The sequence below is a fragment of the Aedes aegypti genome, chromosome 3 (assembly GCF_002204515.2).
Source record: "Aedes aegypti strain LVP_AGWG chromosome 3, AaegL5.0 Primary Assembly, whole genome shotgun sequence".
NCBI lineage: Eukaryota > Metazoa > Arthropoda > Insecta > Diptera > Culicidae > Aedes > Aedes aegypti.
In genome coordinates, this window is record NC_035109.1 from 256,726,618 (window position 1) to 256,870,796 (window position 144,179).

At 37.6% G+C, this 144,179-nt stretch overlaps 6 protein-coding genes and 1 long non-coding RNA gene across 9 annotated transcripts in view; 5 read left to right on the forward strand and 2 right to left on the reverse strand.

Annotated features, from left to right (window-relative positions):
- The first annotated feature begins 1,077 nt into the window (after positions 1 to 1,077).
- LOC5575329 (tryptase-2) lies at positions 1,078 to 26,825 on the forward strand. Of its 2 annotated transcripts, none has more exons than XM_001655656.2 (3): positions 1,078 to 1,222; positions 20,425 to 20,688; positions 25,704 to 26,825. In XM_001655656.2, the coding sequence occupies exons 2-3, from the start codon at positions 20,449 to 20,451 to the stop codon at positions 26,748 to 26,750; spliced, it is 1,287 nt and encodes a 428-aa protein (XP_001655706.1). In that variant the 5' UTR covers positions 1,078 to 1,222; positions 20,425 to 20,448; the 3' UTR covers positions 26,751 to 26,825. The 2 variants fall into 2 exon arrangements, with proteins under 2 accessions (XP_001655706.1, XP_021705368.1); XM_021849676.1 differs by lacking the exon at positions 1,078 to 1,222 and adding an exon at positions 1,350 to 1,471.
- A 31,984-nt stretch (positions 26,826 to 58,809) lies between these two features.
- LOC5575330 (prestalk protein) lies at positions 58,810 to 71,908 on the forward strand. Its single transcript, XM_001655657.2, has 2 exons — positions 58,810 to 61,538; positions 71,158 to 71,908. The coding sequence occupies exons 1-2, from the start codon at positions 58,839 to 58,841 to the stop codon at positions 71,701 to 71,703; spliced, it is 3,246 nt and encodes a 1,081-aa protein (XP_001655707.2). The 5' UTR covers positions 58,810 to 58,838; the 3' UTR covers positions 71,704 to 71,908.
- Positions 71,909 to 84,236: 12,328 nt separating this feature from the next.
- Positions 84,237 to 86,093, reverse strand: LOC5575331. The gene is made up of 3 exons (XM_001655658.2): positions 85,862 to 86,093; positions 85,217 to 85,641; positions 84,237 to 85,155 (listed from the first exon to the last, which is right to left on the reverse strand). Exons 1-3 carry the CDS (start codon positions 86,001 to 86,003, stop codon positions 84,430 to 84,432), a joined length of 1,293 nt encoding a protein of 430 aa, XP_001655708.1. The 5' UTR covers positions 86,004 to 86,093; the 3' UTR covers positions 84,237 to 84,429.
- Positions 86,094 to 91,730: 5,637 nt separating this feature from the next.
- On the forward strand, positions 91,731 to 96,531 carry LOC5575332 (serine proteinase stubble). Its single transcript, XM_001655659.2, has 5 exons — positions 91,731 to 91,854; positions 91,958 to 92,073; positions 92,139 to 92,305; positions 95,243 to 95,442; positions 95,501 to 96,531. The coding sequence occupies exons 1-5, from the start codon at positions 91,792 to 91,794 to the stop codon at positions 96,038 to 96,040; spliced, it is 1,086 nt and encodes a 361-aa protein (XP_001655709.1). The 5' UTR covers positions 91,731 to 91,791; the 3' UTR covers positions 96,041 to 96,531.
- A 3,686-nt stretch (positions 96,532 to 100,217) lies between these two features.
- On the reverse strand, positions 100,218 to 102,627 carry LOC110677895. 2 transcript variants are annotated; one of them, XR_002501265.1, is made up of 2 exons: positions 102,349 to 102,627; positions 100,218 to 100,666 (listed from the first exon to the last, which is right to left on the reverse strand). It is a non-coding gene; the product is annotated as an uncharacterized LOC110677895 (long non-coding RNA). The 2 variants fall into 2 exon arrangements; XR_002501266.1 differs by having other exon boundaries at positions 102,272 to 102,627.
- Positions 102,628 to 107,395: 4,768 nt separating this feature from the next.
- Positions 107,396 to 121,313, forward strand: LOC5575333. The gene is made up of 2 exons (XM_021849737.1): positions 107,396 to 109,737; positions 120,206 to 121,313. Exons 1-2 carry the CDS (start codon positions 107,572 to 107,574, stop codon positions 120,731 to 120,733), a joined length of 2,694 nt encoding a protein of 897 aa, XP_021705429.1. The 5' UTR covers positions 107,396 to 107,571; the 3' UTR covers positions 120,734 to 121,313.
- Positions 121,314 to 132,691: 11,378 nt separating this feature from the next.
- Positions 132,692 to 144,179, forward strand: part of LOC5575334 (tryptase) — a 12,727-nt gene continuing 1,239 nt past the window's right edge. Inside the window, exons 1-3 of the mRNA XM_001655661.2 lie at positions 132,692 to 132,955; positions 133,306 to 133,469; positions 133,570 to 133,703. Coding sequence (XP_001655711.1) covers positions 133,314 to 133,469; positions 133,570 to 133,703 — 290 coding nt within the window. The 5' untranslated portion in view covers positions 132,692 to 132,955; positions 133,306 to 133,313. The remainder of the gene's footprint in view (positions 132,956 to 133,305; positions 133,470 to 133,569; positions 133,704 to 144,179) is intronic.

Sequence of the window (144,179 nt, forward strand, 5' to 3'; positions counted from 1 at the left end):
TTTGGAGTTGACATGCTTTTTAAATGACTAAAGCAACAGACACGATAATATTTACAAAAATTTACAAATTTTAATGGTATTGAAAAATGTTGCTAAAAACGGATCCATTTTGTTGCCAAAATCGGAGCATGCCAAAAACGGAGCATGCCAAAAACGGAATCCCACTGTAATTAAAAATTATTCGCATCGAAATGTACCTAAATGTATTTGATAGCTCCATCATATTTTTGAATTTCATAGTGTTTCACAATCCAACAGGCTGATATTTCTCACATACAAATTAAAGAAATATTTCTCAGAAGTATGATGCCAAACTTATACTGATATGCATAAAATCTGAAAAGTTGAACAGCACTGAAATTGGGACAATTCGCAATACAGAAAAGTTTCTTGGAAGACTATTAGATAAGCAAGTAGATTCATTGTTTGCTTCTTCATGTTTTTTATTGTAATCATTGGTGTCTCATGAAATAATATCAATTTTAATTCAAAGCAATTCAATTATCATTATCGAACAAAATTATATATTAGAATAAATTTGCATCCAGCGGAAAGAGTCATGTTATGGCTTCAACTTGATCATAAAACCGATTTGATACGACAACCGGCAGATGATGATCATCAGAGAGCAAATGCTATTTTCCTCCGTTGCGGTACCCCGGGTTTTCTACAACCATGGGGATATCCCATCGAATTTCCGAGCTACCGGTTCCTCCGTAGACCTATCACAGTCGGACAATACACACACAAAAGCGGTGATAAGCCGAATCGCCGAAGCTAACCTGTCCCGGTCGGTGGTTGTTTTCAAGATCATTATATAGGGTGTGGCGCCGATTCTTGTGAGAGGGACGGAATTATTGCACATCTTAGGACGAGCTATTTCAGAAGTTAGCCGAAAGGTCTCATTTAATTTAATGAGACAAAAAACTTTTCAGGGAGATGGACAGTGTTACTTCCACAGATTTGAAACCGGAATGAATCAGGTAACGGGAATCGGTACCACGACCGTACTAAATCTCGTTTTGTGTCGTTGGTTGTTTGCGTGATCGTGCACCCGATCGACTTCGGCGACTGCCGTTGCTGCGGGATCGGTTAAGGGAACCACCGAAAAGTAGCCTCATCACCACTGCCAGCAGGTTTGTTGGCTTAAATGATTTTGATCTACCGACAGTTAAAGTTAATCGTGTGTGAGCTGTGAAGCGTGCTACCTCTGTTCTCAATTGTAAGTAGATTCTGTTAGGATATTTGTTCTGGTGATGTTTGTTGTGGTGATTAAATGATCGCTTTGTTATGCGGTGCAACCGGTTTGAGCATCATTTTTTCTGGATTAGTTTGCATTAAATATATCTCCACAATCATGATAGCATATCAAATCTTCTCAATAGTAATGAATCAATAATCATTCAGTGGTGAGATAGTGATTTCAAGTTTAACGAGTTTATTGAGATAACATCGATTGGCAAAAGCTGAGGTCAGAACATTTTCAGTTTTAATTTTAATCAGTTTTGTTTGGAACACATACGATTTCTGAGAGGTCATTTGGGGCTAAAAGAGTCAGGTTCAATGATAACTAATTCGAAAACAAACATTGTGAGGAAATCTGTCGTTGCTATTAGAAGAACTTTTCTTGTTTTAATCAGTAAAAAAGTAGTGTGGTTTTTCATCCGAATAAGTGATCTTACCTTATATTTCAATAATAATCCAAAGAATCAGCACTATTCTAGTAGGAATGTAAATAGTATTACTTAAGAGTATTAAACTGTATTTGAATTTCTAAATGTATTCAACGTATTAACATTATCCCAATGCAGTAACTTACAGAGAAATCTCGCTTGACATTACTAAAGGACCTATGTACAAATGAGAGATTCTCTCCTCTCTCGCTCTCTTTCGATTATAACAGTGAAATACTAAAGCTTTTGGAAAGTTTTTCACTACAGATCGAAAGGCAGTTTCCTTGACTAGCGTTTAATACAAAAATCGCAACAGAATATGTTAATTTGACTCCGTTATTGATTAAAGAGAAAGTAAACAAAGAGAGCCTCTCAATGTTAGATAGGTCCTTTAGTAAAGTTTCGCGAGAAATGCGTCTATCCATCCAAGCTTCAATATAAGGCTAGTGAAGAATAACTTGCAATCTACAACCGCCTAGAGTCCGTTTGATAAGTTTATAACTCATGTTAATTGCCTTTTTAAACAAATTATATTTTGACTGTACCGTATCATTTTTTTGAAGTTCTTCAAATTAAACTTTTATTCAATACTTTACTGACAGCAGTTCTCATAATGCTAGAAGTAGGGGCGGATATCTTGACAACTACTTCTCTTCTACTGGTGCTACGTTACAAAGGACAGAGCTTGTTTCTTGGCATAGTGCTCTATGAGCAGTACTTTCACAGTTTTTTTTTTTACCTCAGTTGCATGTGTTTTCTATCATGCGACATCATACTGTATGCCCTGGGAGGTTGAGGTAATTTTCATCCCGAAAAGATCCACAATCGGTGTAATTCGAACCCACAGAGACCTTAATACAATCTTCGAAACGTTGCCGATCATAGATCGATACAGATGCAGTGCCTGGACTGGAGTTATTTTCCGTTATAAATTTTGGGTAACGATTACCCAAAATATTGGAATCCCATTGAAGTTTGTTCTAAAAATCGAGAAAAAATATTTAAAAAAAATTTTTGGTTTAGCACCAAATGGAAGGCTAAGAGCAAAGGCCTTTCAATCGGCTTCCTGAAGTAGTCACACTAATATCGTAATGCAACATCTTTGAGAGAAGTTTTATGATTTCTAATAGTTTTTAACACTTTGAGTAAAGTGTTTATTAAATTATCAGCATTAAGTATAATTTGATCCGTTGAATCTGTTGCATACTCCTTTGTGTGCAAACGGCGGAATCCGTGTCAATTGTGTCCGGTTCGCGAAAACGTAAACGCACTATCGGTATCGCTCATCCATGTGTATTAGGGTGCGGCTTATTTTTAAAAAATTTCAAAAAATCGTTTGTTCTTCTGAATATTAACATTTAGAGGTGGTGCAAGTGACTTGAAGGTGAATTTCAAGTGATAAAAAATGACCTTCAGTGAAATATATATAACTGTGTTATTTTTCATTTCCTTCAAAATTAAATGTATAAAAGCTTTGTTTGGCACCAAATTTGTCTAAAATCAAAACTAGTTCTAGTTAAAAATAGTTTACTCCAAATTTTACAAAAAAAAAATATCTATGTTTGAAAATAGCTTCATGCATGATCAATCGATTCTAAAGCTTTTTACATGCTTTTGAAGTTAATTCAATTGTTTCCAAACTGTAAATACAACACATTTCACTAAAACATTGTTTTGACCAAGTTTTTCCACAAAATTGCACAAAAATATGATTTTTCAACGAAAAATAACAGATGTTTTTTTTTATTTTTCAGTCAAACATTATCTTTAAAGCTGAAACTGTTTTTTTATGTGTTTGTTAAACCTTCAAAATGGATTGAAAAAAATTGAAACAGTAGTATTTTTGCACATGAAAAAAATTAAAACGTAATTAAAACAAGATGCTTTATTAACTTAAGTTTTATAGAAGAAAAAAAATCGGTTTTAGTACAATTGGAACATTTTTAAGAAAACTATTCTTAACTTAGACTAGTTTTGATTTTAGATAAATTTGATATCTACAAAGATTTTATGAATTATTTATAGATTTGAAAATAATGATGCTAAAATTTTCAAAATTGGTTTGAAAATAATGAAGTTATGGTGACTTCACTGAAGGCCATTTTTTGTAACTTGAAAATTTACTTTCAGAACGCTTGCGCCACCTTTAAATTTTAATATTTATAGCTCAAACTTCGAGATTTCTCTTTAAATATGCTTTAAATTCATAAGAGCACACGAATTTTTGGTTTTGAGAACTTTTGAAAAATAAGCCGCACCCTAATATGTACAGTATGGCCCATAAAAAAATGCGAAAATCGTCATATCATGTTTTATGGTAGTTTTTACATAGAAAATGTGAATGAAACATAAATATTATTCATTACTTGTATTGTTTAATCTATTTAGACTCAGTTTTTCGCTTTGGATATGATTTTTATCTGTTACTTTCACCTTACCAGATAGGAATTGGAAGCATACCCTCAAATTTTATCATGCGGACGTCGAGTTCAATATCTTTGTAATGAAAGCTTCTAAAACATCAACGATGGCGTGGGATTCTTCACAGGCCTTGTCTCCAGCATACGCCCATATCAAATGATAGAATAAGTTTATACCTGGGTAGTGGGAGACTTAAACATATTTTCGAAAAAATGGCTCATTTGGGAGAGCTTTGATTGAACGTTCATATAAGTGTGATAAGCGGCTCCGTTTTGCTCAAAACCCATGAGCTAGTATTGATATTAGCTGTCTCTAACCGTAGGAACAAATTTCATCCTCAAAAATCTGTTAAAGGCCTCCGTATTTAATTTTTGTTCAACCTTAACAAAAAATAAAGGCATATCAAACCTATAAGACGCAAATGCACTCAGAACTATGACCCTGGCAAAATATTTTATTGTGATAATGAAAAACACATTCTTCAAGAACTCCTCCATCCTCTGATACCAAACAAACTAAAGTTTTCAAAAATAAAGTGTGATTTTTGAAGGTGGAAAGTTTATAATCATAGTATACGACAATCAGACGCTGTTTCTGGCTTTGGGCGGACAAAACATTTGAACTTATTTGCTTTAGTATATTATTTAGGACAGTAAGAAAAATATTACAAAAATTGTCCTGGATAGCGAAGTTGTGTCAGAATATACAACGATAATCATAAATTACATTCACTATCAAAAACAATGAAAATAGCACTTGTGGATGCTAGATTCACATTCAAACAATTTTCGCATTTTTTTATGGGCCATACTGTATGCTCACGTATTGATTTCAAATTACATTTGATCGTTTACCAAAACGAATCATTTCCCATATCCAAACCCAGTGTTTGCTTGTGGAAGTGCAGAGGACTCCTCGGCTTCTATAAAGCAAGTAAAACGTCAACATTTCCCTCCCATCCCCAAATTGACCTGTATTCGAACGCAGCCGGCGCCGGTATTGTTTGTTATAATATCGAGAGCTACTGATCCTGGGTAGCGTCTTTTGGTTCCCTGTGTAAGTACAGCTGTTTTGCAGTACCAAAGTTGGAACTGCGAGCTCTTAATCATGCTCATGCTCAAATGAAAGGCTAGGAACAAAGCTTTCGTTTCGTATGTGTCTTTGACATACTTATTGTTTTAAATAGTGTTTCCTCATAGACAAACTTAAATTTCAAGTTGTCATGTTATCTCAAAAGTGTTTTTTTATGGATTCAAAATATTTGTATTTTTGTTTCAAATGAAACATTATCCATCGTGATTACTAAGGCATCTGTTTCTTTACAGATAACAATCAGTTTTTTTTAACCTTCCTGTTGCATTCGGGTCAATATGACCCGAAACCGACTTTAGAGCACTTGTAACTTTTAAACGGAACCATCTAGCGCTTTGAAACTTTGTGACTTTTCCTATTTTCTGGAAAACTGTGTTTTGGCAAAAAATCAAATTTCTAGCATGTTTCTGAAGGGCGCCACAAAAAAAGTGACACTTAAGGCATTCGGGTCATATTGACCCGGATTTGACATTGTAATTTTGTAAGTATTTTCCAGCCAAATTTCAAACTTTTTATACTCAAAAAAATCGTCAGTTCATGAATTTTATGAATTTGAGCGGTAAACTAAGATTGGCCGGGTTTAACGGCTTAGAATCGGCGTCAAACGGATCAAGGTTTAGCCATTCTTGGAAAACCTCGGAAATGTGGCCAATTTTCTATTCCCGTAGAAACCAGCCATGCGACATATCAAAATTTGCAGAATTTCATACAAAAAACATCCGAGGTAATCTGAGCAGCCCTAAGCCATGTTTTGGCTACTCGGTGACCAAATAATCGGTTCCGTAGGTTCCAGAGGTCCCGGTAATGTGGCCAATTTGAAATTTCCATAGAATCCTGCCATGCGACATATCAAAATTTGCAGAATTTCATGTAAAAAAACATCCGAGGTAATCTGAGCAGCCCTAGGCCATGTTTTGGCTACTCGGTGGTCAAATAATCGGTTTCGGAGGTTCATCTAAGATTGGCCGGGTTTAACGGCTTAGAATCGGCGACAAACGGATCAAGGTTTAGCCATTCTTGGAAGACCCCGGAAATGTGGCCAATTTTCTATTCCCGTAGAAACCAGCCATGCGACATATCAAAATTTGCAGAATTTCATGTAAAAAAACATCCGAGGTAATCTGAGCAGCCCGGGCCATGTTTTGGCTACTCGGTGGCCAAATAATCGGTTCCGTAGGTTCCAGAGGTCCCAGTAAAGTGGCCAATTTGAAATTTCCATAGAATCCTGCCATGCGACATATCAAAATTTGCAGAATTTCATGTGAAAAACATCCGAGGTAATCTGAGCAGCCTTGGGCCATGTTTTGGCTACTCGGTGGCCAAATAATCGGTTCCGTAGGTTCCAGAGGTCCCAGTAAAGTGGCCAATTTGAAATTTCCATAGAACCCTGCCATGCGACATATCAAAATTTGCAGAATTTCATGTAAAAAAACATCCGAGGTAATCTGAGCGGCCCTGGGCCATGTTTTGGCTACTCGGTGGCCAAATAATCGGTTCCGTAGGTTCCAGAGGTCCCAGTAAAGTGGCCAATTTGAAATTTCCATAGAATCCAACCATGCGACGTATCAAAATTTGCAGAATTTCATGTGAAAAACATCCGAGGTAATCTGAGCAGCCTTGGGCCATGTTTTGGCTACTCGGTGGCCAAATAATCGGTTCCGTAGGTTCCAGAGGTCCCAGTAAAGTGGCCAATTTGAAATTTCCATAGAATCCAACCATGCGACGTATCAAAATTTGCAGAATTTCATGTAAAAAAACATCCGAGGTAATCTGAGCAGCCTTGGGCCATGTTTTGGCTACTCGGTGGCCAAATAATCGGTTCCGTAGGTTCCAGAGGTCCCAGTAAAGTGGCCAATTTGAAATTTCCATAGAATCCTGCCATGCGACATATCAAAATTTGCAGAATTTCATGTGAAAAACATCCGAGGTAATCTGAGCAGCCTTGGGCCATGTTTTGGCTACTCGGTGGCCAAATAATCGGTTCCGTAGGTTCCAGAGGTCCCAGTAAAGTGGCCAATTTGAAATTTCCATAGAACCCTGCCATGCGACATATCAAAATTTGCAGAATTTCATGTAAAAAAACATCCGAGGTAATCTGAGCGGCCCTGGGCCATGTTTTGGCTACTCGGTGGCCAAATAATCGGTTCCGTAGGTTCCAGAGGTCCCAGTAAAGTGGCCAATTTGAAATTTCCATAGAATCCAACCATGCGACGTATCAAAATTTGCAGAATTTCATGTGAAAAACATCCGAGGTAATCTGAGCAGCCTTGGGCCATGTTTTGGCTACTCGGTGGCCAAATAATCGGTTCCGTAGGTTCCAGAGGTCCCAGTAAAGTGGCCAATTTGAAATTTCCATAGAATCCTGCCATGCGACATATCAAAATTTGCAGAATTTCATGTGAAAAACATCCGATGTAATCTGAGCAGCCTTGGGTCATGTTTTGGCTACTCGGTGGCCAAATAATCGGTTCCGTAGGTTCCAGAGGTCCCAGTAAAGTGGCCAATTTGAAATTTCCATAGAATCCTGCCATGCGACATATCAAAATTTGCAGAATTTCATGTAAAAAACATCCGATGTAATCTGAGCAGCCTTGGGTCATGTTTTGGCTACTCGGTGGCCAAATAATCGGTTCCGTAGGTTCCAGAGGTCCCAGTAAAGTGGCCAATTTGAAATTTCCATAGAATCCTGCCATGCGACATATCAAAATTTGCAGAATTTCATGTGAAAAACATCCGAGGTAATCTGAGCAGCCTTGGGCCATGTTTTGGCTACTCGGTGGCCAAATAATCGGTTCCGTAGGTTCCAGAGGTCCCAGTAAAGTGGCCAATTTGAAATTTCCATAGAATCCTGCCATGCGACATATCAAAATTTGCAGAATTTCATGTGAAAAACATCCGAGGTAATCTGAGCAGCCTTGGGCCATGTTTTGGCTACTCGGTGGCCAAATAATCGGTTCCGTAGGTTCCAGAGGTCCCAGTAAAGTGGCCAATTTGAAATTTCCATAGAACCCTGCCATGCGACATATCAAAATTTGCAGAATTTCATGTAAAAAAACATCCGAGGTAATCTGAGCGGCCCTGGGCCATGTTTTGGCTACTCGGTGGCCAAATAATCGGTTCCGTAGGTTCCAGAGGTCCCAGTAAAGTGGCCAATTTGAAATTTCCATAGAATCCAACCATGCGACGTATCAAAATTTGCAGAATTTCATGTGAAAAACATCCGAGGTAATCTGAGCAGCCTTGGGCCATGTTTTGGCTACTCGGTGGCCAAATAATCGGTTCCGTAGGTTCCAGAGGTCCCAGTAAAGTGGCCAATTTGAAATTTCCATAGAATCCTGCCATGCGACATATCAAAATTTGCAGAATTTCATGTGAAAAACATCCGATGTAATCTGAGCAGCCTTGGGTCATGTTTTGGCTACTCGGTGGCCAAATAATCGGTTCCGTAGGTTCCAGAGGTCCCAGTAAAGTGGCCAATTTGAAATTTCCATAGAACCCTGCCATGCGACATATCAAAATTTGCAGAATTTCATGCAAAAAACATCCGAGGTAATCTGAGCAGCCCTGGGCCATGTTTTGGCTACTCGGTGGCCAAATATCGGTTTCGTAGGTTCCAGAGGTCCCAGTAAAGTGTCCAATTTGAAATTTCCATAGAACCCTGCCATGCGACATATCAAAATTTGCAGAAATTCATTCAAAAATCATCCGAGGTAATCTGAGCAGCCCTGGGCCATGTTTTGGCTACTCGGTGGCTAAATAATTGGTTCCGTAGGTTCCAGAGGTCCCGGTAAAGTGGCCTATTTGAAATTTTCATAGAATCCTGCCTTGCGACATATCAAAATTTGCAGAATTTCATGTAAAAAAACATCCGAGGTAATCTGAGCAGCCCTGGGCCATGTTTGGCTACTCGGTGGCCAAATAATCGCTTCCGTAGGTTCCAGAGGTCCCAGTAAAATGGATAATTTGAAATTTCCAGAGAATCCAACCATGCGACATATCAAAATTTGCAGAATTTCATGTAAAAAAACATTCGAGGTAATCTGAGCAGCCTTGGGCCATGTTTTGGCTACTCGGTGGCCAAATAATCGGTTCCGTAGGTTCCAGAGGTCCCAGTAAAGTGGCCAATTTGAAATTTCCATAGAACCCTGCCATGCGACATATCAAAATTTGCAGAATTTCATGTAAAAAAACATCCGAGGTAATCTGAGCAGCCCTGGGCCATGTTTTGGCTACTCGATGGCCAAATAATAGGTTCCGTAGGTTCCAGAGGTCCCGGTAAAGTGGCCAATTTTCCATTTCCATAGAATCCAACCATGCGACATATCAAAATTTGCAGAATTTTATGAAAAAATCATCTAAGCTAATCTAAGCAGTAATGCGCCATGTATCAGCCATTCTGTGACCATGTAATTCGTTCCGTATTTTCAAGAGGTCCCGGCAATGTAGTCAATTTATACTTTCCATAGAATTCACCCATGCGATATATCAATATTTGATGTTACTGATGTTATCAGTCCACTCTCCACAACTCGATATTAGAGATGGTCGAGTCTCGGGTTTGAAAATTTGAAAGGTTTCGGGTTCAGGTTCGGGTCGGGTTTGAAGGCTACAAAATTATCGGGTACGGGTCGGGTTCGGGCTTACAAAAAGTCGGGTTTGAGTCGGGCTTAGGTCGGGTTTGGTGAGAATTGTGAACAGAGTAACAACCTAAAAGCTTCCCTATGCATCAAAAACGATTAATTTACCATCTTTTTAAACTCGGGTTTTTCTTACAAAAAAATTTAGGGTCTCGGGTCGGGTTCGGGTTTACACAGCAAACATTTTTCGGGTTCGGGTCGGGTCCGGGTTTGCTTTTTAATTATGTTCTCGGGTTCGGGTCGGGTCCGGGTTTGAAGAAATCAAATAAGTCGGGTACGGGTCGGGTTCGGGTTTGAAAAATGTGAAACCCGACCATCTCTACTTTTAACTCGATATCCTCTATATCTCGATAGTACCTTTAAATTTCCATACATCGTGCTCTCCAAAAGTCGATATTTCTATAAATCGATTTCTCCACAAGAGGTCACGTAAGAGGTAATTTTCTCTCCATAACTCGATATATATTTGAAAATCATTCTTATTTGGGGTAACTGGTTCAAATTCTTGTTTTGAGGTTAATAAATACTTGCAAGTTAAGAAGTACAAAAATAAATTCATATAAGAATGTGTTGTCAGAGACAATAATAGTTCGTAAAATACTATCAGCAAAATAATATTGCTTTCTTACAGAAGTGATCTTATATGTATTGGAAATACCGTGATGTTTTATAAGCTTTATGTATACTATTTGTACACATGGACCATGTGAAAACCATAATCGCATAAGTGATCTTTATTCAAGAAATGAACAAATCGTCAAAATAGTGTTAGAATACAGAAAAACTTTAATTTGCGGAAAATTATCAAGTCTCAAAAATTCATAAGGACTTTCCAGGCTGCCACTAGCAATCTCTGAATTTCGCTGTAAACCTACCCGACTAGAACCACATAACAAGATTATAACACATTCCTATCAGCATCAGTTAAAAATAACAGAAGTTGATAAAATTGTGTTATCCAGATGGCTTTGTTCTCAACTTGTTATATTTTAAGTTACACATTTATAACAACATTTCTTTTATTTTTGACATCGAATATATCAGCTTGTTGCAAATAACATCCGATGTCATGAACAGTGACATAGTTTGCAATAATTTTGTTATTTTGTTCACATTCTGTAATAATTTTGATATAATGTAACAGGGTTTGTTATATTTTAGTTTATTGTGGTGCAAATTTTGTTAGAATTTTTGTTATTTTAACTACAAATGCTACATGTTTACACCAGTTGTCATGGTGATGTAAAAATCATATCAGGGAAACACATTCTGTTATAATCTTGTTTCTTCCGTCTGGTCGGGAATTCAGAATCCTCAAAATTTTGTCAGAAATATTGACAATAAAACTGGATATCCACAGTACTCCGCTAGAAATTCACATCCTCGACCGGTGGGATTCGAAACCACGACCCTCACAGCTTGGTCTTGCTGAATAGCTGCGCGTTTACCACTAGAGCCAGTGGTTCTGGAAGTGTTTTCAGAAGCATCACCTTCTAAAATATTGGTACCTAATACTTATATTTGGTCACATTCCTCGGGGCACATGAAACCTATTATATATTGATCATGGCAGTTGGTGGTTCTGAAATACCTTCGGAAGTTTGATGCTCATATTCCTAATTGACCACTTCCCCCAGGGCACCCGGAACCTACTATAATGTAGTCAGTGCGTCAAAAAGTTCTGAATATGCTGCTGAGAGCATCATCTTGAAGCTTGATGCTTACATGGATAAAGCTCCGGACAATATATACATGATTGGAAATACATGACTGACCATATTTTCCGGAACAAGTTTTACGGAAATGGTCATATTTCGGAAGATTTCCAACGAATCCGTATGCGTCCGCTGGCATTTAACTTTCTATAAGTTCTAGTTTCTAGAGAAAATGTAAACATCTATACCACTTCACACCACACAAAAATAACAAGCGACATGAAAAATGTCATTTGGCAATGACCTCAGGGAACCGGGAACATCTCTGGCGCTCGGTGGCCAATATACATGGCCAAGCGAGTTCCAAACTTGCTTGACCATACAAACTAGACCAAATTTGCGGTCGACTGGTATCAGATGCATCCAATTCAATATTTTTTTTTTATAAAATTATAAGCATTTGAAATTAGGCAAAATGATGCCTATCTACTGTAAATTTAATTCGTGATCATTATTACGGTGATAGATGTTTTATTGAAACAACCGTTCGATTTTGACACGGTTCGATTTAGGCAACATGAAACTTTTCGGCATGGTGCCAAAATTGGCCTCTGAAACCGCTACCGTAGACACAGTGAGTCTATTTCGGCTCAGGATAGCTATGATTACCTGCAGTGTTTGTTTTCCTGAAATTCTACAAGGGGTTCGTCTACAAATGACGTAGCTTTCTAGTGGTGAGAAGGGATTCGACGGTTTTGCGACGAACCATGTTTTAGGTAAGGTATGCGAAACAGGCTACGATGGGGGCGGTGGTGTCGAAATTGGCCAAAAAATGTTACGCAATTTATGAGTGGTGCCAAATTTTTATATGTCGCATGACTGGATTGCACACAATTCGTAAACTGGCTACTTCACTGGGGTCTCCGGAACCAAATCCGTGGCCACAGAGTTTTGGCCGTTTTGGCTTAGGACAGCTAATATTACCTGAAGTCTTTTTTTTACACCAAATTCTGTAAATTTTGGTACGTCGCATAGCTCGATTGTACATAAACCGTTAAGTGGCCACTTAACCGGAACCTATGGAACCGGTTCTGTGACTACAGGGTGGCCATTTTGGCTTAAGACAGCTAGGATTGCCTAAAGCGCATTTTACAAGAAAATGTGCAAATTTTGATGTGTCGCATGGCTAGATTGTACATAATCCGTAAGCTGGCCAGCTTACCGGAGCCTCTGGAACAGATTCCGTGGCCACAGGGTGGTCATTTTGGCTCAGGATAGCAATTATTGCTTGAAGTTTTTTTTTCATGAAATTCTGCAAATTTTGATATGTCACATGGCTGGGTTGTACATAATTCGAAAATTGGCCACTTCGCTGGGGCCTCTGGAACCGGTTCTGTGACCACAACGTGGTCAATATGGCTTATGACAGCTAAAATTCCCTTAGATGTTTTTTATTCATAAAATTCTGCAAATTTTGATATGTCGCATGTTTGGGTTCTGCGGAAAGTGTAAATTGACCACATATCCGGATATCTCTGGTGTCTGTCTGGGGGCTCTGAGTCCTGTTCCGTGGCCACCAGACAGATCTAGATGCTCAAAATGATTGATAGTAGCAATAATTTCAGTTCTGATAGGAAGCTTCTACATATACATCCATTTGTAAACCAAAACTGATAAATTTCACGACCCCTATCGTGAAAAGCATGCCCTTACAAAAATGGCCAAACCTTGATCTGTTCGGCGTCGATTCTGAGCGGCCAAACACGGTCAATCCTTGTGTCCGGCCCAGATTCCGAAAATTTATGAACTAACGATTATTTTGAGTATAAAAACATTGAAATTTTGTTGAAAAATGCCTGCGATATTACTGTGCCAAATCCGGGTCAATATGACCCGGAATGCCTTAAGTGTAACATTTTTTGAATGCAACAGGAAGGTTAATAAATTTGGCGTCAGCCCCAAAAAATGTGCCATATTATTTTGATTTATGCTTATTTTTGGACGATTTTGCATAAATTAACTTCTTATACAATTTTCTAAGATTATTTGTTGTTGTTTTATTTACCAACCATTAACTTAAACTTGAGGCTGTAAAAATTGGCTCATCTAAATTTTAAAATAAGAGTCGTATTAGAATATACATTTTATCTTCTTTCAACTGATATAACTGAAATGTATTGTTAATTCTACAAAGGCATCCCTGCTCAGTTTTTCACAATGTACGGCCCATGGCGTTATTTTGGGCAGCCCACAAAGAGTTTTAGGACTCTTCTCATATCTGCCCCATTGACTATTCTACCTATTCAAAATACCAAAGATCATTATTAATAATTCGATCGAATTTCAAACTAATATTACAGTAAGGTGAATCACTATGATAGTTTTCAATTCTTGTAAATTTCTCTGATATCATGAATGATTGTAAATAGTGCAATGTCAAATTTTGATAAAACTTGAAAATTTGCAGCACTCTTATTTGCAGTTAGTGAGCGTTTAAATTAATCAACACATAAATCTAGCTTGAGATTATTAATTTGAGGTTCATAATGAGAAACCATGTATTTTGATAATTACAATAATTTATTAAAGATTACAAGACCATCACCTCCTATAATATTTGATAGGGAAAACTGAACATCATCAAGCTTGATTAAAATATGATGGGAAAAGACTAAATTGGCCGAACAAAATAGCATCGCAAAGGCTTAATTCTTCTAAAACCATGTACGTGTAGAACTTAAAATGAAAACTGAGACAAAAGTCTCCCAAAACCAGAAGCAGAATTTCTCAGAATCAAATTTTCCACAAAATTCTTAGCAGGGTTTGCGAGTAATCCTTTGTGAATGCCTGACCAAATTTGAATCCTGTACAAATATCACACAGATTTTAGAACAGAAATTTAAAATGGAGATTCTGAGATTCTGAACGAATTCTTACTGAGAGCTGCTTTGGATTTTTGCAAAAGGTCACGCAGGATTTTCACACAATCCTAGGCAGGATTTTAGTATAATAGTGGGTGGGTCTATTACAAAATTCCGAGCAGGATTATTATACCATCTCTGATATGTTTTTAATATTAAATTTATGGTACAATATCCAACGATTCATAAACTAAATTCTGACATACTCTTAAACACAACTCCTTTGCAAGAATACTGAGTGAAAATTCTAACTGAATCCTTCGTAGGATGTTTAAAATCAATTATTTCGTCAATTTAAAATAAATGTGTTTTCTTCGTTAAATATATGTTATTAACAGTTTGGCCCGCCGCGGAATAATATTTTTTCGACATTTGTTCCGATGTTTTAGCATTGGATATTCTATGTAACTCATTGGCAGAGCTGTTATATGTCATGAATATCACGTGACTTTGACAATTAAATATTACTTATATTATCCTTCTTCATGGAAAAAGTCATCGGAAAATATTCTTCCCGGTGAACTTTCCCGAATCACTATCGGTAGGTACTATTTGCTGATGTTATATTTCGCATGGAAGAGTGCTACAATTAATTGATTTTTGCAAAAAAAAAATACATTTAACAGTACTACTCATTGGTTCTATACCAGAGAGGAAGCTTCAGAATAATTAACAAAATTTTAATTTTAATCCTCTACAGAACATTCTTTCTGATATTACAATAGCAACCATATTGATACAGAATACAACATGGTTGGCCTGAAAAATTTGTTTAAAGATCAAAAGTTTGTACTTAAGACAAAGTTTTGGATTTCTGTTAATTAGTCAATAATACATTTTATATGTTTGTTACATGTGATTTGTAAAAGTTATTTTTTATCTAGCGTGAGCCCTTGATACTCAACTTCATCTGACAAATTCATTGGAACTCTGCTCATCGTAATAACATGTTTACAAATAGAGCTTTTGGTGTATGTAAGAATATTTTAAATTGAGTTATAGAAGTATGAGGAAAGTATTGCAAGTATAACAAAAAAAATATCCAAACCTACCCTAGCACCGGTTTTGGTCATACACCAGTTGTAGCCATAGCGGATTATACATCGTTTACCAAAGGCAATCCGCATGAATCCTATTGTATTCAGTAGATCACATTCACCTGACAGAGCTACATTCATTTACTCGTCCAAATCAATTCAAAACATAAGAAATACAATTCATTTTCCTTATAATTTTGACTCCCATACACCTAATTTGACCAGAGTACTCTTAATTTGGCCACCCTCCTAAGAAATCAATGCGATTGGTCAATTTAGGAACTGAAATTAAATATCTTGCCGAAACTGGTTCTGGTGGTAGATTTTCAAAGCGAAAAAATGGTTTTAGCTCAGTTTTGATATTTTAAATTCATAATATGGATTGAAAACTTGTATTTGACAAATTTGTCGTATAATAACGGCTTCCCGTATAATTTTTATTGGCATTTTCTATTAGACTGGCCAAAACCGGTACTTTTACCCTACAGATCACACGCAGGCTTCATTCTTTGGCGGAGAGGCATGTGTCATCCGCAACAAAGGTTTTGACTCCCAGGCAACTCATGTAAGTCAGATGTGAGAATATTGTACAAAATTGGTCCCAAAATGCTGCCTTGAGTAACACCAGCTCTTATAGGATGCCTTTCAGACTTGGAGTTTTGATAATTATCCTGAGGTGTACGATTTGACCGATAGCTTTGGACTATTATAACAACGTATGTAGGAAAATTTTAGTTTTTTTCAGTTTACAATAAATCCTTTATGTCAAACACTGTCGATTGCTTTTTCTATATCTAGAAGAGCATGACCAGTAGAATAGCCCGCAGATTTGTTGGAACGAATGAAATTTGTTACACATAAAAGTTAATTTAGTAGAAGCATTGACACTGTAAAACCTCCATGAGTCGATGTTTTGTTACTCGATATCGTCTAATGCATTGGTCACCAAACTGCGGCCCGCGGGCCGCATGCGCCCCTCGAGAGCGTTTTGTGCGCCCCGCGAACAAATTTTGGATAGCAATGTGAAGTGGCCCGCAAGTAGTGAATTATTGATAACAACGGTTGAATTTTTATGTTCTTGCAACCGACTACTAAAATTACGGGCCATTCGTCTGCTTTGCTACATGGCCAACAATTGATTGACGAGCAGGAAATAATGAGGCATGGACTGTGTTTATTTGCTCAGGAATAGCTTGAATTTTGTCTAACATCCCAAAATTCCTCAAACCTTACAGTTATTTCGAGTCCAAAAAAAAAATGTATCGGCAGACTAAGGGCTTCAAAATAGCTTCAAACTTCCAAAACTTTCATGACTTCCCAGAACCGTTCAGCGTTTAAGGCTTTACAATGTATCCTAGTCTTCAAAAAAAGACCGGATACCTCAGAAATTTCTCATAAATGTATTAGGTAGGTTTTGAATTTTGACTTTTTTGAAAATATTTAAAGTTTCACAAAATTGAAGAAATCATTGATATTTATGTGAATTAAGATATTTCATGTCATCTACTTTGCCTGAAATTCCATAAATCTTCCTGTTATAAGAACAGAAATCTTTATCCAGCTTTTTACGCTGGTTTGCTATAAATTTGGAATCACCCATTTCTGACATTCCTTGCAAACACCATAATCATTTTTATAACTGGATCAAAGTAAGCGTGACAAAAAACAAAAAAGTAATATATGTCAAAAGTTTTCAAGTTTGTGTTTAAGGCCGCACGGGACGTCATCATAATCACCCTATCCATTTCAAGAAGCAAATCCCAAGATCCACTCCATATATCGGTGCAAAAATGTATCACTATGATTCTATATATGTAGTGCACAACCCGATAAATTTTCAGCTTCATCGGTTCACTAAAACTCGAGATTTGCTTCCACAAAGTTTTGATGATTATTGTTAGAGTGAGACGAAAGATAGAGAAAATAACACGGTCTCCCGTGTCCCCTTAATAAACGATGATTGAAATCTTATTTTCTCATTTATTATAATCATTTTTTGCTATTTTAGGCGGATAACATGCGAATACCTGTGAAAAAAGTACCGGCGATGTCAAATGATGCGTACTGATTGAAAATCTATCATGGGGTGAATCTTGAGTGACAGACAGGGGCTGTTTTTTTATCCACAAAAACGCACAGCCGTATGGTTCTTATGAAATAATATATCGTATTTCCAATTTCCATTTTGAGCTTTGACGTGAAGAAAATTCAATCAACGAGTAGAATTTTCTTTATAGATAACGAATTTCTATTGTACACAGGATGTTTTATGTAATTTGGACAAAGCATTACCTCCATTTGATTTTGCCGTAAGTATTATCTGTTTCATTCACAACAAAACGCGCCTCCAACTTTCGAACAGACTGCAAAAATCGTCGCCAGCCAATCAATCAAAGGAGGTGAGTTGCCTTTATGTTGGCAAGACTGGTAAAACGTCAAATGCCAGAAAATAAATCAAAGGAGGTGATTTGCCATTGTGTTGGTAAGACTGGTGAAATGTCAAATACACAGCGGTTGCTTGGCTGGCGACGATTTTGGCGACGGTTTCACCGGCGACGATTACAAATCGTCGCGTCCGATAGGGTGCAAAATTTACAATAACTAAATTATATACGCGTAACGGGCTGTCCAAAATACATAAAACACCCTAATATGCGCACAATCACGTACCTGTCTGTATACTTCATCAAATGAAATGGTCTATGCCCCAAACAAACCTCAATCTAACACCTAACTGTCTTTATACAAATACATCTCCGTAGTTTTTTGTAACTTTTTCAGTCCCCTTTTTTGTAAAATAAATTTGATTCTAATGCGGCTTTCATAAAATTTTCATTGCGGCAAAATATTAGATACTTGGTAGTGCCAGTTGAAGTTTTACTCCGCGAGCTACCCGTGGTAGTAAGTGGTGGACAAAACGATGTTTTTAGGTGTTTCTTCAAGGTACAATATTGTGCCTTTGCCTTTTCCATATAGTCTCTTCTGAAGCGTCGGGAAAGCTTTCTGTGGTACCTAAAACTGTAAAAATAAAATTATTAAGAATGTAAATTTTGAAGAAATCCCAGTCGCAAAACAAACGTCGTGAAAATTGTTGACAGCTGAATCAACAATCCCAAATTACAGCCTACTTTTGTGCTTATTCTGCGCGGCGTGTGAGTCGAGACGAGTCGTTCTCACCTCGAGTGACGTGAGACGACTAATGTTAATCAAATGGGAGCGAGTCGACCATTGTCACCTCATTCGACTCGTCTCACCTCCCGCGCCGCGCAGAATAAGCACGTTTGGCCTAACTATAAAATTCGTAGCTAAGAAATGTCAAAATCGAATCATCCCCTTCAGTTTTATAGCTAGCGTAAAAAGCTGGATAGTCACATAAGAGGTCGTTCAAATGAATCCTCACCAGTGTTGGCAATTGTGATGAAATAAAATTAACATCATCTTCCACAATAATCACTCCTACTTTTCTTCGGTCGAAAACCGTTTTTCATTCCCTAATACGCCAGAAAAATAAAGTGGGCCACGGAATCGAACGAATAGGATTCAATCTAAAGTTGGATCCGTCGTAAACAAGACTAAGGGTGTTCAACTCTGCCCGAATGGGCGGTGTTTCATCATCGACTAAAGTTTTCAACTAAGTTTAACTGTTAATAACGATGTTAGTTCCTTCTGATCCCCTTTCTTAAAGAAGGAGGCGTTTGTTGTATATTCGCTAGCTACGCACCAAATAACGAATTCCATCACAGAATTGCTTGTTTTGGCAATTGAACCCGCTTTCCTCATTGTTCTACAATAGCCCTGTTAGTAAGCGCGTGGACTTGACGATTTAGAGGTCGGGTTTTAACGTTTTTGCGTTTTTTTGTTTGTGCTTTATTTTTATATTTTTCCAACAAAGCTTATAGGGTCAGTGTTCCCTTAGTGGACAGTCCCCTATAGTCGCACTAGTGGCTTTTTACGGCCGTTTCGCTATTAAACGGTTCAAAATAATTTTTGACATGAAGGTCAGGAGCTATTTATCTAAGTAACATTGATACACATCTTGATTTTGTTCGAAAAATGATCGAAAAAATTAGTTTTGCTTAAAATTTGAGCTCCCTTGAGCCTATAGTAAACCTATTGTTCCTATAGTAGCACTACTGAGAGAAACTATTTTTTATTATACGAAATTATTGATAAATTAAGAACTTTTTATACATCAAACGAAAGCTTTTGATCCACACTTTAGAGGAAAAATATAAAAGTTTTTTTTTAAAATACGGGTTTGATTTGTATTTTGCCAACGCCGTGGTGCTAGTGCTACTATAGGAACAAAAATAGAAATAGTGCTACTATAGACACATTTGTTCCTTTAGTGGCACAAGCGATAATAAATACAAACATGTGAGTTTTCGTAGTTTTCGTATTTTTCCTACAAAACCAATATGAAAAGCTTTCGGATGATGTAAAAATAATGACGCTAGCGCTATTTTTCGATTTTATATGAATATTTGTTCTTAGCTATGCGGCTATCGGTACATCGACCCTAATCTGTCGACGACAAGATTGATATTTTGTCAGCACAGAGCTCCCGAACGAAGATTCTACCATAGCGAAGGAAGCTTATTTGTTCGTCATGACGCAAAGCCTATTTGACGGATCACTGCAGCAAATAGTCATCCAACGCTTGAATGACAGACGATTCTTTCTTCAGCTTCGTCGCCGACTTTTTCCATTTGACGGCAAAGATTGTCTACCCTAATCTTATATAACTTACGGCCCGTGTCATGTTTTAAAACCATTGAAGTGGCCCGTCCAAGCAGTTAGGCTGAGGACCACTGGTCTAATGGAACCATATAAATAAAAACTTTTTTTTTGTTTTGGTTACATTTACATATATAATAATGGACAAACTTTATTTTTTTCTCCACTTTGGAACCACGTTCATAAATCGCGATCATTAAATCCGCGATTGACATTAACAAAAGCAATAATTCGCATTTTTTTTCTTTCAGAAGTATAATAATCTAGCAATCAAAATGATGCTTCGGTATTCCACCGTCGCTACGCTGGTGGTGCTACTGGCCGGGGCGGCATATGCTCAAGACGATCTCGACTCTCTGTTTGAGTCGGTTTTCAACAATCCAGACAACAACAACAACAATAACCCAGCTGCTGCAACGCCAGCTCCACTACCTCCCGTTGCTCCACCACAACCACCAGCACAGCGTCCAGCTCCAGCTCCAACTCAACCTCAACCGCAACCAACACCCGAATACGTGAGTAAAAACTTGAAAAGTTTTAGTTGTTTAAACACCTTACATACAGTAAGTTAAACTCCTAATAGGGTTGAATACTGCGTTAAATTACATTTGAGCTGTAGTTTTATTATTTGTCTTTATCTAGGTGCTATAGCCATAATTGGTACTTCTACCCTATATTTGTAAAGACAAGTTTTTATTTTCGTTTGTTTTGACATAGGCTATGACTTTTTTTGTCAGCCTATGACAAACAACATAGATTGAGAAAATTTTAATCCAAGCCTAGGTCAAACTGAATTTTAGTTGATAACCTTTCTAACAAGCATGCTAGAATTCAGTTTCATTTGATAACGAAGAGCCTAATGTGCAGTAGGGTGTAAGTGATGACTCGTGTTCCAATTTGTTATATTGTTTCGTAATATTTAATCTCTTTTATAATAAATTATTTTGCATGCAAAATTACCATCAGAGCTCAAGATTTTAGATCGTACAAGTTCATTTTCATTGACCGGTTATTGACTTAACAATATGCTGTTTTAAATTTATGTCTAAGGACTGATGCATGTTTTGAACCTAGGCTAAACGATTTTTTCACCCAAAAAATATACTCCTTTTCTTCGCTAGACTCGAAGATGGCAACAAAGATTGAAAACATGTTACTTTGTTGTGCAATATATGAATTTTGCATTGTTTGTTCTCCCCATATATCTACGTCAAAATCGTCGAACATGATTTAGAATATCGTTCATTTCATAGGGTTATATTTTAAATATCTTGTGGTTAATGCTATTAGTCACCTAGTTTTTTTAGCTGCTCTTACTCCGTTATTTCTCAGGAAAATATGAAACTCTAAGAAAATATTTCACTCTTCGTTATTATTTTATTCTAAAACTGAATCTATTTGATAAAATTCAATATTAATATATATCCAACAAAAATATAATTATCAACCTTTAACACACATTTTGACCTGAGTGAGAGGAGACAGCTGGTTTTGTTTGCGACCTCCCAAAAGTTATAGCGAAGCTGTCATCAAGCGCACATTGGTTGTACAGAGTATTAAACTTGGCCAAATTTAAAGTGGGTACGGTTGAAAAGTGAGGATTTTTTTAAGACACCGACACGTCAATGCTTCCAGTGGTTATTATGCCCTTCCGAGGCTCTTGCAAATAAAATCGTTGACTAATTAGAGTAAAGTGGGGCAAAAGTTCGAGTGGAGCAAGAGTTTCTTTTTAAGAATTCTAGCTCAAATCAAAACAAAACTTATAAATGTCATGGTGGTTCGAATGCTATTCAAGTAAGAGACTTTCACTCCAAATATCATAAAAATCGATTGAGATTTGGAAAAGTTATGGCTATTTGTTGTTTTTCGATGTAAATATTGTAATATTTGGTCAAACTTTCGATGCATGGAACCAAATGAAGATAAAATATTTTTCAATATTTTATGTAAGGGCGTTTCTAGGCCTATCATAAGGATGCTTTGACGTGTATTAGTTTTTTCCATAAATAGTTGGGATCAATTTTTGGCCCATAGCGAGGCAAAAGTACGAATCTGCGGGGCAAAAGTTCGATCCATGTATAAACCCATGGAAATTTTTCCAAATTTCCTGAAATCTACATATTATCTTTAAATTTAGCGAAATTTACCAGATCGTGCGAAAAATGTCACAAAAATTTTGCATTTTCACTTAGTTTTGCGAAAAACTGCTATTTTTTGGGTGTTTTACAATTAACCCTGTTTTGGGCATTTTTTGATGAAAATTTAGTGTGTATTTTTCAGCAAACATAAGTTTACTTCTGGTATGAAGTATGCCTGGCATAAAAGTATTGATATTTTGTGCTTTAGCCAACGAGCTTTTGCCCCACACTAGATTCGAACTTTTGCCCCACCGGTGGGGCAAAAGTTCGTTTAAGACAATCAATTTTGAAACTGTTATAACTAAAAATGGGTAAATATTTTGACACAAGTTTGTTCAGCAAAGTTATAGCCAATATGTTGAAGGTTCGCTGTATGGTATTTGTTTTGTTTCGTCTGCTATTGTTTTCCTGGAAACTTTGATTATACCACTAAGGTTGAACTTTTGCCCCACCTTACTTTAACATTGTTGATAAGATTCAAATTGCTATTTGAATAAATAAATTTTATGATCTTTTTCATAACAAATGGAATGTGAAAATAGTTTTGACCCTTTTTTTGCTTTCCGAAACATTCTACAGAACCCAAACATGAGAAAAGAAAACTTAAGAAGCCAAGGAAACAAAACAGCTGTCTCCTCTCTTTTTCAAATTTTGACCAAACTCGATCAAATAAAAAAAATTCAATCAAATTTGATTGCAATAAAAACACACGCATAGAAGAAACTCAAAAAAAGTTACGCATAATGTGTTTAGTCCTTTCTGAAACAATAATGGCTCCAAATTGAGATAAAATATTTCTTCGATTTTTTTATTAAACTTTATTTTTTGCCGAACATTTTCCATGTTCAGAAGAGATGAATCTTTCTTTAGATTGAAGTTTTGTCAATTCAGGTATTTATAACGTATACTGAACTTTACGTGAGAATTGTGACATCAAATATTCTCGGATTTCCTTTGGAATTCCAGATTTTTTTTAGGAAATTCTGGGATTTCGATAGACCTTTGAGATTTATTATAATAATTCTGGAATTATGAAAGCCTTTCTGGGATTCTTGTGGCAATATTAAAAATTTGGCAGTTAATTCAGTTATTGATATTATGAAATTATTTAATATCTTTGAGAAGGTATTTCTGAGATTTTCGGATTTCATACCAGAATCTCAGTACTGGAATCAAAAAAGTCTAGTAATTTAATAATTTTACGTGACTGTAATTTCAAGATCTCTTAATAAGATACAGCTTTTAAGCTAAAATTCAAAAATTTTCAGAAAAATCTTTGTTGTTGAATCATTATAAAATTCACATACACATAAATGGAGTTTATCGCAAATTAATACTTCAAATCGTGTAAAATTACATAACTTACATGAATTTGTGTCCATGCTCGATTACGCGATGTATAGCGGAAATGTAGTAATATTCATATATTCACATGTCGGGCGACAAATTTGGCATCCCCTTAATATGGATTAGATTTTATTGATTTTAAGCGTCACTCTGAATGGATTTTTCTTAACGTGCAGCATCACTCTGCACACTAAATGGAATTTTCTTAACGTGCAGCATCAGTCACTGCTTATGTTCGAAAGTAGTAGCACTGTCAAACAGACGTAACACTTAGAACAAATCTCGATCAAAATCATAGTTGAGAGAACATGTAAGTCCAATGCTAAAATCGGTGTGTTTGGCAGACAGCCTAACAGATGGTAGTGTGCCGTCAAACACGATCAAAAACGATGCGAGCGCTGCGGGTGGTGGTGGGTTAAACATCTACAATATATTTGAATCGACCGTTGAAAAGTTGGTCGATGGATCATGTTGACGTCTGTTTGTCTACATGTTCGAAAAGGTTTTCTATTCATACCAAAAGTGTAATAAACTTTGTGAATTATGTTTTTGAGTAGATGCTACATGTAGTAAAGTTCAACGCTTTTTATCCATACCACCCAATAAGTTTGCTCGAAAATTTACTCAACAGAATATAAACTACTAGAACAGGTGGGAATATCTGAACATGATCATAATAATGGTCGCACGATTGATTTCTCTACATTGATCCTCTCTTCTATAAATGAAGCTGACAAGATGCAAATTTGTCAGCATTTGTTCACCTTGGGACGCAAGATTGCATCGCTGCTAAACATCCTGAAGTGAAAAACTTCTAAAAAACATGCATCTTGTCACCTGTATTCACTGAAGAGAGGATCTATGAAGAGAACTCGATCATGCGACTGATGCCCTTATTCTAGCGCACGCTTGATATACTGTTGGCAATCACACGAACGGTTCTATCGATCGATGACTGATAGTGATATCATGTGTGTTCTTTCCGTCAGGACGCTTCGATGCTTACTGGTTCTTCGATGGCTTGCTCAATTTTCAATACCTTATAAAATTTCAATCTTGTCGTTCCCTTGCGACGCCAATCTATCTATTCATTTCATGATTTGCAAAAATCTTCTTTCAGGTTTAATTCACTTTATATGTATTCAAGTGATTTCAAGTGGATTATGCTTTATTCACTTCATTTTCAAGTGATGCTGAATTACTTTATATTCACTCAATTCAGGTAAACATTACTTGATATTCAAGTGCTTTAGGTTCGATTAACCAGGAATTTAGGTCATTCTGTTTCATTTATTTGCACCCAAATAACCACTTGCCCGCTAATTTGCCTTATTGAGCTTATGGGGCTGTTTAACGTGTAATATAGGACATGTTAGCTCTATAAAAGCACTATATCAGTACGGAGGCCAAATTGAAGTGCAATTTGATTATTTGTTCATTTTCCAGTGATTCAGGTCTGATTTACTTCATGTGCAAGCAGTTTAGGACTGATTCACTTTATTTTAAAGTGAGTCATGTCTAATTCACTCTTTATTTAAGTGTTTCAGAACGAATTTATTTTTTTATAGATTCAGGGCTTATATACTACATATTTGAGTAATTCATTACTGATACACTTCATCATTAAATAAGTTAGGTCTGATTCACTGATAAGAATGCTCATTTTTTTTTTGTGGACATTAGCACATTATGTTCTAAGATGCATGCTTAAAATGCTCAGCTTTATATGCTCACAAGCGTCCCCTAGTTGAAAAATTGCGAATCAAACTGTATACTTTCCGGATGTCCTTGACCTGCTGAACAATTTTGCTGTAGATCGCTTCTCTGCAAATTAAAAGGCTCTCGAGATATGGCAATGTGAATTTACCTGTTTTGGGGTAATGTTACACTTTTTTGGGGGTGGTTCAATTTTCAACTGAGTGTTGCAATACTTTTTTTTAGTAAGTCCGTATTTATAACAAGTAGTGTATACCACATCAAATAACTGTTCTGAACTAAATGTATTTGACCGTAACTTATTGGGAATTTTTCAAATTTCTTTTCAGACATGCAAGGGAACCTGCGTCCCATACTACCTGTGCAACGATAATCAGATCATCACAGACGGCACTGGCATCATCGATATTCGCGTGGGAGAGGACTCCACCGTTGAAAACGAATGTGCTAATTATCTAGATACTTGTTGCGAAAAGGAACAAGTTTTGGTGGAGCCACCTCCAACTTATACTCAGGCCCCGCCAGTGGGCAACAAATACTCGTGTGGTATGCGTAATGCCGACGGTCTTGGATTCAGAATTACCGGCAACAAGAATGGTGAATCGGAATATGGTGAATTTCCCTGGATGGTTGCTGTTTTGCGGGAAGATAAGGTCATGGACTCGACGTTGAACGTCTACGAATGCGGTGGTTCCCTGATTGCCCCCAATGTGATCCTCACTGCCGCCCATTGTGTTGCGAACAAACAGCAGGACACTTTGCTGGTACGCGCTGGTGAATGGGACACTCAAACTAGAAATGAACTGTATCCTCACCATGACCGTCGTGTGCGTGAAGTGATTATTCATGAGCGTTTCAACAAGGGTTCACTGTTCAACGACATTGCACTGTTGATCTTGGATGAACCATTCGAGTTTGCTGAAAACGTCCAGCCAGTTTGCCTGCCACCAAGGAACCATAACTTTGATCACAGCCGGTGTTTCGCCTCTGGATGGGGTAAAAATGTTTTTGGAAAGGAAGGCAAATACCAGGTCATTCTGAAGAAGGTTGAATTGCCGGTGGTTCCTCACCAGTCTTGCCAATCGTCTATGCGTACCACTAGGCTGGGAATGCGATTTATTCTGGACAAGAGCTTCATGTGTGCTGGAGGAGAAGTAGGACAAGACACCTGCCGTGGAGACGGAGGATCGCCTCTCGTATGTCCAGTACCTGGAAGTCCAACCCATTACTACCAAGCTGGTATTGTGGCTTGGGGTATTGGCTGCGGTGAGAAGGGTATCCCTGGAGTTTACGCCAGTGTTGCAGTTTTCAGAGATTGGATAGATCAGCAACTATCGCAGCGCCACGTCGAAGCAAAACATTATACGTATGCTTAGAGATTTCGATAAATATGTTTTACACTACTGGTAGAGCAATAAACATAAACCTCTGGAATGCAGAGTAAATTTTGACGTTTCATTTTTAAAATAATATAATACCATATCACAGTATTGCATCTAACTCGTTCAAAAGACTTCGAAAAAACACCGCTTTCTGATTTTTTTATATCAATTTTTAAATTGCATGACTTCATAAGCAAATAAAAAAGAAGTATTTTCGTTCACTGGCGAACAGTGTGTGAAAAGTAAGTCAGATCAGGATCAGAAACGGAAAATAGGACACCAAGAGCATTACACACTTAAATTATTTTACGGATTCTTGCGAAATCTCAACAGCTGAACAGTTCGGTGAAATAAATCTACGGAGTACAATAAATTAATACAGTATTCGGTAAAAAATCATCGGAACCCGTTAAATCCAGACAAAATACGGTGTTTTATTTCATCGAACTGTTCAGCTGTTGAGATTACGGTGAAATTCACCGATTTCCGGTAAAATGAGCTTAGTGTGTAGTGAGCAGTCTTCAAAGATCATCATTGCTGCACAGATATTTTGAAAAGCATGCTTTGAAAATATCAATGCTTCGCGTAGGATTCGCGCCTTTTCAATTCAATTGCTCCTGTGCTCACTTGATCAAAAATAATGCATCATTGATTCAAATCATTTCAACGCAAACTGCATACTCTAGACCTCGCATTGCCAGCCTTGGTAAGCGTAAAAACAACCCCTTGCAAAATAGCAGTTTTCAACGAGCTTCCATTTTGAACTTCTTGGTTCACCTTTCGAAAAACCTATCTAAAGGGCTATGTAAACAGTATCGTAAATAAATAAAAATGTTGTAGTTATATGTACATATCTCGTTTAACTTCTGATCTCGCCCTAAAAGCCATTGGTAACCATGTGTGTAGCTCGTTGTTTCTGAGTATTTGAATGGATTTTCATGTTATTTAACAACGCTATGGGAAAAAAAGGATCATTATCTACCTGCCCGTGATGTTGGTTTGGATGCTTATTCTTTCTTTTGCTTAGAAACAATGAGCTACACACGTGGCTAATAATGGCTTTTAGGGCGTTATCTCAGAGTATGCGAGATATGTACTTACCATGGGTGTAAGCTTATAATAGCCCAACTAACAATTCAGAGCCACAAACAAGCATGCATGTTTAATTATTGTTCAATAATGATAATGGCAGCTGAATAAAAAATTTGCTCTATAAAGAGCTGAGAAGGTGCTTTTTTAACACAAACTTAGATCAATGTTCAACGTTATACATTGGAATGAACAAAAGTTGAATCGCCACTTATTAAACGTTTCCAAAGATTCTCATTCGACTAGTCAAGATTGTTCTACAAATGAGCTGAACAAGACATGTTTCCCCCAATTAAAAAGCCAATATTCCACTAAATAAATGTATATGTATAAAAGGATATTCAGAAGATGAACTAACGTTTTACTTGCGTCGCACTTCAGCTATTCCCACATGTTTAACATAAGCATGAATAAGAGCTGAATAAGTATCTTATAAAATCCTAATTCAGCTTCAGTATATTATAAGAACAGTTGATCCAATAGAGGCCATAATGACGATTAACAAACACATTGTTCAGCAATAAATAAGCCTTGTAAAAGCGATCACACTATAGCTAGATTTCATAAAATGGACAAAATATCCGAAATTCGTGTTGAGTTCCGAATGCATTTCAAAGCTCATAAATTATGCTTTCTTAAACTTTTGAAATAGCTGTTCAGAAAATAAACATGGTCAGTCTCCAGAAATGCAGAATTATTGTGAAAAACAAAAATAAACATTTAAGCTAAGTATTCCGAGTAGGAGCAAAGTACTGACAAACAAAGCGTGATATTGACTTGATTGACATAAGAGATAAAATATCTGAAGACAATATCAAAATTTTGTTCCTGGAACTTCTAAACCTATGAAAAATTTGATGTACGCAGATCTAATGAATAGCTCGCAGCCATTGGTAAAATCTTGCAGAATCTAAATATGACATGCCAATTTTGTTCTAGTAGTTTATTTTAGATATGATTTCCAAATTTTTTATATCATATATCTATCAAGTTAATATAATTTTTAGCTATCCATGTTATATTTTCTGTTGCTAAGCTTTTTTCGCCTGCTCGGGATGTTTTTCCGTACAAGAAATATGGAAATTTCTTTGACAGAATTGATTAAATTTCTATAGCCAGCTACATTTGAAATGGCATTTCTTCACAACTGAATAAATACTGCGCTCTAAGAAAAATGATTTATTTGGCCATTTCTGAAATTAAAAATCGCATCAAGATATTCGAATATTTTTTCTATTCAGGTGGGTTTTGAGGACTTACCCTTCAAATGATTCAAATATATTCATACAGAGAACTTTTACTTCAATGTATATGTAAGAGGTTTATGAAAAATACAAATAAAAAAATAATTAAACTATAATTTATAAAATTATTTAAGTTAATTAATCAGTTTTGAACAAACTAAAACTTATTATGAAATTAGATTAATCATTTCAGATTGTTCTTACTTTGTGTAAATAAACATTATTTTGACCAACATCGACATAAATTTTCTCACTGTGCGCTAGAAATAGCCGACTGAACTCAGCTTGGATCAGCACTAAACAGCAGCTGAATAATATGCTTGTTCAGTTGTAGATTAGCGTACCATGTGTTGATTAGACGTTGTCGAATAGAAGCTCGAACATGGTCAATATTCAGCTATGAGAAGTTTATATTTTGCACTGGACGGTATAATCATCAATTCTAGGATGGCGCAGATGGCAAGGCATACCGCTGACGATTGGAAGGTCTCGAGTTCGAATCCAGTATATAGGCGATTTTTAAATAAGATTGTATTCTATCATAATAATAGTGCACACTACATTTATAAAGTGCCTTGAAAAATATTTTTTTGTTTTTATTAGTCTTTAATTATTTTAAGACCAGCCGTATAAAAGCTGAACTAAATGCTTGTAAAACGTTTTTAAAGCTGCAAAATAAAGTTGGTATTCAATGACATGCTTTAAAGTTTCTCCAAATGTGTGTGAACAATGCTTTAACAAAGGTTGGCCATGGAAATTATTAAAATGTTATAAAACATGATGCTGGATAAAACTGCCATAATGGTGTTTGTTAAATGAGTGAATGTTAGTTGGGAGGTACACTACCCGTCATAAATACGGACTCACTAAAATAAGTATTGCAACACTCAGCTGAATATTGAATCACCCTAAAAAGTTTAGCATCATCTCAAAACAGGTAATTTCACATTGCTATATCTCGAGATCCTTACAGTTCAGGGGATCAAGGACATCCGGAAAGTGAACAGTTTAGTTCGCGATTTTGCCGCTAGGTGGCGCTAGTGAGCCTGTAAAGCGGAGCATTTTGAACTAGTTCTAGTTTGTGATCCATAAGAGATAGAAAATTCGGGTCTTCGGCAAAGTTGATCAGGGGTTCAACGACATCCGGAAAGCGATCAGTTGATTTCGCGATTTTGTCGCTAGTTGGCGCTAGTGAGCATGTAACGCGGAGCATTTTAAACTAGTTCTAGCATGTGATCCATAAGAGATAGAAAGTTCGGGTCTTCAGCAAAGTTGCTCAGGGGTTCAAGGACATCCGGAAAGCGATCAGTTTAGTTCGCGATTTTGTCACTAGGTGGCGCTAGTGAGCCTGTAAAGCGGAGCATTTTGAACTAGTTCTAGTTTGTGATCCAGAAGAGATAGAAAGTTCGGGTCTTCGGCTAAGTTGCTCAGGGGTTCAAGGACATCCGGAAAGCGATCAGTTTAGTTCGCGATTTTGTCGCTAGGTGGCGCTAGTGTGCATGTAAAGCGGAGCATTTTGAACTAGTTCTAGTTTGTGATCCATAACAAATAGAAAGTTCGGGTCTTCGGCCAAGTTGCTCAGGGGTTCAAGGACATCCGGAACGGGAACAGTTTAGTTCGCGATTTTGCCGCTAGGTGGTGCTAGTGAGCATGTAAAATTGAGCATTTCAAACTAGTTTTAGCTTGTGATTCATAAGAGATAGAAAGTTTGAGTATTCGGCAAAGTTGTTCAGAAGGTCAAGGACATCCGGAAGACGAACTGTTTGTTGAAGATTTCGCCGCTAGGTGGCGCTAGTGAGCATGTAATATTGAGCATTTTAAACAAGTTCTAGCTTGTAATCCACAAGAGATAGAAAGTTCGAGTCTTCGGCAAAGTTGTTCAGAAGGTCAAGGACATCCGAAAGACAAACAGATTGGTTTGGCGCTAGTGAGCATTTCAAACTAGTTCAACATTAAGTGAATCAGACCTGAAATACTTGAATATGAAATGAATCAGACATGAACCACTTTAAAATGAGTAAATAAGCTCTGAAGTACTGAGACGTGAATTAAAATAAACCTTAACAATTGAATAACTAGACAAAACAAACCGGAATAATTATAGTCTGTGTGTATAAAAACCTGAATCAATTGAATATGAAGTAACTCAGACACGATTCACTTGAATATGAAGATGAATTTTGATATCAGATGAAAATGAATTAATTGAATATGAGCTTATCAAAACTGAAACATTTGAAAATGAAGTGAATCGGACCTGAATCATTTGAATGTAAAATGAATCAGTACTGCATTCTTCAAAAATGAAGTGTCACATGACATGAATCATTTGGATATAGAGCGAATCATATCTAAATAAATTGAACATGAAGTTAATCGATCCTGAATTATTTGTATATGAAGTGAATATTACCTTAAACACTTGACTATGAAGTGATTCAGACATGAATCACATGAAGTGATTCTCACCTGAAACACTTGAATATGAAGTGAATTGGACATGAGTCTCTTGGATATGGAGCTTATCAAATCTGAAACACTTGAATATAAAGTGAATGAGACCTGAATGACTTAAATTAACTTCAAAAATCAAACATCAATTACTTGGATATTGAACTAATCAAACCTGAAACACGTACATAAAGTGGTTCAAGCATGAATTACTTGAAAATGAAGTGAATCAGCCCTTACCTGCTTCAACATAAATTCATACCTGTAAAAGTGAGAAATTCTAGATGAATCAAACCTGAACTACTTGAATATCAAGTAATTCGTACTTGAAATAGGTGAAAATGAAGTGCTTCAGACCTGCAGCACTTGAATATAAAGCGAATCAAACCTGATACACTTGAATATGGACCGATTCTGACATGAATCACTTGGATATGAAGCGAATCAAACATAAATCACTGGAAATAAATCCTACATCTCTTGAATATGAAATCAATCAGACCCGAACTTTATATCTCTGATGGATCACAAACTAGAACTAGTTCAAAATGCTCAATTTTACATGCTCCCTAGCGCCACCTAGCGGCAAAATCGCGAACAAAACTTATCGCTTTCCGGATGTCCTTGAACCTCTGAGCAACTTTGTCGAAGACCCGAACTTTCTATCTCTTATGGATCACAAGCTAGAACTAGTTTGAAATGCTCAATTTTGCATGCTCACTAGCGCTACCTAGCGGCAAAATCGCGAACCAAACTGTTTGGTTTCCGGATGTCTTTGATCCCCTGAACAACTTTGCTGAAGATCGCTTCTTTGCAAGTCGTAAGGATCTCGAGATATAGCAATGTGAATTAACCTGTTTTGAGGTGATGCTAAACTTTTTGGGGGTGATTCATTATTCAGCTGAGTGTTGCAATACTTATTTTAGTGAGTCCGTATTTATGACGGGTAGGGTATATGTGAGTAATATCATTCGTTTAAGGTGATTATAAAACGAAGCCAAACTTGGAATTTTCAAATGCACATGACTGGAGAATCTGACAACAGTTCGCGTTGAAAATCAATCGAATTGCTTGCTTGCTGGTGGTGACCAATGGGATAAATTTTCAACGCCGAGAGCTGTTTGGTTTTCAAGTCTTGTGCTCTTGGTTTGAGGTGTGGCTTCGTTCTATAATCACCTTAAAGATTAGCTCTTTCTACGAAAAACTAGTTTAGTGTAGAAGGTCAGTCATATTTTCGCTAGTTGAGGTCATTTTTTCATCAGTATTCTGCTGGTACAGCAGTATCAGCTTATTATCACATAACTCAGAAACATATTTCCTATTGGCAAAAAAAAAACGTTTAAAAACGTTGCAGGTAAGACTTAACCATCCGGGCATAACAGGACTTGCTTAACGGATACAATGGACTTAAATAGGAAAACTTTCGATTTGTTTGTTTAATTTAGAGTAAGAATAGAACTTGATTTTAAGACTATCAATAATTTTAATTGCTTTAGTTTGGCACTCAGTCTTATGAAATTAGAAGAATTACATTACGCCAGAACGCCGCAAAATAGTAAATCGCTGTTTTTTTTCTGATTTTATAAGACTGAATGCCAAACCAATGCAAATAAGGTTAGAATAGAGGCTTGTGTAACATGTTAAAACTCCTTTTTTCGTTATGGTAGAACTCTCCCAGGCAATACAAAGACATTTTTATTGTCATTAATCATGCGATAACATATTGTTGATTACTGAATTACAATGTGTCGAAGATCATGGTTCATTCCATAAATCACATGCAGATTTGTCATCAGTGCGCATCGTACCTTCGTGCTGTGCGTACACGAATTCTCTCTGCTCTTGGAAGTTTTCTTAAAAACTACCTAAAGCAATAAAACAGTACTTTTCAGTGCTACTAAAACAGTACTTTTCAGTACTATTTTCTACTATTGATCCCTTTACGATCCTTGTTTGGACCCGTGCCTTCGATTTTTCGTTGGACCCGTTGGCGAAAGCTAGCGGTGGTAATCCTTCTTGGACACCGTCTTGGGAAAAAACCTTTCGAAGGTCACGTCTTCTTTCGTTTATTAATTAAACATGGTATCAACAACTAACAAAAGGAAGGGTGAATCTCTGAATTCACTACTTCCTTCCAAAAAAGTGGGTTTTAAAACTGTCACTACACGTGGCAAGAATGGAAGAAAGGACGCTTCCCCGGAATGCGAACTTTCTTCCAAGGGTGAAATGAATAATTGTATCGAAATGAGCAATCAGTTCGATGCTCTAGACAAATTTTCCGAACACCAAATCGAAGCAGCCTCTAGCCCAGGCTCTTTGATTCAAGTGAGGAAGCAAAGAGTGCCGCCTATCGTGGTCAGTTGTTCCGAATTTGCGGGATTTAGGCAGGAGATCTTGAACTCCATTAGGGGAATGTCGCGTTTTGCCGGAAACTCTTAAAGATCGTGAGCTTCTTCTCAAACATCTTGAAGAGAAGAAGCACAAATTTTTTACTTACGACGACAAAACTGAACGTTTGTTCAAAGTTGTCTTGAAAGGTCTCTCAAGTGACTATAAATCACCTGAAGAGATCAAAAATGGAATAAATGATTTACTTGGATTTTCCCCAGTCCAAGTAATCATTATGAAAAAGAGAACCCAATCTGGCATTGTTCGGAAAGGGCTTTCTCAAGAATATTATTTAGTTCACTTTAACAAAAAAGAACTAAATAATATTAAAGCTTTAGAAAAAGCAAAACTTTTGTTTGATGTCCGTGTGACATGGGAACATTTCCAGAAACCTGGAGGAAATTACCAGAACCCCACTCAGTGCCGTCGGTGCCAAAAGTGGGGTCATGGTAAAAAAAATTGTCGCATGGATGCTAAATGCATGATTTGCGGAGGTTCTTTTCACGCCAAAGACGTTTGTCCAGTGAAGGAAGATACCACCAAATTCATATGCTGTAATTGCGGGGCTAACCATAAGTCCAATTTTTGGAATTGTCCTTCACGCAAAAGGGTCATTGAGGCTCGTGCCAGGCAGATGAAAGATAATATCCGTTACGATAACGGTCGTTTCCGGAATTTGCCTGGTAGAGTATCGAACAATGCTCATTTTTCAGTTAACGATCGCTTGATCATGAATCATACCCATCAGGAAGATCATAATCATGCTCATTCACAAACTAATTTTAATCCGTCGGGTAGCCGTTCGAAACTTTCAATTTCGAATGTATCTACCCACGGTAAATCCTTTGCCGATATCGTAGCAGGAAATTCGAACTCCTCCCCTGTTCGATCCATGGGTACCAATTCTACTTGTTTCAAATCAAATGGAAAAAACCCTACCGCCACAGGTTATTCCGCTTCTTCATCTACCGGAAATTCCAATGGGAAATCACATGACATGTCTGCCTCTGATTTTAATTTTCTAACTGAACAATTGAATCTAATGATTGATGCAATGTTCAAAGCCACCACTATGACTGAAGCAGTCCAAGTAGGTGTAAAATTTACAAATCAAATTGTTATTGGATTACGTTTTTCTAATGGATCCAAATAATAATTTAAATATTTTAAATTGGAATGCTCGTTCTCTGAATGGTAAAGAGGACGAGCTGTTTAATTTTCTAACGGTTAATAACGTGCATATAGCAGTTATTACCGAAACGTATTTAAAACCTGGATCTAAAATCAAAAGAGATCCTAACTTTTTTGTTTATCGTAATGATCGACTTGATGGGGCATGTGGGGGAGTTGCAATCATCATTCATCGGCGTATAAAACATCAACTGTTTTCATCATTTGAAACTAAAGTTTTTGAAACTTTAGGTGTTTCTGTTGAAACACAGTTTGGTAAATATACTTTCATAGCTGCCTATTTGCCTTTTCAATGCTCTGGACTGCAAGTTAATTTGCTCCAAACTGACTTGCGTAAATTGACTCGCAATAAGTCAAAATTTTTTGTCATTGGTGACTTTAATGCCAAACATTGGTCATGGAATAATTCTCAAAGTAATTCCAACGGCAGAATTTTATTTGATGAGTGCTCTTCAGGATATTTCTCAATTCAATACCCTGATAGCCCCACATGTTTTTCCTCTTCTAGAAATCCATCTACGATTGACTTGGTCTTAACCGACTCTAGTCATCTTTGTAGCCAACTGATTACTCATGCTGATTTTGATTCTGATCATGTCCCTGTTACATTTCAAATATCCCAAGAAGCGATTCTCAATCCCATCAGCTCCACTTTCAATTATTTACGAGCCGACTGGAATATATATAAAACGTATGTTGACTCTAATCTTGATGTTAACATTTCTTTAGAAACTAAACTTGATATTGACAATGCTCTTGAAACTTTAACAAATTCCATTGTTGAAGCCAGGAGCATTGCAATTCCAAAATGTGAAGTAAAATTTGAATCCGTGATTATAGACGATGATCTTAAACTCTTGATCCGTCTTAAAAACGTGAGGAGAAGGCAATTTCAACGCACTCGCGATCCTGCTATGAAAATTATATGGCAGGATTTGCAGAAAGAAATCAAGAAACGTTTTGCTAAATTAAGAAACAAAAATTTTGAAAATAAAATTTCTCAATTGGACCCTGGCTCTAAGCCCTTTTGGAAATTATCTAAAATCTTGAAAAAACCACAGAAGCCAATACCGGCATTGAAAGAGGATAACAAATTATTACTAACTAATTGCGAAAAAGCTCAAAAACTTGCTATGCAGTTTGAAAGTGCGCACAATTTTAATTTAGGACTTACTAGTCCAATTGAAAATGAAGTTACTCAGGAGTTCGAAAATATTCTCAATCAAGAGAACGTTTTCGAAAATGCCTGGGAGACTGATTTGGAAGAAGTGAGAACTATTATTAAAAAATTCAAAAACATGAAAGCTCCTGGCGATGATGGAATTTTCTACATCCTCATCAAGAAACTTCCAGAAAGTAGCTTATCATTTTTAGTTGATATATTTAACAAATGTTTTCAATTAGCATATTTTCCTGACAAATGGAAAAATGCTAAGGTTGTTCCAATTTTAAAACCAGACAAAAATCCTGCAGAAGCTTCTAGCTATCGTCCAATCAGTTTGCTTTCCTCCATCAGTAAACTTTTTGAAAAGGTTATTTTGAACAGAATGATGGCCCACATCAACGAAAATTCAATTTTTGCCAATGAACAGTTCGGATTCCGCCATGGACATTCGACCACTCATCAACTTTTACGTGTAACAAATTTGATCCGTTCCAACAAATCTGAAGGCTACTCTACTGGTCTTGCTCTTCTAGACATAGAAAAAGCATTCGACAGTGTTTGGCATGAAGGTTTGATTGTAAAATTGAAAAACTTTAATTTTCCAACATACATTGTTAGAATAATTCAAAGTTATCTGTCAAATCGTACACTTCAGGTTAATTATCAGAACTCCAGATCTGAAAGACTTCCTGTAAGAGCTGGTGTTCCCCAAGGCAGCATTTTGGGACCAATATTATACAATATTTTCACATCTGACTTACCTGAGTTACCTCAGGGATGTCAAAAATCTTTGTTTGCGGATGACACAGGCCTCTCCGCCAAAGGACGAAGCCTGCGTGTCATCTGAAACAAATTTTCAGGCCAGCCATGTTGTATGCTGTACCAATATGGACTAGCTGTTGTAATACCAGGAAGAAAGCTCTGCAGAGAATTCAAAATAAAATTTTGAAAATGATTCTGAGGCTTCCTCCCTGGTTTAGTACCAATGAGTTACATAGAATATCCAATGTTGAAACATTGGAACAAATGTCAAATACAATCATTAATAATTTCAGGCAAAAATCGTTACAATCTTCTATTGCCACGATTAATGCGTTATATGTTTAGGTTAAGTTAGGTTAAGTATATTAAAAACGTTTTTTTTTTCTCTTATAAGCAGGTGAAATCAACCCACCTGTAAAAAAAAACTGAACTGCTACGGCAAATGAAATGTAATATAAGGGTATGCGAAATACCGAATGATTCCGTCAAATACGCTTCGAAACGAAATTCCGCGGAATTCCACGGAACTCGCACAGGCGAAATTTGTATTTTGCTATTTCGTTTCGTTTCGCCAAATTGTTAAAATATTTCCACGGAAAATTGAAAACAAACGGAATAAAACGGAATTTCGCGAAATTCGAGTTTAATTTCGAACAAAAAGAGGCAAAGCGTTCGCTTCTATTCCTAGCTACAGTCAAAAATGGGTCCATATTACGGATCAAATCGACTCATATCATGGATCAGAACACTATAACAGTAAATTATCTGCGAGGCAAACGAATGGTGTGCTGGTGAAAGCATACGTTTTGGCGTTTCTTTAGGAATCGTCTTATCTTATGTCGTTTTCGTTTTTAGGAACTGAGTCGGTGATCAACACATAAACAAAGCATCGTCAAGCAAATTGTAGTTCGGTCGAACCTGAATCGGGTTGGGGTTGGAACTGTGATTCAGAACGGGTTGCGCCAGTTCCAACCTAGGTTCAAAAACGAATTCGACATTAGATTCATAACTGGTCGGTGTTCAGACAGACTGAACCAAGTGTTTTTTCATGGTTCCAGAAAAACGTTCCCCAGGCATGCGAAATATCCAAACGTTTGTGTTATTTGCTGTAATAATGGAACTTATCTATTTGATGATACATCTGTATAAAAATAGCATAGGAAAAATAACATTTGATTGAGTCCTTAACGTATCTTTAGAACGCCAAAATATCATCTAGTCCGGTCTGTCTGAACACCGACCAACTGTGGTATGGGTTTCAATGCCCCACAAATATGAATCAACGCTTCTAGGCACATGTATGACATTTTATATCGTACGAATGGAACAAAAGTGTTTAAGCATGTTATTGTTGATTGCGATGCTCTATAGATTTATGGTTCGCGTAGGTAAAATAGGTTCTGCGTTATTGCCACCGTAGATTCGGGTGAAATTGATCAGTTTTCACCGTTTCTCTGATCTGTTTTCTATAATGTTGTCAATTTCAATCAACTGAATGCAGGATAACAAGTACGACGGTGAGCCTTATTGGCTCATGTAACGAAATTTTCTAACAAATGTGATTTTGGTGCTAAAAATTATTTTTAAAATAAAAAATCGGGGGATCCCATTTTGGGGTGAAATCGATCACTTATCAAAGCGATTATTGTTAGTTTTGAAAACAACTCATAATTAAATTTCAAAAGTACCGCGTAAAACGCCTAAATGTAGGCAATTTCTAAAGGAATTTCGAATTAACTAACATAAATTTTATTATTTTAATCAAATGAGCGAATTGGTACGAATTTCGATTATAAAATCTGTTTTGGGGAAATATTTTAAGCATCACAGTACGAACCTGTAAAATTATAGCGAGTTAAATGTAATAAAAGGACTCCATCATATATGATAGATATTTATGTGCGATCTTAAAATTACATTGCTGCTGGTTTCAAAATTAGCTATAATAAGCTACCAAACTAGAAGAAAAAAAGTTCTAAACAGGTATCGAACTCGCGACCTCTGGAGCGATAGCTACACGCCCGAGCTTTCTCGGCTGTTCCACCATCTTAGTAAGCGGCTGATGAAAGTTGATTATGGTCTGCGTAAAATGAGTGTATCACAGAATCGTTTCGACGGTTGGTGGCTTCATCGAGAAGTTATTGAAATAGCAATCAACAATGCGGAGTGCTCTCGGTCGCGTGATTGTTGAGCATGGCTGGGTTTGTTTTGAGGCAGATTCATGTAAATTTCTAGTGGATTTTGTGCGGTATGTGTTGCATAATGAGCAACATACCTTTAGTGTGTATGTTGACAAGCGAATGAACACGCATTCATCCACGGTGGACTTCGCCAACCAACGAGCAGTTGGCGACGATTCTGCCTCTTTCCTCATCGAGCGGCTCACGCGGACGGACGTGCATCACGTTTCCCGGAACAGTCCAGCGTGGCGGATTAGACCTGCACATTGGCGATCCTTGCCAGGAGGTTTTTTTTCTAGTGAGTTCTCCCGAAAGGGGGAGTTATTAAATACGGTAACTAAAACAGTAGTTTCGGCTGATTAGCCGAAGGCGCTCTGGAGGAGCGCCGGATGGAGTCGTTTTTAATTTTGGAAAAAACAAGCATTGGTTTGTTGTGCCAAAGGCGCTCTGGAAGAGCGCCGGAACAATTGAGGGCAAGAATGGTTTCGGATGATGATGCCGAAGGCGCTCTAGAAGAGCGCCAGATTGAATCGATGTCGCAAAATCAGTTTTGATTTTTGTTTGCAATGCCAAAGGCGCTCTGGAAGAGCGCCGGAATGTTTCGATGATTATGACAACGATTTGGTTTTTCGGATAACGAAGTCGAAGGCGCTTTAGAAAAGCGCCGGATTGTTCCGATGCTAAACGCTGTTTCAGTTTGCATACCTGGTGTTCGGGTATCGGCTAGTGACGCCGAAGGCGCTTTCGAAAAGCGCCGGATCTTATCGATGCTAAACGCTGTTTCGGTTTGCAATGTCAAAGGCGCACTGGAAGAGCGCCGGATTGTTTTTTGATGAATAAGGCAAGTTTTGACAGGTTTTGACATTACTTCGACTGGTGATCTCGAAGGCGCTCTAGAAGAGCACAAAATTGCTTAGATTGTTTAGGCAAGCCTATTTTAATTTCTGCTTGATGCCACTTGCGCTCTAGAAAAACTGCGTAATTGATCAGATTTTGTAAAATATTTTGGCCAAATATTTTAGCATAATTGGTTTGGTGATGAGCGATGATGGCGTCCCAAAACGGCACCAATGTAATCTATTTTTGACGAAGGCGATTTTTTTTGCAAATATTGAACAAGTGCATTACGACATTGTGGGAATGCCTCGATTTTGTCGACGAAGCTGGTTTTTTCTTTTGACACGTGGTTACAAAAATGGCGGGAACGCTCTTGAAATGTGACGAATCTGCTCCCTTTTGATTGCAAAATACGATCCAATCAAAAATAAAAAGGCTTCCATTTGTATCGGTCCATGATCGACTAAGTTCGTCAGTTGTAACAAGCTCAGTGAATAAATTGTCACCCAACACCCAGCAACTAAGACATTGTCATCTCCAATTCTTGTTGCAATAATTTCATTATGCAACATCAGTTTATCACCACTTGAACAGAATATGACAAAGATCGATCAACACGTGCGCAGCGATTTTCTGGGCTTCGCATTGCAATTTTCGAGAACTTTCTCTGTGTTGGTAATCATTGGCGCACTATCGATCAGCTTTCATAAAATTAATTCGGTTTTGTGTTTAAAATAACTGATTAATCACGAGTTGAAAAGGTTGCAACAATGTTGTGCCCTGTGATTGTCATGACAATTTTGCTTCTGATTGTATCCCAATCCGCAAAAGTATAGATAAACGGGTTGTGAGCAACTTGCTTTGTTGTTTGTTTTTCGTCTCCTTTGATGACTATTTGATTCACTGAACAAGCTTGATAAACAGCATCATCGAGCGAGACACCAAAGAGAGAGATAGTGATGATAAAACCCATATTGCTATCTATGCTTTATCGTTAGAAGTAAGTGTTTTGTTTCGATTGACGATCAAAAGTGAGACTAGGCTGCGAAAGTTTTTCAAATTGAAATTAATATTTACGGTGCCTTAAATTGTAAACATCTTGTCAGTTAAACGATTACGGTAATTTTTTTTCCAAAGTTATCACTATAAATTTTGAATACGATGCACTAATCCCCATGGTAGAGCGCCATCTAGGCATTTTAGCTTTGCTTTAGATCACCAATTGCATGATGAATAAATAATCCACGAACATTTGACAGCAATATTGTCGTTCCCAGATTTGGAGCTTATAAAAAAGTATTTAAAAGCTATAAGTTGTTGTTTAGATGGACTTCTTAGAGCAGGAATATGCCCTTTGTTGTGTTTGACTTCGACATAATAATAAAGAAAAGCATCCGAGTTTTTTGTTCAGATTTTTCGGACTGAGTGTTGACAGAAAACGCTATACAGGCGTCATAGTATAGTGATGCGCTTGGTTGCCAGTCACCCCGATCGGTTTGGTTTCATTTTCATTTGATGCTTTTAATTATAAAAAAGCATCATCTTTAGAGGAGAAGAAAAGTGAGCGGTCCAGGCCCGTGTTAGGGATGGTATCAAAGTATAAAAAGGACCCAGATATATGGGTGATGTTCTTTATTAGGACTTGTTAGGAGCAAGTGGGTACAGAATGACAAAAAAAAATAAATGTTATTTTGACTATAGGAAGAATTGAGAAGAAAACAATTATTCCTGAAATCAGTTATATTGTTAATGTTCAGCAATGTGATGATGATTTATCTGAGCTCACCTGTTAAGGTATTTTTTTATAGTTTCAGGCTATGATTTGTCAGATGATCGATGTGTTTTGCGTGACGTGTGCATTTAAAGGCCGTTCTGATCTTGATTCAGGATTTCGACTTAATGATAATCTTGATTACTTATTTCTGTCCTGTGTAGATGGCAGCGTTATTAATAAGGAATATATGTTTTCATTGTCAAAATTGAGTCAGAGACGCGTAAAGGAGCAACCGTAGCTTATTTTGAACGGCACATTCATCAAAATGGAAAATTATTTGTAAACAATGCGAGACATCTGCGGAATAAATTCTTCAATGGAAAATAGAGCTTTCAAAAGTTCAAAGATAGAAGGGAGTAAAAAATACTCAAATTCGCCCAAGTACATTAAAGGCTTCCACACAATAGTTTATAAAATTATTATTTTCTCTTATATTTGATGCAAACAATTACTGCATTATATATCTTTCTGGCTTTTTCTTTCAACTGGGACAGAGCTATGTGTTTTATTTCCACATCGACAGATAGTAATTGACAATTGACCACTTGAGAGCAATTCACTACTCACATAAAAATTTTCCATACTTGAAACAGTCACTAACATATTGCAAACATATCCAATATTGTTACCTATTGATGGTATATTCGCCGTATATTTCTTTCTAATGGGAAGTATGCACATCAACAGAAAAGTAAACGCCTATCTCGATGCGTGGGAAATTTCTTACAAGAAATGGTCAAGAAAAGCATTTTTCTTTAATCGCAGTACGCAGTTGAAAAGAAATGTCAATTCAAATGGAGAAATGTTTTACTTTTCCTGAGCAGAACAACATACCTAGCTTATATGGTAAAACTAATGTAAATATCAGTTACTAAGATTACTTCACCTAGTAAGGTTTATGAATAGTAGAACAATATTCTCTTGATATACCGTAGACAAATGTTATTTTACCATAATACATATGCTGATGACTCACCAAATCGTCTTTCATTATTTCCAGCTTATTATTCAAACGACGTAAAGTATTAATTGTATATGAACACATGTTTTATTTAATTTGCTAATAAACATTTATTTTCTTAGCATTTATTTTTAAGTATTTGGTAATTGATGGCAATATTATTAATTGAACCAGCAATTGTGTTATGTAATGGTGCAACAGTACCACAACCATACATACGGTAAACATTCTTAACAACCCATTGTTCGTAAGGTCGAGTCTCTTAAAACAATAATGACTATGGTCTAAACTTCAACTAGTATTGGTTCGATTATGGTCGATATTACCATTCTAAATTTGGTTTTAACTGGAACATAAACCATTTTGGTGAGGTTCCAATACGGTTTGAATCTCTGAGGGTACCTGAAGCCCCAAGTGGAAAGTTTTTTTTCTGTTTTCTTGAGAGAAGAAGTGGGATGTGCGGTATGTGTTGCATAATGAGCAACATACCTTTAGTGTGTATGTTGACAAGCGAATGAACACGCATTCATCCACGGTGGACTTCGCCAACCAACGAGCAGTTGGCGACGATTCTGCCTCTTTCCTCATCGAGCGGCTCACGCGGACGGACGTGCATCACGTTTCCCGGAACAGTCCAGCGTGGCGGATTAGACCTGCACAGATTTAACTGAAATATAGCTGGAAAGGCCCTGATTGGTTGACAGATGGTCATATTTGCTTCAGCTGGTGGCTAACGCTTGTAATTTTCAAATGCCTGCCACAATATTCCGTCGATGTCCAAATTGCGTGCTGCTTAATATTCACAAATTTTTGCTGTGTTGTTTAGAACTAGAAGTTTATGAAAGTCTGCCAATCCACGCCTTACATGATTCTGCATTTTCCACAATATTTTCATAGAAATAAGCATTCTTCAACTCCTAAAACTTCACAACACACTATTTGACCATTGCTAAGACTAACAACGTTCGTTTACTACAATTAACATTGATATTGGTGCTCTATTAGTAAGAAATAAAATCATGTGACACGGTGATCAATTTCACCCGAATTTACGGTACTCTATTTGATGAGATATTCTCCGTTTAATCCAACTTTGATCTATATTTGTGTGTTATCCATAACTGTTGGATGATTGTAGTATTGACTGGTCCGCAGGATATGATAAACTGCACTGCCGTTGTAAAGTTTCCAAAAACGCTCATTTGCCCTAAATTCCTCGCGGCGAATAGGCCAGGAAAGGAACAACTGCGTTTGATTAACTACCGCAATGTTTTCTTCCATAAGAATGAAGAAAGCAAAACCACGGTTTTATCTTGATTGATTTCTTAGGTATGTGGTGATGGATTCTTTAAAATTTAATTTAATTCAATACTCCAGCTAATACTAAAGCAAATATTCCAGTGATTCCTCTGTTCTACTTATTTTTCTTCTTCTTTCTGGCGTTATGTTCCAACTGGGACAGAGCCTGCTTCTCAGTTCAGTGTTTTCATGATCACTTATCGACTTGTGTCCCCAATCTCATTCATTCATGCCACAAAGCATGAAGTACAGCAAAAAAAAATGAATATCATTATTCCATGTTTTATGGTATATATTAGCATAACATAGGCTGACCATAAGCCAATCAGATAAAAACGGGACAAATAAAAAACAAAAACTGGACAATATCAAAAGACATAGATTATGCGATTGTGCTACTTTTCCCCGAATTCCAGTTCCTCAAATGGCCCGTTTCTCGGAAGCCTTTATCCCGAATGACCCGTTCCCTTGTAAAGCAATTCAGCTCAAAAAAGTGCAATGATAGTCTTTACCCGAGTAGACGAAAAAAGCTAAGTAATAACAAATTTTGATATGGACATACAAAAGTATATTAACTTGAAAGATATAAGAGATAAAAGATCCGAAAATAATATCTAAAATTTACTCCTAGAATACTATTAGCATAGCATATTTAGCTTATAATAAGATCTCACCAATATCTGCGAGCTATTCCTTAGATCTTTCAACATAAAATTTAGCTAAGGCTCAGAAGCTCCAGGAATAAAATTTTGATGTTATCTTCAGATCTTTTATCTCTTATATCAATCAAATCAATATCTCGATTTAATGGCCAGAACTTTGCTTCTGCTCGGGTTGTGAGATAGTGTTAAATTGAATTCAAAGCTATTAAAGAAGGAGATATTTGATCATTCTCGACTAAATACATATTGCCAAAAATACAAATTGTTCACCACCTTGAAATACAAAAGGTTATGACAATTATGAATGTAAGAACTTTTCGGAGAACTGAGCTATTCGGGGAAACGGGGTTTTCGGGGAACTAGCATTCTGAGAACTGGTGTTGGGAGAACGACATTCAGGAAACCACCATTCAAGGGAAAGTAGCAGAACCAGATAATGCAATCCCAAGCTACATGTCTTTATGATTCAATGAAAATCACTTAAGAACCTTGAAGCTCATTTTTTGTATTCCAAAAAGTAGCGTTTTTTAAGAATTTCCAATTTTTTACGTTACACTTTTCAATTTTTCAAATTCAAACGTATTTTTTCTTATATTTTATTACTTTATTGAAATATTCACTGTTTGAACAGGTAATCCAATCAATTGTGTATCAGAAGTAAACACATAGTAGTTTTTTTTTTCATTTTGGGTATTGTATGAATAATTATTTTATGAAGATCCGTATTTTGGAAATCCATCAAAATTTGGCATAAATATGAGTAAAGAAACGCAAAAAGTTAAGCAGAAGCATGTACGGATCAAGTTCAACTCTGTTTGAGAAACTAACTATTACTTGAAAAAATAGATGAGTAAGACAATAAGCTCTGAAATATTTCTAAAAACTTTTTGTTATTTGATTATTTTTATTTTTTTACTGGTGTTGAAAATGATGTTCTAATTCTCCATTTCCTAAAATACGGGACAACTCGAGCATTTTCCATAAAACGACGGCACATTCCGTCGAAATACGGTACGTATGGTCAGCCTAGCATAACATCACATCCACATGATTAAATTGTAAGGCATTTCTAAAAATCAAATTAATTTTGGGCTCTTCTAAATATTTTTGAGATTGTTTTAAATGTTTGCAACTGCTTTTTGACCCACTTCTCAGTTGTAACATTTAAGGCTTAGTAGCCCGTCATTCGTTTTGGCAACAATGATGCCTTTTCAGCTTGCCTTTCAAAGTGATATAACTAAGTCTTGATAGTTTTCATCGACTTGATAAAGCATCACTGTACGCGCTAACATGTATAAAGTATTCTGATACTTTTCCAGCTGTGTCAGTTCAAAACCAAATGGTTTTATTTGATTCGAAATCGTGAGATGAATCAGCACCAATCATCAACGACGCGTACAAATTTCAATGACGGCCTACTTTGCCTTAAATTAAACCCACTCATTGCCTTGCACGGAGAAATATTTTTACCTAATTTTTAAGTTCACTTTACCCAAAATTAAGTATATCGATTATAGTTTCAACCCAAAATCTCTCGGTTTTCTCTTTCTCCCACACGAAAGTTATCAAAAATAGAGAGAGCTGCATCTACCCAATTGGGGTACTTTGGCCCAATAAGCCAAATTTGGGTAAATGCAACTTTTCTTATGTTTGGGTCGAAAGAACTCAATTTTGCGTTTAATTAACCCAAAATTGAGTATATTTTTCTATTGGAATTAGAGCCAAACTACCTAGTGGGGACCTTGGAAATTTAGCCAAACTTGAGTTATTGTGCTCAACTACGGAATTGCGTTGAAACAACCCAAAATTGAGTTGAATTCCGTCTCCGTGTGTGTGAATGTCGGATATGTTGAAATGAAACCTTATAAAGTTATTAAGAAAATTTCAAACAAACAGAAAAGAGTCTTACCAAAACATGTAAGGATTCCGCTGAGCAACACTAAGGTTTCCATATGGTAAAGGATTTAAAAATACGTTTTTTTATGGTCAAATTTCCAGCTTTTGACAAGAAAAAATACTTAAACGTGTATTCCGCGAAACAAATTCAAAAATTTCGTTTCGTTTCGAAAAATTCCGTGAGATATTGGATTTCGTATCGAGTTACACGAAACATTTATAAATTTCGTTTCGTTTCGTCATTATCAGAGCAAGATATTCCGCGTATCGTTTCGTTTCGTATCGACATGGAAAAAATCCATATCGCATACCCTTAATGTAATATATTGTTAACAAAAAGTTAATTTAATCTTAAATTTGTTTTACCTAATTAGGATGATAGTGTTGTCTAATAACACAGAACACCTAGATATAAGAAATGAATGTAATGTTTAGAATGATACTAATAATAATAAAAAAAAAAAAAAAAAAAAAAAAAAAAAAAAAAAAAAAAAAAAAAAAAAAAAAAAAAAAAAAAAATGCAGATTTGTAACGATAATCATACCGCCAACAGCGCTACAGAGTTGATGCTCCTGTTCGTAAATGACGCCAATGTAGTAAGAATGCATATATGTATGATGAAACATCACATCATTTTCTTCGGGAAAGAGATTTGAAACTGATTGTGGCTATAATAAAAAAAGATTACATTAACATCTTCTTAAGACTTTTACAAATCAGCAAATTAATTGATACTAAACAACAGCTTCAAGAGAATCCCTTTGTTCACACAAGATAGCTACTGACACGCACTTTGTGACCTTGCAATGAAAAGAAAACATAGTTGGTTGCTAAGCCTACCAACAATGTTTGTTACCCTCCTGCAGTGTAGTGCGCTAAGTCCAAGGAGCCACAAATGATTCAGAAAAATGATGCAGTATTTTTGCCGAAATGATTGGAGCAAATTAAAGCCTTGTTGGATTGGAAAATAAAGATCGTACATTCTCTTTCTCCTTGGTTTATGAATCAAAGCAACGAAATGCAAAGGCAATTTTGAAGACTGGTAGTGAGTGACTACTAGAGGCTTAGTTAAAATTAATGGTAGAATAACATAATAAATACCGCAAAACTCTGTGTTTTTGATTATTCCATAAAATTCAGGCCTAAATTTGTGGGAAAAAAGCAGTTAAAATTGTGCTTCGTGATGCCCAACTTCTGATGAATGTGTTAAGCAGAGTTTACAGCGGAAATACTAAAGTTTTCCTCCAACGAGAGAATTTTATGTTTTTTTTTCTACAAACCCTTCTACGATTGCTTTGGTCGTAATCGACTCTTCTTCTTCTTTCTGGCGTTACGTCCCCACTGGGACGGAGCCTGCTTCTCAGTTAAGTGTTCTAATGAGCACTTCCACAGTTATTAACTGAGAGCTTACTATGCCAATGACCATTTTTGCATGCGTATATCGTGTGGCAGGTACGAAGATACTCAATGCCCTGGGAAGTCGAGAAAATTTACAACCCGAAAAGATCCTCGACTGGTGGGATTCGAACCCACGACCCTCAGCTTGGTCTTGCTGAATAGCTGCGCGTTTACCGCTACGGCTATCTGGGCCCCTCAACCGACTCTACACAGTTAAAAATAATGAAGATTATACGTCATGTAAACTTCATTTATGCGATGTAAACATGACGTCATGTAAATTCAAGTCTGAAATAATATAAAAATGTGTTATATGTCATGTAATCACACAGGATCCAGCTGAATTACATGACATATAATTGAAGTTTACATGACATATCATGTAAATATCCAAGATATTCCACGCTCCAATTATGTGCATTATATGTCCCCGAAATTTACACGTTTCGTTCGAACTGTGTAGTTACCTTTGTAGTCAACTGATTACTCACGATGATTTTCATTCTGATCATGTTCCTGTTACATTTCAAATATACCATGAAGCGATTATCAATCCTATCAGCTCCATATTCAATTATTTCAGGCCGACTGGAATAAATATGAAACATACATGGATATTAAAACATCAGTCGTCGCGCTGTTGTATTTTATACAACACTACTGAAAAAACTTCGCTTTTCGTTCACAACAGTAGGGCGGTGTTTCTCATGATGGAAAACCGCGCGACGACTGGAAGGTTAATCTTGATGATTGACAATGGTCTCGAAACTTTAACAAATTCTATTGTTGAAGCAAGGGGCATTGCAATGCCAAATTTCGAAGCCGTGATTCGAAGAGATCTCAAATCTCTTATCAAAAATTATTTTGTTATTAAAGGACGTTCAGGAGGGAGGGAGGAGGGAGTTCTTTTTACGTCCAAGAAAAATTATTTCTAATGTTCATACAAAAATCTTAACATGGGAGCATTCGAGTAGCTAGGATTTTTTCTGGAGAAATCCTAGTATATACCTGTTTTACAGGTGTAATGTCGGTCGCAATAATCACGATTTTCTCAAATTTCGTAGTTTTAACATTCAACAGGAATGTCCTTTGATTCTTCCACGAAGTTCCTCTTGGAATTCCCACGGGAATTTCTTTATGAATTATTTTAGTAATTTTAAGTGCTTTCTTCAAGAACTCCTTTGCGAGTTTTCATGCAGTTTGTGCTGGGATTTCCACAGAAAATCATTCTCGAAGAATTTCTATCGAATTGCCTAAAAAATCTCTTGAAGAAATTCGCCAGAGATTGCATTAAAATTGCTTTAATCATTTCTCCTAGAAGGTCTTCTACGTACTTGTTACAGATAAATTCCAATTATTTGTTTAAAGTATACTCCAGTTGTTCATTAATAATTTATTTAGGATTTTCATGGAATTACTGAAGATTTCTCCAAAAATTTCTAGCAGTCTCACCAAAAATGTCTTTAAGATCACCAAGCAAGGATTCATTTCAAGCGTTCTTCAGAACAGTTTGCCTTTGAAGTTCTTCCTAAAGTTTTTCTGCAGGATTATTCAAAAAATATACAGCAAAACCTATCCAAACTTTCCGCAAAACAACTATACTGTTGTGTTGAGCACTACTGTTCTATACATTTTGTAATCATTTATCTTTGAATTCAACATACTATGGAAAATCGTATTGAAGGCTTAGTTAATATTCTGAGAATTTTTATGTAGATCAATTGCTTTTTGCTGTTTTTTCTGCGTCCTTTTGACTGTAGTCAATCTTTCGATATGAGGTAAGGCATTCTGTGTAAGAAACTTTTTTTTGAAGAGCCATTTCCTAATAACCATCAGGGCTTTTGATATTAAATAAATGGGTTCCGATTTAGGCAAGGTTCCGTTTTTGTCAACTGAAAATTTTAACTTTGTTACCAAAACCGGAATTCCACTGTATCTGGTGCTTTGTGGAATCCGTGTTTTTGTATTGTTTTTGTTTTTGTGTCATCAGACTTAGATCAATCACGGAAAAGCAACCATTGATATGTGCAGTCAGTCTAAGTTAAGCTAAGTTAAGCTGAAACCGGAATCCCACTGTATCTGTTAACACAATTCTTAATTCAATAAAAGTAGTCGGATCAATAACAAGTTAGAAAATCAATAATTCATCCAATTGGAAATAGCGACGAAAATGTGCATAACGCAATTTGTGCCCTCATAGAAATTTTTATAGCCACCATACAAGAATTTATATCGAGTTTTTTTTTAATTCCTAAGAGACTTCTTGAAAGAGTTCTTGTCGAATTTACCAAAAGAATTTTTGAAATAACAGTTTGGGAAAAGAGAATTCTGTTAAACAATCCTGATACAAACCTTTCTAGGATTGAAAAATTAACGAAAGTCGAATATTTTTAATGGTATTCTGGCAGAAGTCGATGGAGGAGATCCATGTAAAAATGTCTGGAGAAACTCTAAGAGATTCGATTGAGAATGTTCTGGAAAAAAAAACCTTATCGGATTACCTACTCATAAATTCGTTCGATAAATCTTTTATTCCATGATTGTTTTCAAAATAGACTGCCGGAAGAATCTTTAAAGTAATTTATGAGAGAATATTTTGAAGAATTCTACAGGTGCCCGGAAAAAAAAATAAAAAAATCTGAATAGTAATGAAAAAAAAATCTGAAATGAGTTCCTTAACGTCAGAAGAATCTCTAAAATAAGCATATGAGAGAAAACCTTGACAAAACTTCTATGGTCCATTTGCTTCAATTTTTGAGGAACGTATGATGAAACTTCTATGAAGATTCCATGGTAATGTCTTGGAGGAACTCCCTAAGAAATTTCAATTGATTTTAATTGAGGAATCTTTTGAGATCCGTAGATGGTTACTGTACGAATCTCTGTAAGCATTCTTAGATTAATTGCTGGTCTTATAGGCATTCTGGAATAATATCTGAAGTAATTTGTACAGGAACTCTAAAAGAGTTCAAGAAGAAATCCGTGTATTTATTTCAAGATATATCCCTGAAGATGGTTTCAAGATGGAACTGATAGAGAAATTCTCGGAGTCTCTATAGAAATGCATAGAGAAATTCTTTTAAAAATTCCTTGATGATCGGCTGTTACAATCCCTTAAGGCTAAGTAGCCCGTCATTCATTTTTGCAACAATGATGACTTTTCAGCTTGCAATTTCAAAGTGATAAAACTCAGTCTTGATAGTTTATAGTGACTTGAAAAAAGTATCACTGTACGCGCTAACATGCATAAAGTATGCTGATACTTTTTCAGCTGTGTCAGTGCAAAACCAACTGATTTTCTTTGATTCGAAATCATGAGATGAATTAGCAACAATCATCAACAACGCGTACTAATTTCAATGACGGCCTACTTCGCCTTAAAGAATTCCTCATGCAACATAGAATTGCTTTGTAGAGCATTTTGTTGCAAAAGTTCCATATTTTATGAGCCAAATTATTTATTAGCGTGAAAATACAAAATCAGCGGCGTAGTGCTGACCGACGTATGGCACGCCGCTGATACCCCATTCAGCGTCGGCGTGGCGTAAAATTGATCGGCGGTGGCGTTGCGCGGCAGCAATGATGCGACATCGCACTCTAGATCATATTCACCGCAGAATGAGTGATCGCGTGGTAATTATCCATGCTATTAATGTTTTTCAGTGACCATCAAACTAATCTGCAGCACTGTCAAAAATGTTGTACAGATAAATTGCCATTTTATTTGATTAATTAAGGCTAAGCTTAACCCATCAGTTATATCCATACTCTATTGCCGTCAATTCACTGATGATGGAGTAGGCAGCATGATGTTGATGTGATATAGATTGATCAGAATCGTATCGCAGTCAGCCTGTACAAATCAGCAAATATTAAGCGTGACAGCGAACAACCCTGATTAAAGCAGATGCAAATAACTGGCAATAATTACTTGTTCTTTTCAGATTGATTGAATAAGCAAGCAGCATAACAAACATGAAAACAAAAATTCATACAAATAATAACTCGTTGTGTTATCATTCGCAACAGCATGATTACAAGTTATGTTTTTTATAGGAGAAGAGAAAGAGAAGAGAAATTTATTGATAACGCATTATGTTATCAGTTAATTATAATGCCTGACCAGTAGATTAAGTGAAATTATGTGCTTACAAGCAAACAAATGCAAATAGCAGGTTTTCCATATAGATTTCAATGCCAATGCGTACACCGTAGATGAAACCGACTGCTCCCAAATTACGCCCAACTGTTTAGGGTCTCAAATGGAATAAATTTTGAAGGGATTTGATTTATTCTCTTTTGCATATAACGGATTACCCTCCGTAATGCACGTGTTTATTTCCTAGAGGTAAAGGAAGCAGTTTCCTCTTAACTCTAAGATTAACCCGATACGAAAAAAGTAGATAAGAAGCAGTAATCTTGATGCCTTCCTAAAAGGCTGTCTGGCATTCTTTGTTCTTAACTTCTCATTCAAATAAATCCGTGGAGCACATTGTGGGAAACTTACGGATGTTTGATGTGTCGTTGGTAATGACATTGCGGCATGTTATGTGTCTTATTTGCTCGCAAAAGTAGGCACTTAATTTTCATTTACGAGTGTCGGTCATTCCTACCACATTTGACCATTGAAGACATGCCATAGAAAGCTAATTGTACCAAATTAACGGCCAGCTTAAAAAATAGCCGAAATTAAGGGGGCAGGATCCGTCATTGATTTCGGAATTTTCAAAAGCAGTTTTTTCGTTTAAAATCAAGAAAATTTACAGGAAAATGCGTTCACTGTATTCTATTCTCCAACCAAAACACAATGAACACATTTTCATCGAATAATTTATTGTTTTAAACAGAAAAACTGCTTTTGAAGTTTCGATGATGACGATGATTACGATGACGGAGCGTTGATCGTTAACAGCATTGAGCCGCTACAAATGATCAATGAGGAAGGAATGAAGGAAAAAGTTTTCTTCTTCTTTCAGGAGTTATGTCCCAACTGGAACAGAGCCTGCTCATCGGCATTGTGTTCTGCAGAGCACTTCCACATTATCTAACTAAGAGCATTCTTTGCCGATTAACCATTTTTGTATTCGTACTCTAAGCCCTGGGAAGTCGAGAAAATGTCCTTTATGAAAATATCCTCGACCTATGGGGGAGCGGGCAAATCGGCATGGCTTTGGGACATTTCGTCGGATGACATTTGATCGAAAGACGTTTGGTCGAATGACATTTGGTCGATAGTACATTTGGTCGAATGGCTTTAGAACATTTATTTTGTTTTATTTATTTGAAATGGATTATTGAAAGATCATTTGGTAAAAATTGATTATTGTTTTCTATGTTTTGCAAAGATGATAAGATAACGTAAGCCTATGAATAATCTGAATCATTAACTGTTTTTGAATAAAACATAAGACATTTTATGTAGTCTTATTTTTAAATCTCATACACCTTTTTATTTGTGATTTAAAGTTATTACACAATCTAGGATTTCAATAATTATTCAAATGCATTTTTTGGTAGTTTATTTTGGTACATTGACCGGAATACTTTGCTCAAGTGAATTTATTATTCTTTTTAAATATCATCATTCTTTGAAAAACTGCTTAACAAGTTATTATATAACTCAACGATGTGAACATAATGTTTTCTTTATTTATTATTCCTTTGAAGTATCATCGTTCTTCGTAATGAAGATCAGCTCATCTGATGGCAGCATTCGGAGAGAGTGGTCGGGATCTTTCTTTTAAATCCGGGTCTTGCAGCTCAGGTACGTGGGTAAGATTTTTGAATGTGGAAATCAGAATTAAAACGGCAGGAAAAAATTGCTTTAAGGAAAACTTTCATGGCGAATTGACTTATTGTTACTTCCAGCTTAAACATTCCTCGAGCAAATATATGACTTTTCTGACAGTTCTGACCTCGGGGGAATAACAGAGTTTGCAGTAGAAGCTTCGGATTATCAAAAATTTAAATTGTGCTTATTCTATGTATCTCGAATCGCAGAACATACCTGAACAAAAAAGCAGCATGAAACGTCAAAACGTAAGATGTTGATCAATATGTTGGAAGTGCGCTGAATTAAAAAAAATGATAATCGCATATAGATTGATGCTGAAATGGCTGATACTTTTTCAATTATTCAATCGCTCTTGTATTAGCGACAAAATGCTAATCTCAACGGTAGTCAGACTAAACATAAAACTTTGTATCCATACTATTTAGATTAGAGAACTATCCTTTAAACGCAATGTCGGTTCGACCAAATATCATGTTTTCTGTTGCAACTAAATATTTTCGACCAAAAGTCCATCAGACGAAATGTCCGTTCGACCAAACGTCATTCGACTAAATGTCTTTCGGCCAAATTTCATAGATTCAATCGGCATAAAGTCATTTGGCGTTAGATCTTAATCTTCTTCATCTTCTTGGCATTACGTCCTCATTGGGACTGAGCATGCTTCTCAGCTAAGTGTTCAATGAGCACTTTCACAGTTATTAACTGAGAGCTTTCTCTGCCAAAGTTGCCATTTTCAAATTCGATATCGTGTGGCAAGTACGATGATTCTTTATGCCCAGAGAAGTCAAGGAAATTTCCATTACGAAAAGATCCTGGGCCGAGCGGGAATCGAACCCAGACACCTTCAACATGGCTTTGCTTTGTAGTTGCGGACTCTAACCACTCGGCTAAGGAAGGTCCCACAGTAACTTATCTAAGAACAATAAATAAAATTCACGCTCAAAAAGTCTTTCTACTTTACCATCGCAAACGATTGCTGCTGCGCCCGAATATCTTTCAGGATATGCCGCATCACCCCATCTCCCGGAGAAGGCCCTTCGAGAGTTCACCGCACAAACATTACACATAGCGCTTCCCCAGTGCCGGCTGTTGTCGGTATTGTCCCACAGGCAAGTGACAGACTGGGTTTTTCACCGACAGAGGCTACCGCACTCCCTCTCTCTCCCACAACAGATCCGCCGATCCGAAGAACATCAATCTCGTAATCCACCACACGATCAGCTGCGGATAGTCGCTCCGGTGACTGTTTCGCCCTCCAGTAGAATATCCGTGGTCTTAGGGCCTACATCAGCGAGCTAAACCTGCTCATCTCCGACCTCGAACCATGCGTCGTTGGTTTGCAGTAGACCAAAGTGAACCAGACTGTTGTTCCGCCAGACTTCGTTGGCAGAAACTACACGTTGCTGCTACAGTCGAGGAACGCCAACTACTGGCAACATGGTGTAGGCCTTGCAATCCGGGAAGGCATACCGTTTGAACGCATTCAAGTCGATACCTCTCTGCATCTCATCGCTGCTCGCCTTCGCGCCGATCCAGGTAACTGCTGTGTCGATATACGTTCCGCCGAGCTCAGCTCAATGTCAGACCGAACTGGAGGAAATATTAGATCATTTTATTCCTGGGAGATTTCAACGCCCACCACATCGCATAGGGATTGCATCATTCAAGCGCGCTTGGGCGATTCATAGCTAAAACAATGTTGACAAAGCAAATGATTATCCTGAATGACGGTTCCGCAACTCGCATCGACCCTGCTTCTGGCAACACTTCGATGATCGATGTGACCATCTGCTCGGAGAGTGTGGCTCGGAGGTTCACCTGGCGGACCTTATCAGACACGCACGGCAGCGATCATTTCCCGATTGCGGTGTCCATACCCGGGTGGTCATGTCAGCAAACAACGCGGCGAAAATGGCCACCGAAAAAATAATTGTAGCAGCGACTAAGTCCATCCGACGAACTAGTGGCCGTATCGGACCAAAAGCGGTACCGTGGTGGTGCCCAGAGGCAAAGGCGGCAATTCATCGGCGTAGAAAGTGTTTTCGGTCGCTCCGACGTCTACAGCAGGTCAACCTGGAAGAGCCTGAAGCGTTGGCGGAATTCCAAGCAGTGAAAGCGGAGGCACGAAAGGCGATTAAAGAAGCGAAGGAGAAATCGTGGGAAAGCTTCGTAGGGAAGATCTCCCCGCACAGTACGACGACCGAACTGTGGCGCACGGTTAACACACTGCGTGGAAATCCGAAGTGACGCTCAGATGCTCTTAAACGGCCAAACGGATTAACGGACAACCCCGAAGAAGTAGCGGAAGAACTGGCGACATACTACGGCAAAAGATTGGCGACATCCAGCTACCTTCCATCGTTTTAGGTGGCGAAAATGGCAGCTGAGAGAGAGTCCATAGAAGTTTCATCTAATACCGGCGAAGCGCACAACGTTGACATCACGCTAGCCGAACTTCTGTGGGCTCTCGACAAAGGGCGAGGTGCCTCGACAGGTACCGATGGGATAGCGTACCCGCTACTTCAACGTCTTCCCGCGTCCGTAAATTTTGTACTGCTGGATCTTCTGAACAAAATCTGGCGCAACGGCGAGTTTCCCACCAGCTAGCGGAATGCCCTTGTCGTTCCAATTCCGAAGCCGAACTGTCAAGACTCCGGTCCTGCTGCCTTCCGACCTATTTCGCTGTCAAGCTGCATGGCGAAGACACTTGAGCGAATCATCAACCACCGTTTAATCACGGAGGTCTGCAGCCAAGTCGCAAGTGTTCTACTGCAACCTGAATGCACGCCGAGAGCCGGCGCGGAATATCATTGTAGACCTAGCTTCTGTCCTGAAAACCAACTGGTTGAGGGTTCTAGGTGTCACTCTCGATCTTTTGACATTAAAACCGCATTGCAAAATGGTGTAGAAGCATGTGAGTCACGTCTGCGAATACTCCAGATGATCGGAGCCAAACTACCGCGAGGCAATCGGACAAGTCCGCTACAAGTCGGATCGGCGTTAGTAAATGTAAAACTGACGTACGGTATCGGATTGGTGAGCCGAGGAGGGCCAGCAACATTGCAGAACCTCGCTCCGCCTTATAACAAAATGGTTCGGTTTGTCCCCAGCCCGATAATTTCTGTCTTGGCTGAAGCGGGCACCCTACCATTTGAACTTCTTGCGGTTCAGTGTGTAGCTCGGACAGCCATCCGCATTCTGGCGAAAAACAGCCGTAACAATACTCTTCCCTTGATTCGGCGCGCTTCGGAACGTTTGGAGGAACTAACCGACGCAGCACTCCTTGCTGTCGGTCACCTTGCGAGACAGGGCGATCGTGCTTGGAATGAACGGATACCTTCGATTGTATGGGAGGTGAAGAGAAATATTCGAGCCGGTGACCCTCCGGAGAAAGTCCGCCCAGTCGTCCAGCAACTTCTGCCGACCCGTTTCCACAACTCGACCGTCGTCTACACTGACGGGTCAATGTGCGAAGACACGGTAGAAGCCTCGTTCTTCAACAATGGCCTTTTCGGAACGTTTAGTCTACCGAAGGAGTGCAGCGTCTTCTCTGCAGAAGCGTGTGCGATAAAGAAGGCGGTTTCAATCCCTAACCTACGAAATGAGGTAGTCATCCTTTCAGATTCGGCGAGTTACCTGCAAGGCTTAGAGGCCGGATCTTCGAAGCACCCGTGGATTCAGGAGATTGAGTACATAGTGCGAAACTAAAACGTTCGGTTTTGTGTGATCCCGGGACATGCTGGCATGACCGGAAATAATGAGGCCGACCGCTTGGCCGACGAAGCTCGGTAGCAGCCGGATATAGACATAACTATCCCAGACGAAGACGCACTGAGAGCGACGAAAACAGTTATACGGCGCCGATGGGATACCCAATGGTTCCAGACAAGAGAGTTGAGGGAAATTAAACCGGATACGAAGAGGTGGTTAGACAGTGGCAATGCGGCAGACCAACGCGTTTTAACAAGATTGAGAATCGCTCAATTGAACAGTGTTAAGTCAGACCAGACCAATTGTTTTTCAATGATGTCAGGAAAATGTACTGTAGGCATTCAGAAGAATCAAAAATTTGCATTTTATTGCTGTAATATTTAAGCCTAATTATTCAAGAATTTCATTGATTCTTATCTCTCCTAGGCTTATTTGATACAGATGTTTCATCAGGTATAGATGAGACATCTCTATCAAATTAGCATAAGATAGATAAAATTTGATGTAGCACTTTACAAGGCCAAAATATCGTCTAGACCGCTCTATCTGGGCACCGGCCAATTATGTATTATCCCGAAGTCTCCACAAGATGACACTATCAAAAGCTTTCTAGTAGTGCACAAAGTTCAAATGAAAATTTCACTGCTGCATGTTGCATTTTTCGTGAGATCGGAGTCGTTGAAGTTTTAGTATGATATTGAAACTGGATTCGAGGCAGATTCACGTTAAATGTGTCAGTTATTTGCCAAACTGTGCACGTTTATAATTTTTATGTCGATTTATGTGATAGCTTTACAAGCAAAGAGCACAAGTTACAAATATTTACAAACGATAATTGCAGTTCTTTGTGATTCATAATTATGTTGCTTATTCATTGACAACAAGATATGAATTGTGGTATGTCCATTGAATGCGGTTCGTGAAAAAATCTCAACTACACGCGCAAATGTTTAGCATGGATCCTTACATTATTCAACCCTCTCTCCTCTTGTTGATTAATGCGAGAGTCAATTGATGGATGGCTTCAACTAGTTCTACAATTCGACACTTTTCCATGTTACACTAAACAAACAAACCCAAAATTCCGCAGGTTGGTTCAAATCCCAAATCTGCTTTTTTCTTTTGGAAAACCCCCCGCGCTAATTTTAAGCAGGTCGATTACGGCATTGGGCAACGCGCTTCAACAAGAAACAGGTATTTTAAATTCAAGACGATCGTACTATACTGTGATATAATCTCCTAGAACGAGCTTCGCGCTGGTCGTCAGTTTCGGAGACGCGATGTCGCGAGCAGGAAGAAATTTTGATGTGAGCCGCTTGTCGTTTCCGCAAGTTATAACTGTTGTATTGTTGGTGATAACGTGGGAGTGCGATGCTCAAGATAACCTGAAATGTACGAGAGGAGTTTGTGTACCGTCCTATTTGTGTGCAAAAGGGTCCAATAATGTCAAAACTGACGGCGAGCAACTACTGGATTTACGAGTACAAGAAAATGAATGCCCTGATGATATGGTTTGCTGTGGTGTTGACGATGGAAGTGCTGGAAATTATGACTTATTATCCGATGATCGGTGCGATGGAGAATGTGTTAAGGAATCTGATTGTAGAAGCGGAACAGAGGTGATCAATTTAAGATTGAGGAGCGACGCATGTGGATTTGGTGAAGTGTGCTGTAAAAATCATTCTAGAGTAGAGGTCGATCAGCATGAAGATTGCCAGGGAAAGTGTGTTTCACAAAATGAATGTTCTGATCACGACGCCGATCCAACTTTGATCAACTTAAGATTTGGGAATAGTGGTTGTCCTGCAAACCAAATGTGTTGCAAAAATGTGAAAACAACTAAAAGCTGTGGAGGACTGTGTATGCCTAGAGCAAAATGTGCAAAAGCAGGAATGAATTTCAAAACCGACGATGATAGATGTCCCAGTCAACTCGTATGTTGTGAAAAATCAACGCCCTCAAATCACGACGAGATGGTCAAATGTGAAGGGAAATGCCTTCAAGCAGCGCAGTGTCCCGCAAGTGCCGTTGAATCCATCAATTTGAGGCTATCTAATGGTTGCTCATTTAACGAAGTATGTTGCATTACAGCTCAAACGCAAAACTGTGATGGAACTTGTACCACGATGGATCAATGCGCTGACGATTCAGAGAATTATACCAGCATTAATTTACGATTGATGAGTTATGATTGCCCATTCGATCAAATCTGCTGCAAAAAGTTGAAACAAATGGAGCCATTGACACCAGCTTGTGATGGAACATGTGTCGCTGTACATCAATGCCCTGAGCTTAATACGTGGAAAAGTAGCATTAATTTACGGTTATCAGAAAATAATTGTCCAGTTAAAACAATATGCTGCAAGAGTCCAAGTGTGGGAAAGTGTGATGGAACATGCGTATCTCAGGCAGAATGCAGCGATTCAATGCAACTAGATTTAAGATTTTCCACGAGTTGTCCATTTAATAAGATATGCTGCCAAAAGATAAAACAGGTAACGCCAACTCCGAACGTCCAAGACTGCAATGGAACTTGTGTATCATCAACAGTATGCCCTGGTCTTAGCGATACCACTGGGATTAATCTAAGATTTGCCGATGGGAGCTGTCCACGTAATATGATATGTTGTCCCCTGAGTTCAAATGACCTAAAAAATCTTACTTCTGATAGTGTTTGTAAAGATACTTGTTTGCCACGAAACCAATGCTCCGACCTTAGTCTAAGCCTCAAAACCTCGTGTCCAAATAACCAAGTTTGCTGCAAAGTACCGAGGCTCCCTACTAGCTGTGATGGAACATGTGTAACGAATGATCAGTGCCTTGATTACCCATCTATAAACTTACGGCTTTCTGATGCAAGCGAATGCCCAAAGAATCAAATTTGTTGCAAAAATCCCCGTAATCCACAGCCATCATGCAAAGGACAGTGTGTCCCTCTAGGAAAATGTCCAAAGGACTCATCCAAGCTCGGCGCAGTCGATCTGAGACTCAACAGCGAAGTATGTCCAAGCGGAACAGAATGCTGTCCGGATGATCAAACTTGTGATGGGAAATGTGTCGGGAAGGATCAATGTGATGATACTTTTAATATTCAAAGGTTCAATATAAGGCCTAAGTCGTGTCCAATGAACCAAGTGTGCTGCAGGAAATTGAAAAATCTTCAAGTATCTGAACCATGCGATGGCAATTGCGTTCCTGTGGGAACTTGTTCTACAGGACTGGTATCCACTTCCGAACAATGCTCAGCCCATCAGGTTTGTTGCAGGGCTTTATCCCAAGCTAACATACCTGCAATCCAGCCCCCTAATGTTTGTGATGGATCGTGCGTTCCTGGTTGGCAGTGTGCTTCAAGTGATGTCGATCTTCGGGTGGACAATGGAATATGTCCCGCAAATAAAGTTTGCTGCAAAACTCAGCGTTCCCCATGCCCTGGGCAGTGCGTTCTCCAAGAAAACTGCGACGATGTTGGCATAAATCTTCGCTTCATGTCAGATTCCTGTGCGAAAAATTTGGTCTGTTGTCGGAATGTAAAGCAACAAACATGTTCAGGTCAATGCGTTCCCGCAAATCAATGTTCTCAGGAAAACCCAGAAAAATCTTTCCTCGATTTGAGATTCGCTAACGATGGATGCTCTAATAATAAAGTTTGCTGTACGATTCCAATCAAATTCCAAAATCCTACATTGGGCTTCGAAATCCCACCACCTCCAACAACACCTACTGACGCAAGATGTACATTAGATCCACAATCCAAAGATAATGTTCTGAAGAAGTCAGATGTTAAATGGTTGGTCAACATTTGGAAGCGACAAGAAATTCTCGGCATGACTCGGCGGCAATTTACATGCACTGGAACTCTGCTTAAATCGGATCTGGTGCTTACTACTGCGGATTGTGTCAAAGATATGATGCCGGAAAACATGTTCGTTCGAATCGACGACTTCAATCTGAAACCTTTGGCAACGCTCTCTCCAAGAAGGGTAAGTTTGGTGATTACATCATTAGGTAAAACCTAACATTCGATTTCAGATGCACGTTCCTCGCCATTTGAGATTTTTTTTATTCCTCCCACTTATGAGAGATAAAAAAACGCTTTAAATTCACTTGACCTAACCTGACCTACATATATAACTCATTTATCGTGGCAATAGAAGATTGCAACGATTTTTCTCTAAAGTTAAAATTAATTTTATTCGTTCCAATGTTTCAACATTGGATTTTCTTTGTAACTCATTGGTACTACCTATACCAGGAAGCGAACCTTGGAACAAATTTCAAAGTTTATTTTGAATCCTCTGCAGAGCTTTCTTTCTGTTATTACAACAGCTGGTCCATATTAGTACAGCATACAACATGGGTCCGGAAAAAATGTTTGAATATCAAAAGCTTATTCTTAAGACAATGTATTTAGTTATTGTTAAGGTGAAACATCTCGGAATCTGAAGATGGCTGGCAAAATGGCCGGCTTGTGCCCCTACTCACGTTTTCAAGGGCACAAAACTGGAGAAATACTTGCAATAGTGCACAAAGTCAAAATAAAGAGTACATAGTTGTTGGATGCTTTCATCGCGAGATTCGTGCGTTTGAAGTTTCAGTGCAATCTAAAAACTTGATTCCAAACTGTTTCACCTTAATAAGTGGATACGGATATTTTATATGTCTGTTAAATTTGGTGATGGCATACCATTTCAAAAATTTCAGCGATTAAAGCTTATGAAATTACCTTCTCAAAAATATTTGTTTGAAAATTTTCCACGAGTTGGAGCATAGTTTTTCCTGCTTTTCTTTACGAATTTTCTCAACGGTGAAAAATTTTGTGGAAAACTTTTTCCAGTTATTTTTTTTTATTCCTGAGAAAATTTGCTTTCATTTTCATTAAAAAAAACTTTGTTTCTATGATGCTTCGTTCTTGAGTTATGATTTTTCAAAGTAAGTAGTGTCAGGGGAAAACAAAAAATTTCCAACTGAGTTTTCCTGGAAAATTGTCGACCATGAATTTTTCTCAATTTTTTTTTATTCATATATTGATGAGCCCTGCCTGTGGAAAAAGTTTCATGAAAATCTTAGACCTTTCGGCTCAAACCCGTACGGAAATAAAAAAAAATCCCCATATGCTACAACTTTGCTGAACATACCAAAGTTGTATTTCTCGTTCTTCATGTTATTTGAATTTTTCATCTTAAAATTAGCTATTTTGTATGCCTTGTATCTCAACTATGAGCACCTCAAAAAATATATCTTTCCACCAAATGATTTTGCAGTCTTTCAAGTACCTGTGAGCAAAATTTGGAGAAGATGATATTGTTCTATTTCGTTTAAAATCGATTTTACTAATCGACGATATGAGATAAATCCATATTTATTGAATATTCATACATGCCATGGCTACCTAAGCACATCAAACCAAAGGTAACATGTGTATTTATGCAGAAAGATAAAGTACAGCTTCTGCAATAAATTCATCGTCTTTTCCTCTACCAGTATTTAAACTATTCCTAAGCAAGATCATCGGGTTGGAAGTCAACATAAGCCGTCGTATAAAATACATATACAAAATTTACAGTCCGATTGAATTCTGTGGCATGATTTTCCCAAAATCTTCTGATGGATTTATTCCGCATTCCTTATGCTTCTTCGGCAGCATGCCGGATAACATCACTCCATGCGAAAGTAGTTTTTGCACCTTTGAAGAAAGTACGTACCAGTCGTAGAACTGGCGTTTCTGATAAAAACTGTTCGAATGCCTCATCATTAATCTCCCGATTAAAGTTGACTACTTTTAAAATGATTGAGATCCGAAAAAGGAGGTGTTTTTCAAGTCTCGTTATTTTTGCTGCTGTATCGCATAAGTTTTAACAAGTGCGAAAACGCTAACAAAAGTGCGCAATTACAGTGACCCCACGCAGTTGAATCACCCACGATTTATGAATCAGCTGATTTCAACAGACAAAATAATTGTCAAACTTGTCACAAAACATCACAGAATTACTTTTACACTCAGTTTCTTATCAGTAAAAATAACTCTGTGATGTTTTGTGACAAGTTTGATAATAATTTTGTCTTTTGGAGTCTGCTGATTCATAAATTGTGGGTGATTCAACTGCGTGGGGTCACTGTATATCAAATCCGGTAGGTGTCTTCGGGGGACTTACATAATTATGCTTAGTAAATCGAAGAAAAGTGTTCTGAAGACACCAACAGGATTCAATGCAATCCCGCACTTTTATTCAAACTTATGAGGCCGCACTTTGCAGTCCAGTGGTGAAAGAAATACACAATATCTACTTCCCGTAAAAAGCGGCGTGCCGTGTTACGACCATTTGAGTTCCTACCAGCTGGAAGAGGTTCGTTCTGCCTCAGCCCCAACCTTCCTTTGAGAGCTTTTCGTGGCGATCCTTTAGAATGCTGTTACACTTACTGATACGCCTACAACTATTGCACGGAAGTGGTGTTGTCCGACATACCGCATTTCCAAAGAAAAACATGAAACGGGGAATCCATCAGAAGATTATGGGAAAATCATGCCACAGAATTCAATCGGATTGTAAATTTTTAGATGTATTTTATATGGTTTATGGTGACTTCCAACCCGGTGATCTTGCTAAGGAATAGATTAAATACTGGTTGAGGAAAAGATGATGAATTTCTTGAAGAATTGAAGGCTTCTTAGTCGAAAACAACTGAAAAACAATGTACTTTATCTTTCTACATAAATACACGTGTTACCTTTGGTTTGATGTGCTTAGGTAGCCATGACTTTTGTGAGTTGAACATGTATGAATATTCAACAAATATGGATTTATCTCATATCGTACATTAGTAAAATCGATTTTAAACGGGATAGAAAAATATCATCTTCTCCAAATTTTCCTCACAGGTACTTAAAAGACTGAAAAATCATTTGGTGAAATAGCTAATTTTAAGATGAAAAATTTAAATAACATGAAGATTAAGAAATACAACTTTGGTATGTTCAGCAAAGTTGTAGCAAATGAAAAGTATATAAACTTTCTAGAACATAGTAGGCCAATAAAACTGATAACTAAAACACTTAGGAGCAAAAAAACGATTTTTTATTAAATATACTTAATTATCACGACCCCCGAGATGAACTAGCTCAGGGCTAAAAATCTCGTTAATAAAGACAAAAAAAAAATAATTATCTCGGCTCTTAAGCAAAACCGAGAAAAAGTTTGTTCGGCAAAGTTATTTATATGGGCATTTGCTAGAACTTTGCTGAACATACCAACTTACGATTCGTTTAAATAAAAAAAGTTTGCGTATACGTCACTCTAGTGATCACCATAAAAAAAAATTTTGATCCATACATTTTGTAGTACTGAAAATTCTTAGCTTAGCTTAGCTTAGCTTAGACTGACTACACATATCAATGGTTGCTATTCCGTGATTGACCGAAGTCAGTGAAAATGCACAATGAATCAACTAGAAGTTCGGCTGGGATTGGCCATAATCTTCTTCAGTGTGCATAATTCAGTGCCTCTATTTATACAGGGTCAATAACGGCGCCGGCCACGTCCTTGCAGTCAGGTGGGATTGGGGAAAGGAATGTTAGTGTGTAACCTTTGCTATTTGGAGACCGTGTTTGCCTCTGCATCTCCGCAAAGGTTACTGGGAGGGATGTTTGTTAATGGGGAGGATCGTTGGGTCACAGGATTCACTTTGATAAGCGATTAGACCATGATAAACGATTATTTGTGAGATATAAACATACTTAGAAATATAAAATTTTCGATTGACATGAAAAATGTTCAAGTATGAGAAAATAATGCCGTTACTTGAAGTGACGAATCATTCAAAGTTTGTCGAACAAATAGCTAAAAGCAACATTCCTACAGGATATTTTACTCAAATTGAAAAAAAAAATATCAATTGGCTAGACCATCACATAATATTCTTATGCCGACACTTACAGTGGCGAACCATTCAAAGTTTTTTGAATAAAATGAACGTTTTGCAAGTCTACACTTCTAGCACAGACCAAACCATTCAAAGCATTTTTTTATGTATAAAAATAAAGGTAAGTGATTTAATACAAAAAATATGAAACAATAAAGTTATGAATAAGAGTTTATGCCGACACTTACAGTGACGAACCATTCATAGTTTGTTGAAAAATCATATTTATGTAACGATTAAGGGTCTGTCTCATTTGCGTTGTTAAAACGAGTCCGAACCCAAATTTGACAGTTCAGAAATTATTTACCCTCCAATTAATCAATGGACTGTCAAATTTAATTTTTGTCTGGTCCAATTCGCAATCGTTGTCGATTTAGGAAATTTCAAAACCAAATTTTGTCGCACCGACACCAAACCGGACAGCGCACAACTCACACTCGCCGCGCTTCGAATTCAAATGATTCAAGCGTGGCGCTGAATTCTAACGATTTTTTATGAACACAGTGCACTAATCACATATTAGTGCGACGCTCAGACAATGAGAATTAAACATTTAAAAAACGTATTTGTTCTTCTTTATACCGGATTCACAACATCATCAAAAAATTCGTTTGAAGGAGAGTTTATCCGTAATGGTTTACCATGTTTCTGTTCGGGATGAACCACTGCGACCAGTTTTCTTTGATCTTTTGTGGTTTACCATAATGTCATTAGTGTGAAACCAAAGAAGAGACCGTGAAATAAAGTTTTCTACGTTTGTACTATTGCATAGCCAGCGTGAGCGCAACATTTCTTAGGGCGAATATTTTTAATACCCTAAAGAGGAAAATAAACGTCAACGTTTTACGTCTTGAAAATCTATCACTGCACGACACTTGCTGGATACAGTGAAAAGTTTTTCACAAAGGATTTTTCAATTTGAGCAACAAAATTAATGCTTTTTTAAATTTTCTAGGGAGTCTTACGTAAGATTTCATGTCCTCCCTCCCTCGAAAGAAATATTTTGAATTTTGATACACTTTCTCCCCCTAAAAGCCTTACGATTTTTTTTTGAATTAATTATTAGTGTGGGATGAAATTCTGATTCTCAATCCAGCCCACTTTTCAGGTCCCGTTTGGGTCCTATAACAACTGTGTAAAATTTCATCTCGATCGGTGAAACTATAATTTAGCGCAAGCCGTTAAAAGTTTGCATGGGATTTACTATGGCAAAACCACGATATGTAATATTATGATGAAGAACTTTATCGAAGACTACGAAGCACTCCAACTCTTGACAAAAGCAAAGTTTGAAATATCTTTTTTTTTATTTAATTGTTTCAAACTCATGAATGCATTTGAAATAAACTAATAACATTGTTGTTTCTATCTTTGGTTTTAGTAAAATCTAACAATAATTCTGATAGTTTTAAACCAATTTGTCAGTTTATGTCAATTAAGTTATGGTTTATTGGTATCATTTATTAGGTTGTTTATTTTTGTTTGGATATCTGAGATTCAAACCAAAGCTTTAGGTAGATTCAAACAATTTTGAATATCAAACTAAACAAAGATTTAGTTCGAAAAATGAAAACCATGAAAACTGAGATGCTGTGTGGTTAATCACTGCATTCAGCTTTTTCTTGTTTTGAAGTTATAATTATAATTAGGAAATTATAATACAACTGTTATAAATCGATACAAAAACAAACAAAAATTGTCTCCCACACAGGTTCTGATGATTTCCGCTTGCTAAATACTACCCAAAATATGGCGCTTCAAGCTCATGATGCTGATGACAAAGATCGCAGCACATTTTGAACGATCCAGTTCTATTGGACAAAAAATGCACTGTGATTATACAATATTTGAACAATGATAAACATTTGATACCTCTCCAATGAAACAAAAATAATATGAAAAAATAGAGAACTGTCAAATTAAATAACCAAATTATTGGTTGTTGCTAACAAAAAAAATGTTGAATTTAATTTGATTATCGCAAAACTACACAAAACAGTTTTTTAGTTTGTTTCAACCAAGTGACATTGTGAAATCAAACTATTTTTTTGTTTCTGCAATATTCGACGTAGAATTTTCGTTGAAATAAACTAGATTTTGTTTGTTTGGAGTATGCAAAGACCTGGACTTAAATGATCAAGATAGAGATTAATAAGTGATTTCAAAACTATGAGTTTTCACTCAAAAGAATGCCTAAAAACGAAAATGGATGTTATAATTGTTTTCAAAAACTTATCCGGATTGGCATCAAAAATTTCTCAAAGAGCCCCGACAAAACATTCGGACTTCTCGACAAAAATGTTTGAGAACTATTCACCTGAAACTTTCCAGAAAGAGGCAAAAATCCCTACCTTTTAGGCCTTTCAATTTTAGTTGCAAATAGTGACTTTTTAGTTACAGGGTCAATAGTGATTGCTAACAGCCCTGCAACTATTCCTTTTGGCCAACACAGAAATTTTCTGATTGATCATCCGGATTGAACAACCTACACAACACACACGGAAGCTTTATATTTTGGACGCGACAAAAGTTAGAAACGGTTTTTCTCCGAAGTTGGATTTCCCTCGGAATCTATGCTAGATACCTAACTTCGGAAGTGGAGCATTCGATTCGCATCCGGATTTGCTCTAATGCGCCCTGCTTCCGAAGTAGGGTATCTTGCATGGATACCGAGATAAATCCAGCGAATTGCATTTTCTAACTTACAATAGTTCCTTGGTGCAGCTGGGAGGTCAGACGAAGGCCACATCGGTAATCGAAGCGGGACGAAAAACGTGGACGGTATCCATAACAAGAAACACGAACTAGAGAAATAATTCTCGATCTGTCAAAAATAAGTCTCTTCTGAAGCAGACTTATTTTTGACAGATCGAAATCAGAGGGGAAATAATTCCCGAACTGTCAAATTTAAGTTCGGACTCGTTTCAACAACGCAAATGAGACAGACCCTAAATGTGCGGTCATACATATTTTATAGACTTGAAAAAAAAAGCATGAAACGAGCTCACCGATTGATCCTTCATCCTTGATAGAGCAGCCACAATCCACTTTCAGCTTCACTCGTGTGCTCGGCCATATAAAAGCACTCAGAAAAAAACGCGTCACCTGAGAGGAAAAAAAAACTGACGACTTCTCGGACTTTCTCGACGCACTGCCCGGCAGAAAAGAACGCGTCACCCGAGAGGGAAAAAACTGACGACTTCTCGGGCGTTCTCGATGCACTGTTCGGACTTTCTCGACGCACTGCCCGGCAGAAAAGAACGCGTCACCCGAGAGGGAAAAAAACTGACGACTTCTCGGACTTTCTCGACGCACTGCCCGGCAGAAAAGAACGCGTCACCCGAGAGGGAAAAAACTGACGACTTCTCGGGCGTTCTCGATGCACTGTTCCGACTTTCTCGACGCACTGCCCGGCAGAAAAGAACGCGTCACCCGAGAGGGAAAAAAACTGACGACTTCTCGGACTTTCTCGACGCACTCCATTTTGTAGTACTGAAAATTCTGAACATATTCTCAGAAGAAACTATGGCTTTAAAATCAATAAATCTTGACGAAAACCTCATGTCAGCCTAAATTAGCTTTCTGGACCAGTGTGCAATGTATGTTGGAAAATCAAAGGTTTTTAATGCACAATCAAACCTTCATGAAAAACATGGTCTAATGTTTTTCTCTGTCTAGAAGAGCAAGACCGGAAGAATAGCCGAATGTTGGAACGAATCAAATTCGTTACACGCAAAAGTAGATGAGTGGTCGAATGTCCATGTCGTTGATTATGACCATCATTATGTTAAAAATGGCTTTTTCAAAAAGTTTACTGATGGATGGTAGAAAGCTGATTGGACGATAGCTAGTAGCTTCTGGAGGATTTTTGTTCGGTTTTAAATTGGTACAACCTTAGCATTATTCAATTTGGCAGGAAAATATGCCACCTGAAAACATTAGTTTGATATATTAACCAAAAATCATAAGCTACTTTCTGGAAGTATCTTGATGAAGATATTTAAGATTCTATCGTCACTAGGGGCTTTCATATTTTTGATTTTTTAATAATGATAGTTCTCACTTCATCCAAATCTGTCTTCCAGGTGTTTCGAAAACGTTCTCTTGATTAAGAATGCTTTCGAAATCCTGAGTAGGTAATTTGAATTTCAATTGAACTAGAGAGTCCTAAAATAGATTTGTGCGCGCATTCAAACAGCATGGGCAGTTTGTCGCCTTTTTTGTAGATAGGGCATCCCGAGCAGAAGAAAATAACTACTGAATACCAAATTGAAGTATTCCATACCAGATAATTTCCAATACTTACAACCTGAATGAGGTATGAATGAGCCCTGCATAAGAGGTAAAATACCTCAAATAATACCTTCTGCATATTCTACAAATACCAAGCTGATAATTGGATCAGGCATTGTAATACCTAAATAATACTTGATGAATTTTCATATAAAAGTGAAATTTTTCAATAATAGTTCAATACCTCCAGCAGTCCTCAATAGCTATCGAATACCAAAATGAAGTATTTTTAATTATTTTAAACATTTTTTTCAAATACCATTACAATACAATACAAATTGGTAGAAAAAAGTAGCACCGAAAAGTACTGTCTTTGTAGCAATGAAAAGTACCGTTTTTGTAGCACTGAGAAGTACTGTTTTATTGCTTTTGCTTAAACTTCCGAGAGTCACGATGGAATTGTTTGATTGAAATTGTTGCCGAATAAAATCGTCAAGAAATTGAAAAATCAGATAAATGTTTCAATTATACCAATTGATATAAAATAATATCCATTATTAAGATGGGTGCGCGATAACCCCTTCCCCTAGCTATATCCATGTTCCATTTGTTATGGCTCGTTCGTAACTATATTTGTTGTATGAGGGATGCGGTTGGGACAGTTCGTATGAAGATTTATACAGTTACTTATTGCAGTTCTACAGTTATCAGATGCAGCAATGCTGCCTATTAATAAGATAAATGAGCACATTTGATGTTTGGATAAAAATTAATAACTTATTACTGACACATGGTATGCGCAACCGGTCTTCAACAAAGTTGTAGCCGATAAATGTGTTTAATCGAGGGGCCTTCCTTAGCCAAGTCCGCGGCTACAAAGCAAAGCCATGTTGAAGGTGTCTGGGTTCGATTCCCGGTCGGTTCAGGATCTTTTCGTAATGGAAATTTCCTTGACTTCCCTGGGCATGGAGTATCATCGTACTTGCCACACGATATACGAATGCGAAAATGACAACTTTGGTAAAGAAAGCTCTCAGTTAACTGTTGAAGTGCTCTTAAGAACACTAAGCTGAGAAGCAGGCTTTGTCCCAGTGCGGACGTAATGTCAAGAAGAAGAAGATCCTTCTCCATGTATTTTTCATCGCTTTTTAACGTTATGTTGAAACTTATAAAAAATAAATCTGTTGGGGCGTTCGGATTCAATGTTAAGATAAGCCGTTTTAACATTGGCAGACTTTGATGTATACTTTTTTAAAACATTGTTTTAGCCGTTTCTAACTAGTTCCATCAGCCTCGGACGTTCTTAGCGTTATATCGAACTATTTGAATAATTAGTTCTTCAGTTTCAACTACGCCCACATATCAATAATATTACGATTTTAAACTACATATGTAATATGATCATCTGATCCTAACTTTTTGTATTTATCTCTTTCTATCTCTTCACAGGAATTCAAAGTTACCAAAATCACTCTGCATCCAGACTATAGCAGCACAGATCGGACCGCCAACCTGGCCGTTTTACAATTGGCAAAAAACGCCACTCGAGCATCAAGTATTTGTTTCCCGGATCAATCACCCTTGGCCCCTGAGGATCTTTGCTTCTTGATCGGCTGGAACAGTCTTAGCATAGCGGATGGTACCATTCCTTACGCAACGCCTGATAAACTTCCCGTATCAGCACTAACAACCAGTGCTAACTGTGAAGAAGGCTTTATCTGTTCAGAAGGTCAACGGAAACAATCATCGCAAGGGCAATGTGCTGATGCTTTTCAAGGTTCACCTGTCATTTGCTTCATCGGCAACAGCTCAAGCTGGGCACAATTCGGATTGGTAGCAGCTGGGAACGAGAAGTGCAATGATGCGAATGTCCCTCGTTCCTTCGTGTCAATCGTTGCATACGAATCTTGGATACGAGAGCAAATTGCACCAAGCTTTCTTCAAATCGAAACCCCAACGGATCCAAAACGCATGTACCTCCCACCGGTGGTTTGAGGATAGTCTGTTTTGTACATAATTAGGGATCATCCATTTAGTACGTTAGGAAGATTTAGGAAACCTTCAAATTCTACTCTCATATTACTTAGCTTGTCACGTTGTCACAAACACCTCTCCCTTATCAATTGTAAAGTGTTTCGCAGAATAGAAAATGTAATGGTGCAAGCAAGGCATTTATGCTAAAATAAACAAAATAAACGATGCTATAATTTTATTATATACGCCTGATGACCAATATTTCAAATACAAGGGTAATAAGTATTGGTTGAAAACGATGGTTTTCGAACGAAAAGCAAAATCGAATCTATTTTTACCCTACATGAAAATAATTCTATGCATTGAAAACTCATCACTATTGAAGCTGAAAAAGAAAAGTTGTAATAAAAATCATTGACCTATTCGTTTATTTCTAATGCAGCCCACAGACGTTCAGACGATTTAACCAAAAATAATTCCGCCTCTAAGTTAATCGAACCAATTTATGTTGATGCAACCGTTTGACTAACTGTAAAATTTCATTGCAACATGTTTTGAATGATCTCGGCAATTCTAGTGATTGTTATTTTTTCGTATTCTGTGGCGAGACGGTTCGTTTGGCATATTGGCATATAAAAAGCAACAGTATTTACAATATGATTGAAAATTACTTTTGGCTTCATACCTGGTCTGTTTTCTTGCCACAAGATATACGAATACGAAAATGTCTGCTCTAGCAACGAAAGCTGTCAGTTAATAACTGTGGAAGTGCTTATTGAACACTGAGCTGAGAAACAGACTTTGTCCTTGTGAGGACGTTATGCCAAGAAGAAAAAAAAAAGAACTCTATAAATTTATCCACAAATTCATTCAGAAATTTATCCAAGACAAATCCTCCAGGCATATTTTTAGGAATTCATCCAGGCATTCTTTCAGAGATTTCTTCCTCTACAATTGATTCAGGATTTTATACACTGATTCATTCAAAGATCAATCCAAGAAACTCCTAGAGTGATTTCTTCAATATTTCTTCTGGGCTGCATTTAAGAATTTCTCCAAAGATTACTACAACAATTCCTAAAAAGTTTGCTCAATGAATTCCAAGAAAGTAGTACAGGAATGTCATAAGGAAGTTTTTCATGAATTCCCACCATGAATTTCCCCTGGGTTGTACGGAAAATCCTTTGGTGATTCCTTTAGTAATTCCCCTAGAAATCAATCCACAGATTCCTCCAGAAAATCCTTCAACTACAGCAAACAGACGTAACACTTAGAGCAAATCGCGAACAAAATCATAATTGAGAGGACATGTACGCTAAATGCTAAAATTAACGTGTTTGCCGACGAACCAATAGATGGCGGTGTGTATAAACGTACAACACAAACAAAAACTATGCGAGCGCTGCGGGTGTTCGATTGACCACTTACCGTATATTTGAATTGATCGTTAAAAAGGAGACTACTGAATGTGACGTCTGTTTGTCTGTGCTTCAGCGACCAATGCACGATTTTCTCTACAAACTCCTACAGAGATACCTGTAAAGATTTACTCATGGAATTCTTACAAGCATTCAACACAGAATTTCTCCAGGGATTCCTCAAGAATTTGCCTAGATATATCACCACAAATTGCTCCAAGTATTCCATCAAGAACTCCTCGGAACCAGGAATTTCTTCAGGGATTCCACAAGAAATTCTTCAAAAGAATAACAAAACTCCTTCCCCTGATTCCACCTGGAATTCCTTAAGAAGTTCTGATAGCATTTTTTGAAAGATTCCTCCAGGAAATCCACCAGGGATTTTTTTCTAGGGAATCTTCAAGAAATTCTACCAGAAATTCCTCCAGTGTATACTCCAAAGATTTCCCCAGGTACCCCTGCAGGGACTCTATGTCGTATTTTTCCTGGTATACCATCAGAAAGAACTTCAAGATTCTTCCTAAATTTCTAATAAAGAAATGTATCTATCAATTCCTCCAGGAATTTCTTCCAATATTTCTTGCAGGAATTTCTCCAAGGATTCCACCAAGCATTACCCAAGAGATTCTTTAAGAAACTCATTGAGGGATTGCTTTAAAAGCTCTTCCTGGGATATATTTAGGGGTTTTTTTTCAGTGATTTATGTGGTAATTCCTCCAATGATTTCTCAAGCAATTGCACCATGAATTTTTCCAGAATTTTTTCCAGGTGTTACTCCTTTTAGAAAATATCAGTAGAAGCCCTAAAAGAACATCTTGTATATAAGCCTTTCTGATAGAGTACCTTGACTGGATTGGGGAAATTTTTTTGACAGAATCCTTTGCGAAATTCCTGGTATATGCTCTCGTCGAAATATTGGTGGTTTCAGTGGATTTTTTTGTGGACTTCTTAGATAAAGTTTTGGTTAATTCTTTGAAATATTTTCTGATAACTCTGAATGAACTTAAAGGAGGAAATCCTGGTAACCCTTGAAGGTTTTTCTGGTGGAACTCTGGTGAAATTCAAGAAATCATTTAAGTAACTCCACACTTGAAAAATAACTGGTGATATCTATTTTCCTTAGGGCCTTCGTTAGCCGAGTGGTTATAAGGCTATAAAGCAAAGCCATGCTGAAGGTGTCTGGGTTCAATTCCCGGTCGGTCCAAGATCTTTTCGTAATGGAAATTTCCTTGACTTCCCTGGGCATAGAGTATAATCGTACCTGCCACACGATATAACGAATGCGAAAATGGCAATTTCGGCAAAGAAAGCTCTCAGTTAATAACTGTGGAAGTACTCATAAGAACACTAAGCTGAGAAGCAGGCTCTGTCCCAGTGAGGACGTTAATGCCAAGAAGAAGAAGAATATATTTTTTAAAACACTGGTAAATGAAATAATACAGGTTAGAAACTTTATACAGAATTATGATCGAACCCCTTGAGAAAATTCTAGTGAGATCCTTGGAGAATATCTTGGCGGAATACCTGAAGGATAGTAGTATGTTTTGACTGGATAGGTGGTAGATTTTTTCGGAGTTTCGGTTTTCAGTCTATAAATCAGGAAATAATCCACCGGTAGATAGTGTTTTCAACACCAACCAGGGATTTCCCAAACCTACCAAGAACGGATGGCCCAATATTGTAGCAGACGGCGTGATCCTTCCAAACCCGACAGTTTATTTTTTTTTTTTTTTTCAAAAAAGTTTTAACTTATCAAAGTTGTGTCATGCCTTTTTGTTTGTTCAATTGCAAGTGTTAAAATTTGTGCCAACTTTCAATAAATTTTAGGCCCTGAAGATGATCCAATAGCCGGACCGAAACGTCGGCGATGATCAAAAATTAGTCAACGCAATTAATTAGACTGAAAGCCGAAACTCCGAAAAAAAAACTACTACCTGAAGAATTTTTCCTAGAATTTTCTGGAAGATCCTCTGGATGAACTTTGAAAATCTTGATTAAATTACCGAAACAAATATTGATAGAGCAAATTATGGGTTTTTCTTATGAGAGATTCAGCTAAAATCCCTGGGATTTTTCTGATGGAATCTATGCAGTTGAACTGAGAGAAATCCTGGATAATTGACTAAGCAAATTCCAAAAGAAACCCTTGGACAAACCGCTGGTGGAATCTTTAAGGGAATCCCTGTAGGATTGATGGGAGGTGGTAATTGTAGTTGAAATCCTTAGCAGAAACCCTACCGGAATTCTTGAAGGTGGGATCCCTGAAAGAATTCCTTTTTGAATCCCTGGAGGAACTCCTGATGAAGTCATTGGAGGAAGTACTGCTTTTTTACCTTGAGGAATTGGAAACAAATATCTGATGAATACTATATTGGAAATCACTCCGTTACCGTAATCCGGGGGCAAATTGATCACTTTTTCGCAACTTTTTGTCATGTTTTTCTTTGGAATTCAAATATTGTCAAATTTATTTCGGTAAAACCAGTACTTCATTGATCTCTATCAGATTATGTAATCGTTTTTTGATGAAATAAATTTTAACATTTCATAAAATTAGTTTTAATATCAATAATTGAAAATGACACATTGAGGCGAAATTGATCACTATATAATTAAGCATATTTTAGAAAGTAAAATTTCCCTATCTACTAAATTTGAGTCTCCTGAATCTGAAAATGATGTCAAAATGCTTACAACTTGTGTATCTCATCATTTTATTGCAAAATTAAACTTTGTAAATCTGCATAATACGCCTAAATGTATGCAATTTCCCTTGAAATAAGCACGTTCTTGAACAATTAACGCTTTTATAAGCAAACAACTGTTCTTGTAATGCTGTACGATTTCAAAAATGAGTTCAGCAGTTCATACTGAAGCTTACACAATATTTTTAGCACTCAAAGTTCGTATGCAGGCTCAGCACTAGCGGATTGTTTAGTACCGACATTTTCAATAGTATTGCTGACACCTTAAAAACAATGTGAATATTTCTATGCAAAACTGACCTTAATAAAAATGAAATAGTTCAAAATTATCATTAGACATCTATAAACTAGAATATATGGAATGTTTGTTATGCCAACGAAATATTAAGCATCCTTGAAAGGAAATGCTATTTGGTACCGACCTGATCAAATTCACCCCAGTGATCAATTTGCCCCCGGTACTAAGAAAATTAAAAACAAACAAATGTCATTTCGTTTTCGCAAACTGTTTTGAATCTCTAAAATCTATTCTAGTAATTTTTGATAATGGGCATATCGACATACAAAGAGAAAATCGGGAATGAAAATCGCATCGAGATAGGGAGATATCGAGATAAGGAGGATATCGAGAGTAAACATGTATGCAGAATGAAGAGACCGAAAAAATCATCGACTTAGAGAGAAATATTGAGATGTGGAGTGTCGACTGTAATATATTTCTGGTAGCTCCTAATGGAATCAATGGAGGAAATACTGCTTTATTCCCTTAAGGAATTGTTGGTGAAATCCTAATAATACATTTCTGGTGAAAACACTGGAAGGATTCTTGATAATCCTCAAGAATCCCTGGAAATGTTTCGGGAGGGACCCCTTGAGAAATTCCGGGATGAATCTCTTGAGGAATACCGGGAGGAGTCCCTTGAATAATCCTTTGAGGATTACCGGGAAGAATCTCTTGAGAAATTCTGGGAGGAATCCCAAGGTGAATTCCGGAAGGAATCCCAAGAGGATTTATGATATGAATACCAGGAGGCATTCCTGAAGGAATTCCAAGAAGAACTTATGAAAGATAACGTAGATGAACTGCGGGTGGAGTCCTTAAAGGAGTTCCTGGTGGAATACTTAAAGGAACTCTTACTGGAATTCCTGGAGTATTAGTTGGTGAAATTCCTTGAGAAATTCTTGGTTATTATTATTTATTTAGTTAACATCTAAACAGATAACACTAAATAAACAATTCTTGGTGTAATCTCTGGAACAAAATGCTGGTAGAATCCCTTGATGAATTTCGGAAGGAATCCGTAGTAGATATCCTGATAAAATGATAAAACTAAGAATAATCCTAGAGGAACTCTCGAAGGTATCTTTAGAACAATTCCAGATAAAATCTCTAACATAATTTATAATGGAATCACCGAAATAACTCTCAATGCATTCCCATGAGGATTTCTGAAAACTTCAAATACATAAATAATAAAAGATGTTATGCGGCGAGGAACGATTTTTCAACAGATCCAGTCAATTAGTTCGCTTTGCGGTTATGGACATTGTCGACCGAATATTTGAAAAGGGAGCAGATTTGTACTAACGCGCGCCTGAAACGTGAACCTGGTAATAGGCGTAGCCGAGTGCGACAGGGTTCGCCTAGGAAGCAGTATTACGTTAGACGAGGATTCGTTTGTGCGGGTCTAGCAAATTACGGAGCGCGGTGTACACCTGAATATAACACCTTCTTAATATTGTACACCCACGATGCTCCCCTGACCGTTATTATCAGAAAAAAATCTCCATCAAATCTGTGCTCACCAGTCGATTTCTATTGCCAAGCTGCATGTCTGGGCAAAATTTTAAAAAAATCGTAGGGCCCGTTTTGGAGTTACGCCCTTTTGAATGTGTAAGTCCACTTATTCTAAAGAAATCCGAGATATTCAAATGAGTTTTCATTGGCCGTGATTATCAGGATAGATATAATATTAAAATTTGAATCAAAGTTGGATTATATAGTTATTTGTAAATTCATGGGAGAGCTTTGAATGAGAAGATTGACGAAATTTGGAGATACGTCCTTTTGGAAGCGTAACCATTGAAAACACTTATTTCCAATAGATTAATTTGGTATTCTTTTACCTTTGAGCATGTTCAAATGTTTTCAATGGCACTTATATGCCGCCAAAGTATTTCAAAATCAACTGATTTTCCATAGGCTCAAGTGTTTTAAGGCATTACGGGGCTAATTTCATCATGTAACCAAATTAGTTCTTGTAGCACAATATTCTGAATAGCTTGGTGAACCCATGTACTCACGATTCAGTTTATTTTACATGCAATTATTATTACCTGTTGTACATCGAAGCGAAGTATACGTCAAGGAATACTTTACGAGTTAAGTTTTCGGTTATGGATAGCAGTGTATGGAATAAAATAAAATTAACAACGTAGAAAGCAGCGATACAAAATGGAAGAAAACAATGCAAAGTTTAGAACATCCGTTATTATTTTGTTTAATGGAGTTCAAAATTGTAGCATTTACAGAGCTTAAATGTTTGTCTTTGTCAATTTGGAAAACACGGGACATTGTCATACAAGGTAATTATATATCCGGGACAATATCATTCAGTGTAATAGTGCGTTCAGGGTGATGGCACTCGGGATAATGAAATTCGGAGTTAAGGTATAGAATTTTCTCAAGATAGTTTGATTTTCAAAGGAGACATATAACATAAAGCTCTGAAAGTGTTATGATTTTAAATTGAATAAAACCAAATAATAACGAATGTTTCTTACTGTTCATAAGCATATTTCAAGTACTGAGGCTTTGTTTCACGACATACCATGAGAATGGACTGTTTGATTTATACAATTCTTTCACTATTGTATTTATACAGAGCACTTACGTGTTTGTGAAATCGAAAAGACCGAGAAACCCAACGGTAAAATTGTAGATTTTTGAAAAATATAAATGTAGTAATGTATGCTACAACTGATCACAAAACTATCTAGAATTCTATAAGGTCCGTCACACTCGGCCTCAGATTGGGTACAACTTCTAGCACTGCATTTGGTCCCTCGGTAGTGTAAAAGGTATTTAAGTTTGACAGATCGCAGTACACTTTTTACGGAATTCTAGATTACCTTATGAGCCATAAAAATTTGGGCAACTGCAAGGGACATGGAGGTCTTTAATGTGTCTTTGGTTCTATAGTTTGGCCAATTGTGCATTACTCAGCAATTGCAGTAAAATTAGTCGCAATAGCCGATAGCTTCTGCTTCTTCTTATTGGCATTACGTTCCAACTGGGACACAGCCTGCTTCTCTACTTAGTGTTCAATGAGCACTTCCACAGTTATTAACTGAGAGCTTTCTTTGCCAGAGTTGCCATTGTTGCATCGTATATCGTGTGGCAGGTACGAACATACTCTATGCCCAGGGAAGTCAAGGAAATTTTCATAACAAAAATATCCTGGACCGACCGGGAATTGAACCCAATCACCTCCAACATGGCTTTACTTTGTAGTCGCGGACTCTAACCACTCGGTTAGGGAAGGCCCAAGGTAGCTAGTTGGGCCATAACAATATTTTATGAATAATAATGATACGAAAATTGCTCCGTAATTTACAGCGCTTGAGCCTTTGAAAAAATCAATCAATCAATTGTGAAATACTTTGGCGATATATAAGTGCAATGTTGCATTGAATACATTCGAACATGCTTAACGGAATGCCTGCCTAAAACAATACCTAATTAATCTATTGGAAATTAGTGTTTTCAATGGTTACACTTCCAAAAGGACGTAACTCCAAATTTTGTCTATCCTCTCATTCAAAACTACTCTCAGTAGTTACAAATAACTATATAAACTAACTTTGATTCAAATTTTAATGTTATATCTATTCTGATAATCACGGCCAATAAAAACTCGTTTAAATATCTCAGATTTTCTTAGAATTAGTGGACTTACACATTCAAAAGGGCGTAACTTCAAAACGGGCCCTACGATTTTTTCAACATTTTGCCCAGACATGCAGCTTGGCTATAGAAATCTACTGATGAGCACAGATTTGATGGAGATTTTTTTCTGATAATAACGGTCAGGGGAGCGTCGTGGGTGTACAATATTAAGAAGGTGTTATATTCAGAAAATCGACAGCTAACTGCCAAAGTCATTCCTATCCATCTCGAACATATTTGTGAAAAAATATGTATGTTTCTGATCTTCTTATTTTAAGCTTTCTGCTAGTGCACAAAGCCAAAATAAAAAGTACACTGTTGTGGGATGCTTTCTTCGCGAGATTTGTGCCTTTGAAGTTATAGTGTAATCTTAGAAGTTGATTCCTAACTGTTTCACCTTAAACACGGCATACTGTTACGGAGGCGCATCATCACCTACTATTGGATGGGTTATGTTCATAGGGGTGCCAGATGTGTTAGCAATCCCTTGGATTTTGTAATATTCAGATGAACACTAGTTATTTTACAGAAAACTTACCACTATAATGAATGTTTTTTACAGGAAAGCAAAGATGAATAGCACTACGTAACAAAATTGTCATTTTTACCTGTCTCAAGGATCTTTATGGGGTTGATGTATCTGATGTCGTTATCAGAAATGTTCCAGCACGTCACAATTTTTAGCTACAGGTCGCCAAAGTTGTATAAAACTCTGTTTTCTATGATGTTTATATAAAAGTTAAAGCATGATTAAAAAATCCTTTTTTGTGAAGCATGCACAATATGGCTTAAACTTTCATTAAAGACTAAATTATGTTGAAATTGCGCGATTAAATTTAGATAAAATCAATTTTTTTATCATGCTTCATGCGATTTTTTATCAGTCTTCATGCAAAATTCTTCGTTTCTCTTATATGGCAAAATACAATACTCTTCTGAACCAACAAAAAATAACTTTTGATCATCGAGATTACTATAAACTTTGTTGAAAAATGTTGTTATACACATGAATTTTGTGATTCTACCCTATTACCCCGAATGCCATCTCCCCGAATGTACCCAGGGTTGAGAAAAAATCTGAAATTCACTCTACAGAAGTCAAAAAAGCCAATCAAAGTCAGCTAAGCCAGTGAAACTCACGCCCATCGCTGCTGTAGGAAAAAAGCCTTGAAAATTGCAAAACACCCGTTGCTAAGGGCAACCCAAAATTACTGTAGAAAAATGTTCTATTTCCCGCTGCATTTCCCGCATTTAGAGCCTTCAATGACACTACTAATTTAGAGAAAATCATGTATCCAATATAGGCTACTGAGATTCACGATTTTAAACTACTGTAGTGAGAGAGCCACGACAGCCCAGATAGCCATAGCGGTAAACGCGCAGCTATTCAGCAAGACCATGCTGAGGGTCGTGGGTTCGAATCCTACCGGTCGAGGATCTTTTCGGGTTGGAAATTTTCTCGACTTCCCAGGGCATAGAGTATCTTCGTACCTGCCACACGATATACGCATGCAAAAAATGGTCATTGGCCTTGTAAGCTCTCAGTTAATAACTGTGGAAGTGCTCATAAGAACACTAAGCTGAGAAGCAGGCTCTGTCCCAGTGGGGACGTAACGCCAGAAAGAAGAAGAAGTGAGAGAGCCACGTGATTTTCGCGAAATTCAAGCCTACTACTATTACCATTCCCAGCACTGAATTTACCATTACCCCGAATTCCATCACCCCGAATGCGATTTCTCCGAATCCACAATTATCTTGACATGATGATATTGATGACATTTCCCCATGGTATTGAAATTCTAGGTAATGTCATTCAGGGTGATGGGTCGTGCGGGGATTTGGAATTCGGGGTTATGACCTTCCGGTTATTAGCAATCGGGATAATGGGGTAGAATCGAATTTTGTATTTTGTGGCAAATTAAGCAAATAAATGTCCATACAAGCTAACAAAGTTGCATGAAAGTTGGGTAAAATAGTTAAATATTTTCATTTTTCACAACCAATATCTCAAAAACTAGACGTGGTATGATATTTTTGAAAACGGCAATGGATTCAGCACCCTTATTTAGGTAAATAGCGGTGTTTTTGTACTTGAGACAAAAGCGTGTTCTGCAGTGTAGTCAATCGCATATTCTTTTTAGGGTACCTTGAAATAATGGATCAGGCATGAATATAATTGTTAAATTCTTTATGTGACGTGAGAACTTTTGTGGGATTCAAGGAAAATCTTCCAAAGTTACGGTATTTTCGTTGAACATTTTAATAGCACCAGCAGGAATATGGCAATAATCTTGAACGTTCTGCTTCGATAATCACTGAACTTTTGAAACCACGTCTTTTAAGTATCTGCATGATAATTCATAAGGAATTTCGATCATAATCTTGACAGGAATAAGAAAAGCACAACTTTTAGCATTCATCTAAGGGAACTCTCAGATCAAATCTCACAAAGAACTCACTGAGATCTTTCAAGAAATCCGGTGAAATGTAACAACGAATTCACAGTAGTCTTCTAAAACATCTACAAAAAAATATTTAATAGATTCTATGAGACATTTGTATAACATAAAAAAAAAAAACAAGTAAAAAAACTACGCCAACAGCATAACTTAGAATGTGTCCAAGTTAAACACAATGTTCAAAATATTACTGATATCTCACCAATTTTTAAACCGAGCATCTGCTATGGATGCTTTATGGTATTTGTCAAAATTTGTCAAGAAACTGCCTTGAAATCCGCTAAAAATATTAAAAACATTCGCTGATGTTTTTGTGAAATATCTCGCCTGGGTCCTCAAACAGCGATCCTTCAAGAATCTGCAAAGAAACCTCTGCATCTTCACAGTTATCATTTAAAGTATATTAAGTTAGTGGTATAAGATAAGGATCTGAGAGTCATCTACGATTGGTTTTACGATCCATGATATATTCACATCTAACCGGATTGTTTCTGTTTGCAAATTATGGGAAGCACTGCTATAAGAGAAAAATGTTAGCTTCAATGCCCAAGTAAAAATGGAGCAAATGTAAAAACTAAAAAAGCAGTTTTCTTCGTTAAAATCTACAAATCGAAAAAAAAAGTAATAAAAACAAACAGCTGTTTAACTTGGCAAATAAAAAGGTTGTGTGTTTTTATTTGTGTAGATTTTTCCATTGTAGTGGATAAAACTATTTTTTCAGTTCTGACACTTGGTCTATTTATACTTGGGCCTTAAGTTAAAATGTGGCCTATTCTTTATTTTTTTTTAAATAAGCTAATGAAAAACCGAATTTAGTAGGTACTTTACCATTTCATTCTACTATAGCTTGTATGCTTTGACAGATACGCGTATTTCGACCTCAACTGTAAAGCCGTCTTCAGTGTCGTATACAGTCAAATTTCGTTCGTTGCACTATCTTTAGATGGGCATCGTTTTAATTGGGCTCCCGTTAGGTGGGCAATAGCCCACTTAAAACGAAGACAAACGCCACTTTTTGACATGAAGCTCGATTTATGAATGTTGGTAGCCCTGAATTTTTGTTGTATTTCATATTTTGACAGCTTAAAACTCAGCCCGATTAGTGAAAGTCTTTCATCAGGTGGGCTACACGTTTAGTGCAACGAACGAAAGTTGACTGTACTAGACTCGATTCTAGTACACGACACTGAAGACGGCCTTACAGTTGAGGTCGAAATACGCGTATTTGTCAAAGGATACCGTTTTGATTCATATTGCGGACACTTAAGGCTTCAGTGAAGCACAACTAATCACTACACGCATACATTGAATCGGTCTGTACAAAACTTTAGCGTAATCAGGCCTTGCAAGCACTTAAATTTCAAATGTTGGGTAAAGATTCAGCTTCCACAGCTTTAATTCACTTTATTCAATAAAAATGTTCGGCCTCTTCATGATTTTTATTCCGGACACAACCACACTTTCGCTTCATATTCCGGACACTTGGATTCGAATTCCGGACAGCTCTTGAAAAACACAATCAGAAAAGCCGAATCATTAATGAAACGCACTAAGCCATTAGAAAGATGTCAAAACTAGTTGAACATATGGATTGCTATGTAAAATGTCTATAAAAATCCACTTTCAAATTGGGCCCTTTTTAACGGCGCATTTTGCAACATTTCGAGTGAAATCTTTCCCATACAAAGTAGAGTGTCCGGGATTCGAATCAAAACGGTACAAGCTCTAGTGGCATTAAATGGTATTGTACAAAATTCGGTTTTTCATTTACTTATAGGTATTTCACTAAACAGCTCAAAGATTTATTATCAATATTAAAATAAAACTTCCCATAAAATCTGGGAATCCCGGCAAATGGATATTTGTTTCCCGAGATTGAGACCCCAATGTTACAAGAACTCCGAATAACCCTACGATAAATGCTATTTTCGTAGGGTTATTCGGAGTTCTTGTAACATGATCTGACAATCGTATCCTTCCAGTCTGGTCACCTTCGGTTTTAGTTGGTACAAAAGGCGTACAATTTGACTACAATAAAACGATATGACGGATATTTATTCTTGAGTACATTTTCCAAGTCTCAACATCTTAAAATCCACCGCACATAAGATCTACATTCCAAACTGCTACAACTAAAAATTAAAAAAGTTAAAAACCACCTACGGACATCATCATCTACCTTATCGTTTTTCTTTGTTTCAAACACAATTTCAAACTTAGTCAACTTTCCTAATGCAGAATAAACTGGCCAGCCTAGTTTTCTTACTTTTACGTTTTTTGTTCTTTCTGCCACACTCCCTGCAGGAATCAAGACTGTTTTGTATCAGTAGCTCCGTGATTTCTCCCGAGTTGTCCTGCGGTGATTGATTGTATACCACAGCTGTAGGGCACAGTCGAGGATAGTCCGGTGAACTACTCTGGTGTGTTGCCAAATCTGGGCTCAACAACTCTTCATTCGCAGTTCCATTTAGCTGTGGTTGTGAATCTGCAACGTAGGTCAAAGCCCGTTTTGCTCTGAAAGGAGATGATGTACCGGAAGTTGTTGCGAAGTTCGAAGCAAGCACGCGATCAGTGCTCTCGTCACTAAAGATGAAAGAGTTGCTAAATGCAGTACACACATCGGGACTGGTTTGAGTGCCGATCGATGCGAACACTCGATTCAGAGAATTTTGGCTGCTATATCGGAAATAGTTGGCCAAAACTAGCTTCCTGTCTAGCTCTTTCTCCGACTCTCTTTCACGTTGGCGTTCCTTTTCGCGCATCGAGTGTTCTATACGCATGGCCTCGATCTTCCGCTTCAAGACTTCTATCTTCGCGATGTCATCTTTCCGTAGCATCTCGCTAAACTCCAAATGTCGTTGTAAGTTGGTTACTTCGTCAGCTGTTTCCTTTAACATTGCCCGCAGGGTATTGGCATCGTGTTCTAAGGGAATTTCCTCTTCCTAAAAAGACGTATAGATTGAAGAATACATGAATTTTTCAATTTTACACTTTCAAACAAACCTGTTTCTGATTGTTTTCTACTGTAGTTTCTGGCATGGATTTATGGCGAATCAGTGGGTGACGGGTGTGTTGATTCAGTGTCTCATCTATGTATTGCTTCACCTTACTTTTTACGTGTCCATACTTCTGTGATTTGGAAGTTCCACCGACTTTTGTGAGTGATCGTTCGTTGCTCAGGAGATTATCTTCAGATTTAGCTCGTTTTTGGACAATTGAAGAACATGAATTATTTTTTGATGTGTTGACGGCGTTTCTCAAATTAGAACTGTGGGCGGCATTCGACCGTTTATTGGACAAAGGACGATACTTGATGAACAGGTTGCTGGAATTACTCGAATTGCTAACGTATTCATTTTCAGTCGACAAGCTGTAATTTCCACTAGACGAATTCGATGTTTGAGATGTGGTAACGGGTGACCGGGAACCTGTGAGAGTAGGAGTAAAGTCAAAATAGAAAAGTATAACACGACAATAAGATACGATACGGTAGTGCTAGCAATTAATCTGATCAATTTAGTTTTACCATTAAATGAATTTGTAAAATTCATTGTTGTCGGATTCAAGGTTCTGTTGTAAGAATATACATTATTCTACGTTGTACAAAGCCCACAAGAAACTTATGATGAAAATACAGTTTAAACTCACCTGAAGCAGAAATGATGTTCACCGGTTCCAGAATACGAGGAGGACTTATCGGAATATCGTCATCCAAGTCATCAAACTCCAGTAACAAACTCGCCGGGAATGTTTCATCATTCAGTTTTTGGAAGGAATTTTCAGGCATCATGACTATTGCTTGCTGTTACCACCATTGTCTATCGAGAATAAACGCAAAACAACGTCCGCAAACAATCGTGCAATCAAAAGCGACTGAAAAGATTAGCAGGTAGAGGAATATATCTAGACAAATTTTAGAACTGAATACAAACATTAACTGTCTTTTATGGTATAGATACGTGGAAAGAGAGCTGGGAATAAAATGCACCATTTGTGCAAAAAGCTTTTCTCCAATATTCCACTGACAATAGATATCCGATTCTGATATTTGGCAACTCAATTTCACATGAGACATTGTATGGAATACTTTTATTCTTCCAGGCGTTAAGGTTCAGCGCTTATATTTCCAATGGATCATTAAAATAACCAAAACGGCCGTTATGGAAAGCATGATAGCGCCACCGTAGCCTTGTGTGTTTGACAGAACAGCAATGCTGGCACAATGTTAAATCCCATATGCAGTGGCGCCTTTGTTTTGATGCGGTGAGCACTGACAAAAACTACCTTCAGTGATCTACTGTCTTGTTCAGACTACGGAGTTGTATCATAATACAAGCAACGTGATACAACTGTATCACGAAACCCGTTCACACTGGATATTATGGTGATATTGTTTGACAGTTGGTATAATGATTTTATTTCTTTTTATTCTTACCAAATTTAATTGTTTTTTATATCTTTGCCACAATCTTGATCGGGAACCTCTAGGAAGTTTTTTTCTGAAATACTCGACTTCCAGATGTCAATCGGAAAAGTTCGTACTGGTGGTTCCATCAGGAAGTTGCTCCGGAAGTTCTTCCGTGTAGTTTCTCCAGCAGTTCCTTTTGGCAGTGTATCCATGAGATTCCCCCAAAAGCTTTTAAAGGAAATTCCTCCAGGAAGTTGCTGCATGAAGTTCCTTCGGATAGTTCTTTCGGTATGTTCCTTCGGAATTGTGACTTCCTTTGTAATTTCGTTCGGAGTTCTCTGTGGATTTTTTTTTTCAGAGTTTACTTTAGAAATTCGTTTAGAATTCCCTGTGGAGTGAATATTAGAATTTCATTTAGAGTTCCATTTGGCATATCCTTTGGAACTTTCTTCAGAATTTTCTCAAGTTTTCTTTGAAGTTTCCTTCGGAACTTCAATTTTCTTTGAAATTTCCTTCGGAACATACATTGGAATTTCCTTCAGAATTTTTATTGAAATTTTCTTTGGAATTTCCTTTAAAATTTTCTTTAAAATATTATCGGTAGTATCCTTCAGAACTTGGAATTCCCTGTGGATTTTTTTAATTGCCTTTGAACATGCCTTATGGACTCTCTGGAGGAACTTGCGAAAGGAAATTTCGAAGTAAATACCAAAAAAAAATCAAAAAAAAAAAATGAATTTTCGAAGGAATTGCAAGAAGGGAATTCTAAAAGAAATCCGCAAAGGACATTCCAAAGGAATATCCAAAGAAAATCCGAACGGAATTCTAAACGAATATTCGAACGAAATTTCAAAGGAAATTCCAGAAGTTCAGAGGGAAATTTCAAAGGGAATTCCGAAAAGAAAACGTCGAAGGAAAATCCAAAGAAAAAATTGCAGGAAATCCCGAAAAAAAAAATCGAAAGAAAATTTCGACATAAATTCCAAAGGAAATTTCAATGGAAATTCTGAAGGAAATTCCGAATAAAATCCAAAAGGAATTCCGAAGGAAATTCTGAAGAGAATTCCAAAGGAAGTAATAATCAAAGAATATATCGAAGGAAATTTGGAAGAAATTCCGAAAAGAATTTCTAAGGAAATTCCGAAGAAAATTTCATAGGAAATTTCAAAGGAATTTTTGAAGGTAATTTTAAGAAATTCTGAAGGAAAATCCAAAAAAATCCTCAGAGCAAATTTCGAAGAAAAATCCGAATGAAATTTAAAGGGAAATCTGGAAAAAGTAAGGGAATTTCGAATAAAATTCCTAAGGAAATTCCAAACGAAATTTCAATTGAAATTTAAAAGGAAATTCCAAATAAAATTCGTAAGGAAATTTAAATGAAAATTCCGAAGAAACTCTAAAAAGAATTCCGAGAAAATTCAGAAGAGCAAATTTCGAATGAAATTTCAGAGTAAATTTGGAATGCATTCCAAAGGAATTTCGAAGGAAATTCCAAAGAAAACTCTAAAGGGATTTTCGAAGATAATTCTAAAAGAAATCCCCAAAGAAAATTCAGAAAAAAAATCGAAAAGAAATTCCAAAGAAAATTCCGAACGAAACTCCAATCGAATTTCAGTGATTTCGAAGAAAATTCTAGGGGAAATTCCGGATGAAATTCGAGGAGGAAATTTTAAAGGAACTTTCAAGGGAAATTCTAAAAGAAATTCGTAAGCAAATTACGAAAAATATTTAAATGAAATTTCTAAGAAAAATTCAATGGAAATTCTAAAGGAATTTCTGAAGAAATACCAAAAGAAAATTCTGAAGTTAATTCCAAAGGAATTTTAGAAGTAAATACCAAAACAATTCTGAAGGTAATTCCAAGAAATGCAGAAGGTAATTCCATGAAATTTCGAAGGTAATTTCAAGAAATTCTGTAGGAAATGCTAAGAGAAATCCTCAAAGGAAATTTAAAGGAACATTCCAAACGAATTTTCCAATTTAATTTAAAAGAATTTCCTGTGTTAATTTCAAAGGAAATTCCAGAGAAAATTCTTAAAGAAATTCCAGAGGAAATTTCAGAGGAATTTTAAAAAGAAATTCAGAGGGTAGTTTCAAAGGAAATTGCAAAAGGAATTCCAATGGAAATTTTGATAAAAATTAAAGGAATTCGGAAGAACATTTGTATGGAAATTTTCAATGAAAATTCTAACGGAAAATCAGAAGAAAATCCATGAGGAATTTCGAAGGAACTCCAAAGGAAGTTCCGAAGTAACCAACAAAGCTAATTTCAAAGAAAATTCCAAAGGAAATTTGGAAGGATTTTCGGAAGGAATTTCAAAGGAATTCCGAAGAAAATTCTTTGGCTAATCCAAAAGGAATTCCAAAGGAATTTTTGAAGGTAATTCCAAGAAATTCGGATGGAAAATCCAAAAGAAATCCTAAATGGAAATTTCAAAGAAAAATCCGAAGGAAAATCAAAAGAAAGTTCCGGACGGAATTTCAAAAGAATTTCCGAACAAAATTTCAAAGGAAATTCCTATATTAATTTCAAAGGAAATTTCGAAAGAAATTCAAAACTCCAAAATTAAATTTAAATTGGTTTTGAAAAATATATAACAAAAAATATAATCTTATCAAAAAAAAAAAAAAAAAATCACAAAATCTATCACGTGAAGAGAGACAAAATTTGCTTAAAATACTTCTTAATTGTAGTCATTGACAAATGAAAATCAAACACACTGTAACACTTATCAAAAATACGACACATACTAGTTAATGGTGCATGGTAGCAATAGTTAGTTCTCGAGAACGGTAAACGTATGAAAGCCATAAAATGGTTTTAGCTCTGTTCCGATATTTTTCATCCATAATCTGGATCAAAAGCTTGCATTAGTATTATAAATAAGGTTTCCCATACAATTTGAAATGGCATTTTTCGTATTGCTGGATAAAACCGGTGCTTTTGCCCAATAGGCTAAAAGTATTGAGTGTGGTAGAGACGAATGCCCCTTCTGGGTAAAGTCTCTCTAAACAAAAAAAAAAAAAAAAAAAAAAATTGAGTGCCGAAGAATAGGGTGTTAAGGACATGACATCGTTGTTTTAAGGCATTTCTCATCAAGTTCGACAAGTTACAGAAATATCGATGGTTGATATACCAATCATCTGAAATGCTTGATTTGTGCGGAGGATTGCGAGCTGCTACATGTGATAGGGATAGTCTTTTAATATAAAGTATTGTAGACTCTAGATATTGAAAACGTTTCAAAACCTTTTTGTTCAAATTTCATGGGCTCAATACATTTATCTACACAATTATGAAAGATATACATTATTAAAAAAATGTGAGTAACTTTATCTTCTAAGTATTTTTAATTGAGATTATAATACAGATCAAAAGATTGGAAAATTTTATGTAGGGTTCGATTTTCCATGATTCTTATGACAAAAGTCTCTTTTTGAAAATAAGTGGGTTGTTTACGGATAAGCTATTATACTTTTTCTAAGATACTAAATTCATTCGATTTATGCTGTAGTTGTGTTTGATCCTTCGACCTTGACGCTTGCTCCTGCGGGGGCCGGCGATGAGGGCAGGATCAAACATGTCGCGCATCGGTCAAGTAAAGTGAAAAAGTGCCGCGTTCGATAAGTTCTTTTTGATCTTTCGACGTTGACGCTTGCTCCTTGGCAGTGCGTCAAGAAAGCCCGAGCAGTCGTCAGTTTTTTTCCCTCTCGGGTCGCGCGCCTATTTTCTCTGTGTGTTTTTATAAAGCCGAGCAAACGAGTGAAGCTGAAAGTGGATTGTTGCTGCTCAAGGATGACGGATCAATTGGTGAGCTCGTTTCATGCTACTATATCTAATCTATAAAATATGTATGATTGCACCTTTAATCGTTACAACGGTGAGACGTAAATATGATTTTTCAACAAACTATGAAAGGTTCGTCACTGTGAGTGTCGACATAAACTCTGATTCATAAATTATTTACGTCCAATTTTTTTTTTCTCAAAACACCTTTTTCCTTTTACCTTTATTTTTGTAATTAAAAAAAACTTTGAATGGTTCGACACTACGAGTGTAGACTTGCGAAAGGTTCACTTTATTCAAAAAACTTTGATAGGTTCGTCACCTCAAGTGTCGACATAATTTTTGTCTACATAGATATTGTTCACACCAAATGAAAATATTATATTTACATATAAGCATATTTATAGCTCACAAATAATTATTTATCATGGTCTAATCGCTTATCAAAGTGAATCCTGTGACCCAACGATCCTCCCCATTAACAAACATCCCTCCCAGTAACCTTTGTGGAGATGCAGAGGCAAACACGGTCTCCAAATAGCAAAGGTTACACACTAACATTTCTTCCCCCAATCCCACCTGACTGCAAGGACGTGGCCGGCGCCGTTATTGACCATATATAAATAGAGGCACTGAATTATGCACACTGAAGAAGATTATGGCCAATCCCAGCCGATCTTCTAGTTGATTCTTTGTGCATTTTCACTGACCTCGGTCAATCACGGAATAGCAACCATTGATATGTGTAAGCTAAGTTACTAAATTCATTCGATTTATGCCGTAATATATTTCAATATATGTTTAGTTTGTTCCATGAAATCTATTTTGTCAGTCACTAAATATTGCACAGTACAGCATTGTACACCTGGCCACGTCCTTACAATCGCTGAAAGAAGGAAGGAATGTTAGTTCAACGTCTACTTTAGACGACACAGAGAACCCAAACTATCTTCATATACGTCACGGGAAGGTTTCGTGTCCATGGCTTAGTGTTTTGACCTTTTGTCCATAAACCATTGGTACTCGTGCTCGTAGGTACTCGCAGAAAACTGAGAAGCAGACACTAACCGGACGTTATGTTATTTGACAAGAGCTCCTATTTTTCGTAAAACAGTTTGATACGGTTATTCACAAACCGAACATGAAACATCAGACTATAGTACCACCTTTCCTACAATCGGGAAACTACTTAGGGAATTTTTGCTTAAGCTTTATCTTCCCATTTTATCATACCAATGCAAAACGTGGGGTATACGATGACGCATGCCGCATAAGCGCACGAAATTCAACCAAACCTGTTTATCAACAAGACGAACTCGCAATCGATGAGATCAAGTCAGTCGGTGCTTTACTTCCCGGATCGACACACGTTAGACGTAGGAAATGAAGAGCCTAGTTGCGTTGTTAGCTCTTCTGCTTTTTTTCGTCACCCAGTCTCGCAGTCAGGTATGTGTATGAATCACTAATGAGAACGATCTGTACTGTTCGGAAATTTCTCCGGAGTTATATTTGATTGTAGACATTACAAAGATATCTTTTTTATATCTAGATATGCACGTGTGTGAAAAAGAATCAGTGCAAGGCGCCCGATAGTCTGGATGTTACAGTGTTCCCACAGAAGTCAGTACAGCCGGTCGGATTGGATCCGATTGCTATCGATTTGAGGTGAGATCGCATACATCGTCGAATACATAAACAACTGAAATAAATTAATGGGATTTCCCCAACAGAGTGTCAACGAATGATGGGTGTGATTTACTGGAGACATGTTGCGAAGAGAAAGATATCATTGCTAGTGACCAAAAAAGTGATGTTACATTCGGTAGATGTGGCGTTCGGCATCCGAATGGGATTGGATACAGATTGACAGGCGAAAAGAGTGGATCAGCTCAATACGGTAAGATTGGAGAAACGCATAAACAATAAATATAAATAGTCAAAAAGGATGTCGCCAAACGTGGTCAGTATTTCCGAATTTGGTGGAATCAGGAGATTTTGAGGTTTATTATGAGAATCCAGGTTTTCTTTCAAGGAAACTGCCAAGTTTTGTCGAAAACTTTTAAAGATCGCAAACTTCTTCTTAAACATTTGGAGAAAAGAAGCACCAATTTATCTCTAATGCCGATAAAACTGAACTTTTGTTCAAGGTGGGCTTAAAAGGTTTTGTTAGAATACAACGTGACATATTTATTAAAGCTGCATTTCAGCTTCTCAATGTACTGAACATCAAACAAAGCATATTATTCAAGCTGGTTTGCGTAAAGTGACTTGCAATATGTTTATTTTTATCAAAGATACTTTTATTTAGATTCATGAAGTTCTTCAAAGCATCACGCGAAGAAGGAGAACCAACAACATGTTTAAGCAAGTAAAACAATACAATGAAAGATAATATATAAGCTTTTCTCTAGAGGTAAGACACAGGATAGTTAGAACCTCCCTGCTCTAATGAGTTAACATATAAAACAAATATCTAAAGAAGCTTGACTTTTGATTTTCTAGAATTCTGCCAGAAAGCTTAAAAACATTCTGCCCTCGTACCACACAAAAATTCAAACCAAGAATATGGATTCTGTTTATTTTGGTAAAATTATTCCTAATTTTTTTTAAGGAAGATCAGTACAAATTTGTATATGTATATCTTAATAAATATTCTCCCTCTTTCCAGTTATTGTGCTACATGTTTCTCTACAGATTTCTTTATCGCTATGCTGATTTCGGAAGCATAAATTTTCTGCGGGTTTTAAACAAATTTCCTTTGATGATTCGAAGGCAAGAGACATTTCAAAAACTTATTTTATTTAATCAATTTTCCAATCCTTGATCCGGATTTGAAAGAGTTTTTGACGCAATTTGAGAAGTATTTTTTAAGAACTTCGTGGAAGAATTTTATATAGAATTAATGGAAAACTATTTGAAGAAATTCAAAGAAGAATTTTTAAAAGAACTTTCAGCGAAATATCTTAGTATTAAAATTGACTGAAACAATGATTTTTGGGTGGATTTTGAAGGAAAACTGAACTTTTGAAAGGTAAATCCGGAAATTTTTCCATCATCAATTTGCTAATAAAAAGTAAACATGGAAGGAACGGATATCGAATATCGAAAAGTTGTTTAGTTTTTTTTTCTACAAATCTGTTGAAAAATAATCAGAAAAATTATAAAAAAATATGTTTTTTTGGAAAAATATAGTTTATGCATGCAAAAATACTTAAGAAATTGAATCAAATACAAAGAGAGAATTAATTGCTTGAATAAAACACCAGGTTAAATTTCAAAAGATCTAGATCATGCTGAAATTCTTTGAAAGTTATGCCTTATGTTAAGACAATAATTTCCGTTATGTAGTGTCTAAGAAATTCCTTTAGTAATTTTGTCTATTTTTTTCAATTATTATTTTTCGGACATTATATGAGTTGAAGGTAATGTAAGGAAACGGATTTCTTTAGTAAATTCTTATAAGAGAAAACATCAACACCGGACACCTCGAGCTGGGTTTCCTCAAAAAGCATGAGAAATCAGAATGCAGTGAATATGCTGCTTCATGTTGAAACAACATTATTTGGATAATTTTAAAAAAAAAACAAATTTTAGGAATCAAACTTCCAGGATATTGGCGCGTTTATGTACCACGTATTTTTTGCAACAGAGATATCGAAAAATTGCGCTTATCGCATACAACAAAAAACTAGTTCTAACAGTAGTCAATCGATCGCCAGCCGGACGGTTAAGCTTTCGGTTGTGAATCGCGCTTCACCGAAGTCAGCACCGCCACGCCGATGCTGTGTAAGACAAGCGAGGCTTTCTCACTATAGTTGTACAACATAAGATAACGTAAAACTGCAGAGATTTTCGTAAATCACATTGATGCAGAAAATTTTGCTACATGTTAAATTGTTTTTAACAAAAATTTAAGGGGGAGGTGGCTGGATTATTCTAGAGGGGATCAGGCCTCTTACCCCCACCATGTTCCTACGCCAATGCTGAATCGTACGCTGCATTGAAATCAAAAATAGATGGTGAGTCTGTAAGTTGTATTTTCGGAGCTTATCAAGGATTTCTTGCAAGGTAAACATTTGATTCATCGGTAATCGGCCCTTCCAAAAACCAGCTTGGTATTCGCGCACGAAGGACTCCTCCAACGGCCTTAATTTGATGAACAGAATACGCAACATTATTTTGTTTACCAAAGTGAGAAGCGGTATTCTTAGGTCCGGCTTTTAACAACATTCTTCTCATCTGTCACACTCTGGCACTTAAACCAACTATTTTTGGGGTCGTCTCTGAACATTACCTATTCGCAACGTGAATAGACTCCCATAGATAGTTGAGCTTGTCGTCTACGTTGGTTCCCCTTATCCACTCATCAAGCTTCCGGCGGTATTCATGAATATAACCTAAAGAATGCAAAAATAGCATGGAAGTATGGATTTTAAATCATGTTTAAAATTTTAGCTAATCTAAACTTCATTACAATTGTTAGGTACCGCAATTGTTATCGCTCTATGTCTTATTACAATTATACAAGTTATATGTTTATTTATTTATTTATTTATTTCGTCAAGCATAGGTAGACTACATACAATAATAACAATACTTTCTTACATGCTATGGATTACTTCTATTGTTCTTTAGTTGTGTTTTAAGCTGCTCTTTGGACATAGTAATGCCAATGAATTCGCAATGTACATTATACTGACGCATCATACGGTTTATTGGTCCGTTTTGAGCATAATGCGTTCTGCATGATTTTTCTGAAAATAATTTTCTTGTTCTTAAATGCCGAGAGATACAAATTCAAAAAAAAATAATTCTATTTCCATTAAATTGACAGGTGAATTTCCATGGACACTGATGCTGCTGAAAAATTCGGATTTGCTAGGTATCAGCAAAGAAGTTTATTTATGCGCTGCTTCACTGATAGCACCTGACATGGCATTGACCACTGCTCACTGTGTGAATAATTCTGATCAGTACTTTGTTCGGGCTGGTGAATGGGATACCAGTAGTGTTAGAGAATTATTTGCGACACAGGTAAGTTAATGAGAACCGTAAAAAAGTTACAAAAATTTATAAGAAATTTCTTTTTTAGACTCAAAAAGTGGCTCAGGTTTTAGTGCACGAAGACTACAATATCTATCACCATAATAATATTGCACTCTTGAAATTGGAAAAACCGTTTGAACCCGATTATAATGTGCAGATCGTTTGTCTACCCCCTCAAATAAGCTTTGATGGGGCCGAATGCTTTACCGGTGCATGGGGTAAAGACAAATTTGATCAAGGAGTACAACAAAACATCCTTCGCAGCATAGAGGTGCCCGTTGTACCCCACAATAAATGCCAAGCGGCGTTTAGAAATACGCGCCTTGGACCGTCGTTTATCTTGGATCCCAGCTATATGTGCGCTGGAGGAGAAGAAAATGTCGACGCTTGCACGGGAGATGGCGGAGCGCCACTTGTTTGCCCTGCTGACAGTAATCGGTACTATCAAGTGGGAATCGTTGCTTGGGGAATCGGGTGCGGCCAGAGGGGTGTGCCAGGTGCATACACAGATGTAACTAAATTTATGCCTTGGATTCGGATGCGGATGTTTGAGCTGGGATCAAGCCTCGAATATTCTACTTTTTAAGTTAGTAGTATTTTGAAATCTATTTGAATCAACATCAATTTTGTGAAACACCAGGGAGGCGATCAGTTTTGGGTACATTGCGCTTAAATTCAACTTTTTTGAAACTAAATTATGCTATTTTCTAGAATGATTAGAGCATCACTAAATCTAACAGTGTGTAAAAGTCATATAATTGTTTATGACAAACAGAAGTACAGTAACTGTCCAAAGTTGATCGTCCATTTAAATGATCCTCCTTTCAACATCATTTAACAGTGATTTGTAAACATTTATTGGTACCCTTATTTATTTATAAAACAATCACAAATTTCTGTTGAAATGACGACCTCAAGATGACTATCATAAAGCTTACTGCTTCCAAAATATGTGTTATCGAGCGTTTAATGCATTGTCAGTAAAACATTACACAAATTTAGTGATTTGAAAGTCCGAGATTATAAAATATGTTAGAAATACTCAAATAAATCCACTAGGCCTCAGAATTCAATTTACATCTACATATTTTTTTAATAATTGCTCAATGATTATCACAAATCCCTCTACTTCTTTAAGGTTGCAGATCCATTCACTCCTGTTGTTCCGACTTTCCCGTTCAATATCCTGAGTTTTTTTTATACACAAACACGTCGGAACATTTCATGAACATAACTTTGGAAGAATGTTCAACATCTCAAGCCATTTCGTGACTTACAAACACAATCCCATTTTATATAAACAGATTTTATAGATTATAGATATTCGCATTCGTATATCGCGTGGCACTCTTAAGGATATTTCCAGTACGAGCAGATCCAGAACCATTTGGGAATCGAACCCATACACCTTCATTATAATCGATACAAGCTTAAATTTCATCACAATGATAATGTCTTCATCTTGCTGGTTTCCCGATTCTACAGGGGCAAAGCCTGCTTCTTAGCTGTTAGACCTAAGAAAAAATCGAGCAAATGTCAAATAAAAAAAAAATTAGGATTTGTCGAGTTCAATAGAAAAAAAACTGTTTCTGTTTTGGGATATACTCCATTTTAACTTAGGCCTTAACTGTGAGCTTTCCTTACCAATCGACCATTTTAGCATTTGAATATCGACTCTATGACATAGCACTTAATTCCATTACCCAGACTGCCATTATCCCGAATACTTTTTTCCAGAATGACATTATTCCGAATGATCCATTACATTTATTTTGATTATTAACTAGGAGTTACATCAATTATTTTAATAAAACCTCGTTAATGATGTTACTCCAATATATTGGGTCCATGGCTGTGTCTCTCCAACTTCGATTTTGTCCCACGCTCTCCAGATCCTCACCTCGCTTGCTGTTCTCCACGCCTTCTTGTACCATCCAAGTTGTATGCGAACTATCTTTGCAGAGGTGTTGTCCGGTAGTTTTGCAACATACCATGCCCAACGCACCCTTTTGGCTTTCGCCACCTTCTAGATACAAGGTTTGCCGTAGAGCCTGGCGAGCTCGTGGATCATTCTCCGCTGCCACACACCGCTCTCCGGCACACTGCCAAAATGCTCCTAAGCACCTGTCATTCGAACACTCCAAGTTCTTGTAAACCATCTTCCAGCGTGGTCCATGCTTCATGTCCATAGAAGACCACCAGACTTACCAGCATTTTTTACATGGTATAGCCCTAGGCGGGCCCTGTCGATTCCGCCTAACAGCATGTACTTCGTTTTTACAAATCAGTCACTGTTACGAATGTTCTGCCGACAATATCCGTATCAGTCTTGTGAGCTTCCCGAGAAACATGTACTCATCCATAATTTTCCATAGCTATATGCGGTCGATACTGTCGTATGTACTTTAAAATTGATGAACAGTGTGTGACAGTGAATGCACATTGTTAAGGACGTTAGCTTCAAACCCTCTTATGATAATTGATAACTTAAAGCCTATTAGCAGAACTCCTAGAATGTAACATCAGATCGCACAACAAACGATCTAGTAGGCATTGCAAATCATCGAAGTCGCACTCTTCTAGTAACGTCAAAGCAGAATGTTTTGCCTTTAGCGGTGCTCCCGTTTGCTTGATACAATTCCAAACTCCACAGGTGATGCGTTACGACTTGATATTCATGGTTTTTCCGCAGGATTTGCCGTACAGTTAAGATTTGGTCCCACCGGCTGGTTGGATGACGTGATCCTGTTTATTGATTTCAAGACGGAGCTGTGGAAGATAATGTTTGAACATGGTTTTGCAGCGAAACTATTTACCCGATAGTGCTACGCTGGTGACAACCAAGGGGTGGGACAGCCTACTGATCTTGTGGTAGATCATGAGTTGCTTTTGAGCAACTCTCAGCAATTCGACTCGCTAGTCGTCATAGCAACCGTAAAAGTTAGGTTGTTTTATCGCAGTGAAAAATTTTCGTTTCGTATCGTTTGCAGCCAGCAACCTTCATCAGAGGTTTATTGCTGATATGTATGTGAAATTTAACGATTTCTTTCATTATTATTTCAATATTATGTTAACGAAATTAACAATAATTCTGCTGCAGTGTCATGACAAATTTTCCACCGGTTTACTAATTGAGGGGGTGAGCTCAAGTGTTGGAAAGTGTAGCATCTCATTTATTACTGAACTGTATTGTGGTTATACATTCGAACATCACACTATTCAATATATGAATTCGATTGAAGTTACACAATTATATCATTCACAGCTTGATAAATCTAGTCGCTCACATGCAGTAAATGTCACCATCATCATCCTTTAAGTTGCACCTCACACATTGTTGAACCTTTTAACAATGTGAACTTCCATTTCCGTAACGATTATCTATATGATCTGCGCTTGTCAAATTCTACTTAGAAAAAAAAATTAACTCCACCCGAAATTTGCTGATTTCTGAACAAATGTGAGTAACTCTGAGTTTGCTCGATGCACATAGCCTGCTCAGAGCAAAGCTGTCCTCCCCCTAGGTGAGAACCTCGTTTGCAGATCAGTGACAGTTTGCAGTCAGTAGGCCTAACCTGAGAGCGACTCGCGAAGAGGAAAAATATCAACGTCATATGCAGCCCAGATTCCCCTCTCACGAAACGTCAAATGCAGCCCACCGTTTTTATGGCTGAAAAAGTGAAAAGTATTGTGTTCAAAGTAAATCTATATAAATAAAAATGGAATGGTGTTTGTATGTCACGAAATGGCTTCCGAACGGGTCAACGGATTTGAATGATTATTTTTCCGTTTTGTTCGTCAAGTGTTCCGACGTGTTTGTGTGTATAAAAACCCCAGGATTCTCATCGGGAAAGTCCAAAAAACGAGCGTGATCGGAACTGTCATTTTGTATGGGACGATATTTAGCGTTTTTCAACAGCCTACTTGATTTCAAGACGAAGTTTGCCGGGACCACTAGTTGTTATTAAAAACCTCAGTCAGCGGAGAGTTTTTTCCAAAGTTGCTGATACATCTAAGCAGAAGATTAATTATTTCTAATGTCTGCTACGTTTGCTGGCATGAAATTACACTCAAACGGCTATTTATGATTCGATGTGATGCAAACTCAATCATTTTTTGCTGAGAGATTCATGTGAAGGTTTAAACGGCTTGTGCAAAATTGTTATAAACACAAAGTGGAATAAGAAAAAAAACTCAGCAATCACAGAAAAAGAAGACCGTCTTCGCGAGTCTCGTCTCAGGGCCTAACCATTAATTCTACCTAAATGAAGTACATGGTTGCAGGTATAGATAGAGGTAGGCTTGAAGGTGTAGATGTTTGATTGGGATGTGTTTGAAGATGTTAAAGAATTTGTTTACCTTGGACCACTTGTTACATGTGACAACATCGTTTCCCGCGAAATAAAAATACGTGTTGCGGCCGTGAATAAGGCCTTTTACGGTTTACTTAACCAGCTTAGTTCCTGCAACGTGCAAAAGGAAAAACAAATATCGCCCTTCATAAAACCTTGATTCTTCCGGTGGCTCCCTATGGGCACGAAGCGTGGGCATTGAAAGAGGCAGACCGGAAAACCTTCGGTGTTTTCGAGCGTTATGTCCGGCGAACAATACTCGGTGGGAAACTTGGAAATGGTGTGTAGCGCAAACGCATGAATCACGAGTTGTATCAATAGTACAAAGATGCGAATAATATTAAACGTGTGTGATTGCGCAAGGGATAAATCTTTCTTCCTACGTTGTGTTTAATTAATAAAGAAAGGTGATAAAATTAACCGTCCTGTCATGGCGGATATATAGAAACTTCTATGCTTTATTGATACATACATCGATGGATCTAACTCTAAGGACATCTACATTTGACATGCGCTACTACAATAATAGGGCAGTGCATTTGCCCAAACATACCGCCCCCCGTTTTTTATTAGCAAATCAAATTAACGATAACGAAGTACATGACATTGTAAAACACATTTTAACGATACAAGATCCGACAATAACACTCGCCATTGAATAGAAGCATGGTTCCTGGCTAAGACTGTCCAAGTCCTCGAGGAGTCAGGAACGCCGCATGCTTTGCCAGATGGCTACCGTCGTGGCCGCACCATCGTAGCTGGAAGTGATGTGGATATCCTGAACACTGAGCCCATTGCTGCTGTATTGAATAGCCAGCTTGATGCGATGATCGGTGCTATGCCGTATGAATAGGTAGGTACTGAAGATACACTCCCGTGCATAAGTTTGGGTTCACCCCCTAAAAAACATGCGAAAGTGTTCTGTCCATATCTCTGTGATTACACGTCCAATTTGAAACTCTCTAAGTCGCATTCGAAAGGCAAAGAGTTATTCATACTTCGTATGTATTTTTCCGAAAACATTCTTTGAACTTTGTATACTAAATTTTTACTTGAAGTTGTGACATTTTTCAAAAAACACACTGGAAAATCATATTTAATTTCCTCAGGATAGGGTCGACCAAAATTTTAAATCAAAGTGTCATTAGAATCATAAACTTATATTCTTTGAAGAGACGCCATGAAATTTTGGCGCAAAAATCTGGAAAGTATTCAAAATCAATGAAACAGTCAAGTCATCGTGCAAAAGTTTGGGTTCACCCCTCAGTATGGTGTATCGTGCAAAAGTTTGGGTTCACCTGAACTTACTTTAATCTGTGAAATCTCAAACCAATCATGTACGCGCCTTTTTTTTGCGATCAAAAAAGCTTTAAACTAATAAAATCGGTTGAAAAATGACAGAGATATTGACAAAAATGATGTGCGTGCGGCTCAGGTGAACCCAAACTTTTGCACGATGACTGTTTCATTGATTTTGTATACTTTCCAGATTTTTCCGCCAAAATTTCGTGGGATCTCTGCAAACAATATAAGATTACGATTCTAATGACACTTTGATTTAAAATTTTGGTCGACTCAATGCTGAGGAAATTAAATATGATTTTTCAGTGTGTTTTTTGAAAAATGTCACAACTTTAAGTAAAAAATTAGTACCGTAAAACGGGGTATCTTTGATAATGCGGGTAACTTTGATAGTGCGGGACCCACCACATACTAAACGACACATCATAATTTCTGTTAATCGGTTAAGCAAAACAAATGCAAAACTGAAGAATATTAGTATGACACTTCATGTAAGAGCTATTTTCATATGATTCAAGAGCATTTGAGGCTTTTTATACGGATATTAAAAATTTACACAATTTTAGCATTTTCAAAACGCTTACAAACAATCTGTTATACGATTACTATTTGATGTAGTTTTGAATAGTTGGCTACTTATCTTTGACAGCCTAATTATCATAGAACTTGAATACGGTCTCAAATCTCTTAGCGAAAAGTATTTTCACAAACTGGGACCATTTTTGTAATCTAAGTCAGAAATTTCCATATAACGTTAAACGCTTAGAGGTATGCAATGCCCTACAAATGTTCGTAATTCATTCAATTTTGTTCGATTCATACTCCATTATCAAAGTTACCCCAAAACAGAAAACCGACTTTCGATTATATGAAAAATTATATATCCATTCAAAATAAATCTTTTTTACAATCTATCAACTGCAATCGATAGCTAGGATGCCAGTACTTGTTTTAAAAATATAAATTATAATTCTTTGAAACAGCATGCATAAATATTCAAGTTTTCTTCGAAAAAACTATCAAAGTTACCCCGTTTTACGGTATACAAAATTAAAAAATGTTTTTGGAAAAATACATACGAGGTAAGAATAACTCTTTGCCTTTCAAATGCGGCTTATAGAATTTCAATTGGACGTTTAATCACAGAGATATGGACAGAACACTTTTGTATGTTTTTGAGGGGGTGAACCCAATCTTTTGCACGGGAGTGTAGATGCCCATCGTTGATGATGATGATCACTTGCAGAAGATGTGCGAATTGAATCCATCGATGATTGCGTTTTGTAACCACTTGATGTTCTAAAAAGGACGGTCACGGCCCCATTATGATCGCGCAAGGGATAAATCTTTCTTCCTACGTTGTGTTTAATTAATAACGAAAGGTGATAAAATTAACCGTCCTGCCATGACGGAGGTATAGAAACTTCTATGCTTTATTGATACATACATCGATGGATCTAACTCTAAGGACATCTATATTTGACATGCGCTACTACAATAATAGGGCAGTGCATTTGCCCAAACAGTGTGAAATACGGCAGCCCACTGAAGTCATTTTGTGCGAATTGAAATATAATATTCAGCAGGAAACCAGGTAGAGATTAGCGACTTCGTGAAAGACCACGAATACGCTTGCTATACGTGCTATTTCCAATCAATTAAAAATAATAAAATAAAAAAGTTGCTCCAGTTGAACGTAAATTTTTCACGGTGCAAGTGATTTTGCGTCGACGAACGCACTGACGACGATTAGTTTTGAATTTATACTATTCATTGAGTGATCAGAGTAGGTCGCTGTCGTCATCAACGCTTAAAATTGGCTGATTTGTACAGGCCGACTGCGATACATATCGGATCGCTCTATATTAGAGTGCCTGTAAACAAGAGTGGCGTCATGTTCCAGTTTTGACAGGTCTCTTACTCGATTGGAACGGGGATTTGTATGGAAATGACAGTTCGCCGCTGTTCCAGTTTTGACATTGACGCCACTCTTATCTAAATCCACTCTGCTCTATATCCCATCAACATCATGCTGGCTCCATCACCAGTGCATTGATAGCGATAGACTATGGATATCACTGATGGGTTAAGTTTAGCCTTTAATTAAGCAAATCAAAAGGCAATTTATCGGTACGATATTTTTACGGTGCAACAGATGGATGTGTTGGTCACTAAAAAACATCAATAGTTTGACAACTACCGAAAAGCTAAACAACATTACATATAATTTGAATTGGGTTAGATGGACAAATTGATGTGAAGATTTGCGAAAAAGTTACACGTCTTCTCAGTGAGAATCGAACTCACGACTCCCCGATCTCTAGTCGGAGCGCGTTACCACTACGTCATGAGAGGACTCATGAACGCAGAAGTTAACCTGAATTCGATTTCAGCTCAATAATCACGTGGTCCTTTTTCGCAAAGTGCACCTCTTTCGGAAGAATTAGATGCACATCCAAACACAACGCTTTCTATATATATCCAATGCCTAGCCCGAGAGCATTGTTTTTTAAATATAGGAATAGCACACTACACTAGCCAGCAACTGCGCTGACTGAGGTTTCTATTGTGTGGGCTTCCAATGGGTCGCGACGTTCTCAAACGACCGGTTACGGAACATGAACTCAGTGGGACAAAGCCTGCTTCTCATTGTCAGCTTATTGTCCTTATGAGCACTTGCACAGTTATTAACTGAGGGCTTACTATGCTAATTGCCCAATTTGCATGTGTATATCATGTGGCAGGTACGAAGATACTCTATGCCCTGGGATGTCGAGAAAATTTCCAACCCGGAAAGATCCTCGACCCGTGGGATTCGAACCCACGACCCTCAGCTTGGTCTTGCTGAATAGCTGCGCGTTTACCGCTACGGCTGTCTGAGTCCCTTTATTATTGAATATGTTAAATGGAGAATATATTCAATAATAAATTATTTGATGAACCTTAATATAGTACTGGTTTATTCAATGACTTTACCTTGGCTGTTAAACATTAATAATATTATAAATAGATTCTACAATGTGTATTCAACAAGTAAACCACCAGTTATCCATCGATCATTCAGAAATGCTCGTACTGCGGTTTTCTAACAGGGATTTATAACGAGTAATAACTAAATTGTGGAAAAAAAAGTTGAAGAAGTACTTATTAATTATGATCACCGTAATTCCAAAAATAGCCTTTGTACAGTGTTAATTCAACAGCATGTTTTGATAAGGTTTGATTATTCATCTGTTATTAAACCATAATTAAGCTTGTAGCTTGAATAAGTCTTACGTTTGAGACCTTTTCACAAGCAATGTTCAACAATGATGTTTACATACACCGCAGGCAAGCAAAATATTTAGACAATGTTTAAACAACTATAATTTGTTCGATTATCTTATTATATCTTTATCTGCTGTTCTATACAACCTTGGTTAGAGCAGTGAAGAAGCATGCGCCTGTAAATCGGAAGGTCCTGAGTTCGAGCCTCGACATCCCAACAATGTTTCATTAATTGAAATTTAATAATGAAGTGCCAAATTCCTGGGCATCCAGATATGAATATTCGATGAAGTGCGCAAATAATAACCAATGTTTTTGCTGTTTCCATTATAAAATAAATATTGAAGAAACATCGAACAAACCTTTTTTTTTGTAAGTTTATACAATTAATTCTATAAATAAATATGATGTCTAATTCAGCTGAACAAAACACTTAACCAGACTGTGTTCAGCATGTGTTGTTGTTGAACTAATGCTGAACAAAGTCTTCTATTTTGTACATTTGTTACCATGAGTAATAATGGCATCTACAACTTTTCTTCGACAAATCCTGTCAAACAAACGCCTAATAAGCATCTCTGGATGTTCGCTGTATACCTGGTGGATAAAATGTTGAATAAACATTATAAAGTCTACTTATAATGTTACTGCTGTTTAACAGCCGAGATAAGGTCATTTAATATACATGTACTAAAATACGTTAATAAAATGGTTGTTGTTGAATAGTTTCGTCATTTCTGGGCGAATAAGGCTTGAATAATAGTTTAATGTTAACTAAGTCAATCATTAAGCAACTTACAGCTTAATAAAACAGTTCTGAGAAACTTTTCTTAAAGCAAAAATTGTTTCTTAGGATACCAGCCGCCTTGGTGTGCTTGAGCTGGTTGATGGCATCCACCGTTCCGACGTTACCATTCCCTTCGCTGTCGTAGTGACCCTCTGCGCTCTGTTTGCCATGTCGTTCAGGTGTTCGTCGTAGTACTGCTTCCACCTCTCTAACCAAGTGCTGTAATGATTCATTACGCAACGTTTTCGCATTACGCAACTGTTTTGAGTCGCGTAATGAATCATCACACAAAAAAATTGTAAAAAATTGTAAAAAAAAAACTGTAAAATGATGGTGAATGCATTCCAATTTAATGTCTGATACCTTCAAGTGGTCTTCTACGAAATTGCAAAAAAAATGTTGTAGGTACGCAACTCGTTGCAGAACTCGATTTTTACAGCACTCATCGTAGTTATCCTACTCGACAAGCCTCGTAGGATAATCTAACAACTCGTGCTGTAAAAATCATCATTCTGCAACTTGTTCCGTAAACTAGGGTGTCAATGCTAGTAATGGACCCCTTAGTAGCTGAAATTCATTCTCGACGCCTTTCCGCAATTATATATCAGGCGGATATACGTTTTGTGGAGTTTGTGTTCAATGTCTTTACTTCACAGTACACCCATGCAATATACAAAATCATACGATTTTCTCAGAGAAAAATACATTTGGAAAACTGTTGTCCGAATGCCTATTATGGACCCTCCCGGGGTCCATAATAGGATTGTTTACAAATTTGACGTTGCGTATTATGGACCCTCCATTTGATTCCCATGTAATCCGGCTCGCTGCCGACGTGCCTATTATGGACCCACCTGGAAATGCGTATTATGAACCCTCTTGTGTGGTTTCATTTACAAAACTGTTCAAATATCTGTATTTATGCACCTCAAGCCGAATATTTTGCCTGAAACTGCTGACTAACAATGCAATCGAAGTTCCCCCGGTGGATTTTCATAGGAATAAGGTTGCTTTGAGTGTTAATTTTATGTTTTTCTGTAGGGGGTCCATAATACGCAAAAAGTCCATAACCGGCATCGACTCCCTACTATTTTCTTATCAAATAAATGATTGTTACTTCTCGTTACAACAATAGTACAGTCAGCCCACAGTTATGGATCAACTAAGGATAATTTTTCAGAATAAAAAATCGTGAAAAAGCAAGGTGACGCTGAATGCAACAAAATTACCTACATAACACTGCAGAATAGTGTTGTTTTCAGAAATACACCCTAAAACTCGCGGTTATTTACGAAAAAGTATCGAGTTCTGTAGAAATACCAAACATTGTCCATCCCACAGATGTGGATCAGTGGAAGAGGAGGATTCATCTTATGGATCAAATCGACTCATATTGTGGATCAAAACACTATAACAGCGATTTATCTGTGAGGTAAACGAATTTTGTGCAAGTAAAAGCATACGTTTTGGCGTTTGTTTCGCAATCGGCTTATCTTTGATTCAACTATTTTTGGTTGACATTTTATTTACTACGGACGGAAAAAATGCTTACGAGTATTCTAACTGTTTGCGATATTGTTTATAATCTATAGATTTATAGTTTACGAGGGTTAAATGTTTTCTGCGTGATTGCGGTTCTATTTGAAAAAAATATTCTCCGTTTAATCCAACTTTGATCCATATATGTGTGCCATCCATAACTGTGAGGTAACTGTATGTACATTCATTGCGCATCTTGAATTTTGCATGATTAAAAAAAGTTGAAACGCGCTTAATACCTCCACTATTGAAACAATTACCTTTATTGTAAAATATCAAAAAAAGCTGTATTTTGCAAAACTAAGTATGAACATGAAATTGTGGTGACTTTTGCACACGTTAAGGCGAATTTCGCTAAATTTTAAGATAATATGTGGGTTTCAGGCAATTTTCAGATTATTATATGGCTCGATATTTTGCCCGCTGATTCGAACTTTTGTCATACTAGGCCAAGAATGAATTCCAAGCATTTATGCAAACATTAACACACCTCAAGCTCCACCCATATGAAATCTAATTCGCCCCAAAATATCAACCCTGTGAAAACATAATTGCCAGTCAAATGCCAAAGATCATGATGACTGCCATCGCAAATTTTGACTGTCCTCCATAAAACTCGTTTGCATTGAGTGTAAGTCTTCATGATGACAGCATGCCTTTTTGTGGATCAAATAAGACGTCCTAAACTTCTCAACGACATGAAAGAGTCTCTCCAATCATCCGTGAAACGATGTGCGTGCTGTTGGTACTTGAATTAGCCACCAAATTGAAAGAGAGTGGGGCTTGGTAGGCCCTCGGCTGGCAAAGCTTCAACTGATCTGCGGAGAAGTTTATGAAAGCCTGTTTACTGTTGGCGATATTCGTGTGAAGATGCTTACTCCACAATCGGTGCATTTTGTTCTACTAACGTGCTCTTTACTGTTGCTCTCGTTGGAATCACGAGGATCACCACAAGACTACACTTCATGTCCTGGAGGAGTTTGTGTACCCTACTATTTATGTGAAAACGGTACAATCATAACCAACGGCGATGGATTGATCGATTTACGATTTCGTGAGAATCACTGTCCCATGGATTTCGTGTGTTGCCGTGATGTTGTTACTGAGATCCCAATTGCAGCGTGTGCTAAAACGTGCGTTGAGCTTTACCAATGCTTGGATGATGTTTTTGATAGCGGAGATAATGAGAAACATGAAAGTGATAAATCATATTGCCCGGACGATAAAATTTGTTGCGGTAAAGTCAGACAAATTGAAACCATACGAGATGATTCGCCAACTCAAAATTGCTTGGGAAAATGTATTCCTTATAATGAGTGTTACAAAAAAAGCTTGAATTCCGCTGAAAACAATGGAGTTGATCTAAGGATCACTGACGGAAATTGCAATGGTCATGATTTGGTTTGCTGTTTGGAGCCAGAAATTACAATTCCTCAACTTGAGCCGACAAAACTTTGCAATGGCCGATGCGTTCCATCCTACCAATGTTTGAATGCAACGACGAATAGCGCAAGTTATGGCATGATTGATTTGAGATCACAATACGAGCCTTGCCCTGGGGATCTTATCTGTTGTAGTGAAGAAACAATTTCGAAATCTGATTGCCAAGGAGTATGTATGCCTGCTGCTGAGTGTTCGAAAATCAGTGCTGAGATTATTGGAAAAGATAAAATAGATTTGAGAAATGGTGACAATGGTTGTGATAGAGAAGATTTCGTGTGTTGCGATCAACTACAACCGAAGCCATCGCAATCTTCATGTGATGGTACATGCGTTCCTGAATCCCAGTGTCTAAATAACGAAAGAAATTTAGAGTATGATTCAAGAATGCTCGATAATCCATGCTTGGATAATATGATCTGCTGTTCTACCATACCAAAACTCGATCCGCCTCCGTGCAGTTGTGTCCATCCTCACCAGTGTTTGGATGACATCAACGACAACGAGCATGCAAAAGATTTATTAGATTTGAGAGCCCACGAAAGACAATGTCCTTCACAGCAAATTTGTTGCAAAAAAATAAAACCTAGCCGGCAAGAGAACTCGAATCTACCACAAACTGAGTGTAGAGGAACATGCGTGCCTTTCAACCAATGTCAAAATGGGACATTCAATACCAACGGCGAAGGTATCATAATGCCTCGTAGTCATAATTATTGTACCGGTGATTTAATATGCTGCGAAGATTTTCCTGCATTGCCAGAAATCGCGGAGCAGGAAATATGCGATGGTAAATGCGTTCCTGTCGACCAATGTCTTTCTGATGTATCGACTAATCCTTTTGGATTTGGATTGATAAATTTAAGAAGAAGATCACCCAATATCTGCAGAGATAATTTGATTTGTTGCAAAGTAAAAGATACATCACAATTAATTGTAGACAATGAATTAGAGTATTCAAATACTTGTAATGGAAAATGTGTGCCATATGCTGAATGCGACACAGCTGGTAAAAACTCATTCGATTTAAGAATATACGGCGATTGCCCCAGAAATTTAGTGTGCTGTGGATTGACTCCAAACCCATTATTGAATCCTTCGCTAATTAACCCACTCATACCGGCTGAAATCGTATGCGATGGAGCATGCGTTCCATTGGTACAATGTGCAGATTCCCCTTCAGAAATGATGAACCACCTCATTGATCTACGTTTTGAATCCAATCATAATGAATGTACAATCGGTACCATTTGCTGTAATAATCCAATTCAACAAACCCTAGAAGAACAGAAATGGTTGCACTGGATTCAGGATATGAACAACATGGTGGAAACTGGCATAAAGAACGCGGGAAAATGTTTTCTCGATATTGATCGACACACTGACCGAATTCGACCAGATGAAATCCCTTGGTTGACCACGGTTTGGAGGAAGCGGCAGTATCATCAAGAGGGACGTTACAAGTATCTATGTGCTGGCGCATTCGTCCGAGCTGATGTAGTTCTAGTCACTGCAGATTGTATCCTTGCTGAGCCAAGAGACAGTTTGTTAGTAGGAATAGGAAATCACGATTTGAAGTCAGCAGTTGGTGATAAGGTGAGTAATTGTAAAAAATTAGGGGTATTCACTAAAAGTTGCGTTAACTGATATTGATGATAAATAAAGCATTTCAAATTAAACAAACCTTTTTTGGCTCCAGATGATAAAAAGGAAATAAAAAGCTAATGATCTAGTAATCCAACGAAATATCAAGATTGACAAAAGCTTGTCTGTTTGAATTACGAACTTTTATTCGATTCGTTTCAACTAAGGTTCAACTTAGTTGACGACCGTTCAACTTTTTCTTCATGGTAATTCTTCCCGGATCAGCAATGAAGTAAGTTACATCGGCAATGATGTAAGTTTTGAAAATAAGGTGTAAAAAGAAGAATATTAAGTTAGCTTTAGAGCTGACAGTGTTTAATGCATCTATGTCTCGAAAAATTCTAGTATGAACTCAATTTCCAACTGCATCAGAATTGCTCATTACTTCAATTGAGCCACATACAGGGTGATTACTTATTCCTGTCAGTAAAGTAAATGATCGTAGATGTATGTATGAATTTTAATTTCTAGTGTACATCCTGTTTTGTACATCTATGACGTTTGTTTAGACAAAATAAAGATTAAATCTTTTTTTTTTTCATTTACCTTAGTTTTTAGTCACATGTGTTGTTTTAAAGGCATCATATCTGGTTCTCCACATATATGTGTTTTACCTGATTGAAATAGCATGTAACCACAATCTTTAAGCCTTACTAGGGAATAGCATAAGACTGATTATGGAAAATTTTAGCGAAAAAAATATGTCTTTTTTGGTTAAAATATATGCTTCTGAATAACGTGCGTCTTAACTGTAATCCTACTGAAACAACGCATGTGGTTGGAAATTAAGTTAAAACAATAAATATGTTATCTATGTATAGTGAAGACAAATGTTGTAGACGTCCAAAACTGGATATGCATTGGTAATTAAAATTCATACAACCATCTTTTTTCTATTATTACTTATTTTACTGATAGGAAATAGTAATCACCCTGTAAACTTAGTTTTGGTAAGATTCACTCATACATCAGTTATTGTTGCTTCATTGTAACATGCTTCTGTAGGTAAATTTTCTCTTACGAGATAAGGCTCCAGAACTAGCACCGCTTGCATGAATATGCAATTGTTGATTGAACTAGATTCGCATCACTTGAGAGGTGCCAAAGACAGAAAGCACAGAATACACTCCAATTTTCCAATGATTATTAAGTACTGAGTTAAGACAATAGGGAAATGAATCAAAATGGAAATGGTGGTGCCCAGATAACGAAAAGGTACTACGAAAAGGTATAACGAAATCACCTTTTACGTTATGCGAGGCTTACGTGTGCAAACTTCCACGTATATGCAACATAAATTATGATAACAAATGTTTATTTGGTAGCTGCTACGGATTGATTCGGCTAACTTTGTACAAGTGTACGGAACAAAACAAATTGCACAAATGAACTAAAAAAAAGCATTATCTGCGAAGAAACTCATCAATCTGACGATTTCATCCACCGTGTTATGTCCAAAACAAAAAACATAGTCTAAACGGATTAAACATTACATATAATGAAAAACATTTATGTTTCGATTACATTTTCCTTATAAAAACTACCATAAAACATGATATGGCGGTTTTCGCATTATTTTATGGGCCTGAAAATGTTTTGAAATTATCTTGTGATTATTTATTAGTTAATCCATGAAAAATATTTAATAATCAATGAGTGATTTCTTCAAGGTATTTCTATCAGCATTTCAATAACAGTTGTTGAGTAAAACATTGAGAAACATTATTCATAACTCTAGATGCTAATTTGGGCGAAATGTTGAGAATGGTTTTTGATGTAGTCATTTAAAAACGCTTATGGAAGGAAATCCCATGTTCCCATGTTGTGTGATTTCCTCCTTCCTGTCACATTTATCGAATATCTACAAACATTTAAAAATTACCTCCGCTTTTTCAGCAGTTCAACCACATCCTTGCGACAGCTGGATGGTGGTAAAAGAGAATATTTGGATGCTTACTATAGACATTTGTAGGCGCTTCTTCAATAAAAAAAATACTAAATAAGATTTACTGTTATCAAAAATAAACGTTGAATTTCACACAATATTATGCAAGAAAATGAAAAAAAGCTGTCTTGGAAGTGTCATTCTCAAAACACACCAAGCCGTTCCCATAGGGGACGTTATCCACAAGGAAGGACGTTTCAAGTAATACTGTTTCAAATGGTAGGCCCGCTTCAACATCTAATCCAATTTCTCTCGCCGTTCCCTTACGGTACCTATCCAGCTAGTATTCATTGCTTTCTTCTCCATGCTCCCTCCTACTTCGAGCAAAATAGACCGATATGCGATAAACAAATTCAAAATATATTGTAAAATAAATGAAAATAATCAGCTGATTCATCAATCGTGGTCATATTGATTCATATTTGTGGACAGGTTTTTTGCCGATTCATAAAATGTGGTTTTAGACGATGTGCAAATAAGTGAAAATTTTCCATATTATAAGCTATTCCAATGAATACAATGTACATCAACATACATGTATATGCCCAACTTAACCATTTGGTGTTTCAGATCTAATTTATATGCACTCCTGATTTTATAATAAATTTTTGAAAAATTGAGAATTCACCACATTTTGGGTAGTGCGGCACAGTTGTTTCAACCCTGTGGGTAAACAAAGTGGAGATTTTTCCACAACTTTCAATCATACCCCTGCGTTGAGTGTTTGTAGATATGACGAAATGTCAATGTCAAATCAAGCACACGAAACGACACGACAAAATGGAGAAATTTGAGATTCACAACGGCCAGCAATTCTGTTGCTTAAGTCGTCATGTTCGCTTATGTTCCGGAACCATAAGACCATACATTCTTCCCCGTTTTACCACTATCATAGGTCTCCCCGAAAAATCCTCGACCACAACATATATCCCCTTCATATTCCCGCCGGAAGCCTCTGCCGTGTTCCGCGAAAGTTCTCGAGAAGGGTTCTGCTCCCCTTCGGCCCTGTGCCCGGCGGCAATCTGGGGATGAAGATATCACCATGCGACAGCATACTGTTTGAATTACTAGATTCCAATGGAAGCTGCAGGAATCCAAACAGGACCTCTTCTTCCGGATTTCAGCAAAATCTTCGCAACCTCAGCCAACCACAAAACCGAGCATGAATAAGCGGAGCACCACAGCAGCCACAGGCGATGGAGATGAAAAGGATACCCACCGTTGTCATGAAGGATTTCATCGTGCTGGATCTCTTCTCTCGATGGAAAGTGCTCGAGCGCACAAAATAACCTTACAAATTCCGGTGGAGGAACCAAAGTAAAAAAAATTGACGACCAGCAGAAGCACCGAGAAGGTTTCCGGAATGGGTTTGTTGATTTCAGCCACGGTGGAAGTGGCGGATGAAAACATAAATAAAGGTATCTGTCATGATTGACTCGAATCAGCTGATCAAATATTCACCACAACGTGGAGAAAAAATCATAGGAGAAAAAGGGGTCGGATAAATATCGGAGAGAAATAAATTGTATGGGACCGTGGGGCGTACAGTCGTGCCGGCAGTTTTTCATTGTTTTTCAATAGTTAGGGGCTTCAAAATATATGGGTTCCTTGGGAAAGTTTGTTAAGTAAATTGACAGAAAGCATACAAGCCATTAAAAAAATTTCACGGAAATGGTCTATTGTTCAACCGATAATGACCATATCATCCGCGAAGTAAACAAATCGACTATAGATCTATGGAAAATTGTCTACAGCTGTTGAACCCGGTTTCCAGAGTGATATCGTCTTCGTGCTCCCCATCTATAGTGGCTCGTATCAGTATTGTAAGTTGCCCTCGTAAGCTGTTCTCGTCGATGTTAAATATTTATGTTTGGATTCAGTGATGATTCCGGATTTCGTTCCAAATTTGTTTGTAGTTTGTATCTGAATAGAAATTATAAGAAAAGGGCAATAAACCTATCAGGTATCAGGTATCAGAAGGCCGGCTCCAAAGGCACGTTCCCCACCAGTTGGGAGATTTGTGCCATCGCCATATTTGAGCCTATTTCATCATCTACCCGATGGGAGAGGAAAGGGAAGGGAAAGATGGGAGGAAATAGGAGTGGGTCCCTTGAAGAGGGAAGATCGCATAAGCGAAATGAGAGCATGTAGCTCCATACCACAATGGGTTCGAACAGCGCCCTAAAAAGGGCACTGCAAAACGCGTGAGCGTAAAGAGAGCCTATAGCTCATTACCACAGCGGGTTAAGAATAACAGGATGTCCTGAAGATTCAGGCTTCTGTATTCAGTTTCACTTAATAAGTGTTTACCAAGTAATTGGAATCGCATTTGCGCAAAAACTGGACAGTTACATATCAGGTGATACGAAGTTCCATAATCGGAGTCACAACTATCACACACAAATGAGTCAGCACGCTGAATATTTGCCATGTGATAGTTGAGTCGGCAGTGGCCTGTCAACGCTCTGACCAAGAGACTGCAATTCTGCTTTGACAGATTTGTTAAATACTTCGCCACCTTTGGAGATGGCTCAGTAATATACAATTTTGTTTGACGACACGACTCCAAACTAATCCAATATTGCTTGTGCTGAGTTGCCGCCCAAGAGTTTATCTGAAGCTTCACCCAGCACTTCGAAATTGGAATAGCCGGCTCAGGGCCAATGAAGTCATGCGATGCTCCATCGCGAGCTAGCTCATCAGCCAATTCATTTCCAGCGATGGAAGAATGGCCAGGTACCCATACAAGAGTTACAGAGTTGACTGAATTCAGTTCCTCAATTTGAGTTCGACATGCGATAACAAGCTTCGACCTTGAGTTGGCCGAAGCGAGAGCTTTTATAGCAGCCTGACTATCTGAACAGAAGTATATGACTTTACCCATTACGCGCTGTTGAAGTGCTGATTGCACTCCACACATAAGAGCAAATATTTCCGCCTGAAAAACGGTGCAGTTTCTACCAAGTGAGTAAAACTGATTCAGCCTTAGCTCACGAGAATATACTCCTGCACCAGCTCTACCTTCAAGAAGGGAGCCATCAGTGTAACATACTATATTGTTTGATATACTTCTTTCCAAATAGCCAGACGTCCACTCTTCCCGTGAAGGGAATTGTGTGGTAAATGTCCTGTAAGGAAAGTTACAAGCAATTGTGAGATCACTTGGAGCAAGGACAATTTTGTCCCAATTCACCAAAAGTGGAAACAACGAAGTGTGTGTAGATCTACGATTCACTGGATTTTTCTCCAGTAGATCCAGTACCCATAAACGGTAAGAGCAAGAAAGTGCTTCTTGTTTAAGATATATGTGTAGTGGCGCAACGTCGAAAAGGGCCTCGAGCGCTGCTGTGGGAGTTGTAGAGAACGCACCAGACATCGCCATCAAGCACATCCTTTGGAGATGGCCCAATTTTGATTGGATTGTTCTCACTTCGCCCTTTTGCCACCACACAAGACATCCATATGCCAATATTGGTCGAACAACTGTTGTGTAAATCCATTTGATATATTTGGGTTTGAGGCCCCAAGTTTTACCAAAGGTTCGCCGGCATTGACCGAAGGCCATGCAAGCTTTTTTGACTCTGAAATCAATGTGAGGTGTCCATGAAAGTTTGGAATCTAGAATGACTCCGACATACTTTACTTGATCAGTCACATTAATCTCAGTGCCAAAAAGACGTAAAGGTCGAATTCCATCGCGGTTTCGTCTTTCCGTAAAAAGAACAATAGATGTTTTATTCGGGTTAACCGAAAGGCCATATTGGCGACACCAACTCTCGACTACCTGAAGAGCACTTTGCATCAGGTCGAATAGGGTGCTTATGCACATACCAACTATCAGAGCTAGATAGTCGTCGGCAAATCCATAAGTTGGAAAACCGCAATTATTGAGTTGCCTCAATAGCGTATCTGCTACGAGATTCCACAAAAGTGGTGACAAGACTCCCCCTTGGGGGCATCCGCAAACACTCAATTTTCGAATCGCTGATTGACGCAATGTCGAGAAGAGATGTCGGTTTTTGAGCATTTGATGAATCCAATTGGTAATCATTGTAGGTAGCCCATGGTTTCGTGCGGCTTCCAATATGGCATCGAAAGACACGTTATCAAAGGCACCCTCAATATCCAAGAAAACACCCAAGCACGATTGCTTCTGAGCGAATGCTTTCTCGATATCGTATACAACTTTGTGTAAAAGAGTCACAGTGGACTTTCCAGATTGGTAAGCATGTTGATTCACATGAAGAGGCATGTTTGCCAAATAAACATCACGGATGTGATGATCGATAATCCGTTCCAGACATTTCAGAAGAAAAGAGGTCAGACTGATTGGTCTAAAACTCTTCGCTTCCTCATACGACGCACGTCCTCCTTTTGGGATAAACTTTACAGTAATATCACGCCAGGATTTGGGAATGTACCCGGTAGCAAAACTGCTTACAAGTAGCTTTTTCAAAACATGTTTGATAAACTCAAATCCCTTTTGGAGCAGAACAGGATAAATCCCATCCGCTCCTGGAGATTTGAAAGGAGCAAAAACTATTAAGTGCCCATTGAATCGATTCAGTAGTTACGATACTGCGAGCCGAGGCCAGAGACTCGTAACTACATGAAAAGACATTTGATTCATCCGTAGATGCTATGTCCACACATCCGGGGAAGTGTGTATTGAATAAACATTCTAAAACTTCTTCATCGGAAGAAGTAAAGTCACCATTAGGTAAGCGAATTTCGTTCACTTGGAAATCCTTAGATTTTGCAAGAATTTTGTTCAACCGACTGACTTCACTCAAACTGGAAACATTTGTACAAAGGTTTTTCCAGCCGGATCGTTCAGCAGAACGAAGAGCCTTCTTGTAAGCCTTGCGAGCTGACTTGAACGACTCTGATCCAGCTGAACGGCGTCTGTTCCAACTCCTTCTACATTGTTTCCTGAGTCTAGTCAGATCGGAATTCCACCATGGGGTCCCTCTTGTAGTCTTTACAGACCGCAGAGGACATGCTTCTTCAAAAGCTTCCATAATGTAGGATGTTGTAGTATCAACGGCATCATCCAGATCACTTGGATTTTCAATGGACGGAGAATATCCATGAAATTTGGTCGCAACCAATTCAATGTAGAGTTCCCAGTTTGTTGACCGGGGATTCCTAAAACGCAAAGTCTGCGCAGTTACATTTGAATGTTCAAAGAAGATGTAGCGATGATCAGATAATGATTCCTCATCTGATACATGCCAATTCGTCAACTCGTGACTGATTCTATTCGAGCAGAGCGTTATGTCTAACACTTCTTCTCTATTAGAAACCATGAAGGTTGGGCGATTGCCTATGTTAAGTAATCCAAGGTCTGTACTACTTAAGTATTCCATCAGACTGGAGCCTCTCAAATTGATATCCGAGCTGCCCCAGATGATGTGATGAGCATTGGCATCACTGCCCACAATCAGCGGAAGGCCTTTTGTTACGCAGTGTACGACAACTCGTTTGAAGTCATCCGTTGGGGATGGTTCATCATGTGGTAAATATACCGAACAATAGACGTATTTCCTGTTGAGGTCACCAACAGAAACATCGATTGTGACAGCACATACATCTCTGGTAGTTAACTCAGAAATGAGTGTAGCAACGATTGCTTTATTAACGAGCACGCATGCGCGGGGCATGGAGCGCGAGTTTGCCATTTCAAGCTTGCTAAAAGTAGCAAAAACTGGGTCCACAAGGTTACCTAGATAGAAGTTCCCTCTACGAAAGTAGGGTTCTTGAACTAGCGCCACTTGGGCTGCACCATTTTGCATGAGTCTGCAAAGATTGATCGTTGCTGTTCTTTTATGCTGAAGATTGATCTGAGCTAACCTAACCGTAGCCACTACCCAAACTAGGCAGGATTAAGCTTTTTGCAATCTCAGCACGAAAAAGACCAGCAACGAAAAAAACCAGATCGGTATCTATTTAAAGTCGCCAAAGGCGAAAGAGCACAGAATACACTGTGTAAAACGCATAATGCGAATCCATATAGGTGATAATTTAAATTAAATGTCAACATATTCATAATCCCACCCTTATTAAGCCTCAAGATAGAGACTGAAGAAGGGTAGCCGATTATCTCGGAGAAACACAAGGTCACCTGCACCATTGCTCCGGGTAGCACAGGAAGGACTCAATACTGTGGAGGGCGCCCTGGTACCCCACAGGCTCCGTTTGCGGTTAGGTTTTATTTAGACCCCCCTAACCATTCATTCTTAGGCACGGTACGCATCACACCATAAATTAGGGGTCACCTGTGAGGTGGACTTTTACCACCGGAACAGGCAATCCGTAGTGTTAATTCTTAGCCAGTTGAAACAACCGCTACCGACACTACGCGGCTATCTAGGCTGCTCGGGAAAAGGAGGTTAATATTGATGATTAACTCCTGACGTGCCCAAGCAGCCACAGCCGATGTTAAATATTTATGTTTGGATTCAGTGATGATTCCGGATTTCGTTCCAAATTTGTTTGTAGTTTGTATCTGAATAGAAATTATAAGAAAAGGGCAATAAACCTTATCAAAACATCAAAATCTCATTGTAAACTAATCTGATTGACAGAATGTATTTGTCCCAACACTACAAGAAGGCGTGACTGATTTCGTAAACAATACCCTCAAGCAATCTAACCCCACTATCAGAAAGAAGAAGGCTATTCCTTTCTAATAGAGCACGCTTCGGTCCCTTCATTCTGCATACGAGTTCTCTCTCCATATCTCGATATCCTCCTTATCTCGATATCTCCATATCTCGATGTAATCCTGTTGATTTTGTTCCCAATATTCTCTCTATATGTCTATATGAACATTATCAAAGGTTACTACACCAGATTTAAGCGATGCAGAACAATTTGGAAACTCGAAATGAAGTTTGTTTGTGTATTACCGTTTTGACTCATATTCCGAACACTTAAGGCCAACAGTGACTTCAAATACATCTGATCGGCATAAATTGGCTAATATTTGTGTAAATTTTAATTTCTTCGCAAAGTCTAACTGTTAGCTGTTAGGTGTACCAATAAAAATGTTGATTTAATTAGTTTTAGTATTGTTTTTACGTGAAAGTATGGAACAACATTTTGATTCAAATGCCGAACCTGTGTTCATTCTGTCTCATATTCCGAACACCTTGATTCAAATTCCGAACAGCTCGAATAAATCACATTCAAATGAATAATTTCGCAAATAAATATATCTGAGCTTGTTCTACTGGTCTCAAACTTGAGAATCATCACTACTCCCGTGGAATAAATTAAATTGGAGACGTTAAAATTGAATTGCAATTGACTGCCATTTCCTTGTTATTTGGTGACATATTTCAGCGAAACATTTCAACCAAATCGTCATACAAAAACCGAGTGTTCGGAATATGAGTCTGTTCGGAATTTGAGACAAAACGGTATTTTCCTAGTAACGGAGTGATTTTCAATCTAGTGTTCGTTAAATTAATGTTCTTTGTCTCGATATCCCCCTATCTCGATGGTCTCTTCGATATCGAGATGTGGTCATCAGGTCATCAATGCGGCAGGTCATTGAGAAACAGACTCTGTCCCGATGGGAACTTAATACCAGGAGGAAGAGAAGAGATATGAGTGGATGTGTGAAAAATCATAAAATTCAAGCCGTCACACGACAACAGCACAAGAGTTTCCATATGTGGCAATCTGAAGCTATGTCGGAACCTGTCACCAAATGCCTAAAATGGTGAGAACTATTTTGTTATTCATAACATTACATTAACTCGCTTCGTGGCTATACGCCGCTGATCACAGATACCGTTGTTAAAACATATGAATAATTTGAACATTTTGTACTCTTCTTCCACACCCATAACCCATAAGAGCATAACGTAATTTTTGGAGCTATGCATGAATGGAAACTCCTCATAAACATAAAAACTCATATCGTAATTTTCAGATTTCTCCAATAATACTGAACCGATTTGTATGATTTTTTCAGAGTAGCTCCTTATTACCTACAGTGTATAGTACACATTTATTTTTTTTTTTTTTTTTTGATAAATTGACCGAAAGCAAAATGGCCGCCAAGGACAATTTTTATGGAGAATGTCGGTCTCCCAAGGAACATCGAGATATTTTCAAAGTCACATCGCCAATGATTAATGTCGACACGGATTCTTAAACTAGAAGAGATTTTCGAGATCTTGTGAAAAAATGGTGCAAAAATAGCGAGAAACGAAGTAGTTGTCGTGATTTGAATATATTTTAGCGGTAAAAAAGCTGCCGGTAAAGGGGTTAAGAAGTTATCTGGCTTTCTGATTGAAGAGTTTTTGGAGTAATAATAGATATCTTCTTGGGATACAAACATTATTTTTCTGAAGCTTTTGGTAAAACTCGTCCAAGGATTTCTTTCGAAAGTCCTTTAAAACGTCAATATCAATTACATACTTATTATACCAAAACTTGTTTGACAAATGTTTACATTTTCAGGTATTCCAGACAGCCAAGAAAGTAGTTCATCCGGATTTCAACCCAGCATCCAACGTAGCTAATATTGCCTTACTGTTTCTCAAAGAACGAAGTGAAATAAACCACTTAGCATGCACTTTCGACATAAACGAGACTTTTAATGACCAGACCTGCCTTATTGTTGGATGGAATAACGATAACTTCGAGAATATAAGGAGCACGTCTGTTACCCCGAATAAGCAACCAATATCTATCCTTCAATCATCAGATAGTTATTTGCATACTCTGTCTACTGCAAGGAACCAGTCAAAGCAAAGCTGCAACAGGTGGCGAGGTGCAACGATAATATGTCTCGATCAGAAGGACCAAAACTGGAAGATTATCGGTATCGCAGCAAAGAATAATGAACGATGTGACGCGAACGGTATTCCCGAAACACTGGTTGCGATTCCTCAGCTGTCACCTTGGATCCGAGAGCAGCTTTCGCCGAGCTTTGTACAGCAACCAGTCGACCTTGGATCGTCAAGACAATATTTACCGCCTGTATGATGCGATGAGACATTTGAAGCAGAGGTCGATGAACATGCGTATACCATTCGTTTATTCTTTGCAAGGATTTTTCATATACACTACACAGCAAAAAAATAATAACATCACAGCAGTTTTGTTGCATACCACTCGTGCCACGAATACTGCGTAAATAGCATTCGAGTGAATGTGTTAAGGCGACTCCACAAATTACGTAACGCACTAGGGGGAGGGGGGAGTAAGCTTAAGCGTTACGCCTCATACAAGAATTTAAAAATTTTCATATAAAAAGCGTTACGGAGCGGGGAGGGGTCAAAAAATTTCCAATTTTAGCGTTACGTAATAATTGGATGCTGCCTAAAAGACGTGGATCGAAAAAATCTACAAAAAGAACTTAATTTTATTAATGTACCACAACAATTTGAATGTAATTATTGAAATCACGACGTGTTTGATGTGCAATTAAAATGCTGTTAGATTAAAATATACTTTGCAGTGTACAACAAGGGACTGTATATATGTAAATAAGATTAAATTCAGTTAACTTTATTTATAAGAGAATATAATGTGAAATTTTGTTTAAAGAAAATGTTTAATAAAATACTATAGTTCAATCATGACAAAGAAGTTTAATAGAGGATGACCACTGTAAAACTGAGACTCCATTGTTTATAAGCCATTATTTTAAAATCGAGTCTAGTACACGACACTGAAGGCGGCCTACAGCTGTGGTCAAAATACGCGTATCTGTCAAAGGACACAAATTGTACGGGAATTAAATGGTATAGTATTAAATTCGGGTTTAATTTTCTTTAACCATTATTTGTTAATGTCGTGAACCACTGAAACCATCACAAACCTTATAAAACTTCTTCTTCTTGATATTACGTCTTCACTGGGACAGAACTGCTTCTCAGCTTAGTGTTCTCATGAGCACTTCCACAGTTATTAACTGAGAGCTTTCTTTGACAAAAATGCCATCCTCGCATTCGTAAATCGTGTGGCAAGTACGATGATACTCTATATCCAGAGAGTCAAGGAAATTTCCATTACGAAAAGATCCTGGGCCGACCGGGAATGTAACCCAGACACCTTCAGCATGGCTCTGCTTTGTAACTCTAACCACTGGGCTAAGGAAGACCCCATAAAACAACGTTACAAAATTAAAATGTAAGTATCCATTTCCTCATTCTCCAATAACTCCCTATTTCTTTACTTAGTCCGATATTCTAACGAACCAAGTGCAAATCCGTTACAGACATGTGCTAGATAAGGGGTTGTTAACAAATCCAGAAGGTCAATTTTCATAAATTTAGGTCTGTTTTCCCTCCAAGTGGACTGAAGATAAAATAATGCATATTCATATGAAGCACCACATTTTCCATAAACAAAAATCATCATATATAATAAATGACCCCAAAGACCATAATGTACAACGTTTCCATACAACGATACCTAAACCATTTTACGTCACGCCACCGTTTTTGTTTTTTCACGCTCGAGAAAATATTAATATTAAAATTAATATCCCAGGGAATGCTCACATATTTTAAAGTCTTATAGAAAATCAATTTCTTCAAGAAGTTGTCCAGGCAACTATCCATTATCTCTTACAGGAATTCTGCTACGAATTCCATCGAGAATCATTTCAGAGATTATTTTAAGGATACCTTCTGGAGTGTGAATTCATTGAGAAATTCCACCAGTATTTTATTTCCATAAATTTAGTCCGTAAAATTTCATGATTTTTTTTGTAATTTCATCAACATTTCGTTGGCGTTTCTATCAAGAAACTGTTCCTCCAAAAGTTCTTAAGAACCTATACATTTTTTTCCAAGAATATATTTCAAGAATGTTTTTGATGTTTTTTATTGATTCCTCCAATGATTTATTTATACTTCCAAAAACGTCTTAAAGCGTTTTTCCTGGAATTCAAGGTTTTTTTTTAAGATGTCAATGCATTCCCCAATGAATTGATTATGTTATTGGTAAGAAATCTGTAACTTGCAGGCCGTGTTACGCCCAGCTTAGATGAGACCCCCGTCTCCCAAGTCTCAGGGTTGGCGAAACGCTCGTGGCTATCCGCGAAAGAAAAATACTTATAGTTGGTTCAAGAAAAAAATCCCTCTATTTGCTTGGGCTCTGTGCGCAGATTTATTCCCACTTCCTTGATGTCCTGCTTCCTGTTCCTTTCTCTCTCTCCTAATCTTTCCCTCTCTTTCTTTGCGTCCGTCCTCAACACCGGACGACGCCTTCCACTTACTTAGATTACTCCTACCTTACTTTATCTTCTCTTCTCCGCTGCTCCTTCACTGACCACTGGAACTACTTCCGCTGTCCGGGCCAGGGGGTGGGATGACTCCTTTCTATTCCTTTCTCTCCTTTCTCCTCCTTCATCTGCAGCCTCTCGTGGACCTCCTGCCTGTCCCGTGCGCCCCTCGATTGTGCTGACGGACTCGAGGCTTCAGTGATCCGTGGATTCACTGGATACCCTGGGTTTCCAAGCGCACTCGGTTGTTGTACTGGGGTCAGAGCCGTAGTGTGGCCTCACGGCGCCCTTGGCAAACCTCCGTTTGGGCGGCCCTAAGTCAATTTTCTTGCATGATGCAAGCTTGTATGTGGTTAAAGTTTTCGTAAAACAATAGTATTTGATCCTTTGCTCGCGTCACTTGCTCTTGCGGGGCGGGTGATGTGAGCAGGATCAATCGTGTTGCGCGTTGCTCGCGTGGCATGATACAATAGTGTCGCGGATCGCGAAGCAGGTTAGTAGTGTTTGATCCTTTGCTAGCGTCAAATTATTTATCATGGTCTAATCGCTTATCAAAGTGAACCAACGATTCTCCCCATTAACAAACATCCCTCCCAGTAACCATTGTGGAGATGCAGAGGCAAACACGGTTTATACGCAAAAATTCAGAAGCATGACTACTTGGGAATTGGCCAATTGCCATTAAGGTGAAGATGCATCGAAGGCAAACCTCGAATTTTCAAGAGTACAAATCTAGAGCACCTGACAACCGTTCGCGTTGAAAATTGAACGATTGGTCACCACTAGCGATCAGTGATCAGCAAGTTTAATTTTCACCACAAACGGTTCTATGATTCATACTCTTGAATTCTCTAGATTCGTACTCTTGAATGAAATTGCTATCAAATTCCACAAAAATATCATGTTGGGACTTAAACATTCACTTATTATAGTGAAGAAGTATTAAAGTATTTGGAAAATATCAATAGAAAGTGTACAGGTCTTCTTGAGAACTTTTGAAGAAACTGTTGAAAAGCTTTTTTGTAGAAAATTCATAAGAAAATTATCGTTCATGAGACGCATCTGCAGAAAACAACTGAGCTTAGCATTGAAAAATCTCTTCTTTGAATCGTTGAACCATTTATTTTTTTCTTTATTCAATCCCTTAAATTTAATGTACAATTTTGCAATATGCAATTTTTTTAAAGCAAATAAAAATATATTTGTTTTACATATTAAAAAAATGCAATGCATAACAACTCCTCCAAAAAACAATGTTCAAATTGTTTTGCCAGTCTTCCAATAAATGGAAGGCAAATCCGTCAAATCCAAAGTTCAATAACAAACTTAACGAAGCTTTTTTTTTCATTTTTTAGTGGACTCAGAGAAAATTGTTAGAAAATTTGTGTTTCTCGAAGATATCATGTAGAAGCTTAATCCCTAACTAGTAACATGAAAAAATAGGTAATTCTTTGATAATTTATAAAATGCACTTGGGAATAAGTGCAGAATTCACTAAGAGCTTTTAAGCACGGCTTACTCAATAGACTTTTTAGTGATACTCGTGTAAGTAATTATCTAAAAGAAGATAATGACTGTTCTAGAACCCCCAAAACTTCAGAAATGATAGTGTAAGAAGATCTAAACTTGGCGAGTGCTAAATCTTTGCTAAACATTTTGAAAAAAAACCTTTTGTCAGACAGTGTAGGATACGTTCATATAAAAAAAACATAATTTTATTCTTTTTAATTCATGTTTGCTCTTCACTGATATGAAATTCTCTGAAAATGTTGTTCAAAAATCTGTGACAATTTTTTTATGGTTAAGATTTTTAGAATATTCTACCAAGCTGTAAAATAAACTAAATCAAACCGCCCGGAACTCACCTTGCATCATGTGAAAGGCCTGGTCAGGATATTCTGCGATAATTATGTACCGTACTCTGAGGAGCCTGTATACTCTACTATACGCCCTACAGCTCTACTATACGCCCGGCAATGGCGTGACGCTACGCTGTAGCCATCAAGGTAGGTAGGCAATCCTCATCAAGTTTATTTGAATATTTCCTTATTTTTTCTCAATATGAACCTCTAATTGAACATCACAAATTTGTTTCGCGCTTATACCAGTTTTAATAGCTATTAAAAATACAACGAAGATCACTTACTGATTCAGCAAATAACTGTATAATCTCCAAAGTTAAATTTTAAAAATAAATGTATGGGCATCATCGAAAATATCTAACAAACTTGAAATTGATTCGTTTAAATTTTTCATTATAACGTCCTAAAGGCTGGCGCCCTTGGCGGGTGCCAACCTGGCCAACCGCACTCTACGGCACTGACTGGGGTACAGGTCTTCACGAACTCACTACTTAATTAACGTGTAGGGTCAACGCAGGTAGGTTACGGTGTTAATAAACCAAACCGCAATGACGTTTAAAACAAAAACCGCGAGGTTCTGGATGTCCAGTTTCTTAGTCACTTTCTCTCTCCTTCCTTTTAAACTATCTTTCCTCTTGGTTAAAATTTTCACTACTTGAACTTTATGAAATTGCTATAAAGCGCGACTATTATCGATAAAGATCACCAGACTTATGAAGTGTCTTGCTGGTGAACGTTGACCCCGAACCTTTGGCCGTTGATCCGCGTCCATCTACGTCATCGATGGTCCGCCTCATCATGGCCACCCATTTCCCCGCCCCTTCGTGTGATTTAGCGCTGCCCTGGTGGTGACTAGCGGCACTACCGTCGTCCTGATATAGGGTGGAGCAATGTAGGCTGCGTTCGCGGGATCTTTCGGGACATGCTACTCAAACCTATCTACAACTGTTCTTTTTTTTTCACTAAGATATTTGTAATAGCGTTGGAGTGCTCTAGGGTTTTTTGGACCAAATTCAGAAGAAATTTCCCTAAGCATCCATTGAAAAACTGCTGATGGCATTCCTGGTAGAGTTTTTGATTGTGTTTCAGAAATAATCTCTGGAGAAATAGTCGGATAACCGTCTCTGAAGGTTTCTCTGGAGCCTCTCGATTCTGGAATTGGACCAGGATTCTAAAACTAAAATTGCTAAAACTAAAATTCGGTAAAATATACACCATTCCTTCTTCCTTCTTCTTGGCATTACGTACTCACTGGGATAGAGCCTGCTCTTCAGCTTAGTGTTCAATGAGCACTTCCACATTTATTAACTGAGAGCTTTCTTTGCCAAAGTTTCCATTTTTGCATTTTCGATGATAATCTATGCCCTGGGAAGTCAAGGAATTTCCCATCACTAAAAAATCCTGGACAGACCGAGAATCGAACCCAGACACATTCAGCATGGCTTTCCTTTGTAGCCGCCGACTCTACCACTCGGCTGAGGATGGCCTCTGGCGGTACCTTTATTTTGAAGAAAAAGAAGCCCCAAATGATCGTTTCCCCTTTAAACAATGGAAGAGGCCAACCAGAATCTTCCATTTAGTGGGTGCTAATGAATAAAATAAACCGTTGTTATTTTAAGCAATCAAAATGTAGGGTAAGTGTTCCCTTAGTTGTGGGTGTTCCTATACATTCCGGACCGACAGTTTTTGTGTTTTTTATCGTTTTAATATCGAGTTATTAGTGTCTAGCTGTGTGTGCTCTTGAACATTAAATGTTTATGCTCCTTAGCGAATTGGAATACCTCAAGTGATTGATGACTTTATAGAGAAATCGCGCTCCACATTTTTTCTCGTCATCTGAACCGCGAGTGGCACTTTTCCACTTTAACGCAACTGATCCCTTGCCTCACTTTCCTGGTTACCGTACTCTACTAGAGTGTAGTACCAGAATCCTATTCTGTTGCGTATTGCGACGCTCGGTGCGCCATCTATATCTGAAACGATCAACGTTGCTGATTGGGCATCTAAGTGTATTGGCGATATGACTGCTATCACTGCCTGCGATCGTTGCGCTAAAACGGTGAAGAGGAATGAAAACTTCATCGAATGCATGGGGTTCTGCAACAATGTTGTGCATATGAAGTGCGATAATTTGAATATCGAATTTATCACCACCATTCGGGAAAGACCCAATCTGTTTTGGATGTGTGATGAATGCACCAAACTCATGAAAGTTACCCGCTTTAAAAGCGTTGTTTCTTCTCTCGGCTGTGCAATCTCGACAGTAATCGAAAACCAGATGACCGGAATATCTGAATTGAAAGCCGAGATATCGAAGAATAATCAGCAGGTTGCCGAAGTGATTGTGGAGAATAATAATCAAGTCGCTCAACTCGCCAACATCGTGAATGCATCCACTCCAGTTCCAGCACCTAATAGGGAGCGTCCCTCAAAACGCCGTCGGGAAGACACGGAAACCTCAAATGCGATTACTCTCGGAACAAGAAACATTGCCTCTGACATTGCAGTCGCTGTCAAGCCTGCGGCTAATTTGTTCTGGATGTATTTGTCACGTTTTCACCCTAGTGTGAAAGAAGATGTCGTGGAAAATCTGGCGCGTGAAGGCTTACAGACTCGGGAGCCTCTCAAGGTGGTGTCTCTGGTTAAGAAGGGCGCTGACCTTAGTTCGATGAACTTTATCTCGTTCAAGGTTGGTGTTCCTGTTGAGCTCAAGGATGTTGCATTGAATCCCAACACTTGGCCCGAAGGTATTTTGTTCAGGGAATTTGAGGGTCAGTCAAAAAACTCAGTGTGGCTTCCTCCTGCTATGTCAACTACAACGCGCGATGGAACGCCGTTCAGTACTCCAGCACCTGTACCAACGCCAACTTTCGACGCTCCGATTTCCATAACGATTCCCACTACCATTTCGGACGAAGCATAATCACCGCTATTGACAACCAACAACAACAACCCAGACGCGCCGTAGAAAGCATGATGGAAGCCCCTAATCTCCCCAACTCAGTCGCGCCTTCTGCTGTCTTCGCTCTTCATAGTCGTCTGGGCCCTGAGGTTGGCGGCGGAAATGGGGTCTTCCACCCTGCTTGCCCAGGCAAGTACTTTTCAAATAAATCTTCTTCGGCTGAACTTTCGCTGCCTCAAATTGAATCGAATTCCAGGACTGTATCAACTGCTGACTCAATACTGAACTTTTGGACTCTTCGACGCACTATCGGACACGCTTCAACTATTTGTGGACATCCAGGACGCACCAATGAAAGCATTTTGGGGGGCTCCTGTTCCTCTAACTCAGTCGCGCCCATTGCTGCCAGCGCTCTACATAGTCGTCCTGGCCCTGTAGTTAGATGCGGATTTGGAGTCTCCCAACTTGTCTTGTCAGGCAAGTACAACATCAACTGTTCATCGAGCGATTATTCTGCACCTCATACTGGTTCGCCTTTCAGTACTTTACGATCAACTAATCCCGCACATCATATTCGGTCAACGTTCCCTGCACCTGCTTCCAGCCATGAATTGCATTGTGGACCACCAGGACGCACCGTGGAAAGCTTTTTGGGAGCCCCTAGTTCCTCTATCTCAGTCGTGCCGATTGCTGCCAGCGTTCCACATAGTCGTCCTGGCCCTGAGCTTAGATGTGGAATGGGGGTCTCCCAACTTGCTTTTTTAGGCAAGTATAACGGTTTTTGCGACAATTCGCTGCTTGATTCTGATTCGCATTCTAGTACCACCGAAATCACGCCTACACCAACTTCTCATCAAGCTGGTATCATTAACAGAAGCTTACCGACAAGCACTGTTTCTTCGAACCTTTCCGGATGTAACTCCAAGGAAGCAGATTCCCATCGCTTTTCACGCAGATCAGACATCGATAATCATCGTTCAGCCGTGTGTCGTAAACATCAACTTGTTATTTTCTACCAGAACGTCGGTGGAATTAATTCGGAAGTCAACAACTACTATTTAGCAGTTTCGGATACATGTTACGACGTGATTGTCATGATCGAGACCTGGCTCGACGATCGAACACTATCCAACCAAGTTTTCGGATCCGATTATGAGGTTTTTCGGTGCGATAGAAATCCGCATAACAGCAGGAAATCGACTGGAGGTGGTGTTCTAATTGCTGTCCGCCGTGGATTGAAAGCGAAAATTGTAGAGGGTGACGAATGGATCAGTTTGGAACAGGTATGGATTGCCGTTGAACTAAATGACCGTAAGCTATACCTTTGTGCGGTGTACATTCCCCCCGATCGTATTCGAGACATTGATCTGGTTCGAACACATTGTCGCTCGATTTCCTCAGTAGTTGAAATGTCGTCCCCACTCGATGAGCTCATGGTGCTGGGTGATTTCAACCTGGCTGGTATTTCGTGGAAACCTTCTCACGGCGGTTTTCTCTTTCCGGATAGCCGGCAGTCTGTACTCTATCCAGCGGCCATACATCTTCTCGATAGCTACAGTGCATCGACTCTCTCTCAAATCAACCACGTATTGAATGAAAACCAACGCAGCTTGGATCTCTGTTTCGTTAGTACCCAGGACACAGCTCCATTTATTTCCGAGGCTCCTGTTCCTTTGGTTAAGCATGTGTCCCACCACCCTCCGCTGATAGTTAACATTCCAAAGTGTCTGGACAGGGACTTTATTGATTTCCCTGAACCCGTATCGTACGACTTCCGGAAGGCTGACCATCGTAGCATAACCGACGTGCTGACTAGTCTTGATTGGGATGTCATCTTTGACACCGATGATGCGAATAGTGCTGCTCTTACTTTTTCACATGTTCTGGGATATGTTATAGACAGACATGTTCCAAAAAGAAGTCAACAGCTAAATCGTCTTCCGTGGCAGACAAGTGAATTGAAACAGCTCAAAACAATCAAGAGAGCCGCTCTTAGGAGATACACAAAATATCGCACCGTTTCCTTGAAAATTCAATACGTTAGACTGAATTATGAGTACAAGCGGATTAGTCGTTTATGCTATTCTCGTTACCAACAAAATATTCAAGGAAAACTCAGGTCGAATCCGAAGTCGTTTTGGAAGTACGTTAACCAACAACGCAAAGAGACCGGTCTTCCTTCGTCAATGACGTGGAACAATTTAACCGCATCTGATCCTCAGCGGATTTGCCAGTTATTCTCCTCCAAGTTCGCTGATGTGTTTACCGACGAAACTCTAACTGATAGTCAGATCGCTATTGCGGCGACTAATGTTCCTCTGTATGCTCAGACTCTGAGTACTATCGACATCAGCGTCGAGATGATCTCGACTGCCGCATCACAACTGAAGCCATCTTTCAACCCAGGTCCAGACGGAGTTCCATCAGCCTTTCTCAAAAAGCATATCTCCAATCTGCTCATGCCACTGCATCGATTATTCCGTAACTCTGTATCCAGTGGAATCTTTCCCTCTTGTTGGAAAATAGCTCATATGTTTCCGGTGCATAAGAAAGGTAGTAAACGGAACATGGACAACTATCGGGGCATTTCCTCTCTGAGCGCTGTATCGAAACTATTTGAGCTTATCATAATGCAACCTTTATTATCGCATTCTAAACAGTATCTGAGTGACGACCAACATGGGTTCATGGTTGGCCGGTCAACTACCACCAATCTGCTATGTCTCACTTCGTTTATTACCGAAAGCATGGTTGAGCGGATGCAAACAGATGTCATATACACCGACTTGTCAGCTGCTTTCGATAAGCTGAACCACAGTATTGCTATTGCTAAACTACACAGACTGGGGGTGAGTGGTACATTACTTCAATGGTTTCGATCCTACCTCTCTGGTCGCCAGCTGATGGTCACCATCGGCGATTGCACATCAGAAACCTTTCCTGCCACGTCTGGGATACCACAAGGCAGCCATTTAGGACCTTTAATCTTCCTGCTATATTTTAACGATGTGAACCTAGTTCTCGAAGCCCCACGTCTTTCGTATGCTGATGACCTCAAGCTTTTCCTGCGAATCCAGTCTGTAAATGATTGTCATTTCCTACAACGACAACTCGGAATATTTGCGAACTGGTGCAGCATCAACCGTATGTTGGTTAATCCAGAGAAATGTTCGGTGATTACTTTTTCAAGGAAAAAAGAGCCCATCTACTTTGACTATGAGCTGTCCAACACGACAATTAAACGTACAACTCACATAAAAGACTTAGGAGTTATCCTTGATTCGCAGCTGAACTACAAACAACACATGTCATACGTCATAGATAAAGCATCTAGGGCTTTAGGCTTCATTTTTAGGATGACAAAACATTTTTCCGATGTTCATTGCCTGAAATCACTGTATGGATCGTTGGTGCGCTCGATTCTGGAATATTGTTCTCCCGTTTGGAATCCATATTATAACAACGGCGTTGAAAGAGTTGAATCGGTCCAGCGACGGTTTCTTCGATTCGCCTTGCGCAAACTGCCTTGGAGTAACCCGTTCCGTCTGCCAAGTTATGAGGATCGTTGCCGGCTGATTGGTCTGGAGCTGCTTCGAGTTCGTAGGGATACGTCAAGAGCTCTCCTGGTTGCTGACATCTTGCAAGGCCGAATAGACTGCAGCTATTTACTACAGCAGATCAACATAAACGTACAACCGCGAGCCTTGCGTAACAGTGTTATGTTGAGAACGCCGCTTCATCGAACTAATTATGGCTTGAACGGTGCGATTGGTGGAATTCAGCGCGTTTTCAACCGAGTTTCTGCATCATTCGATTTTCACCTACCTCGGTCAACTTTGCTTCGGCGCTTTGTGTCACATTTCGCAGAATAGTATATTTAAGTTTTAAAATGTTTTTAATTTTAGTTCATTCTATCATTAGGGCTTTTGAAGTCTGTTGATATTGACTGTTAAATAAATCAAAGAAAAAAAAAAAAAAATTGCGGTAGTGCCGTTTTCACTGATTTTATTACATTATCCACAGAACCGACACTGCCAATCGACGTATTGGTTTGTTGATACACGGAATAGTTGAAAAGAGCGTTCAAATTGCTTTAAAACTGATTTTAGTGATATAATTGCTAAAAATTTTCTTACTTGTACCAATAGTTGCGGTAAAGTGTTCCTATAGTGGAGGATCCCATAAGAAAACAACGGATACCGCAACTATAGGAACACAAATTAAAAATATACCGCAACTAAAGGAACAGTGTACCAATAGTGGAGGTATTATTTTTCACTGACATGAAGTGGATTACTGCGATGAAATCATTTTTCTCATTAAGTCAATGGTCGTTACTTCCCGTTACAACATTAACATGTACATTAATTGCGCTTCTTGAATTTAGGCAGTTAAATGAAGTTCAATCGTGCTTAGTACCTCCACTATTGGTACATCTACCCTACCCATAAATGCGGAAAATTCATGACGCATACGGTATTTTTGCCGCCAACGTCGATCGATCATCCAGCAGAAAAAAGAAGATAGAAAAAGAATACTATCATCAACAACACACAATCGCGATCACCGATTGGTACGAACACCAAACCGCGCGCTTCAGACTTTCGAGTAGCATGAAGCCGAAGAAAACCACAAAAACTTTCAAATTGTGCGTTTCAGCTTCAATTGGGTAAAAATTGCAATCGATAGGTAACGACAAGCATAGTAATTTTTTAAATCGCATTATGCAATGATGATCACTTCGAACTGATGATTCGTTGTATAGACAATGTGGGTGATGAACAAGTTTATATTTTCTGAGTTCATTACTTAGAACACTATCGGAGCTCTATAAAGATTATTCGAATAGTCCTGGGGTTCCCGGTTTAATTCGAAACCTGTTTTCTCCAGCTGATTAGTCATGTTTCATCTCTCTAGATGTGCGTACCTGTTTTTCTTATTTATTGACCTTGTGTGGTGCTTCCAAATACAGCGAACTAAACATTGAGCTTCTTGCGTGGTTTTGTTAGTTTAAGAAGTGTTAATCTGTCCAAACATCAACTATACGTTAGTATCGTATGTTACTTCGTTTTTGGCCGAACCCTTTCAGAGCCGACTCGTCGGTAGAAGCGATCGTTCATTTCGGTTTAGGTTTTCGCCTCTCGACGTCAGTATTGCGTTGGCTTTGTAGCAGTGTAGATTGTAGGTTGTTTGATCTCTTGATCGATCTGGTGAGTTGAATTCGTTGTTATTTGTTTCGTGTTCTGATATTAGAAGCTTCCATACTTGTTTGTTTTGACTGATTGGGGATTTTTAGTTCTGATTACACCGGTTCGTTAAGACGCTCTTCCCCTGCGAGATTATTTCGTCAACTGCACTGTCGTTAATCGTTTCAATTTGGAATATGTTACTTTTTTGTTAATCTTCAACGGAAACACTGAAGGTCATAGTCTTGAACATGATTGAGTAACCTAATTCGATTATGGCTCATCTAGCAACAAAAGAGTACTGCGAAGCAAAGTTTTCCGCTCGATGAACCGTTCAAGGACGCATGTCTGAGGATTTTCCTTTCGTCTTGCAGAGCTTCAAATGAAGGTGGCATTGGTAGTGGCTGCAATGGCCGTTGCAGTTGCAACGGCTCAGCAGTCGATCGACAAGGTATACTTTCCAGAAAATGAAACATCGATTCTGGACTTTGCTAACCGCGCAAGTTTTGACGAAGTGGTCACACCAGATCCACTAGGGGTAAGTTACTTTCCGAATTTATTTTTAAGCTATTGGTACCGGTTCGGAAGGACACGGATTGTTCTTATTCTTATTATTTTATTTTCCATCACCAAATCAGCCTAATTCGCCGACGCTCTCTCCAATGACATTAATCACTGCTCAAGGTGAAAAATGTACCTGTGTGCCGTATTTCATGTGCAAACCCGAAGCCGAATTCGCAGATCAAAACAAGTTTAACGAGATTGACGTCAAGTAAGTATTTGCAAGCAAAATTATTATAAGAAGCGATTAAGAATATTCATTCATAGATTTGTAATAGAGCCAATCAGTTATATTCGAGGCGGCAGCTTATTAAGTGATTCTTGAACACAACACTGAAGATAGTCACAAAGTTTAAATACGTAAATATGTTAAGGAAGCTCCCTGAAAAGAGCTTGTTTCAGCAACCAATTTTTTCGTGCTTATTATTTTTTTCTGGAGTTACTTCCTTACTGGAAAAGAGCCTAGTTAGAGCTAAGTGTTCCTTTAAGCACTGGTTCCATTCTAAATTTGTTAAATTCTGTATTGTGTTTAAAATGAAATTTATTGGTATTCGCATTTGTTTGTTCGATCATTTGCATTTGTTTGTATGTTTTGGGTAGCAATAGAAGTAATGGACACTAGCAAAGGTTGTTTTTGTATTTGTTATTAAAATTAATAAAAAATTTATTAATTTTTTTACAATAAAAAACGTAATTTATATTCTCCGTTTAACTAGTGGAAATTTGGATATACATACTAAGATTTGCTTGATGAATTTCTTAGCTTTTTCACTTGTGAAAATTTTGATATACACATTAATTATTGCTTGATGGTTTTTTTTAGCTCTTCTATTTAGTACTCAACAGCAGATTTAACTCGGTACGTTTATTATCTCTTTCGCTGAAAATTCTGTAAATAAGCCACCAAGTTCAGCAATATTGATGGTAAATACAGTAATGACCCGATTTTGTCTACCCCCGATTTTAGCATCCTTTTTTTCCAGATTTTGTCAGCCTATAATTTATACTTATTCTCATTAGACTAAACACATCTATACTGGCAATATTAGGTGCATAAAGTCAATTATGACCTTGGCCACGTCTATACAATCATCTGAAGATCGAATTTTATAAATTTGAAATTCTTAATAATCATCCAAGAAACTTATCAATGTTACCTTGGATTACGGTACATAGAAAATGGAAGTAAAAAAGTAATGTTTATATTAACAAAATCATAAAACTAAGTCCCTTAGTTAAAATAATACTTGAAACCAGTCGAAAAATGTTATCCTGATTCTGCTAACCCTAGATGCAGCATGGGGCTGACAAAATCGGGACATTACTGTAGTTACTGACATCAATTATCAATTATACATGTTTACAAAAATGACATTTTTGCCATTCTCAAGTACCGTAATCCGGGGTAACATTGATCATTTTTTTTAGTTTTTCTTAAATTTTTCATTTCACAATACAAATGTTACAAGTTTCATATTTTTAAAACAAGTACTGGCACCCACCGCTCCTAACTATGTACTTTATTTTGTTTTTCTAAAGATTTAAACATGTTTAAATAAATGTTTTAAGTGATTTTTTAATTCAGCTGATATGGGGTAACATTGATCACCCAAGTAAACAACGTTCGCTAATATTGGAAATGTCGTTACTTTCTAAAATAAGGGCCCCTGAAGCCGAATATGAAGACCAAACTCTTACAAGTCATTTACTTTTTGAGTTATTTCAAAATTAAAAACACCTTGAACCGCGGAATACGCCTTAAAGTAGGCAATTTCCTCAGGAAATTCTACATTCGTAATAGTAATTAGTTAATGTTGCCTAATTGAATAAACTTATGAAAGATTTGACAACGGAATCGTTTTCGGAGATGCCATTTTTGGTAAGAACCGCATTTTCCTTGATCACATCGTCTGCAGAACTCATGTGAGACATGAATTTTTGGTAGTGTCAGTGAAAATGATAGAAATCATTGTTTCAAAAAGTTGACAAATTTGCGTATGAACTAAACGCAATTTTGGCAAAAACCTTAATTATCATTAGCTTATGAATATACGAAAGAGAGGCACCATTCATGGTTCGAAAATGTTTCATCAATAAATCTTTATTTGAACGTTTAACAAGATGAGTCATCCCGATCAATGTTACCCCGCTGATCAATGTTACCCCGGATTACGGTATTAAATTAAGTGTCTCTAGTAGCTTTAGGGGTTGCTGAACCTGATAGCTTTTGTGAAATATTACAGCACGTCACAATTTTGAGCTACAGGTTGCTAAAGTGGTATAAAACACTGGTTTAATTGATGTTTATAAGACTTTATCAACATGCTTGCACTCTCTACACAAAATTCTTAGTTTCACTTATATGGTAAAACACAATACTTTGCTATTATGAATAGGGTTCCTAGTACCCTTTTGACGAGTACCGGTTATAAATACCGCTACTGAAAGATTAATTTTGCAATAAGTATACTTTGAGTACTTTGAGAAGTGGTGCCAAGCATTGGGATTTAACAACAATGATCATCCTAGTGTGGATATCCGCCGGCTGCACAAATCAGTTATGGTTCCCGGAAAAAGCTATATGATACTGGTCCAATTTGCGATCACAAACCATCGCAAAGATTTTTACTTCAAGTATTTACAATCAAGATCGTTTACATTGGATCAACTAGGCTTCTCTTCGAGGGACAGGATTTTTGTCAACGAAAACCTGACCGTCACTGCTAGATCTATCAGAAGCAAGGCTCTCTTGGCCAAGAAGAATGGGAAGCTGTATTCGGTCATCACGCGAGATGGGATTATCTACGTCAAGAAGACCTCAGAGAGTGAGAGCCGCCGGGTGGAAACCGAAGATGAACTACTGAAGATCACAAAAACATGCTAGACCTTTCCTAATAAGCCATCTCTTTCCTTGTTGATACCATCCTTGAATTATCCCATGTTTCCAATCCTAAAAGTCAAGATTTAACTAAAAACTGCCTTTCCTGCGAAGTGGCCTCTGTCCTTCCAATCCTTCCTGACTATAGTCCATGTATCCACTCCTAAAAGTTGTTGCTGTTGTTGCTGTTGGGTTGGATCGGAGAGGATGACATCATTGCTGTTGCTGCTGCTACTTTGTGTGCAATTCGTAATATGAAATTTAATGAATGGAAGAACCATACCGTTCGTTTGTGCAAAATTATACTCTTGTTGAAAATTGTTTGCATTGTAAATTCACTAGATTAGTTGCATTTCATGTCTATTGGCATCGCGAAAACGAAAATGGAAATTAATATGTTTAATTTAGTAGACTGTAGTTATATGATTCTTGACCAGTTGATTGCTTTGCATTGCTCATTGAACACAATTATCAGAGATAATGGCTAGTATGATCCTAAACAACGCCTCAACAAATATATGTTTGCCGGGAGCTGTTGTCAAGGTAGCTCTCATTCCCGAAAAGCTTTCTATTTGTTGCTTAAACATGCAGAGTATGTGTGCTAGACAAATGACAAAATTTGAAGAGTTTAGTCAGATTTTGAATATCTCAGAGGTTGACGTTGCATGTGTTTGCGAAACCTGGCTGAATGAAACGAAATCAAGTGACATGATCAAAGTTGAAGGTTACCACACTTTGAGAAGTGATAGAGTGGGGAAAATCGGTGGAGGACTCCTAATTTACGTGAAGAAATCTTTAAAATACAAGCTTTTAGAATGTTCCTTTGTAGAGACCCGCAGGAAAACTATAGAATTCATGTTTGTTGAACTTTCCACCGCAAGTGATAAAATATTATTAGGTCTGTTCTACAACCACCCCGACTTGGACTGTTCCGATCTTATTAGTGACAAAATGATCGAATATGGCACTCACTATAATAATTTGATTCTGATAGGAGATTTCAATACAAATATTATGAAAGCAAGTCCCAAATCAAATCGCTTCAAAGATACCCTTATGTCTCTTTCACTATTTAACGTTGGACTGGAACCTACCTTTTTTCACCCGATTCTATACCATTACCCGGAATACCATTATCCGGAATGCAATTTACCGGAATACCACTTACCGGAATGTACCATTACCCGGAAAAACCATATACCGGAATGTAACATTTACCGGAATGCACCATTACCCGGAAAGCCAAATCTGGTAGCATTTCTACAGTTAATAGCTGAGAGCCTATGTCAGTCGACCACTTTTGCATTCTTTAAAAGTTTGACAAGTATGTAAGTACTCTAGTTCTGTAACGTCGTCGAATTTGCCAACCAGAAATAATTTTGAACCAGCGGTATTCAATTCTATCAACCTCAGCTCGATCTTTCTGAATAGCTTCACATTGTTGCAACTAGTATTACGATACCAAAATTTAATTGCACATGTCATTTATTTGCGATTTAATTAGAAAATTATCGCCCCTTAGGGTGCAGAACTACATGGGCACTTCCATAATTCACTTTGTCATGGGAGGTTTTTCTCGGTCGAATTATCTGAAGTTTTGCAAAAAGAGGCACTAAAGTACGACGCACATTGTGGCCAAATATGAACTAAGTAGCTTTCGAAAAACCTGGCAGCCGAAGTGAATCAAAAGTGTCAAGAATAGGATCAGGCTCCCTGTAGATCGAAAAACTATGTCTTCAAATTTAGGCTATACAACTAAACATTACAGGCAAGGATAAAAAGAATTAAAAGAATTATTGTTGTTATATATATTTGATGTCATATATTAACGAGGTCAATATAAATCGAAAAAATCGCCTATTGATTAAGGTAGGGTGCATTGGAGTAAATGAAACATTCCAGCATTTGAAAATGCTTAGATTTATGATGGTTTTCTTATTCCCTCAGTTAAAACAGTTTAGAATCCAATTTAAATATTGAGCTTGAGCTTGAGAGCTCAAGTTTAGAATCCAATTTAAATATTGTATCAAAAATAAAAAAATACACTAATCTTGTGGGGGAAGTGCAATTCTCATTTTAGCTTCAGGGCTCCCCCAAATCAACAAGATTTATTAAGCGACTTCGACAAAAAATCGACGTGATTTCGTTGTTGAGTCGTTGCACTCTTATATGGGACCGTTGCACTCTTATATGCGTCGCTATGGGTTGGACGCGCTCATCAAACTGTGCATTCAGCGCATGTGCATGTCGCTGTCGCCTTAAAAAATCGCCTTGATTTAGGAGATCCTTTATAGTTTGAGGAAATCTAAAAAAATCAAGACGAAACTTGGAGTGCCTTGGTGATCGAGAGTAGGGACACTATACGCCATTGTGACGTCCATCTCTGGAATCCGAAATATTGAACCTCAATAGATATACTTTTCCTTTAAATTGCCTTGATTGTGCTATTTTGCTACGAATGTCATAATTCTGAATATCTGTACCCCGAATCCAGGATAATATACTAGAAAGAATAGTAAGCAATCATAAGAAGAAGATAAGTCATTTTCGACTAAACACATTTTGCCAAAAATGCCGAGATCGTTGGAACTCGAAAGAACCGCCAACCAAATAAAGAAAGGTGAATATCAGATGACCCGAAAAGATTCATTCTAGAAAAAGAGATATACGGAGGATTTGCATTCGGTTGATTGACGTTTTCAGAAACGACATTCGTTGCATTGACACTCGGCGATAAGTAGCACAACCAATCGTGTTAAAAATTCTAACCATTGCTTATTAATTAACATTTGGACACTTGGAGAACCGACAGCCGAATGTTAAAAGTTAAGTTACATAGTTGAAGCCAAATTTAGCCAGCTCAGCCAAGACCAGCTGCAAAGATAAGTTGAAAGAACAATTTATTTTTAAAAGAAGGGTGAATCATCTATGAAATGCAAATATATGAAGATGGTGCATATTGACATGATCACAAGTACGAAGATATCCTCTCCTCTCGAAGACTCCTCTTCGATGCTTACGTATTTTGAAGGAAGAACATCGCCTGTCCGTTATTATATTTCAAGTCAAAATACTGACCTGAAGGACCGTAAAACGATTAAAAGAACGTTAATGAAAAAGGCGAGAAATAGAGAAATAATTTTCCGGTAAATGGTCTTTCCGGGTAATGGTTTTCCGGTAAATGGTTCATTCCGGTAAATGGTTTTCCGGTTAATGGTCTTCCGGTAAATTGCATTCCGGGTAATGGTTTTCCGGGTAATGTCGGAGAACCTTTTCACCCCACTGGTGCTTCCCAACTAGATCTTATGTTAACAGACAACGTAGAAAACGTTCTTAGGTTCAATCAAATCAGTGTTCCCAACATATCCCATCACGATCTTATCTTCGCTTCGCTTGACTTCGATACTACGAAGACCAATAATGATGTTTTTTATAGAGACTATAAGGCACTTGATCCGGAAATTGTTCTCAACAAATTTAACGAATCTGACTGGGAGCGGTTTTATTCAATCACTAATCCTGATGTATTAATTGATATGTTTAACAATACTTTGAATTCAATCCATGAAGAATGTGTTCCTCTACGTAAAGTTAGAAAATCTAAGAATAAGGTTAACCCTTGGTTTAACAGTCAAATCCAAATAGCTTTCATAGATCGAGATCGAGCTTATAAAAAATGGAAGCATTCTGCTGATTCAGATGATTTTGCACGCTATAAAATACTTAGAAATTTATCAAATCGACTAGTGACTCAAGCAAAGCGAAGTTATTATAATGCGCAATTTAGTGGAGAGATGACAACAAAAGACTTCTGGCACAGAATTCGTCATACAGGATTAGGTAAGCCAAATTCCAACATAGAAAGCGATTTTAATGCAGATGAAATTAATGCTTCATTTCAAAGGCATTTTACATCGCAGATACGCACTATTACGCATGATCCCAGAAATAACAATGACAGACGTTTTGCCTTCCAGCCGGTGCGAATTTTCGAGATTATTAATGCAGTACATGAAGTAAAATCAAATGCGATTGGGCTTGATAATGTTCCAATAAAACTGATAAAGAGTCTACTACCATTGGTGTTGGCACCCCTTTCACATATTTTCAATAATATCATTGAATCCTGTGTTTACCCTCAAGTGTGGAAACTAACAAAAATAATCCCATTCAGGAAAAAATCTAACGTTTGTTCATTGAACAACTTACGACCCATAAGTATAATAAGCGCAATATCAAAAGCATTTGAACGAATTCTGAAAAACCAGATATGCTGCTTTATTCACGAAAATAACATGCTATCATCTTTGCAATCTGGTTACCGTAGTGGTCATAGTACCAAAACTGCGATGTTGAAAGTTTGTGACGATATAGGCGTCGTATTAGATAGAGATAGTAAAGTTGTTCTTGTACTTTTAGACTTTTCGAAAGCATTTGATACGATCTCGCACTCTATTATGTGTCACAAATCAGAAAATTTTTTCAACTTTAGCAGAAATGCAGTAATTTTAATACATTCTTATCTCAATAATCGCCAACAAGCTGTTTTCTGTAATAATACTCTTTCCAGTTTCCTTCCCGTTTCCTCTGGTGTTCCCCAAGGGTCTGTTCTTGGTCCTATTCTTTTTAGTCTTTATATTAATGATTTGCCAAACGTTGTAAAATATTGTTCTCTTCACCTTTTTGCAGATGACGTTCAATTATATTTAGACTGCACCAAGAAAAGTATTGAAGAAATCACAAGACTGGTAAATTTTGACCTCGAAGCAATTCGATTGTGGTCACTAGAAAATACCCTCAAACTAAACGCGACAAAAACTTATGGTATAATGATCAGTCGAGAAACCAATGTAGAAAAACCTTTACTGAGAATCGACAATGAAAGCATCGAATTCGTAGATTCGGCAAACGTTCTAGGGTTCACGATACAGAATAATCTCAAGTGGGATAAATATGTTTTGAAGCAATGTGGTACAATTTACGCTTACCTTCGAGTATTGTATGCAAACGGAAATTTGTTAAATCGCTCTACCAAAATAAAACTATTCAAAAGCTTTATCTTGCCTCATTTCATATCGAGCGATTTCTTAATCGGCTCTACCTCTGTTCATGTTCAGAGTAGAATGAGAATAGCTTTGAATTCTTGTATTCGCTTTGTTTTTAATCTCCGTAGATTAGATCCTGTTTCGCACCTGCAACCTATGCTTCTGGGATACTCGTTTCAAAATTTTATAAAAGCTCGCTGCTGCATATTATTGCATAAAATAAGCACAACCAAAATGCCTGGGTGTCTCTATGATAAACTCCGACCATTTCATAGTCCAAGAGCTAAACAATTTATCATTCCTACGCACTTTTCCTCCGCTTATGGCAAAACATTTTTTGTTAGAGGTGTTGTTCTGTGGAATTCATTACCAAACTACATGAAAAATCAGCAATCTGTGTCTGTGTTCAAAAAGCAATGTCAGGAGTATTTTAATTAGTCAAGAATCAAAATTGTGTATTTTATTGTATTTTTGTTTATGTTCTTTGATGAGATGTTTAAAAATCCATGCCAGTATGCTGTGTAGCATTTAAAAAGACGTTAGTCTTAAGCTATCGGAGAAATAAAAATCAAATCAAATCAAATCAATAAATGTAAAGCATAAAGCATTGGACAAAATATAACAACTATTTAAAATTCGTCGATACACACAAGTTTGCTGAAGCTTTCACGAGACGCGACGGAAGCTTATTCTTTATTTTTATTAATTGAAATGCAAATTTTGTATGATGTTTGGATCACATTCATTCGATCTGTCCTTTAACCATACATAGTTGATCGTTTAATATGAAATTCGAAAAAAACGTCAAGTTGCACATGTATTGTGTAATATTGTATGTGGTGCGGAAAATTAATATGTTATTCACTATTTTCATGTTATCACCTAGCTTTTCATTCACAAAGAAGGATTTAAAGATTCAAATCATGTTCAAAGTTCAATGTTTAACTGCGATACTTGACGCACCTCTAAATGCTTCAATATCCGGAAAGCTTTCTTCATATGTGTGCCTAGTTATCTAGAAAGCTTGATATTCACCATCAGCAGGATCATTTGTACTGGATAATAGATAGTTTGATAATCTTGTTTTGTGACCATAGGATCTACTGAGTCATTGCCGTTCAAAAACTTCGCCCTATTATTATTACTTTTAAATGTTCCAGCCTTCTAACGTTTTCATGTATAGAGATAAACCATCCTTAATGGTTAAAATCTTTTAATTAGAATAAGTTCTGTCGACAATTTGTAAAACTGAATTTCGAGGCGAAAAGCCAGAAAGGGGGCGAAAGTGCTAGTATGGTAAAAATTGAAAACAACGATTTATAACAATCCTTGAAGCCGCTTATTTTAAGATTATACTCTTATGCATTTGAATAATTAATAATTTCACATTTCTTTTTGATTATACCCTAAGCTTGCTCATTTCTAAATCATGTTACGCAAAACATGACGATTGTCAAAAACACAATATTTGTGTAATGCAAATGTGGATTGTGAAATATGCGCCAGCAACTGAGAGTTTCCCAAAAGATGAGGTGGAAAATATCTGAGTTCTCCTGAGTTTTCAAAAAAAAAATAATATCATCTTTTTATTGTCTACCTTTATCGTTTTATCGTTACATTGCAGAATGAACCTATGAAATAGGTTATCATTATTATTATTTAAAAATTCCTAAAATTGATTTCAACAATTTTATAAATTATAATAGATTTAAAATGAAACATTAACGAATCTATATAAGATTTAAGAACAGGAAATAAACCAAAATTGTATCAATAGTCGCAGATTAGTAAAAATTGAGTCTTAAGATACGCAAAAATGTAATTTTCGTTACGCTGTGTTACTGATCTACTAATGTTTCTTTTGCGTTATCTTTACCTGGAGCTTGTCCAGGATCTACGCATAAATAATTATATTGGCAACCTTCACAAAAGTTTTCTGTTATAACCATCTCATTAATACTTACTGCTTCTAATGAAATTTGAAACAAAAAAATGTTATATAATTTTTTAAATTACTCCACCTAGATTTCTGAATGACACATAGCTCATAAACGGACCATTGCTTAAAAAAAGTATTTGATTATAACTGCTTCTGCTTTTTGTACACCAATAAAGTCTATTTAATTGATCGATAGTATTAAGGTGAAACATCTCGTAATTCAAAGATGGTCGCCACAATGGCTGACTTGTGCCCCTACTCATGTTTCTAAAGTTACTAAACTGGAGAAATAGTTGGCAAACGTTTCTGATTTTCTTTTTTTAAACTTTCTGCTAGTGCACGAAGCTAAAATAAGAAGTGCACTGGTTGTTGGATGCTTTCTTTACGAGATGTATGCCTTTGAAATTTGAGTGCAATCTTGTTGATACCAAACTCCTCCAAACACCTTAACGGCAGTGAAGTTAAAAATGTAAGGTTGAAAAATCGACTGAAGTATTACATGTACTTGAGCCGATCTATCTCCTACATCCGCAAATCAATGCAAACATTTTTGGCAGCATATTAAAAAACGAGTCTGAGCTTCCATGGTACGGTTCGAATACGTTAAAATACTTTAACTTTCAAGGCGGACTAGTAAAAACATCATGAAGATTATGGGTACATTTCAAAATCCAGGTATAAAAGTTTTTTTTTTCCAAAAACGTACATATAATAATTTTTCTCCGCAAAGCAAATTTGATGGATAGATAAAATAACTAAAAATTGAATAACAGGTAACTGCCCTTCCTATGTAAACCTTATGGACCGCGGAAAAAAATATGCGTA

Bases quoted from the DNA above. Each gene is read 5' to 3' on its own strand.
- LOC5575329 (XM_001655656.2), top strand. From the start codon at position 20,449: ATGATGCTTCGGTATTCCACCGTCGCTACGCTGGTGGTGCTACTGGCC. The intron at 20,689-25,703 runs GTGAGTAAAAAC...ATTTCTTTTCAG, and splicing joins CGCAACCAACACCCGAATAC to ACATGCAAGGGAACCTGCGT.
- LOC5575330 (XM_001655657.2), top strand. From the start codon at position 58,839: ATGTCGCGAGCAGGAAGAAATTTTGATGTGAGCCGCTTGTCGTTTCCG. The intron at 61,539-71,157 runs GTAAGTTTGGTG...ATCTCTTCACAG, and splicing joins CAACGCTCTCTCCAAGAAGG to GAATTCAAAGTTACCAAAAT.
- LOC5575331 (XM_001655658.2), bottom strand. From the start codon at position 86,003: ATGATGCCTGAAAATTCCTTCCAAAAACTGAATGATGAAACATTCCCG. The intron at 85,642-85,861 runs GTGAGTTTAAAC...CTACTCTCACAG, and splicing joins GAACATCATTTCTGCTTCAG to GTTCCCGGTCACCCGTTACC. The intron at 85,156-85,216 runs GTTTGTTTGAAA...ACGTCTTTTTAG, and splicing joins TAGAAAACAATCAGAAACAG to GAAGAGGAAATTCCCTTAGA.
- LOC5575332 (XM_001655659.2), top strand. From the start codon at position 91,792: ATGAAGAGCCTAGTTGCGTTGTTAGCTCTTCTGCTTTTTTTCGTCACC. The intron at 91,855-91,957 runs GTATGTGTATGA...TTTTATATCTAG, and splicing joins TCACCCAGTCTCGCAGTCAG to ATATGCACGTGTGTGAAAAA. The intron at 92,074-92,138 runs GTGAGATCGCAT...TTTCCCCAACAG, and splicing joins CCGATTGCTATCGATTTGAG to AGTGTCAACGAATGATGGGT.
- LOC5575333 (XM_021849737.1), top strand. From the start codon at position 107,572: ATGCTTACTCCACAATCGGTGCATTTTGTTCTACTAACGTGCTCTTTA. The intron at 109,738-120,205 runs GTGAGTAATTGT...TTACATTTTCAG, and splicing joins AGTCAGCAGTTGGTGATAAG to GTATTCCAGACAGCCAAGAA.